Genomic DNA, 144,179 nt, shown 5'->3' with positions numbered 1-144,179 from the left:
TCAATAAGTTATAAAGCATAAAATGATAAATGACCTTGAATGGTGTAAAGATATTTAACGAGTTGAAATGGCATGGTGTCTTCACTTCTCTGAGGGTGCTAACCACTGAAATTACTTCTGATTAACTCAGGGAAAAAAAGGACATTTCAGAGCAATAAAGGCAAATTTGAATCTGTTTTCTGTGCATTATGGAAAAATGCAACAAAGAAATTTATGAAGAGTTCATAAAATGTTAGACTGCTGACAAACATATTTACTAAATTACACATTTGTGATTACAGTGGCTGTAATAGTTTGTGAATGTTCATACCCTGTTACTCTTGAAAATACATAGCAGTAACCATATCTTCACAGAATGTCAGGTTTCATTACTGAAGTTACAACATACAGTCATAAGCTTAGAGGGTGATTGCTGCAGCAAAGTGTATTAGTATTCCAAAAAGCTGAATACTGCGTGGTCACGTCGATCTTAGATGATGAATCAATGAGCCGTACTTATTATCAGGAGGAATCCTCAATGGGGAGTCAAACCTGAACCTGAATTTCCTACTGAAACAGGCCTGAATTAAAATGAAACAAAAACAGAAATTGCTGGAAAAGCTGAGCGGGTCTTCTGGCAGTGGGTTTCTTCAGTCAAAGTTAATGCTTCAGGTCCACTGACCCTCCCTCAGAATTGGACTCGAAACGTTAACTCTGATTTCTCTCCACAGATGTTGCCAGATCTGCTGAGCTTTTCCAGCAACTTCTGTTTTTGTTTCTGGTTTCCAGCATCTGCAGTTCTTTTGGATTTTATGAATTAAAATGATCCAACACAAATCACATTGTGTCATTCTTGGAGTTACCAAATACAGAACACCACAACATGAAAATGTGCAAGTATGGTAAGAAATGGATCTTTGGTGGGGGGGGGGGGGGGGGGGGGGGGTTTACATATCATCTCTTAAAATGGAAAATGAAAAACTGGAAAATATTTCCCAAGTTTTCTTTGCCTGTTTCATCTCATGGAGAAAGTGAGGTCTGCAGATACTGGAGTATCAGAGCTGAAAATGTGTTGCTGGAAAAGCACAGCAGGTCAGGCAGCATCCAAGGAGCAGGAAAAAGGGCTTATGCCTGAAACGTCAAATTTTCTGTTCCTTGGATGCTGCCTGACCTGCTGCGCTTTTCCAGCAACACATTTTCAGGTCTGGTTAATCACATACAAATTTCAAATATAACATTCTTAGAATGTTTGACAGGGTAGAAAAATAAAATGGCCACAGCCCAACTACACCATAGGGATGCTCTCTCATCAGAGAGAGATGACTGGTGGTGGTTTAACCTGAGGGTCTCCACACCTTGGGGAAGGGGAAAGGTTGAGAAGGAGACTTCTTCATGGTGACCTCAGCTGGTACAGGAATTGATGACATTGTGTTGACATCACTCGGCATTGCAAACTTGTGCAGAGGGTTATTCCCCTCATGGGCGAGTCAAGGACCAAAAGACATAATCTTGGAATAAGGAGTTGCTCATTTAACACAGGGATGAGGAGCAATTCCTTCTTTCAGTTGGTAATGAATGTTCAGAATTCCTTACCGAAGAAGATGGTTGAGTCATTCAGTGTATTCAAGGCTCAGCCAGTTTGATTAATCAGTCAGGGAATCCTGGGTCATTGTGGGGAATGGTCAAAGCACAGCAGGCCAGGCAGCATCTCAGGAATAGAGAATTCGACGTTTCGATGATTCCTGATGAAGGGCTTATGCTCGAAACGTCGAATTCTCTATTCCTGAGATGCTGCCTGGCCTGCTGTGCTTTGACCAGCAACACATTTTCAGCTGTGATCTCCAGCATCTGCAGACCTCATTTTTTACTCATTGTGGGGAATGGCAAGAAAGTGGAGTTGAGGATTATCAGATCAACCATCATCTTATTGAATGGTAGAGGAGACTTGAAGGGCTGAATGTACATCAGCTGGTACATCTTATCATTATTAGGAAAATATGGATGCCAAGTTTAGATTTTCTCCCCATCTATTTTCTCTTCCTAATATGTGAGCTTTCAGGAGATCAGATCTGTGCTCCTCCAAGTCACCTAACTATTATAGGTTCTTCTCTGACTCAGAAGGTAATTTGTGGATCTATGCAGTGCTCCTGATGATGCAGAATCCATCATTGCTTGACTACTCAGTTGAATAATTACGAACAGCTTGATTTCACATTTCCAGTGTCATTGTGAGGTGGCAGCTTCCTTTCCTGCAATGGGGACTTAGAGATAATGTACTCAGGTTAGAAATCATGTTGTGAAATATTGTCCTATCAATATTTCACATGCTCGGATCAAGTTCAGACCTCCTTTTTCAAAGCAGACTTTAAGGCAATTTATATCCCATTAATTGGTGAATTTGCAAAGTGTTTTTTTTTTCCATTTTAAATCTCCTATTTACAAGATTAACACATTCATGGCAGTTATACTGAAGGAAAATGGCACGGTGGCAGGTTTGATTCCTGCTTCGGGTGACTGTTTGTGTGGAGTTTGTGCATTCTCCCTGTGGCTATGTGGGCTTCTTCTGGGTGCTCGAGTTTCCTCCAATGTCCAAACAGGTTCAGTGAATTGGCCTTGCTAAATTGCCCTATAGTGTCCAGCAATGTGTAGGCTAAGTGCATTAGTTAAGGGAAATGTAGGGTAGGAGAATAGGTCTGGGTGGGTTACTCTTCAGAGGGTTGGTGTGAACTTATTGGGCCAAATGGCCTCTTTCCACACTGTTGGAATTTTATGAAAATATTTGAAGGCATTTCACAAAAGCATTTTGAGATAATATTTGACCCTATGCCACACATGGAGAGATGATATTGTAGCAATGTTACTGAAATTAGTAATTCAGGGGCCAGGTTAATGCTCTGATGGGATTATGTGGTTCTTTTTAATTCACTTCTGAGATGTTAGCAGCACTGGCTAAGCTAGTATTTATTGTCCATCCCTCGCTGCCCCTGTGAAGGGCCAGTAAGCTGCCTTCTTGAACTTCTGCAGATCATCCCAGCATGGCTGCTGGTGAACTTTGATGTGGTTGGAGTCAATACTCAGTGATAGTGACCGCATTAGGTCATCTGGTTCCCTCATGTTCTTTAGGGAGTAAAATTTACAATCTTTACCTGGCCCAACTGACATGTAAATCCAAGCCCACAGCAATGTGAATAATTCTGAAGCAACTGGGCAAGTTATTCAATTCAAGAAAAAAAATTAAGGACGGGCAATTAATGTTGGCCTTAACAATTACACCTACATCTCATCAATGAATTTTCAAACAAGCATCTGACTAAAGGGTTTGGTCAAAAATGTATCTTTTAAGAAGCATCTTGAAGAAAGGTTGGAGATATTTGGAGTTGTAAGGAGGGAATATCATAAAACTTAACCAACTTAGAGGTCAAGGCAGCCAACAGCAAATGCAACAGGCAATACGCTAGTCTTGGAAAAGCATAGAATGGAGACAATGGCAGAAATAAGGGCGGGTAAGCGAGAATTAGAAATGAGGATGAGAATTATAAACCTAGGCAGAGGCAGTTTAAGTCAGTGAGTCACAAACAGTAACAAGCAAATGGCAGAAATTGTGGCAGGATTTCACAGGGAGAGGGCAGGGTTGGAAAAAGAGATGAAACGTATGAGTTGTATTCCTCACAACCTCAAAAGTGCAGAGTTGTAAGAAAGAAACATCACAAGATTGTCCTTAATCTGCTTGTGATCATTCAGCTGGGCTGTGACCTAACTCCCTCAAGGCTTGATGATGAGTCACTTTAATTTGAAGCGGCCCTGCACTCCCCCCGTACACCCTTCCTTCACCAGGACCAATGGACAGCCGTCATTTTATTTTCATTAGTTTGGCTGAGGCTGGCATGTTCTGGGGTTTCTGCTGACTATGGCAGGGATGTTTTTGACAGATACAGCCCCAAAGCTACCCTGTGGTTCAGTGAGGAAGACAAGATGGTGCAATCATAGATCTGGTCCTGTGGTAAAATTAATGTGGTTAAGGACTCTTTTGGAAAGAGTGAACACAGAATGGTCAGATGTCAGATACAAATGGAGGGTGAAATAGTATCATCTAAAACCAGGGTATTATCCTTAAACAACTGAGACTGTAATGGGATGAGGAAGGAGTTGGCTACATTAGACTGGGAACAGAAGTTATATGTTGGAACAGTTGAGGAATACTGGAGGACTTTCAAAGAGATTCTTCACAGTGCTCAAGGAAAGTATATTCCAGTCAAAAACAAAGATAGCAAGGGTAGGAACAGCCAGCCTTGGATAACCAAGAAAATAAAGGAAGGCATCCAATTAAAAGGTCAGTCTTACAAAGTAACCAAGAGGAGAGGGAAACAGAAAGATTAGGAAAACTTTTAAAAGCAACAAAGAACCACAAAGCAAACAATAAAGAAAGGAAAGATAGACATTAATGCAAACTAGTACAGATTATAAAAACAGTTAGGAAAAGATTTTATAAATATATAAAATGGAAAAGGATGGCTAAAGTGGACATAGGTCCCATGCAGGATGAGAAAGGGGAATTAATATTGGGTAATGCTGAACCAGCCAAGGCCTAGAATAACAATTGTGTGTCAATCTTCACAGTGGAAAATGTGTCTAACATGCCAAGGAATGATGTTAAGGAAACGATGGGAACTGAGGACCTCAATTCAATTGTTAACACTAAAGGGGTAGTGTTGAGCAAACCTGAGGATTTAAGGGTAGATAAATCCCCTGGTCCCCTGATGAAATGCATCCCAGGGTGCTGAAAGAAATGGCGTCAGTTAAAGTAGATGCCTTAATGATAATTTGCCAAAATTCACTGGACATCAGGCAGGTCCTGGTGGACTGGAAGACAGGAAATGTCACACTGCTGTTTAAAAAAGGGTGTAGGCAAAAGGCCGGTAACTAAAGGCCAGTTAGCTTAACATCTATTGTTGGGAGAATGCTGGATGCTTCAATTAAAGAAGAAATAGTGAGACATCTGGAAGGAAAGGGTTCCATCAGGCAGACGCAGCATGGATTCTGGAAGGGAAGTTCGTGTTTGACAAGCTTACTGGAGCTCTTTGAGGATGTAATAAGCGAGGTGGATGGAGCACAACAGGTGAATATTGTATAGTTGGATTTCAGAAGGTGTTCAATAAAATGCCACATAAAAGACTCATCCATAAGATGAGAATGCATGGAGTTGCAGGGAATGTGCTAGAATGAATAGAGGACTGGTTAACCAATAGAAAGCAGAAAGTTGAGATAAATGGATGTTTCTCTGGTTGGAGATCAGTGGTGAGTGGGGTGTTACAGGAGTTAGTGTTGGGTCCACATCTGTTCATAATGCATACATGATTTGGAACAGGAGACCAAGTGTAATGTACCCACGTTTGCTGATGACACTAAATTGAGTGGAAAGGCAAACTGTGAAGAGGATGTGGAGGGTCTGCAGAGAGATTTAGATAGGTTAGTGAGTGGGCAAGGGTCTGATAGATGGAGTATAATGTTGGTAAATGTGAGGTTATCCACTTTGGAGGTAAGAATAGTAGATCAGAGTGTGATTTAAATGTGAAAGATTGCAGCAAGCTGTTGTGCAGAGCGACTTAGGAATGTTCATAGATGAATCACTAAAAGTTGATTTGCAGGTGCAACAGGTAATCAGGAAGGCAAATGGAATATTGGCTTTCATTGATGGGGGATTAAATTTAAGATTGGGGATGTTTTGCTGCAATTGTATAGGGTGCTGATCAGGCCACACCTGGAGTATTGTGTGCATTTCTGGTCTCCTTACTTGAGGTAGAATATACTGGCTTTGGAGGCGGTGCCTTTGAGGGTCACCGGATTTATTCCGGAGATGAGGGGATTACCCTGTGAGGAGAGGTTGAGCTGCCTGGGACTGTTGTTCCTAGAATTTAGAAGACTGAGAGGGAATTTTATAGAAACATGAAATTATGAAAGGGATAGATAAGTGAAGGCAGGAAGGTGTGTCTGCTGGTGGGTGAGACTAGGACTAGGAGCTATGGCTCAAGATTAGGGGGAGTAGATTTAAGACAGAGATGAGGAGGAACTGCTTTATGTAAGAGTAAATGAATCTATGGAATTCTCTGCCCAAGGAAGCAGTAGAGGCAGCTTCACTCAATATATTCAAGACACAATTGGATGGGTTTTTGCAATGGTAGGGAAATTAAGGGCTATGGGGATAATGCAGTTAGAAGGAGCGGAGATGATGGGTAGATCAACCATGATCTTATTGATTGATGGAGCAGAGTCGACAGGCCAAATGGCCTAATCCTGCTTCTATTACTATGAAACTATGATGAGCTGAATAGCCTGCTTCCATACTGTAGGGATTCTAAGAATGGTAAGTGATATTCATGCCACACAAATGCCAGATAATGACCGTCTCCAATAAGAGACAATCTAATCAGTGCTTCTCAACATTCGATGGTGTTATCATCACTGAATCCCTACTAACAGCAACTTTGGGGGTTAATATTGACCACAAACTCAACTAGACACATCCGCCTCCATGTCCAACACTGCAAGGTCTTATGCCTTAACCTTATGTGAGGTACCTTGTTGAATGCCTTTTGGAAGTCCAAATATCACACTTCTACTGGTTCCCCGCTATCCACTCTGGCTGAGATTTCCTCAAAAAAATCCTCTATTTAATAAATCAGACAGAGACGGGTACTGCAGGAGTGTGGGACCAAACTTAGAGAGAAGAAGACTGAGAGGAGATTTGTTCAAATAATGAGCGTGCTGAATAGAGTAGACAAGGAGAAGTTGTTCCTGTTTGTTAAAGGAACAAGAATAAAAAGGCATCAATGTAAAGTTGATATGAGGAAAAGCATTTTCACTCAGCAAAATGTTACAGCACAGAATGTACTGCCTGCAAGGGGAGGCATATTGATTGAAGCATTCAAGAGGGGCATTAGGTAATTACTTGGACACAAATAGCGTGAAGTGAAATGAAAAAACTGCAGGAGTAATGAAGATCCAATGTAGCCATAATGGACTGGACTACAATCCTTCTGGGATCCTGTGGGTTGGTTTCACAGCCAGCATTATAGTCTGCAGACTTTGTTGCCCACTCAGGCATATTCAGAGTTATCTATGAAAGCTGCAAAATAGCTACACACAATGCCTCCAACAATGAGGGACTTTCTAATTATAACACTCTTGTAACATACCTCAGGACTCTTACACAGGTACGTTCTGGAATTTCCTTGCTAAATCTCTCCAACTGTTCACCTCACTGATGTTAAGACCTACGTGATTGTCCTCACTCATTCCAGTTACATCATGTGAGTCAAATGTTGCTTCATATTGCTGCTGCCGAATGCCTTGGGATGTTTCACTACATTACTGTTACTATATAAATGCAAGTTATTTCTGCTGAGTTGTAATGCTGTGTCGTTCGCTTTTGCTCAAAGACATTGAGCTTCCATCGGGAGCTGTTCCGATTTCCTGGAATAATATTGATGGAATATCAGCCGAACTGCCAGTGATGCTGTTCCTCTGACTGTCCTGTCAACAGGACAATGCAAGATCATGACAAGATCCCCATGGAAATAGGGAGCCATTATTTATTGCTGTCTCTACCAGACACATGTATAAATTGTATAGCTATCTGCAGGGAATCCAAAGGATTATTTTCAAAGCCTTATGTTTCTCAACAACAATCCTCACAGGTGTACAGTGGAGGTCCTTTAAAAGGTGTAACAGTATCAAATCTTGAATCTAATACCAGCCAAATATCAAGATGCCAACAGATTTTTCAATTTTTTTGGCTGAGTATTCCAATCATTGGGAATATTGTGCTCGAGAGTCTCACAATGCAATATCTTTTCAATTGCAGAATTCAGTTTTCATTTCATCATCTTGCACATCAATCTTACTTTGGCTCTGATCAGTTTCACGGTGGAAATAAACATTTGCAAGACTCAAAGAGTATTTATTTTCATGGACTGTGAAGTTGTCAGCACTGGCTCTCGAGCACAATATTCCCAATGATTGGAATACTGAACCAAAACAAAATTGAAAAATCTGTTGGCATCTTGATATTTGGCTGATATTAGATTCAAGATTTGATACTGTTACACCTTTTAAAGGACCTCCACTGTACACCTGTGAGGATTTGTTGTTGAGAAATATAAGGCTTTGAAAACAATCCTTTGGATTCCCTGCCCAACAATCGAAACTTTCCCTTCGTGCATCGAAGAAAAGATTTTGGTATATGCAGGTGTGTTGGGTCTGAGGAAAAGGTAAATAAAGCTGCCATTCAAAAATTGTAAGTCAGAGAATTAGGAGGCTTTTACAATTCTGAAAAAGAGGCCTGAAGCAAAGATTAAGAATCCGTGGAAAAGGCTGAAAGGCATGATTACTGTAATTTAGGAACTTGGCTTCTAAAGTAGAGACAAATGAATTTTTGGATTTCAGTTTGATTAAGTGAAAGGTTGGAGATTCATTTATTTTTTTTTAGAATTGGGTTAAAACAGTTCCACAAGATTGTAAAAGTTTCCATAGGTACATAAAAGGGGAAATATTCACAAAGACAAATTAAGATCCAGTACCAACAGATTCAGATAAAAACGAGTAATTTAAAAATGGCAGGAATAAAAATCTAATGCTTTTTGTCTCTTCATGGAAGTCATTGTAAAAACCTCCTGAAAGTAATGACAATCAAAAAATAAGAGTAAACTTGGAGGAACTGCCTGCTATAAATATTTGTGAAGGAAGTAGGTACTTGAGAAATTAAGGGAATATAAGTAGATAAATCCCCTGGATCAGATCAGTAACATCCCAGAGTGCTGAAGGAGGTGGCTGCCGTGATAATACATGTATTGGAGATCATATCTTCAAATTCTATGAGCTCTGAATTGGTCCTTGCAAATTAGAACGCATCACCATGTAAGAAAACAGAGCAAGAAAATGGGAAACTGCAGACCTCTGAGCCTAACATCATCTCTGGAGAAAATGGTACAATCAAGGATATAGCAAGAAGAACCCTATTAAAGACATTGAGTAGCATGGTCTGGATAAAAGATTGGAAAATCAATGGCAGATGCATTATAATTTGAATAAATGTGAGGTTATTCACTTTGGAAGCAAAAACAAGAAAACAGATTCCTACCTGAATGGCTGTAAATTGGGAGAGGGGAGTGTGCAGTGGGACCTGGGTGTCCTTGTGCACCACTCGCTGAAGGTAAGCATGCAGGGGCAGCAGGTGGGAAAGAAGGCCAATGGGATGTTGGCCTTCATTGCGCAGGGATCTGTTATTACAGTTATACAGGGCCTTGGTGAGACCATACCTAGAATATTGAGAGCAGTTTGTTCTCCTTTTCTGAAGAAGGATTTTCTTGCTTTCGAAGGAGTGCAGTGAAGGTTTCCCAGGCTAATTCTGGGGCTGGCAAAACTGATGTATGTGAAGAGATTGATAAGGTTAGGATTGTTCTCACTGGAGATCAGACAAATGAGTGAGGTATCTTAGACAGGCTTATAAAATTCTAACAGGACTAGACGGGGCAGATGCAGGGAGGATACTCCTGATGGTGGGTGTATCCAGAACCAGGGGTCACAGTTGAAGGATTCGGGGTGAACCGTTTAGGAAGGAGATGAGGAGACATTTCTTCACGCAGAGAGTGGTGAGCTTGTGGAATTCATTACCACAAGAAGGAGTCGATGCCGATACATTGAATGTATTCAAGAGGCGTCTACATCTAGCACCTAGGGCGAATGGGATCAAAGGGTATGGGGAGAAAGCAGGATTAGGCTATTGAGTTGGACAATCAGCCATGATTGTGACAAGTGGTGGAGCAGGCTCAAATGGCCGAATGGCCTCCTGCTGCTTCTATCTTCTATGTTTCTGCATCACTTCTGTCTTGCCTTGCCAGTGAACACAGACACAAAGCCAGAAAACCTGTCCTGTTGTCAGTGGTTGTCAGTGAAATCAAGAGGAATAGCCATCACTCAGGGGGCAACCACACTTCTGGGCTCTTACTGCCCCACTGGGGGCTGTTTCCCTCCTGGAGATGGAAGTGGGTGGCTCAGCTGTTAATGTCGGTGCTGGGGGGGGGGAAGGGAGAGGTGTCCTGAGTGAGTGAGTAGGCAGCATAAGAGCATGCAGGGTTTGTGGAGTCAGGGGTTGTGGGGATGGTGAGTGTTGGGGGAGGTGAGGATGTTGTAGGTAACAGTGAGAGTGGGAGAGCATGAGCATTGGTAGGAACTGGGTACAGTATCAGAGACAGAGGGAGGGGAAGGTATCAGAGAGAAGATGGTGACATTTACCTTGCAGGGCAGCTGATAGAGCCTGTCTAGGGGCACAATACACTTTTAATGATGGTGCAGGTACAAGGAATGCTTGTGAATTCTGGAATATCTCAGTAGTGACAAGTGTTCTGGGAAGAGTGGGCAGAAATAGAACAAAAGGGACTCCATCAGGGCAGGAGGTAATTACTCAGGTGAGTTGGGTAAGACATGGTGAGAGAGCCCCCACAGCCCCCCCCCCCCTCAATGTAACTGAGATTTAGCTGAAATAAAGTTAAGATTCAGTCCATGCTTGTCATTAAAGAATTCCAATGAAGACTCACCAAATTAATTATTTGAGCAGAGTCATTGTTTGATGAGGTAAGGCTCATTAGACTGGGCCTATATTCCCTGGGGTTCAGAAAAATGAGAGTTGATCTCATATGAATATCCAAAATTTTGACAGGGACCAACAAGGTGGGTTTGGGAAGGATGTTTCCCCAAATGCGAGGAGATAATGTCATTTTGAACCAGGGAACACATACTCAGAATAAGAGGTCATCCATTTAGGAATGAAATGATCCAAGGTTTTCTCACTGTAGACAGTAGTCAATCCCCTTTCCTGGATGGCTGTAGAAACTAAGTATTCAGATACTTTCAAGACTGATCTTGAAGCATTTCTACAGATTAAAAGAAACATCAAGGGATATGAGGATGTTGTGGGAAAATGGTATTGAAGATGAAAGTCAGCTATGATCTCATCGAATGGTGGACCAGGATGAAAAACTGCATGTTTTACTCCTATTACTCCTTCACTTATGATCTTATAACAATTCCATATAAACTCTACAAAATGTTTTGCAAACTGGGTGCAGTTATAACCTATTCTGGTTCATGGGAAATTTACAGAATCTGAGGTTTTTTGAAGGTGTACATAGGGGACTCCTTTTAGACCCACATACAAGAAGAGTCTCATCCATTCTGTAAGATTCTGAGATTGGTGTGTCTTGACATTGAGATTCTCAGAACCCAACAGGATCTATCTCTTTCAACTTAGTAATTCTGGATAACAGAGGCTATTGGATATTAAAGCCCAAGTTCACAATATCCTGTAGAGTGACGCACCTGAGAATCAAGCTTTACCTAGTGGCATGTCTTGTGCATTGGGCTCTTTCTGATCATCTACCGCTAACTTAAACAGGCATGCATTGCTCCACAACTAGGGGTTATCCTGGCTGCACAGGTTTCTTTATGTCAACTCTTAAATGATTTCATAACGTGCTGTTGAACAGACTTTGTAGACAGGAATAGTGAGACCTGAACTCCTGACTGAAGCAGCTGAGCAAACTCTTTAAACGTTGGTCTCTCATAAGTTGATTGAGATGCTCTTCAAACTAAACCAAAGGTCATTCATGGACGGAATCTAACGCTTGTGCTGAAGTCTTAGCACTGACGTTTCTCGATCCCTATGTTTTTTTTCCCCAAAGGAGCTAATCATTAATCCTCAAAAGAACTGTTCACAATAATCCCTGAAGCTTTATTTTTTAAAAATGCACAGCGTCTTGGAAATTTTGTTTGATGACACTCCTGCAAATTGCCCTGTGAAATTTTGTTAGCTGAAATGTGTTATACCAATGCAAGGCATTGTTGTTACTACTGCATGTGTTTTCTCGCCACTTGAGTGGCTTTTATTTTGATATGCATTCATAATACAAAAATCAGCTGATCTGCTGTCTACTTGTATCCACACAGGGGTTAAGGTTTGCTCTGACACTCTGAACACCAACCATCCATTTGTATGAAATAAGGATATACCTAAATAAAGTATATGCATGTTAAACATGCATTGCTTCTTTTATTTAATGCAATGTACATGTTGTTTACAGACAACTGAATCCACTCTTATGTTATCATCACCACCAAAGACAAAGCCTCTCAATTCCGCAAAGAATTTCAAGCCTCTTTTGAGATATCAATTATACACAACAACCTGCTTTCTATTGCTGTGTTTATAAAGATAACATGAGTACTTGTAAAGATCTCCTCAGTGAGATATTTCAAATCAATTTCCCAATTTATTATTAATCTCAATGTTCTACATTGCAATACCATCCAACTACACAATTAAACTGACAGTGTAACTATGTCTTTGAAACAATGCAACATGAACCATCAGCATTCTCTTTGGAACTGGCAGGTGTAACCTCTCAGTGCTCAGTCTCAGCAAAATAATGTTCCTCATTCTCTCTTTTGCATTGTTTGCCATATTCATAGTGGAGAAATCAGCAGCTGTAAACTCAAAGCTTCAAATGTCCTCGGCAAAACAATGAATGGCCAAACATAATGGAGCAGCTTAAGTCAGTCTAAACTGCCAGCCAGTATTAAGGTTTTCTGGCTTCTCCCCAGTGAATTCCCAAATTGAGCAGATATCCCTTCAGTTGCATTTGGAGTATTGGGAGCTGACCAAGAGCAAGACACAACACAAAGGAGAAAGGCTCACATGCCATGTAAACAAGACCAGCACAATGTCCAATGAGAAAGGCTGGGTATTGCCATAAGGATGTGGGATTCTCCCCAAGCTAAGTTCACACTTTGCATTCAGATCAGGTGATTCCTTATGTCTTTGTGCAATGAAGGCAAAATCTCCAATTTTTTCACGGTGCTGATGTAAGCAGTGGACAGTTAACCCTGAGCCACCCTGACATGACCTCTGCAAACTGAATATGATATTCTGTTTTCAGTTATAGGCCACACTTCCTAACATGACCCCCATCATAGGAAAAGGATATGAGGGATAAGTAAGGCTAAAAGATTGTATGAAGTAAACTTTCAGTCACAAAGTTCACAGTGTCCTCAAATGGAAAAGTGAAATGATGCTAACCCCAAATTAACATCCAATACTGACCATAACTCAAACATTGGCCTCAACACATTTGATGATCCAGAGCTCAGCGCATAATGGAAGATGGTCAACTTGGGAGTCTCTTGTTCCTGGAACTTCTTTGCCATCTCTTTGAAAAGGAAATTTTGTTTGGGTGCTGGAACAGAAGTGGGGATCTTGTGATTCTGAAGATACCACAGCCTCGACCTTTTTGCATCTGTTCAGCCCAGTGTTGGATAATACGGACAGGAGGTTGGCTGTGCCCTCATCATAATACCACTTAATGTCACTGGATCATAAATCAGGGATTCCCTGCAATGCCGGGGGGCGGGGGGGGGGGGGCGGTTGGAAACTCTACCAGAACAGATGATGATACCTAAATTCAATAAATCAAAAATCTGGCCTAATTGTAACCATGAATGTCAATTGTTGTAAAATCCCATCTGAGTCATTAATGTTCTTTCAAGGAGGAAATCCCATCTGAGTCATTAATGTTCTTTCAAGGAGGAAATCTGTCATGGTGAAATCCTATCTGGTCTGGCTTACACGTGACTCCAGACCCACAGCAATGTGGTTGATTCTTAACAGCCCTCTGGGACAATTAGGGATGGGCAATAAATGCTGTCACTGTCCTGTGAACGAATAAAATTATTTCAGGCTAAATCACCTACCAAAGTGCTTGATCCAGGTAATAACTTCAATCATTTTGTTTTGAATGAAGTGTCTGTGGTCAGAGAAATAAACAAGACTACCCCAGGACTCTCTTACCTCCTATATATGAAGGAGGGCGGGCGCTAAAGGTGAACATATACACACCATTCTTCCCATGCAAAGTTAGAGAGAGATTGAATGAACAGGGAGTTTTCTCTAGAAAGGAAAAGGCTGTAGAGTTGAACTCATTGAACTCTTGAAAATATTATTTACAGAAATTGTTTGGAATCCTGGCAGCATCAAAAATTAAAGTTTAGAAATATGAATATCACTTAATTATAATATCACCCAACGTCACTGGATCATATCAAATAAATCCAATAGGGAGCTCTGGAGAAAGTCCTGTACCCAGAGAGTTGTTAGAACATGGATCACACTCCTTTCGGGAATGGTTGGGATGCAGAAGTATGGATGGATTTAAGGAGACTCAGGGAGAAAAAGATAGAAGGATCTCACTGATCGGAATGTCAGGAATAGATCAGGAGGGACAGGAAAGGTTTGTGTGAAATGAACATCAACTTGAACCATATGTCCTTTTGTACTGTAGCTCCAATGTAACTTGATGTAAAGCACTCATCATGACGGCAGATTAGTATTCAAAAGGATCGGGAGTTTATACGATTGTTAGGATCAAATAATACTGATCTTCACTCTCGACAAGAGGTTTTAAAAATTGATTCATTTGTGGGATGGGGGTTTTGCTGGCACAGTCAGCATTTATTTCTCATCCTTAATCATTTAGATCAACCACATTGCTATAGACCTTGAGTTACATGTAGGCCAGACTAGGTAAGGATGGCTGATTTCCTTCTTGCAAGGACAGGGAGTCGGATTGTTTCTCGTCAACAATTTTCATCAGTTGACTCTTAACTCCAGACTTTTTTTAAAATTGAATTCAGATTCAATCTGCCAAGCCAGGGTTCAAACCCTAGCCCCCAGAACTTTACCTGGATTAATAATCCAGTGATAATACCATTAAGCTATCACCTCCACTGAAGGAGTAGATGATCTTTCTACTTTTACAATTTCAGGAAATATCACCTGAAAGAACAAGGAAGAGTGGTAAGGAAATAGCTGGATTTCTGACCTCAAAATATTAATGCATTTGAATAAAATGAACCCCATTTAGCAAAAATAGTGTCACTTATTTTACATTGTTGCTATCTGGACTTATGAAATTTGCAATTGCTGTGAATTATGTCAATGTCATTACAAGAAATTGCAGACAAAAAGAAAGTGGAATTAAATAAAGAACAAGCAAAGGTCACACTTTCCAATCATTGAAGTGCCTTGCAAATGCATTAGTTGTAAATCTATCTTGCTGACAATGTCACTAAGACCCTGGATATGGAGCTTTGATCAATTACAGAATTGGTAATTTCTTTCCAAATAAGTAAGATAATGAATTGGAGATTGCAAAGAAAACTGATTGCTGTAGATTTTATATGAAATATTCATAGCAATGTAAAGTTCCTACATTAGACTAGAGGACTGAGGGTCAAACAAACCAACCATACCAGCATCACACATCACAAATGTTTGATGCAAACCAGATATTCTATTGGATTCAGCATCTTTGCATCTTTCTATCAATGAATGTTGTCTGCTGGAAATTAGCTTCAGCACCATTCTAACTCTTCCATAAACCTCAGCCCATTTTCTAGATGGGGTCATTAAATAAAGGGATCTGTAACCAAAGAGTGTGTTAGGTTAAAAAAGAAAATTGGATTTTTTTAAAAAATGATGCACAGAACTCGGACATGACTGGCTGGGCCATCAATTATTACCCAGCCCTAATTGTCCATGAGAATGTAAGCTGCTATCTTGAACTGACAAATTCACCTGCACCTCCACACTCATCATTTACTGCAGCTGCTGCACCCGATGTGGCCTCCTCTATATTGGGGAGACAGGCCGCCTACTTGCGGAACATTTCAGAGATCACCTCTGGGACACCTGGACCAACCAACCCAACCACCCCGTGGCTCAACACTTCAACTCCCCCTCCCACTTCACCAAGTACATGCTGGTCCTTGGACTCCTCCATCGCCAGACCATAGCAACACGATGACTGGAGGAAGAGCGCCTCATCTTCCACCTAGGAACTCTCCAGCCACAAGGGATGAACTCCGATTTCTCCAGTTTCCTCATTTCCCCTCCCCCCACCTTGTCTCAGTCCCAACCCTCGAACTCAGCACCACCTTCCTAACCTGCAATCTTCTTCCTGACCTCTCCGCCCCACCCCCACTCCACCCCATCACCCTCACCTTAACCTCCTTCCTCCTATCGCACTTCCAACGCCCCTCCCCCAAGTCCCTTCTCCCTACCTTAGCCTGCTTGGCACACTCCCCTCATTTCTGAAGAAGGGCTCATGCCTGGAACATCGATTCTCCTGCTCCTTGGATGCTGCCTGACCTGCTGCGCTTTTCCAGCAACACATTTCCAGCTCTTATCTCCAGCATCTGCAGTCCTCACTTTCTCTGATAAAGTCCAGTTCAGTCCAGTATTGGTGTCGATACACACAATATGTTAGGGAGCAAATTCCAGATTTTTGACTCAGTGATGCTGAAAGAACAGCAAAAATTTCCAAATCAAGATGGTGAGTGGCTTGGATGGATGTTGTAGGTGGCGTTCTATGCATCTGCTGCCCTTGTCCTCCAATTAGTCTGCCATGCTATTGTTCGCACAGACATTAATTGGTTTGCTATATTGTGTGCTTTGTGACTTAATAAGTGTTTTACAGTTTTGAATAAACTAACCTATAGAGTAAATAATCCCTGATGAGCAATTGATTATCAGATGAGTATCATTAATATGATAAATGGAACAAAAAAGATACTGAGCAAAAAACATGTTTGTGGGTCATGGTTGTGATTAAAGCTTAATAAAATAAGTCGTTGTTATTGTCAGTGACTGTTTTGTCCACTCCTTGGCACTCCCTTAAACCTGATGTGTTAAGGTTTTCCGAGCACATCTCTACCCAGTTACTAATCTGGAATTTCCTGGCTGTGGGGAAGTAGCAATAATCTGAAGGAGGCATACAGCTGGAGAAGCTGAATTGTGCAGAATGAGCTTGGAAACAGTGATCAAGGTTGGAAGTCAAACAGATCAAAATTCACCTTCTTCAAAGTCCTGACAACCCTGGAAATATCCTGGTAAAAAAGGAGGAAATTTGGATAAAAATATGATGATTGTTATGCCCCTGTTTTCTACTTGGTTTCTCTTCCATGTCGCCATGGCAGAGATTACTCCAGATCACTCCAGAAACCATTAATTTGACAGATTGTCTTGCAGCTCTCTGCGAATAATGATTGGTTCATTGATCTACTCAAAAGCTACTTCCCTGTCCTGGATTCTTCTGAACAACCCCCACAGTTATTTCGGATACAGGATGCAATCCCTTATGACCTACCACAGATCTTGTCTGGACCACGTTAATGAATCTCAATCTCTCACTCTAATGTGACACAGGAGAAGTAGCAAAATCCTTCGACTGATTGAGTGGAACATGTATCCCCTTGCAGGCTGAAATAACCTTATATTAATATAAATTACCTGAAAATTCCCCAAGCTCAAATCATCAAAATCTCTGAAATGTAAAACAGACTGACAGAAAGAAATTACACAGACTTTTACATAATTATTACTGGAGACATAGAGCTGACTGCTTCTGTGCTGATGGTCTGTTTTCATTTGCTGCACCTGGTTTCATGTCTACAATTCAATGAGGAAATTAGTAGTGTAATGGTAAAGTCATGTGACTCCTAATCGAGATGCTCCAGGCCAATATACTGGGGATGTAGGTTCAAATCCCTCCATGGTAGAGTTCAGAAGACAGTGATTGATATCTTTAAGTCTGCGGCCAATAGACTTTGTGATTATTGGGATGATATGGGTAGGTGAGATTGAGAGAAAAGATCAGCCATTAACAGATTAAATAGTGGAAAAGGCTTGAATGCCTGAATATCATACCCTTGCTCCTCATCATTTTTTGTCCTTGTGTTCTTATGTTTCCATGATGTCAGGTTAAAGCTGTTCACTTGGCGTCAATTAGAGAGATTGATTGATTCAGAACTAAATCTGAGTAAATTTGTAATTTACAATGTTTGTGCAGTTTAGAAAAGAGAAAGCCTGACCTGTAATAAGAATTTAAATACATGTTATCAACTTGTGTTTTAATACATCATTATCTGTTTTGAAATATTATGCACAAGCAGTATGTCTACCCTGTGTCACCCAGAAGTATTTCACTATAAAACTTATAACTGGGTCACAGACTATTCTAGAATCTAATTACTCAGGCATCACAACTATAACCAACCTCCAGAAAAATGTCCAAGTTCCTGTGTCGACAAAATGTAGTGACTCAATTTTTCTGTCCTCAGAAGAAGGGAGAGAGCAGAGGAATCTAAGATGCAGGATCACTTATTAGGGTTTAATAATGCACTGAGATCTAACAATTCACCTTCAAAGTGAGGCAATTGGAGAAACTTATAAAGCTGTGTCAATGACAGTAACAATGACAGATGAGCAGCTGAAAATGATGCTATGGTTCATCTCAGAGATAAATACCAATCAAGTCCACTATGCTTTGGATGCCTATTAACGGCATGGCTGTAACAGAACTTTCATAATGCAGAGACTGACCAATATTACTTGCAAACACTCTGACCCCAGTGGATTTACAATTCCAATCTTAGTCATGAAGTCATAGAGATGTTTGTTTAGCACCTCTCCAATCTCCACAGGGTCCACACTCAACTTCCCACCTCTGTGTTAGATTGGCCCTATTCCTACCCTAAATCATTCTTTCATTCCTCACATACCTATAGAAACTTCAGGGTTCTCCTTTATTCTATTTGCTAAAGACTGCTCGTGTCCTCCCTTTACTCTTCTTAACTCTCTCTTTAAATCCTTCCTAGCTGATATGTAACTCTCCATCTCCTCATCTGAACCATCTTGCCTCATCAACACACAAGCCTCCTTCTTCTTCGTAACAAGAGATACAATATCAGTAGTAAACCACGGTTCCTTTACCTTATCACTTCCTCCCTGCCTGACAGGGACATGCCTAACAAGGACACACAATATCTGTTCCTTAAACCAGCTCCACGTTTCCATTGTCTGCATCCCCTGCATTTTGCTACCCCATTCTATGCATCCTAATTCATGCCTAATCACATCATAATTGTTCTTGCCCCATCAATAACGCTTGACCTGTAGCATTTACCTATCCATTTCCATCGCTAAACTAAACATAACTGAATTATGGTCACTCTCTCCAAAGTGCTCACCTACAACTAAATCAAACACCTGGCCTGGTTCATTACCAATCACCAGGTCCAGTGTGGCCTCCCCTCTTGTCTGCCCTTCAACCTGCTGTGTCAGGAAATCTTCCTGGAAACCCTTGGACAAAAACTGATCCATCTGACACACTAGAGTTATAGCATTTCCAGTCAATGTTGGGGAAGTTAAAGTCCCCGATAATGGCCATCGTGTTCCTTTCACTCCTACCCAGAAAAATTTTACTAATCCTCTCTTTCACCTCCCTGGTACTCTGCGGAGGCCTGTAAAAAAACTCCAAGCAGTGTGACCTCTCCTCTCCTGTTTCTAACCTCAGCCCATACTACATCAGTAGAAGAGTCCTCATCAAAAGTTCTCTCAGCCACCGTTATACTATCATTGACTAACAAGCACCACCACCAACACCCCACCCCCCAAACCCTTTTACCACCTTGCCTGTTCTTAATGAAAGATCTAAACCCTGGAACCTGCAACATCCATTCCTCACCCTGCTCTGTCCATGTCTCCAAAATGGCCACAACATCGAAATCCCAGTACCTATCCATGCTGCAAGCTCACCTACCTTATTTCGGATACTTCTGGCGTTGAAGTAGACATGCTTCAAATCACTTTGCTGTCTGCCAGCACATTCCTGTGACCCTGAAATCCTGTCCCTGTCCTCCCTACTCTCATCCTCCTGTGCACTGCAACTACACCTCTGGTTCCCATCCCCCTGCAGAGCTAGTTTAAACCCACCCGAATAGCACCAGCAAATTTCCCACCCAGGATATTAGTACCCCTCTGGTTCAAGTCAAGACTGTCTTGTTTGTACAAGTCCCACCATCCCCAGAATGAGCCCCAATTATCCAAGTACCTGAAACCCTCCCTCCTGCACTATCCCTACAGCCACATGTTCAGCTGATATCTCTCCCTATTCCTTGCCTTGCTATCACATGGCACAGGCAACAAACCAGCGATTACAACTCTGTTTGTTCTAGCTCTCAGCTTCCACCCTAGCTCCCTGAAATCCTGCCTTACATCTCTATCCCTCTTTCTACCTATGTCATTGGTACCTACATGGACAATGACTTCAGGCTGGTCACCCTCTCCCTTCAGGACTCTAAAGATATGACCCAAGATATCAGTGACCCTGGCACTTGGGAGGCAACGCACCAATCGCGAGTCTCGTTCATTCCCTACAAACCTGAGTCTCTAACTATCGAGTCCCCAATGACTAACACTCTCCCCCTTTCCCTCCTTCCCTTCTGTGCAACAGGGAGATCACCTCTCATTCTTCTATACTCCAGTGAGTAGAGTCCTAACCAGTTCAGTCTTCACTTATAAGACAATTCTTCCATACTGGAAGTCATCCTAGTGAGCCTTCTCTGAACTGCCTCCAATGAAATAATAACAACTGAAAGAACTGTGGATGCTGGAAATCAGAACAAAAACAGAAATTGCTGGAAAAGCTCAGTAGGTTTGGCAACATCTGCAGAGAGAAGTCAGAGTTAATGTTTCGGGTCCAGTGAACCTTTACCAGAACAGAATCCAATGCATTAATGCTGATTTCTCTCCACAGATACCAGCTGAGCTTATCCAATGAAATAATATTGCTCCTCAAATAAGCAGACCAAAACTGCTCACGGTATTCCAGATGCAGTCTCACTAGCACCTTGTATATTTGTAGTAAGGCTTCCCTACTCTGATACTCCAACCTCTTGAATTAAAGGCCAACATTCCTTGAGCTGTCCTGACTACCTGCGGTGTGCTAGCTTTCTGCACTTTGTATGTTGTGTTGAATTGCAGAGATTCCTGTCTGGCAAACACAAACAGGCATGGCATGAAGCAGGCTGAGCTGGAGCAGCTGAAACCGTGTGGGATCTCCTCATCAATCGTGGTATTTTGGGAAGGGTGGCTTCCAAGTTGAGCAAGTGCTCAGCATATTCCAGCATCCCTCCTTCAACCTACCTGGGAGGTGGAATAGTTAATCAGGTGCTGGTTAATTGATGTGTTTTGTTTCAGCAGGAATCAAGGACAGGCTAAGCACTTTGTATAAAGAATTGATGAGATGGAGAGTGGCTTGCAAATCTGGTGCAGAGTGGACAACGACACTGTAGTCATTAGCAAACTGTAAATCACAAAGGTCAATGCTCATTGGATATTGCTGCTATCAGTTCCCCAGATGAATGACAGTGAGACTCCATGTGTTAATGCATGAAGTAAACCCACATTCCACTCAGTTCAAACCCAAAATATGCCAAAGTATGGCAGGGGTCAATAACTTGCATGTTAACAATTTCTATCACCTTCGTCAGGTATGGCTGGTAATATCTCAGCTTCACATCAATAAGAGAGGAGATTGATGATAAATTATCCCCTACCCACTGCTTCTGGGTCAATAATAGCTCATTCCTGTTAGTCATGAGATCTCAACCCTCTCCACCAGCTTCACCAATGTCTCTGATTATACATTCAGCCCCTAAAGGAGTCCACATTGTAAATCACTCCTCAACTCTCCATCAAGATTCTGAGGAAACATAGTTGAAGCTCATTTTAATGCTAATCTGTCTTGCTGCAGACACCTGAATGTGTCAGAAATGATCATTAGTGACAGAGATAAGTAGTTTATTAAATTGTAAGGAAACATGATGGGTTTTAAAGGAAGTAAATAACAGGTTGGTTTTTTGTTTCTTTTTTCTTATTGATGTTGAAGAAGGGGATTTAAATGCTAACTAATGGAATTCTGATTCCAGTTCATAACATTTTGGCAGCTGGAAGCAATTGCACATCAAATCTGGCATAGGTCATAGGCAATGTATTTTTAATAAAGGGTTTTTTTCAGTATTTCATGAGTGATGACGCTGCAGGCTGTACTGCTTTCATTCACTCGGTGCTTCCATCTTTTTGACTATTATTATCCATCACTTTGCCTTTCACTATAACAAAGAAAATAAATGGTTGGTATGAAAAAAAAAAGCTTTGAATAAACTGAGGAGAGAAGGCAGTCTCATTCAATTAATCTTACAACAGAATGAGACTGACTTGAGTCCTGTTTTATAAAAAGCTAATCCCAGTGGAGAACACTGTTTTGCAAGAATCCTGAATATGATACAATTGGCCTGTGAGATAATTGTTTGATCAGAAAAGATGGAGTTAAGATGGGACAAGATTTATATTTTTCATGCATAGATACAGATTTATTGCTGCTTAGCTTTATGTAAAACAACTCATGTAAAAAGATACTTCAATCAAATCCCAGTGTCACAACATCCCGCATTCATGACAGGTTCTGCCTCCTCACTTTGTTCTCAAGGTGAAAGAAATGAGTGTTCAAAGTACAAATATGGAAAATAAACTACAGATCAATCTGAATCTTTACCAGTAAAAGGTAACATCGCAGTCTCACTGTTACACTTCATCTGAAGGGATGAAAAGAATGATAGCGGGGCTCCATGGGGATTGATCCATCAGCAAAACTGTGGTTTCAGTACTAAATTCGCAGTTACATATTGCACCCAGATGAAAATGGAACATTAATGGATCTTCAGCCCCAACTAATATCTATCCACAAGTAGTTTTATTTTTCATTGTTTTACTTAAAATTTATAGCTGGCCGATAGAGAGTTTCAATGTTATTATTGTCCCATTTACTTTACCTTGGAGCCTGACAGGCAGACCATAATATAGAGTTGGCTGGGGAACATTGTTAAACAGCCACTTCATTTCAGCACATAATTGATTGACCCATATCTAGTTAGGTTTTGCTCTGAGTAGATTTATTTGTTGTTGAAATCGAAGTTGTTGACATATTTTTCTTTGCCTTTATTCATTCATGTGATGAGGGCATCTCTGGCCTAGCAACATTTACTGGCCATCCCTAATTGCCCAGAGGGCATTTAAGAGTCAATCACATTGCTATGGATCTAGAGTCATGTGTAGGCCAGACCAGGTAAGAATGGCAGTTTCATACCCTAAAGGACACAACTGAACCAGATGGGTTTTTCCCAACAATCAATTCATAGTCATCATTATACTCTTAATTCCAGTTGTTTTTGTGTTTGAATTGAATTCAATTTCCACCATCTGCCATGGCAGGATTCAAACCCGAGTCCCCAGAGCATTGGGTGATCTTCTGCATCAATAGTCCAGCGATAACACCACTGGACTATTGCCTCCCCTGAATGTCAAGTCTTAGTTCTGACATGATCGGATTAATTTCCGAAATCAGCCAGTTTTAACTGTAGAAAGAAATAACCTCTCTTTGCATCAGAATTCATTCAAAATCCTGGGATTTTAATTCCAGGTTCAATATGGGAGAAACATTCCTACACAAATGAATAAGGAACAGGAGTGGGCCACGCAGCCTTTTGAGCCTCCTTTGCCATTCATTAAGATCATGATTTTACCTCCAACCCCACATTCCTACATATACCCAATTACCTTTCATTCCGTCAGTCATCAAAAATCTATCTTCCTCCACTTTTAAAATATTGAAAGATTCTGGATCCACAGCCTTTTGAGGAAGAAATTCCAAAGATTCAAAACGCCATGAGAGAACAAAAAAGTTTTCTTATTTATGTCTTAAGCGGGTGATCCCTAATTTTTAAACGATAGCCCCGGTTTGAGATTCTCCCACAAGAGGAAACATCCTTTTCAATATTCACCTGGTTAAGTCCCCTCAGGATCTTATCTGCTTCTCTTAAGTCATATCTGACTCTAACCTCCAGAGGATACAAGCCCATCTGATCTGGTCTTTCCTCATAAAACAACCCTATCATTCCAGGTATTAGTCTAATAAACCTTCTCTGAATAGCTTCTAAAGCATTAACATCTTTCTGTAAATACAGTGACCAACGCTGTACACAGTACTCCCGATGTGGTCTCACCAATGCCCTGTATAACTGATGCACAAACTCCCTACTCTTACATTCGATTCCCCTCACAACAAGAGGAGGTTTAACATGTTTCAGGAATAATGATCATTAAATTCATTTCTTTGTGCCATATTCTGGGAACAAATGTCAAGAAAAAATGGAATAATGCCTAAAAATGATCACTGTTTTTGTTTTATTTTTTCTGGGCAGCTGTTCAAACTGTGGGCTAATTGGGTCTCCGTGAGGTTAAATTATCCTGTGTTTGTTTTCCATAAAGATTCATGACTCAACCTTATTTAAAAAGAGCCTTTAAAAAGTATTTACTGTTTTGGAACAGGTTATCTTAAATATTGTATGTATTTTTTAATGTGCTAATTCCTCCTTGATTCTGCATATTGTTCCTCATTATGATAAACCTTAATTAAATATTGCAACTCAACTCTCACTCTTTCAGTCTCTCCAGTGCCTCTGTGCTGCTGTACTGTCAGCCAGGGTTCACCGAAGAGCACACCTACCTCAAATTCAGAGGGTGTGGACGGATGCTTTATTCTCGAGAGTTGCACACAAAACTCTAAGCTGATGTATTACTGAGGAAATGGTACATGTTCCCCTTGATTGAGTTGATAAAGCAGGGACCCATCTATTGTCTCATGTGGAAGTAAAATTTCTCCAAAAAAGGTTGGGATTCCTGCTAATCTGAACATTGTTTAATTCTTATCTTGCCGCAGAATGTGGGACAATTGGTTAGGCCAATAATTATTGTTCATACTTTGCAAGATTTTGATAGCACTGTTAATATACTACTATACTGGATAGAAGCAAAATATTTTGAAGTAGAACAGTTTGTGTGAATGTCTGCCTGTGAGACAATTACTTTGGGCAACTTTGTGTACGACTGGATTTAAATCATTTAAAGAGGTAGCATTGTTGGAATATGCAATTATGTCTGTTTTAATTCTCTTCAATGGGATCTAATCAGCTTTAAAGAAATAAGTCAAAAACTTGAACTTAGCAGCTTGTGCTAAATATGGGGATGCCTATTGTAAAACAAGAATCTTGCATTTTATGAATGTTTTAGATTGATCAAATCAGGTAGCAATCAACTGATATTGTAAGACAAAACATCTTACTTCATCTGAAGACTCGTTGAAGATGTTACCTAAAATGGTGACAAAACGTCTGAAAACGAATCCCCCCACTCAATGTGCAAATCTACATCCAGAAGCTCAACCTGAGCTACAAGACTTCTCAAAACTCACTAACGAAACCCTTATAATTCCAAAAGGATAGCCAGATATCTTGCTAGATATTGGATTGAGTATAAATGCTCGTTAATCTTTGGAATGTCAGGTGAATGGTTTTACAATAGTTGGCTCTGGTTGCCCAGAAGGGCATCATGGTAACCTCGATGAGGTGACTCCAGGACGAGAGAGGTGACTCAGACATTCATTGGTTTGGCAGAGGTGGAGAAAGGTGGTGACAGAGGTGTATCAACTCAGCACTAAAGGATTGGCATCATCAATATTGGTTGTGTCCAGTGTAGACAGCAATGAAGTGGCAGCTCAGGCAACATTGACGGTGATGAGCTAGCATCAACTAGCTGATGGACTCTCTTTAACCTATATCTTTCCTTTTATTACTCCTTATTCTTAAATAATTCAAAATGGTGCTATTTCATAGTGACAAATGAAAGCTTCTCACTATTTTATTAAATTCTTACTATAAAATCCATGTGACAATAAAATCAAAATCGTTATTGAAAAGAGGATACAACATTGGTTACCTAACTTCTCAGAATCTAAAAGGATGTGCACACAACAAAATGGTAAACCCTAGGATTGAGGAATAAAGATGGGCATTTGTATCATCATCAGGACTCTAGTTACAGAGGTGGGACCTGACTGATGACTTTTACTTTAAGACAACCTTAAAAGTTAATTCAAACCACTTTTCTAAGATGAAATTAGTCACATCTCAAATTAAGAATAAGACTTGGAACTTTAGAAACTTAACTTTTATTGCTCAGTGTGACCATGTGATGTCATTCCTCTGAGTCACAGTTCAATGTAACAATATTTGAAAGACAGAAGAAAAACAGATATCACCTATGTTGTTAATCAATCCTAGGCTCTGAACAATAAGAACATATCATGCTACTTCTGGTGCTTATTTATTCAGAATATATAAAATTGTTCTTCATAAACTCCATTTGTCTCATTAATATTGGTTTTTCATACCTTGTTTGGTCAATTAGAATGGAGGACCCCATTGTTAACAATCAATAATTTGGAACTCAGGCTTTTAAATAAAAGGATGTAATTTAATTTGAGTTATTGCTGTCACATGTACCTGGGTACAGTGAAAAGTTTTGTTTTGCGTGCAGTACAGGCAGATCATACCATGCAAACATCATAGAGTGATAAAACAGAGTGAGGAATACAAAGTTAGGGCCACAAAAAAACTGCATAAAAAGCAAGAGCAACATTAGATTTATGTCTGAATGATATTTCTTAGTTGTCTTTAGGGAGGTGGTAATGAGTTGCTTCTTGAATTGCTGTAGCTCATGGGGTGTAGGTAGACCCACAGAGCTGGAAGAGACAGAGTTCCGGGCTTTTCACTCACCAACAATGAAGGAAAAGAGATACAGTTCCAATTCAGGGTGCTGTGTGCGTCTTGGAGGAGAACTTTCAGGTGGGGATGTTCCCATATATTTACCGAGCTGGACTTTCTAGATGGTAAGCAACACAGGGTTGGAATATACTGTTAAAGGATTTAAATTAACTTCCCTAGCACAGGTTATCTGGTCATTAATATCTTTCCCTTTGGGGAAGTTTGCCATGAGCAAACTGACTGCTGCATTACTTACATTGTATGAGCAATTAGATACCACAAATAGATCACTGGCTGTGAAGCCATTTGAAACGTGCTGAAGTCCCTGAACGACATGATACAATTGTAAGTCTTTACTATGCAGGCTGTATTCTGACATCCAACTTTTACTTTCCATATCTTCACCTTATTAATGATGTTGATGCTGTTTGTGGGCCCCATCACAATTTCACCATTCATTATCATTTCCAACAAGACCACTGTGAGGGGCTCAGCCATACTGTTTGTCACACCTCATTTGACCTTAAGCCGAACTCTGAATCTCAAAAGTGTCCCATCATTTACCTCTCTCACTCTGCTTTCCTACATCTGCTGCTGGTACATTGGGTCATGGTGTCTTCCTCCATAGACTCCAACCTCCTGTCAACTGGCCTCCAACTTCTCATCACTCTCAAGTTATTAAAAAGTAAATTTCAACTAACAGCTCGGGTTCAGTGGTTGAGACCTGTTGATAGTCAACACCTTAATGTATGCAGGATCGACTGACTTACATCCATATCCTTCACCCACATCTGAATGAGATCAGCTTTTATAGAGCTACATATCAAAGCAAAAAGCAATTACTATTATACATAATATATTTGAAATGATGACCTCATGGTATTATCAGTAAGCTGGTAATTCAGAGACCCATGTCATGTTCTGAGGATCTGGGTTCAAATTCCACCATGGCAGATTTTACATTCAGTACATAAAATTTTTGGAGTTAAGAGTCTAATGATGACCATGCATTGACTGTCAGAGAAAAAAAAAGCTATTTCGTTCATAAATGTCAGTTAGGGAAGGAATTTGCCATCTCCAGCTGATTTGGCCTACATGTAACTCAAGACCCACAGTGATGTGGTTGGCTCTGGGTAAGTAAGGATAAGTGAGAAATACAGGACCAGCCAATGACACTTACATTCTATGAATTGATTGAAAATGAAAACAAAGTGTTCTAATTTTAGTGTTACTACTGAAGGATGGTCAATAAAAGATGGCTTTACATTTCCTGTGAACACATAGAAAGAAAATTGGTGTCATGATTTTGTGAGCTCCAATAGTGCAAATGTGTCTGACCCTCAGAGATAGAAGTTTCCCTGCGATGATAGTCAGACTAATAGTTAAGAGGATAAGAAAGAGTTAAATTGACAACAGGATAAAGGAAGAAAAGGCCATTCATCAGACACATTAATTTCTCAGATCATTTACAGTTTAGCTTTTCCATCGCCTCCTTAGCTAAAGGAAATGACTAACAGCTAACAACTGAGTGAATATAAAACTCCCCGACCCTTTAGTTCATCGACAGAAGCTCCAGGATCTGATATTACAACTTGCATTATTAAACTTTGACAATTCACGTTCAGAGGTGACATTACTGTGTTGCTATAAAACAAGAACCATCATGTTTCACAAGATATTTTATCATCGCTGTCTCAACATATCTTTCTAGCCATCAATCCTATCTTAACTCAATATTGACCCAGCTCTATTTAAAGGAAACAATCAATATGGCATTAATTGTTTTTGCTGGCAGTCTGTTCCATAGACTTCTGGGGAAAAACAGTTCTAATCTCTATTCAAACGGAAGACTTGTTCCTTGTGAACCTGTGTTTGGTAATTTTAGTCCAAATCGAAGGATAGAGATAGTTGAGAAGATTTTCCATGAGTTTATCATTCTTGACTTATTGAAAGATCATCTGTTCATCTTCATACCTAATGCTAATTCCTACGTTTATAATACTCTTCAAACATTCATTTCATCAATAATACCCACCTGAATGAAGCACCTGATTCCAAAGTAGGTGTGTGTTTGAGCTGGACCTCATTGTTCCTGGATCTTACTTCCAGAGTTATGAGCATGTGCATTAGGAGCAGGAGGAGGCCATTTGGCCTGAAGAACCTGTTTCACCATTCAATGGATGATTTGTTTGTGGTTTGAATCGTACTTTCTCATCTACCCCTAATAACCCCTTGAATCCATTTGCTAACAAGGATTATACCAGACAAAAACAGACAGAGCAGATAAAGAAAAATATTTTCTCACAGGGGATTGCATGATTTTGAAACTCCCTGCTTCAGAATGCACTGTAGGTGGAATCATTGAATATTTTTAAGTTGGAGGTGAATAATGTAGTGATTGTAATGAGGTCAGCCAGGTGGACCTCATTGAATATAAGTTCCCTGACTGGGGCCGTCAATCTGGTCCAATCAGGGAGTCCAGGCTGATAGAAATATACAGGAGTGTGAGAGATTCTGTTCAGTCTGAGAGTTAGCTCTGAGGGAGCTGGATCAGTGTCTAGGACTCTCCATGTGTAAATAAAGGGGGACTTGGTGATGGGATACCAGCCTCTGGGACATTATTTCAGATAGATCATGGTAAGCAAAGGATGGTGAGGTGTCATTGGACTTGAAATATTGTCTCTGCTCTCTCTCCACAGCTGCTGCCAGACCTGCTGAGTTTCTCCAGCATTTTCTGTTGTTGTATCAGTTTTCCAGCATCTACAGTTCTTTGTTTTATTATAATACCATCATCTTCCTTGGATATGTCCTGTCCCACCATCAGGACAGATCAAGCAGAGGTTGCACTGTGGAATATAGTTAGGTGGGAGTTCACTGGGAGTTCTCAATGTTGACTCTGGACACCATGAAGTCTCATGACATCAGTTATACATGGGCAAGAAAGACTCCTGATGATTACCATGTACCACCCCACTGCCCACAGTCACTCCATCCCTGCCACACGCACACAGTCATACACAGTCTCACTCTCGCTCTTTCACACGTACACACACAATTGGAGAATCTGAACAGTGCTTATAGAAACATTGATTTCTCATGCTCAATGTTCATTACCAAGAGTTGCTTGGTAGCACCAGTACTGTCCAAACTAAGATCATAATCATCGGAACAGAAGTAGGCCATTCAGCTATTTGCATCTCCTCTACACGTCAATGAGATCATGGTCGATTTGGTAAACCTCAACTCTGATTCCACTTTCCTGCGTTTTCCACATGAATACAGGCTCATCTTACTCAACCTCTCCTTATAAAACAATCCCACTAGACCCGGCATCCAGCCTACTGGACCTTATCTAAATTGTCTCCAATGGCAGTATATCTGGGCTCAGTTAAGGGGCCCAACACTGCTCACAGTACTCCAGCTGTTGTCTTGTATAGTTTCAGCAAAACCTTTCTGTATTTATACTGCAGAAATTTACCAAGTCTCCTTAGACAGCACCTTCTAAACCTGTGACCACTTCCATCTAGAAGGTTAATGGTAGCACTTACACGAGAGCATCACCACTTACATCTTCCCATCCAAGCCACACACCATCCTGACTTGGAAATATATCACCATTCCTTCACTGTCGCTGGGTCAAAATCCTGGAACTCCTTCCCTAATGGCATTGTGGATACAATTATGTCAAATAGAAAGGTAAAGTGAGACAAGAAGGCAGCTCACTACCACCTTCTCAAGGGATGGACAATAAATGATGTCCAGCCACTGACACCCACATCCCATGAACAAGAAAATAAATGTCATGCTGCACCTGCAGAACTTGTTGTGACTTATGCAGCAAAAGATGAACCATTTTTCTGTACCTCAGAATTCAGCAGTCATTCTCCATTTACCCTGGCTGTTTTTTTCTTCCTGAGTTCTAAAATATTGTTAAATGCTATCTGGGCATTGAGTTACTGCTCAATTCAACATCATATTTCAGAAATTAATTGATATTCAAATTAAATTAATTATAGTTACCAACTTAATTTACTAAATGGAAATGAGCAATACCTTGTATATAACGGAGGAAAGATTTTGAGTTAAAATTGAAAACTGATGATTGAGACGAAATAGTCATAGAGATAGACAGCACAGAGAAAGGCCCTTTGGCCCATTGCATCCATGGCCAATCAAAAACAGCCACCTAACTAGTCCATCCCATGCTCCATAATCTTATATGCTTTGGCATTGCAACTATACACCTGGATGCTTCTTCAATATTATGAAGCTTCTGCCTCTATCACCTTTCTCAGCAGTGAGTTTCAGATTCCCACCACCCTCTGGGTAAAAGATTTTCCTCACATCTCCTCCAAACCTTAAATCTATAGCCACCCCCCCCCCCCCCCCACCCCAACTGCACCGCCCACACTGCAACCCTCTCTCACCCCACAGGTGACCGAACATTCTATTGAGAGGGAGGGTTTCTTTCTGTCTCCCTGACTGACTGTATTACACACTCCAGCAAAACTATAGATGAAAGAAACAGTGGAGTTTTCTTTGTGATAAAATAAAATACTTCTAAAAATGTCTGAACTGCTACAATTAACAAGTGAAAAATAAGCTGTCTTTCTGAGTTAATTAAGAAAATACAATGATATAGTATATATATATATATACACCAAACAAATAATTGACATCGCAGATATGCTCAAAAATATATCCATTATATCTTTAAACAAAAAGACTTTGATAGTGTTCAACTTTAAACCTGGTTTAATTTGGACTGCTGTTGGATCAGAAAATTTGAAAATGTGATCAGCAACAATTTCAGGATTTTATATCACCCCTTCAGAATGAAAAAAATGCCCATGTCTTTCACAGATGCAGATAATGGCAAGTAACACACAAATGCCAGGCAATGACTATCACCAATAAGAGAGAATGTAACCAACACCTTTGACATTCAATGGTGTTACCATCACTGAATTCCTATCGACATCCTGGGGGTTACCATTAACTAGAAACTCAACCGGACTTGCCATATAAACACAGTGGCTACAAGATCAGGGCAGAGGCCAGGAATACTGCAGCAGCTAACTCATTCCCTGACACCCTCCCAAACCTGTCCACCATCTACAAAACACAAATCAGGAGTGTGGTGGAATACTCCTCACTTGTCTGGATGGGTGCAGCCCCAGCAATACAAGATACTCAGGACAAGGCAGGACAAGGCAGCCTACTTGATTGGGACCACATCCACAAATATCTCCTTCCTCCACCATCGATACTCACTAGCAGCAGTATATATCATCTACAAGATACACTGCAATAATTCACCAAAGATCCTTTGACTGCACCTTCCAAACGCATGGCCATTTCCATCTAGAAGAACAAGGGCAGCAGATACATGGGAACACAACCACCTTCAAGTTCCCCACCAAGCTACTCACCATCCTGACTTGGAAATATATCACCCATTTCTTCAGTGTCGCTCAGTTAATATCCTAAAATGTCCTCCTTTAAGCCATTGTGGATTTACCTACAGCACACAGACAGCAGTGGTTCAAGAGGATAAATCACCACCATCTTCTCAAGAGTAACTAGGGATGGGCTATAAATTCTGGCCCAGCTGGTGACACTCACATTCCACTAGTGAATAAAAGCAATTATACTAAATGGCAGCTTTGGCTGTTTCTACAGGTTGTTTATGAGACACTGTTTCATCACTTGGGGTGTTAGAACCTGACTGAAAATATTCAAGTTGTTTGTTCACCAGTCATCAGTTCAAAAGGCAACATGCTGAGTACCAGTGGGCGGCAAGGAAACGTAACAGAATGCCGCTCTCTTTCAGGAAGATGACACACTGATGTACCTTCTCTTCTTGGTCCCATCTGGTGCCAGCACACAAGAGAGATTCATGCCAGGGCTTGGCATAGTTGACTGTGTAAAGAAAGTGCAGCTGGGGGCTGGGTCCTACAGGGACAGTAGCTTCAGGGAGAGAAATGTCAGCTCAGGCATCAGGGGCTCCCCTGGAATTCATCCCAGTTTCCTCAATCCCTCTGATCCATCTGTCACATAGGAAGCATCACTTAGAAGTAAGAAATTAGGAGGAAAATCTTATATGAGGGGAGAGTCCCAGTAATGAGAAGTCAAAATAGTTTTATCTGATTTGGTGTAATGAATAACACGGAAATTTGTCAGCGGGATCATGTGGCTTATTCTGACGGAGTGCACTGATGTTACTGTGAGAGTGTTTCTGTTGTTTCATACAACAAAGGAATCACAAATAATGAAATATAAAGTCAAGACATTCCTGCCAGGTCCCATGGTATGTTTTGAGTCCACACATGTAATTATAGGAAAGTTATTGGCTGTTATTTCTTGGGAGTCTGACAATAGTTTTCCTGGATCCTCCGCACCTCCTTCCCAAAGAAATTCTGCAGGTGCATTGTTTTCTTCGGTCTGGTGGGAAGCTTGGAGATGGAAAGGGATTTAATTCGGTGGGCTGATGGTTTGGTTAAACTCAACATGGCTGGAAGAAACTATGAGGAGAAAGTGAGGACTGCAGATGCTGGAGATCGAAGCTGAAAATGTCTTGCTGGAAAAGCGCAGCAGGTCAGGCAGCATCCAAAGAGCAGGAGAATCGGTGTTCTTCAGGAGATTCCTGAAGAAGGGCTCATGCCCAAAACGTCGATTCTCCTGCTTTTTGGAAGCTGCCTGACCTGCTGCGCTTTTCCAGCAACACATTTTCATCTCTGGAAGAAACTATGGGCACTCGTGCTTCTCCTGTTTCTGGACCCCTTAGGGGGTTGGTTAGCCCAGTTAGCTGGACAGTGGGTTAAATATCATAGTCCTGGCCAAGTTGTCAATGAAGGATGCTCAAATCTAATGGTTTCTCTTGTGTAGTAATTGACCACTCCCAGTAGGGAGAATACTCATCTCTGAGTTTAGAGATTGGTGAGTTGGTATAAAGATCACAGGTTCCATCTTACTTGGGAAGTCCTGAAGCATGGCAGGCTATTGAAAGCATGCTGCTCTGTGTAATCTCTTGGCTTAAATATATCCAAGACACTAAAATGCCTATCCCAAATGGAATGCCTGTATATAATAGCCAACTGTTTAATACACTTCATAATTGCATTATCCATATCTAATGTGTCATTTTTCAAGGGATAAAATAAATATTGCCACATTGGGTTGAGGCACCCTGCTGGAAGTAAAGCCCATATCGGATAGTCCAGTGTGACATTGATAGCGCGCTGTGGAGGTGTAGGTTCTCAGTTATGACATTTAACAAGTACCAGTCTGTCCTGTCAGATCCTATGGTATGTTTCAGATGAAGAAGAGAGGAATGATTCAGCTCCTGGCCAATACTTATCCCAGAAACTGTGGATTCTTTATCCTCCAAGAAAAGCAAGAACACCTCCACCATGTCCAGGTCAATCTGCCTTTCAAAACCCCCCACCCTAGTGCACTGCTATTGGCCAGCCGTCACTACCAGGAGCTACTGCTTGGGCATTCCACCTTGGGAAATGGACCATCCTACTCAGCTTAGTGAACATGGAGTTAGCTACTCAGGAAGCTATTCCTTTGGAGCTTGTTTAGAGGGTCCAGGATAAAACATGTCAGCTCAGATACCCCATACAGTCCCAACACAGGGTTCCAACACCCAGTATGAACTTCAGCACAATCATTCTGTTTCTCTTTCCACATATTATGCCTGAGCTGGTGAGTATTTGAAGCATTTTCTTGTGATTTCATCCTCAAATACCAGCAGTTTCCTCATTGAGAGATAGAAATTCTTGACTTTACCTGTAGTACAGGACTGGACAGGACAGACAGTACAGCCCAGCTCTGATTTCTCTTTACTCCCTTTCCATTGAGTTTAGTAAGGAAAAGCAGCCTAAGATCTCTCTCTAACATTGACATACACAGAGGTGACAAACAGAATATAATATCTGTCTCTTAAACTGCAAAATTTGATTTTCCTTAGATTTTTAACTGAACAAATTGGAAAAAGCTAAGATGGAGATTGAAAGACTTGTGCATAGAGGCGAAGCCATTTGTGTCAATATTAAAAGCTGAATTAACTTATTAATTGAAAGACAATAACACCCAGGGGGATTTCAGCAGCTGCATTTCGAGATTGAGAGAAGCTTTTATCAGAGGATGTATAGTTCTGTGTCGCTATGTTTACTTTCAGAAGAAAAACATTAACACAAAGAAAGATTCCTGCTCACCTGCTGTAAAAGGAGATACGGAGGAGAATCTTAATCATTCTGCTCATTTTATTAAGATCAGACTAATGACACAGTTGTCTTGTGCTTGATAACATTCCAATTAAGTCTTTGCCTTTTTTCACATATCAGTGAAATTTCCAATGATTCACTTACTGTTACTCTCGAGATATCTCATGGAACACTGCATTACATTCAGGCGAGTAAATTTAAATAACCTATTGTATTTGAAATGTTAACCCTGTTTCTCTCTCTCTCTCTACAGATGCTGTCAGACCTGCTGAATTTTTCAAGCATTATCTGTGTTTGTTTCAGATTTATGGCATCGACTGTACTTTGCTTTTCTTTCAAGAATGTGCCTCAGGCTGTGTCCTTTTATAGAGTCATAGAGATGTACAGCATGGAAACACACCCTTCAGTCCAACCTGTCCAGGCTGACCTGATATCCCAACCCAATCTAGTCCCACCTGCCAGCACCCGACCCACATCCCTCCAAGCCCTTCCTATCCATATACCCATCCAGATGTCTTTTAAATGTTGTAATTGTACTAGCCTCCACCACATCCTTTGGCAGCTCATTCCATACACGTACCACCTTCTTCATGAAAAAGTTGCCCCTTAGGTCTCTTTTATAATTTTGCCCTCTGATCCTCAACCTATGCCTCTAGTTCTGGACTCCCCCACCCAAGGGAAAAGACTTTGTCTATTTATCCTATCCATGCCCCTTAAGATTTTATAAATCTCCGTAAGGTCACCCCTCAGCCTCCGACGCTCCAGGGAAAACAGATCCAACCTGTTCAGCCTCTCCCTGTAGCTCAGATCCTCCAACCCTGGCAACATCCTTGTAAATCTTTACTGAACCCTTTCAAGTTTCACAACATCCTTCTGATAGGAAGGAGACCAGAATTGCACGCAATATTCCAACAGTAGCCTAACCAATGTCCTGTACAGCTGCAACATGACCTCCCAACTCCTGTACTCAATACTCTGACCAATAAAGGAAAGCATACCAAACGCCTTCGTCACTATCCTATCTATCTGGAACTCCATTATCAAGGAGCTATGAATCTGAACTCCAAAGTCTCTTTGTTCAGCAACACTCCCAAGGACCTTACCATTAAGTGCATAAGTCCTGCTAAGATTTGCTTTCCCAAAATGCAGCAACTGACATTTATCTAAATTAAATTCCATCTGCCACTTCTCAGCCCATTGGCCCAGCTGATCAAGAGCCTGTTGTAATCTGAAGTACCCTCCAATTTTGGTGTCATCTGCAAACTTACTAACTATACCTCTTATCCTCACATCCAAATCACCAGGTTCAATTCCAGCCTCAGGCGACTGTCTGTGTGGAGATTGCACATTCTCCCTGTGTCTGCGTGGGTTTCCTCCGGGTGCTCCGGTTTCTTCCCACAGTCCAAAGATGTGCGGGTCAGGTGAATTGGCCATGCTGAATTGTCCAGAGTTGTTAGGGGCATTAGTCAGTGGGGGTGGGGTGGGGGGTTTATTCTTTGGAAGGTTGGTGTGGACTTGTTGGGCCGAAGGGCCTGTTTCCATGCTGTACGGAATCTAATCTAATGTATATAAATGATGAAAGCTGGTGGACCCAGCACAGGTCCCCAGTCTGAAAAACAACCCTCCACCACCACCATCTGTCTTCTACCTTTGAACCAGTTCTGTATCCAAGTGGTTAGTTGTCCCTGTATTCCATGAGATCTAACCTTGCTAACCAGTCTTCCATGGGGAACCTTGTCAAATACCTGACTGAAGTCCATATAGATCACATCTACTGCTCTACCCTCATCAATCTTCTTTGTTACTTCTTCAAAAGATTCAATCAACTTTATGAGACATGATTTCCCATGCACAGAGCCATGTTGACTATCCCAAATCAGTCCTTGCCTTTCCAAATGTAGGTACATCCTATCTCTCAGGATTCCCTCCAACAACTTGCCCTCCACCCATGTCAGGCTCACTGGTCTATAGTTCCCTGGCCAATCCTTACCATATTTCATAAACAGTGGCACCACATTAGCCATCGTCCAGTCTTCCGGCACCTCACCTGTGACTATTGCTGATACAAATATCTCAGTAAGAGGCCCAGCAATCACTTCCCCAGCTTCTCATAGGATTCTAGGGTACACCTGATCAGGTCCTGGGGATTTATCCACTTTTATGTATTTCAAGACATCCAGCACTTCCTCCTCTGTAATATGGACATTTTCAAGATGTCACCATCTAATTCATTACATTCTATACCTTACATATTCTTTTCCACACAAAGGTCACCTTGCTGGCCTTTGAGGGGTCCTATTCTCTGGGTAAAAAATGAGGTCTGCAGATGCTGGAGATCACAGCTGAAAATGTGTTGCTGGTTAAAGCACAGCAGGTTAGGCAGCATCCAAGGAACAGGAAATTTGATGTTTCGAGCATAAGCCCTTCATCAGGAATCCTATTCCTAGGGTCCTAGGGTCCTATTCTCTCCCTACTTACCCTTTTACAATTGGATGGACCATAAATGGACCTTCTATTCCTGTAGGTTCAGGGCTTTGTACAAACTGGAGAAACATTTGTAAAAGGCAGCAGCAAGGAGGTGAACAGGTCAATAGCAGGCAATGCCTGTACCAGGCACACTGTGAATGTCTCTTTTCGCATCTGGAGCAATGTGGTGGCTCTGAATAGGTACATTATCCCATCACATTGGGTGCTTTGACACTCACCGAATGGCTGCAATTCAGGTGCAATATCATGGAATTTTTAGGGTGATGAATCTGTTTTACACCAAAATCCCTGGAGTTAACGGGGGGAGGGGGGGGGGGGGGGGTGCGGGGTGAATGTTGGTCAAGGTGGGTGGATGAGGAGTTGAGGGCGACTTAAATCACAAAAACCCACAAGGCCCAGAGTCCAAAATCTTACCTAAGTATTTATGTATTCACCCCTGCCTGAGTACAATGGGAGTCATACATTGATGGGATTTTGAGTTGGGAGGCGATGTAAGAACTATCACTCATAACCAGGTCATGAGATAGTATTATTGTTTCGGATTGAGTGACCCTTTCTCAGAAGTCTGATTTCTTTCCACAGATGCGGCCAGACCTGCTGAGCTTTTCCAGCAATTTCTGTTTTTTCTTTCTGATTGACAGCATCTGCAGTTCTTTCGGTTTTCACATGAGGCAGTGGTGCAGTGACAATGTCACTGGGCTCCCCATTCAGAGCCACAGGCTAATGGTCTATGAATATGGGTATAAATCTCACTACAGCAGCTGAATTAAGTTTAATTAATAATTCTGGAGATGAAAGCTAGTACAGGTCATTCTGCTATAACATGCATATAAAATTCATTGTAAGACAATTAATGAATCAGGAAAACTGCTTCTAAAGCACGAACATTTAAAACGTATGTTTGCTGTAGTGCGCTTACATTGCCAACACTTTAAGCACTGTTTCTGAAGCGTGAGGTTTCTATAATGCGGAGTTGTATATGGGTGCAATCACCACATTATAGAAGAACTAACTGTATGGGTAAGGTGCCATAACAACATTTGAACAGGTGTGAGGCTGTTTTGTCTGATAGTAGTGCCCCTATCTCTGAACGAGGAGAACTGGATTCAAGTCCCACCTGCTCCAGAACAGTGTCGTAACATCTCTGAATAAGTTGATGAAAGTGATTGTTCCAGCAACAGCAGGCCATTCAGCCCAGCCAGCCTGTCCCGCTATTCTATGTGATTGTGGATAACTGAACACTTTATTGTCATTTACCCACACATCCCCATAACCCTGTACACTATTGCTAATCAGAAATCTATCAATCTCGACCTTAACACACTCAAAGGGAGATACCATAGCTCTCAGCGATAGCAAAATTCATCTTTCCACATCATACTCCATTTACCATGTTCTTTCCCATTCACTAAACATGTCCAAATGTTCCTGAAGGTGCTTCACATCTTCCTCACATTTCCATTGAACTTTGTATCACATCAGAACTCTGATCTATGTTCGTTAAAAAATGATGTCTTTTAGAGAAGGAAATCTGCTGTCTTTACCTAGTCTGGCCTAGAGGTGACTTCAGGCCCACATCTATGAGGGTGAGTCTTAACTGGCCTCTGAAATGGCAAAGCCAGTACAAAGGCAATTAGGGATAGGCAATAAATCCAAGTCTTGCCGATAACACCCACATCCCATGAAAGAATAAAGCAAGGTGCAGAGAAATTTAAGGGTTAGAGTCATTGGCAAAGAGAAGGCTAGAGTTATGTGCAGCGTAGAGGTTGGAGTCAATTATTAGTCTGGTGTCCTTCCCAATGATTGAAGTACCAAGCTCCAATGGCTACTTGACTTGTCTTTGGGAGGCAACCACTATTAGGTTCCTGACCTGTTGAGTAGCTGTCTAGACCTTCATTAGCTATCTACAGTCGTGAGTGGATAAACAAATCTGCCACTGATGTGTCTCCTGCAGAATCCTATTGAGGTGAGAGTGTGTTGTTTATCCAACTGATGAGATTTTCCTGCATTTTGTCTGATTCCCCTATCTCCAGTCCTACTACCCCCACAGGACATTGGAAATTTTGCCCATTGCATTTGGTTTCCACTCCACAGATGCTGTTGAAAAGTGTGGTGCTGGAAAAGCACAGCAGGTCACGCAGCTTCAGAGGAGCAGGAGAATCAACGCTTCCAGTGTAAGTCCATGATCAGGAATGTTGGGGGGAAGAGAGCTGAGACATAAATGGGGTGGGGGGGGGAGGTGTCTGGAGGGAAGGTAGTTTAGAAGACGATAAGTAGATGTAGGTAAGGGATGATGGTGATAGTTCAGAGTGGAGGGTGGAGTGGAATAGGTCGGAGGAAGATGGACAGGTAGAACAGTACAAGAGGGTGGTGTCGAGTTGGGGGGTTGGAACTGGGAAGAGGTAGGGGGAGGGGAGATGAGGAAACTGGTGAAGTCAATTTTGGTGCTGTGTGGTTGGAGGGCCCCAAGGCAGAAGATGAGGCGTCTTCCTCCAAGTGTCGGGTGGCTAGGAATTGGCAGTGTTGCCTGGCCTGTTGAGTGTTTCCAACCTTTCCAGCTTTAATTTCAATTTGATCTCCGCTGCCCTAACATTTCCCAATCCTGAAAACAAAACGTGAGTGGAGAACAGAAAAAGCTGTTCCAGTCACAATGTCAACATTACCACCTCGGCTTAAAATGTCAAATCTATCCCAGTGTTCTTTCCAAAATGGTGTACACAAAATCTACAGGTAGTGCCTAATTCTGTGTTGGTCAACACTGAGCATAAATGTATCACAACTACTTCACTTACATATACACTTCTAGCACAGGTGAGACTTGAACATGGGGTCTGTTGGGTTCAAGTTAGGGATGCAATCACTCTACCATGTCCCACAAGCATCCCTTTATTTTTATATTCTAGGTGCCCAAAATGTTGTGTTCCTATGACACTAATATGCCTAATAACAGTTGTACTTTCACAACCTATCTTTTTGAAACTCTACAGTTTCTCTGTTTTGATATATTGCCATTAAAGTCCATATTCCCATTCTCAACATTTCTTACTTTGCATCTCTTCCCATTAATCTATATCTACAAACACCTGCCACTCTGTAATCTTGTCGTGCCTTCCGAAGGTCTGTATGTTTTCCCTCACTGTTTGAAAATTCTGACCATGGGTTCCTCAGCAAGTTTTGAGAGTGTGCTTCATTTACTAATTTTTGAATCATATGTGGTTACCCTGAGCAATTATGGGACACATCCATTTACAATTCTCCCCATTCTGAACTATAATTTCTTTTGCTATTTGTCAACCAACATTATACCTTTGCTCCATGTTTTGTTCAAATTTTATAACAAGTCTCTCGTGTGATACCTTATTAAATTTCTGCTGAAAATCAATAAAAACAGCATTTACTGCTTTTCTTTCCTCTCTCCAATCAGTCACTTTTTCAAGAAATTCTATTGGATTTGTCAAATATGACAAATATTTAAAAGAAATCCATGCATGCTGTCCTTGATGAATCAATATATTTCTAACAGTACAAAAATGATTTTCTTGTATTTTAGGGGTTAAAGTACAATTGATATTTAGTAAATTGATTAGCTGTTCCCCCATTGATCCTTACCTCCTTCATGAATAAGGGTTCTGCATTAGCTATTGTGAAGGTCAACAGCATGCATGGCATTTTTGAGGGTTATGACATTATGGGCAAAATCTCATCTTTGACATCTCCTCACTGACCTCAATTACTTCAGGAAAATGCCATTCAGATCTGGATGGCTTAACCAATGGAAAAGACTGCTTCCCACAATTCTCATTAATAATTGGTCTATCTGGGCTCCAACAATTCTATGCTTTCATTCCTGTCATCGTTTATTAATAAATAATGGAAGAATACATTGGATATCTCTCTCTTATTTAATTCATGGGATCCAGGTATCACTGGCTGGGCCAACTTGGAGATAGAGACATTACTGCATATACTACAAGGGTCCTTTCATTTGTATATTCTAAGTGCCTAAAATTTGCAATTTTTCTATAATATTGATCTACCTAGTAACACCTGTATGCTCATAATTTATCATTTTAAACCCGTTAAGTATATCTATTCAAATACATCATTTATTGCCTTTTCATTAAGTCTATTTTCCAATCCCTATATTTTCCTGTCTTGCCCCCTGAGAAGGTGGGGATGAGCTGCCTTCTTCAAACACTGCAGTCCATGTGCTGTAGGTAGACCCACAATGTCGTTATGATTGGAATTGCAGGTCTTTGACACAGTGACCCTATCACAGGCAATATAATTCTAGATCAGGATGGTTATACATTTCTCATCCATAATTTCACAAGCCGTGACATTACAAATTGGATTTAACCATTATTTTCACTTTTCATGTGTCTGCAAAGTGATTTTATGCTATCATTTTGTCTGCTACTTTCTAGAGGAGCCTTATCCTTCCATTTCCATGGCTTTTTTTACCCAAAAAAGTTGCTACCTTGGTGGGTTTCATTCCACGCCATGATTGGCTGACCAGCAGAGTCTCCCACTCAGAGGCATCACTAAAAGGGTTTGAATGTTAACCCGTGAACACAGCCTCAGTGGCCAAGTCCCGGAGTGGGACAAAAATCTGGATCTTCTATCTCAGAGGCAGAGAAGCTGCCCTGATCCCACAATGCTTCCTAACAAAATATATTTTTCACCAAATCAGGTTCCACTTTGAAATGTGACATAGGAGCATACAGAACATGAGTGGACGGCTCAGCCCCCTCACCCCAAAGCCTACTGCATCACTTAACAAGATCTTGATCGATCTGATTCTTCTACATTCCCATTTACACCCGAGAATCCACTTCCTGGTTAAGAATCTACCGCTGTCGTAAAAATAATCAGATATCCCACTTCCACAGTCTTTCAGGAATAGAATTCCAATGCCACCCTGTCTTCTGAAAGAACATTTTCTCTATAACTCTATATTAGTGGGTGGTCCTTTACTTCTGAATGGGTTCCACTTACGCAAAATTCTCTTATATAGTCGAGACCCTTCAGGGTTTTCTATGATTCAGTCCCCAGTACTATCCTACTCTTCTTAACTCCGTGCAAAAAGTCTAACTTTTATGTTGCAGAGGTAGTGTCCTTTTGCCTGGGCCAGGAGGTCTGAGTTCAAGTCCTACCTGCTGCACAGGTGTGTAAGCAACAAGCTCTGAAAAGTTTGATTAGAAACATTTAGCCTACTAACCTTCCATCAAAAGACAATCCTCCCATTTCAATCAGCCTTTGTTGAATGGCTTCATTGACTTAAATCAGGTGAATAATACTGTTAGCAATACTCCAGAGGTCACCTCACTCATTGTGTAATGGAAGCATACCTTCCCAATTTTGTCTTCAATTCTTTTTACGATAAACAATAATAATTCTATTAGCTTTCCGAAGTTATTGCTGCACGTGCATACTGATGTTGTGTGACTCATGCACTTGGACACCCAGACCTTTCTACAATCTCTCCCCATTTATAGGATGTGCTGATTTTTTAAATCCTTTTTGCTGTGGAACTGAACAATTTCAATATTGTCATTCTTCTGCCAACATGTTGCTCAAAGCAAGTTCCCACCAGTATCAAATGAACAAAAACTTTGTCATTTGCTTTTGAGATAGCTAATCTTTCTTTATGCTAGAAGGTTGAAATATTATAGACATAAGACAACAAGATACAGGAGCAGAATTAGGTCATTCAGCCCATTCAATCTGCTCCACCATTTGATCATGGCTGTTATATTTCTCAATCCACCTTCTCCCCATAGACCTTGATCCCCTTACTAATCCAGAACCTATCTATCTCGGTCTTAAATAGACTCAATCCTTTGGCATCAAGCCTTTTGCAGCAATGAGCCCCATCTCAGTTCTAAAAGGTTATCTCTTCACTCTGCATTTGTGCCTTTGGGTCCTAGTCTTTCCCACTAGTGGAAACATCTTCTCCATGTTCCACTCTATCCAGGCCTCTTAGTATTCTGTAAGTTTCAATCAGGTTCCTCCCTCATCTTCCTAATATCCATTGATTTCACACCGAGGCATTATGTGACATATAGGATTGGTGTAAAGCTGAAAAACATCAAAGTACTTGAGGTGACTAACAACACACAAGCCTCGACCCACTCTTCAGAATCAGACTGACAATACAACAATGAGACAGGAATCTGTGCTGAGCTGATGTACTTGTCAGGGTAAATTGAAGTGGTTCTACAACTTGAGCTGGCAAATCTGTGCAGCATTTTCTCTTGGGCAGGGATTAACAAAGCCACAGTATGGTATTGGACTAAATCTGATAAAGATCAATTGACCAGCTACCTAGACAGAATTCTCTTACTTACACTCCCTGATGAAATGATGTTGCTTCAAATATTTTGTAGAAATGGAAACTTAAAAGTATCTTGCCTTCATAAATAAATAAAGTATCAGGAGAATTTTTCTTTAATATTAGGAAGGACAAAAAACATAGAAAAACTGAATGTCAGTTCCATTGCAATGATATTGAATGTGAGAGACTCTCTGGTGAGTTTCAATACATTTTATATCTCAATGTTTTCCATTTGCATGAAATCACAAAGAAGAAACATGACTGGGGGCAGAGGGAAGATGACTGTGATTTTGTGAGTGAAGTGGGGGTGTTCTGGGCAGTGATGATCGCAGTCTGTATTCTCCTTCGTCATGTGAACTCAGAGTTGAATTATACAAAAACTGACTTTGACAAGCAGAAAAAGCTGACCAACGATTTTTAAATTGTTCACAAAAATTCTCAAAGAGCTGGCTTTCACTTCAAAAAGAAATAGATCTTCAAATAAAAAAGCTCATGAGTTTTGAAAACTTAACAAACAATGTTACTGGAGGCGTACTCTGGGGAGGAAATCATGGAAACCTATAAGGGAATATTTAATTGTTAAAAGTGCAAACATGATGGTGGAAGATGGCTTTGTGACAGAATTCACTATTTATCACATTGAGTAATGAGTCAAATGAATTTCAATGCCGGTGTGCTGCTCGAATATGTAGCCCATACATCCCAAAGACTGTCAGATAATCTCAAACAACATGCCTCCTCACAATACACGAGGCATTAACTTTACCCAGCCAGCTCATAACTCCCATTGCAGTGTACATCAGTTGCTTTCCTGCTGCAAGTGGTCAATGGTTTGCTGAATATTCCTGGAAAGTGTGAAGAATGATGCTAAAGCCCAATTTCGGAATATCGGTGAGGTTCACAATGCTGTACACCTGACTGTCCTGGAAACTCCATTTGTTAATGCACAAGACACAGCTCTTTGAAGGCAGACAGAACATCGACACATTTTAAGTTTAAGAAGTGACTTGTTTTAGCAATACTTAAGGTAAAATTGGGAATTCTGAAAGTACCGCAGCTTGGAGATGCGGCCGTGTGGTCTGGTTGTCATGCAAGAGAAACTCAGACAGAAACTTGCTGAGATTAATTGACGGTTTTGACAATGCAACACAATAACTCAAACAAAGGGAACAATTGTTTCTTGAGACAGAGAGAGGGACAAAGATAATTCTGTTGTGTGGAGGAAAGGAGAAAATACAGCAGTGGAGAAGCAGGATGCACGTGAATGTTGGTTTTCTGTTCAGGAGGAAAGAGAAGAATGAATCAAAAAGTTGGAGGTCTCAGGATAAAGAATTCTCTCAACCAAACAGTTTGACAGTCCCATTGTATACAGAAACATTGACCACTATCAATAATTCTAGGAGAGCTTGCAAAAGAGAGAAAGAAGACTTTCAGCTTTTAGAATCATCAAGAGGTAAGACTCAAGATGAGGAACTGTGTGTCCACTCATTTAATCGCTACAGCAGGCCATTCAATTCAGGGAGTCCACACCAACTCTCTGCAGAACATACCACCCTATAACCCGACATTTCCCATGGATAGCCCGCCTAGCCTGCACATTGTTAGGCACTAGGGGCAAATTCCCATGGCCAATCCACCCTAACCTGCAAATCATTCGACTATGTGATGAAACCAGAGCACCCGGAGGTCATCCATACTGACACAGGGAGAATGTGCAAGCTCCACACAGATAGTCACCCAAGGGGGTAATCAAATCTGGGTCCCTGGTGTTATGAGGCAGCAGTGTTAACTACTGAGCCACCGTTCCACCCCTTAACCTTTAATTTGCCAGTCCAACAAAGTACTGATTGTCAGCATGAACCACTGACTTCTGGCAAGTATGCAAAGGAAGTGCATCATTATTGATGACAAACAGAGAAGGAAGATATCTTGCAAGCTTCAGGGGGAGTGTAAACATTCACTTTTACACCCCAGGTTTATACGAAAAGCAACAGAATTAACAAGCTATATTCAATTCAAGCCTGAGTGCCTTTTCTTCAGATTACAGAGCTCTGTTTTATAAGCTTCAGGGATAACAACTGGAAACAATATTCACCCAAGTATAATGGAGTGCCAATGGCAAAACACTGATTTCCTTTTCTCAGGTGAATCTCACACTAATCCAAGGTCACTGCTGAGAAGACGAGGTTTGAGAAATGGCAGAGATCAATAACAGGAACACATAAAAGAAGGAAAAGAAACAATGATCTGCAAGAAAAGGGATTAAGAAAGATAATACAAAGAGAAGCCTGTCAGAAACTCACTTCAGGTTTGTCACTGTGTGCCATACTAATTACTTAACTAGGAATTTGATTTTACCCTTCCCTTTTGTTCATGACAAAATTTTATTAAATTCATCGATGTAAGTAGGATGTTCCCTTTCTTGTCCAATTACAGATACAGATAGACAATTGCTGAAAAATGTGTTGCTGGAAAAGCGCAGCAGGTCAGGCAGCATCCAAGGAGCAGGAGAATCGATGTTTCGGGCATAAGCCTGATGAAGGGCTTATGCCCAAAACCTCGATTCTCCTGCTCCTTGGATGCTGCCTGACCTGCTGCACTTTTCCAGCAACACATTTTTCAGCTCTGATCTCCAGCATCTGCAGTCCTCACTTTCTCCTAACAGATAGACAATTGCTATTTTATTATGTACTAACATCAGAGAACTTAGATATGGAAAAAGGCCAGGTCCACATGCAGTTAGAACTTAACAACATTTCAGCTTGTGTTGATAAATCATAAGTAACATTCGTGACACAGGAATGCCAAGCATAAGCTATTAACAAGAAGATCCAATGGAAGTGCTTCCTCTTTAATGGCTTAATGTTGTTGAGTCACGGGGTATCAATACCCAGGGAGTTAATATTGTCCAGAATCTTATCGGGACCATCCATATTAATTCTATGCTTCCAAGAGCAAGTCAGAAACTAATCAGTCTGTGCTGAACTTTTCACCTCCTAATTGCTCAAAACCTACCAGCTACCCATAAGGCACCAGCAAGTACAAATCATCTTGCTTGATCATCAGACCCTTGCCCCATCTTAAGCATTCACTTCCTCCAATGACAGTGGCATGCCTGAAATACAGTAACTCACTGACTTCTTTCATAGCACTTTCCAACTTTATGTCTACTGTCTGAAAGGGAAGGGCAGCAGCCACATAGGAACAGCATACTGCACATTCCCTTCCAAGTCACACACTAGCCTGACTCAGAACTATGTTCCCAGTCCTTTACAATCGCTGAGTCGAAACCTTGAAAACATCTTCATATCAGCACTGAAGGTGTACCTGGACCACATAGTGGTACAAGAAAGCAGCTTCTTAAGGGCAAATAGGAAAGGCAAGAAATACTGGCATTGTTCAAGATCCTTACATCTCAGAGAAATATAAAAATGAATGACATTTGATATTTTTTGTGACTTTCTGTTTTATTTATAAATTTCTGTGAATCAGGTTTGGATCTTCCTGGAAAAATAATGTAAACAATTATGAATATGGAAATTGATCAGCAAATTCGGGAGATAGGGGTATGCCGGAAGTAATAGAGTCCCAGAAATTTCTGGCTGACTTACAGTATCCAATGTTTGGTTCATGACATCTAGCACCAACCTTCAACATCTTTTAAATAGCTTTCTGAAGGTAGATACTAATTACTCATTAACCTCATTGCAGAATGACAAGGTTAGAAATGAAAAGTGTAAGCGTTTTTTAGCAAAATGGTAACAGTTTATATAATGTCAATCAGTGAGTTTTGAGAAGATTTGTAGCTCAGATTGAGGTTCTGGCTGTAAGTTAGCTCGCTGAGCTGGAAGGTTAATTTTCAGACGTTTCATCATCATACTAGGTAACATCATCAATGAGCGTCCAGTGAAGGACTGGTGGTGTGGCCTGCTTTTTATTTGATTAGATTAGATTACTTACAGTATGGAAATAGGCTCTTTGGCCCAACAAGTCCACACTGACCCGCTGAAGCGCAACCCACCCATACCCCTACATTTATCCCTTACCTAACATGACGGGCAATTCAGCATGGCCAACTCACCTGACCCACACATCTTTGGATTTGGGAGGAAACCGGAGGAAACCCACACAGACATGGGGAGAATGTGCAAACTCCACACAGTCAGTCGCCTGAGGCGGGAATTGAACCCAAGTCTCTGGCGCTGTGAGGCAGCAGTGCTAACCACTGTGCTACCGTGCCGCCCAATTTGTGTGTTTAAGTTTCCGTGGGTTGGTGATGCCAGTTTCTGTGGTGATGTAATTTCCTATTATTTTTCTCAGGAGATCCAAGTCAATGTATTTGTTGATAGAGTTCCGGTTGGAGTGTCATGCTTCCAGGAATTCTCACGCGTGTCTCTGTGAGAGGTGCTTCTGATTTATGTCCTCAAAAATCTTGAGAAATAAATAAGACCGACTTCCAAAAAATGAAACCAGGTGGATCCAATACACTACGCTTCTACAGGTTCCCAAAATTCACAAACCAGGAACCCCCCTCAGACCCATAGTCTCGCTACCTGGAACACCAACTTACAGATCAGTCAAGGAGCTACACCAAAGACTGAAACACTTTGTAGAAGACTCATACCACTCCACCCAAGAATTCCTGAAGACCAGCAAAGACACTAAAATGGAAGAGGATGAAAAAATGATCTCCTTTGATGTCTCCTATTCACATCCATCAACATCAATCTGGCCAAAAAACATTGACTATGCTATTAGAAGAACCAAAGGCACATACACCAAACACCACCAACTTCATCAGAAAGGACAATATTGTCAAGTTAGTGGACCTATGCCTTATCACCCACTTCACCTTCAACAACAATACCTACAGACAAAATCAACAGAACACCGATGGGATCTCCAATATCAGGGTTCTTAGCAGAGGCAGTAATGTAGAGACTCGAACAAACAGATCTTCCAATTATCCAACCCAAACTTTGGGTCTGCCATGTGGATGACATCTTTGTCATCACTAAACAAAACAAATTAGAGGCAACCTTCAAGACCCTGACTAATACCCTTACTGGCATAAAATTTACTAAAGAGGAGGAAAGCAACAACAAACTGCCATTCCTCGATGTCACAGTTGAGCAAACAGTCAATGGGAAACTTCAAACCAGCATCTACAGGAAAACAACACATACGGACCAATTAAAGAAGCAATCATCCCAACCACCCATAAATGAAGACACATCAGAACATTATTTCAATAAGCCACTACTCACTGCAGCACAGACGAACTATGCAGAGCAGAGGAAAATCACCTAGACAGTGTATTCAAAAATAACAGCTACCCAATGAACACAATCCACCGATGTCTCAGCAACAAACCCAAACAAGCAGTCAAGAAATGTCCAGAAACCCTAGCCACTCTCCCCTACATCAAAGACATCTCAGAAATGACTGCCAGACTCCTCAGACCTCTTGCCATCATGGTAGCCCACAAACCCAGCAACACACTAAAACAGCAGCTAATGAACTTAAAAGACCCTAGCAATGAGCAAAACTAATGTCATTTACAAAATATGTTGCAAGAACTGTAACAAACACTACATTGGACAAATAGGCAGAACACTAACCACCAGGATACATGAACATCAACTGGCCACAAAAAGACATGACCCACTCTCATCAGTACCTTTACATACAGATGAGGAAGGACACCACTTCAACTGGGACAACACACCCATCCTAGGACAAGCCAAACAGAGGCATGCACGAGAATTCCTAGAAGCATGGCACTCCAACCGGAACTCTATCAACGAATACATTGACCTGGATCCCATTTACCACCTCCAGAGAAAAAGAACAGGAAATGACATTACCACCGGAACTAACATCACCAATCCAAGGAAACCTAAACACATAAATGAAAAGTGGGCCATACCATCAATTCTTCACCAGAGATTCTCTGATGATACCTAGTATGGTGATGAAACATCCGAAAACAAACCTTCTAGCTCAGCGAGCAAATTTACATCCATAATGCCAATCAATTTGTCTCTGAAAGAGAACAGTTTACACTGTTCAACCTAATTTCAGCACAAAATGAATTGTTGGTCATTTGAAAAATAGTAAATGCTTTCATTAATCCTATTTTTGCTTTCTTTATTAGTCTTTATCCAAATTTTCAGATCCTTTCTTTATTGGCTATGTGTGGGCCGTCAAAAAGATACACAACAGCAACTCACCAACAAGGTTCCTTAGACAGCACCTTCCAAACCCACAACCACTTTCATCTGGATGGACAAGGGTAGCAGAGACATGGGAGCACCACTCCTTGTAAGTTCCCCTGCAAACCACTGACTGTCCAGACTTGGACATGCATTGCCATTCCTTCACTGTACTAGATCAAAAACTTGGATCACTTTTTCATAACGTTTCAGATATCTGTACATTCCAAGGCATTTAACAATTCAAGAAGACAGTTTACAGTTACATCCGCAAAGGCAAATCAAGATGGGCTGTAAATACTCATCTTGCCAGCAATGCTTCCATCCCATGAATAACCACAAAAAAAAATTTTCCTTCTCTCCCTGATTCCTTTAATTTCTTTCTGTTTGACAATCTCAAGATCTTATGGATGGAGTATCCATGTTGGGTTGTTGTTACTATTTCTCACTGAGTGCTCCACTGCTCTATTAGTGATTATCAGCTCCTATTTCTCGCATGCGATTTGTAAAAATGTAATTGATTGGAGAGTGCAAAAGAAACATTTACTACCCAAACTACAAGGAGCCCTACTTCAACAAGATCCTGCCCATTATATTCTCACATTTTCTATGCACAAACTGCTGTTTTTTTTACTGTTTCTTTCATATTATGCACAGTAATTGATATAATTAAACTCTGAATTAAATGCGTAATAGTCAATTAAATTGCAAAACAATAATGAAGTCTCCTTAATAGGTGGAACTGTTCATGATGATTTATTTTCATCTTACATAAGAATTCAAAAAAGGCACTAGGTAATTAGAAATTAGAAACTCTGTCTGTGATTGTGTTTGGATAATTGTGTGAACGCTTCGGATGTGCGAATGTACATGCAAGTACCTGTGTGTATGTTGGTGTAAAAGCTGGCCAATGAGTTTACATTTGTGCTGCACATTTGAATAATGTATGTGCCTAAATGTGTACATCTATTTGTGTATATCCAAGTGAGTGTGAGTGGGTTTAGCACGTTCCAAGTATTTAATTGTGTGCATTTGTGTATTAGTGTAAGTGCGTGGATGGATGTGTTCATCTGTGGAATTTTGTGTGTGTTTATGGGCTTTCTATAAGTGTGTGTATCTGCATAAATGTTTATTTTTACTTGTGCATCTAAGTGCATGTGTACATTTCCTCATGTGTAAGTGTGAATGAGTGTCTGTGTGCATGATTATCCATAAGTGTGTATGTCTGGTGTGAGAGTGTGAAGGAACTGCATGCCCTGTTACTCTAGTCAGTAATAAGCCATATTTTTGGCAATTTTCAGGAAATCTGGTATTCTGAAATGAGACAGAAGAGTCAGAAGTTGTGTTTTAACTGTGTTTGAAATCTGAAACATGACTGACAACATTAAGCAATTACCTTAAACATTAGATTACTTACAGTGTGGAAACAGGCCCTTCGGCCCAACAAGCCCACACCGACCCATCGAAGCACAATCCACCCATACATTTACCCCTTCACCTAACACTACGGGCAATTTAGCATGGCCAATTGACCTGGCCTGCACATCATTGGATTGTGGGAGGAAACCCACGCAGACACAGGGACAATGTGCAAACTCTACACAGTCAGTCGCCCTGAGTCAAGAATTGAACCCAGGTCTCTGGCACTGTGAGGCAGCAGTGCTAACCACTGTGCCACCATGCCACCACCTGGGCACTGCAATGGGGTCTCACTTCCATCCTGCATGGGTTAGGAGGAATACACCTAGTCCTGAACTCTCCCTCCATGACTTACCCCTTTAAACTAAACCCTTAGATTGCCCTTCAGACAGGTCATTCCTCTCTGGACCTTTGTACTATTGATCTTACTAATTTAAAACCTAAATGATAAACCTTCAAATGATGAGCAGTATATATTTCACCCATGTAGCTGCTTCCTGTAGCCTTGAGTTACCTTTTGACACTGAGTATTTCATCAATCAGGCCAGGAAGCCATGTCCTCAGGGTGTCCTCTAATTAAAAATGAAGGGCCAGTTTCCAGTGTGGAAACTGGCCCTTCAACCCAACAAGTCCACACCGAACCGCCAAAGCGCAACCCACCCAGACCCATTCTCCTACACCTAACACTACGGGCAATTTAGCATGGCCAATTCACCTATCCCACACATTTTTGGACTGTGGGAGGAAACCGGAGCAAACCCACACAGACACGGGGAGAACGTGCAAGCTCCACACAGTCCGTCACCTGAGGTGGGAATTGAACCCGGGTCTCTGGCCCTGTGAGGCAGCAGTGCTAACTGCTGTGCCACAGTGCTGCCTGCATGGTGCTAACAGGGTTTTAGAGTCTAACCATTTGGCTTTGAGAGGGTGGGGAGCAATGAATTTGACTTAACACTTTTTTCTGATTCATTCAATAATTATCTTCATGCCATTCATGTAATTCTATCTTGTGTATTTAACAAACCTGAAGTTTTTCCTGGAAGATTAGTTGCAAAATATAATTCTGCGTTAGACACTGCACTAACACACTCCTCCCTCTCTATGCATGAGCAACATTGCTGAGTGTGGAATGAATTCTCTGCAGAATTGACTGATGGAAATGTTTCTCATCATAAAGTAACTTGCACCATTTGAAATGCCCAGGACAGGTTTGGCACAATTGGCACCTAAACTGTGTCAGATGCTGACAAAATAGACACACAATAGAGCAAACAGCCAATGGCGAATTTCAAACCGACGTCGACAGAAAAACAACACATACAGACCAAATATTGAACTACAGAAGCAACCATCCCAACATTCATAAACAAAACTGCATCAGAACATTATTTCAACGAGCCAACACACACTGCAGCACAGAGGAACTACACAGAGCAGAGGAAAATCACCTATACCATGTATTCAAAAAGAATGGGTACCCAATGAACACAGTCCGCTAATTTCTCAGCAACAAACCCAAACAAGCCAACAGAACACGGCCAGAAACCCAAGCCACTCTCCCCTACATCAAAGACATCTCGAAAATAACTGCCAGACTACTCCAGACCTCTTGCCATCATGGTAGCCCACAGACCCATCAACACACTAAAACAGCAGCTAATGAACTTGAAAGACCCTATACAGGCAATGAGCAAAACTAACATCATCTACAAAATACCATGCAAGGACTGTAAAAGATACTATATTGGACAAGCAGACAGAAAACTAGCCATCACGATACATGAACACCAACTAGCCACAAAAAGACATGACGCTCTCTCACGTGTGCCCTCACATACGGATGAGGAAGGACACCACTTTGACTGGGACAATACATCCATCCTAGGACAAGCCAAACAAAGACATGCATGAGAATTCCTAGAAGCATGGCATTCCAACTGGAACTCTATCAACAAACACATCGAGTTAGACCTCCTCTACCACCCCCTGAAAAAAGGACCAGGAAGTGACTTCACCACCATAAATAACATCACCACAGAAAATGACATCACCAACCCAAAGAAACCCAAAATATATAAGTAGAAAGCAGGAATTTTCAGCATTGCTTCGCACAAGGTCCACTGAAGATGTTACCTAGTAAGATAACAATATGTCTGAAATGAACCTTGCAGGTCAGTGAGCAAACCTACATCCAAAACACTGTTAAACTCTCACAATTTGTTGAGCCAGCATTCAGCATGAAAGGTATGGCACTTTTATTATTTGAAGGTACATTGGAAAGGCCAAAGTGAAGCTTGCAACATGTTCAACTTCAGATCGAATCAATGCACGACATTGAGAACTTTGCATTTTATAGTGTTTGAAAATGTTGGAGCACCACATTTCTAATAATTTCCTTGCTATCATTTTAAGAAGTTGGGTATTTATTACCATTCTGATGGGTTGTGAAAATAACCCATCTTCTGCAACCATTGAGTGGTTGCTTCAGAGGATAATTAACTATTAGCTACCCTGATATGAGACTGGACTGACTTGTTGACCCAGACTACGTAAGGAACACAAATTTTCTGACCATTTGTGAACCATTTTTACAATAATCCAACAGTTGTGTGGGATGTTGTGAAACTTGAAAGGGTTCAGAAAAGCTTTACAAGGATGGTGCCAGGGTTTGAGGATTTGAGCTATAGGGAGCGGCTGAACAGGTTGGGGCTGTTTTCCCTGGAGTGTCAGAGGATGATGGGTGACCATGTAGAGGTTTATAAAATCATGAGGGGCATGTAGTATAAATAGACAAAGTCTTTTCCCTGGGGTGGGGAAGTCCACAACTAGAGGACATAGGTTTAGGCTGAGAGGAGAAAGATATAAAAGAGACCTAAGGGGCAACATTTTCATGCAGAGGGTGGTACGGGTATGGAATGAGCTGCCAGAGGAAGTGGTGGAGGCTGGTACAATTGTAGCATTTTTAAAATTTGGATAGGTATATGAATAGGAAGAGTTTGGAGGGTTATGGGCCAGGTGCTGGCTAGTGGGATTAGATTAGGTTGGGATATATGGTCGCCATGGACAAGTTGGACCGAAGGGTCTGTTTCCATGCTGTACATCTCTATGACCCTGTGACTATGACTGGAATTGTAAATCCATTGGGGTCAGAGTAATTTGCAAGCAATATTGATCACTCTCTCCATTATGAAAATTCTGTTACAGCCATGACATTAATAGGCATTCAAAGCATGATGGACTTGATTGGTATTTATTTCCAAGATGTAATCGGTGTAGACAAGTTGGACCGAAGGATCTGTTTCCATCTCTATGACTCTATGACCCTATGACACTATGACTTGTCTCAGATTCTTATCAAAACAAGGGCCGCATGAAGCATCACATGCTGTTCAATTGTAATCGAATGCTTAGTTGCAATATACTGCTGTTGGATTTATTCATTGTCACAATATCCTCGGGCAGTTTTTAATATAATGAGCAGCAACACAAGCCATGCCCTAATAGGTGATGACGTCACTGGAGAAAATAACATCACATAGGTTCCCAGATTTTGGTTCTTGGACAAAAGATTTATATTCCCTGAAGATAGATTGGAATGTGCGTGAGGGACTGAGATGACGAGGTTGTTAATACTCACCTTTCGTGACCTCTACCGATCCGCCCTGACCGCTTTACAATTTTCGACTCGGTGAGTGAAGGATGGAGAAAGGTTGAAATCCTCTAGCTCTCACTCCTGAGGCTATGATCAGGACAGGATGTTCTTCTTCCCAGAATTACCAAGTGTAGAAAGAAGCCATTCAGCCGATTGACTCTAACTAATAGAACTAGTACAGCCCCAATGTTCAAAGTTCCTCTTGTATTCCTCAACTGAAGCTGCTTCCACCATGTTACTATGCACCACTTTCCAGACTCGAACCGCTCACTGGGGAAAGGAGTGTTGACTCATCACCATTGCTTCATTTGCACATCATTTTAAATCTGTGCCTTCTTTGTCTTATTTCTTTTACAAGTGGAAACTGCCTCACCCTAACTACTCTTTCCAGCCCACTCATGATTTTGAAAGCTTTAATCAAATCACCTCTCGGCTTTTCCTTTCTCGTGAGAACAGTCCCAACTTCTTCAATCTATCCTCATGTGGGCCCACACAGTGGCCTCCTGTCATGGCGGTCTCTCAGCCTCTCATGGCCTCAGAGTGGTCAGTCATTTTTGAGGCAATACTAGAGTGATCTCCTCACCTCAGGATCCTTAAGGTGCAGCCTGGTGTGGTCAGAGGCCAGACGCTTGTGTGATCTGGGTTGGAAGAGGTAAAAACAATGACTGCAGATGCTGGAAACCAGATTCTGGATCAATGTTGCTGGAAGAGCACAGCAGTTCAGGCAGTATCCAGCGAGCAGCGAAATTGATGTTTCGGGCAAAAGCCCTTCATCAGGAATAAAGGCAGTGAGCCTGAAGCGTGGAGAGATAAGCTAGGGGAGGATGGGGGTGGGGAGAGAGTTGCATAGAGTACAATGGGTGAGTGGGGGAGGGGATGAAGGTGATAGGTCAGGGAGGAGAGGGTGGAGTGGATAGGTGGAAAAGGAGCTAGGCAGGTAGGAGAAGTCCGGACAAGTCATGGGGACAGTGCTGAGCTGGAAGTTTGAAACTAGGATGAGGTGGGGGAAGGGGAAATGAGGAAGCTGTTGAAGTCCACATTGATGCCCTGGGGTTGAAGTGTTCCGAGGCGGAAGATGAGGCGTTCTTCCTCCAGGCATCTGGTGGTGAGCGAGCGGCGGTGAAGGAGGCCCAGGACCTCCATGTCCTCGGCAGAGTGGGAGGGAGAGTTGAAATGTTGGGACACGGGGCGGTGTGGTTGATTGGTGCGGGTGTCCCGAAGATGTTCCCTAAAGCGCTCTGCTAGGAGGTGTCCAGTCTCCCCAATGTAGAGGAGACCGCATCGGGAGCAACGGATACTATAAATGATATTAGTGGATGTACAGATAAAACTTTGATGGATGTGGAAGGCTCCTTTAGGGCCTTGGATAGAGTTAAGGGAGGAGGTGTGGGCACAGGTTTTATAGTTCCTGAGGTGGCAGGGGAAAGTGCCAGGATGGGAGGGTGGGTTGTAGGGGGGGCATGGACCTGACCAGGTAGTCATGGAGGGAACGGTCTTTGCGGAAGGTGGTAAGGGATGGGGAGGGAAATATATCCCTGGTGGTGGGGTCTTTTTGGAGGTGGTGGAAATGTCGGTGGATGATTTGGTTTATGCGAAGGTTTGTAAGGTGGAAGGTGAGCACCAGGGGCGTTCTGTCCTTGTTATGGTTGGAGGGGTGTGGTCTGAGGGCAGAGGTGCGGGATGTGGACGAGATGCGTTGGAGGGAATCCTTAACCACATGGGAAGGGAAATTGCAGTCTCTAAAGAAGGAGGCCATCTGGTGTGTTCTATGGTGGAATTGGTCCTCCTGGGAGCAGATACGGCGGAGGCGGAGGAATTGGGAATTCGGGATGGCATTTTTGCAAGAGATAGGGTGGGAAGAGGTGTAATCCAGGTAGCTGTGGGAGTTGGTGGGTTTGTAAAAAATGTCAGTGTCAAGTCGGTCGTCATTAATAGAGATGGAGAGGTCCAGGAAGGGGAGGGAGGTGTCAGAGATGGTCTAGGTAAATTTAAGGTCAGGGTGGAATGTGTTGGCTAAGTTGATGAATTGCTCATCCTCCTCGCGGGAGCATGAGGTAGGACCAATGCAGTCATCAATGTAGCAGAGGAAGAGGTGGGGAGTGGTGCCAGTGTAATTATGGAAGATCAACTGTTCTACGTGGCCAACAAAAAGACAGGCATAGCTGGGGCCCATACGTGTGCGCATCGCTATGCCTCTGGTCTGGAGAAAGTGATCCGTGTTGGAAGACCACTAATCTAGACTTTTATTTCTCTATATTCCAAGATCTTGTACCTAAAGAAGCTGTATCTTCATACCTTTATACCTAAGATGGTACTGTAGATGGTGATGTATAAACTTATGACTATACTCATCTCATTATATCTGACAATAAAACTGAATTCAATTCAATTGACTTTATTCCTGAAACCATTCTCATAAAGCACTCTGCACTCTCTCTCCCCAACACATTTGCACCTTTTCGATAATATAGAACCTATAACTGTGCACAATACTGCAGCTGGGGTCTAACAAGTGTCTTGTGCAAGTTCAACAATCCCTCCTTCCTCATGTACTCTTCCCAGAGAGCTCTCCCCTCCCCAGCTGCCATCTGAAATCTGCTTCTTAAACCTTACATTTGTCCTCACTGCCCCTTATCCTGTGTACTCTGATGGAAAACCCCTTCATCCCACTCCCTTGCCAATGCCTGCCATCCTGACCCTGGAAAAACTCACCCTCCATCTAACTTATCTTTCCATCTTAACCAACGATGACCTTCACTGGGGACTGGACTCTCTCCCAACATTGATCACTGGGCCTGAGACAGGACTATGGTGGGGTGGGTTGATGGCAAGTGGGAGGTGGGACAGAGCAGGTTAGGCCTGATGCTCCAGTTAAGGAGAAACCTCATTGTATCCCCTCCCCAGAAGTGACACTGCCTTTAGCTGGAATGAGAAAACACCCAGCCATTTAAATGGGCAGCAGCTCCTGGTGTTGGGATTTTTTTCTCCAGGGTGGATGTGTAGGGGATGGTGTGGGATCCAGCAAATTGACCCCACCTCCTAGCCCAGCTGTGAGACAGCTTGTTAAACCAGAGGCAGTTGTTTCTGTCAAATGTTGTTGTTTGCAGAGAGGGACAGGGACTCCTGTGAAACTTAAATCTGTGCCAGATTTAAAAAAAAAACAACTTGAGTTTGCATCTTTATGCTGTTAAAGGTGGTTGGCTGGTTGACTGGACCAGTGTTGTAATCGCTACATGACCATATCTGTACTTTAGTGCACTGCTGTGAGCATTGTGTACAGGCTGATAGATGGAGCTGGCAATAGAAAGGACAGAGATATTTATCTCGCAAATAAATGACTCTGAGATGAAAATAATACCAGAATATAAAATGGTTGTACCATTGTCGACTATGGAGGTGATGTCAATTAACATGGTGGCCCAGGATGGAATAACAGTGAATAAACTTTCCCTCCAAATGCCTTCACTTTAAGTATGAGAGCAGCTTTACATTAGCCTGTCAGGCAAGGAACAAATAGGATGTCAATAGACGTGAGGCCGGAAAGGGAAACGGCAGGTCAGACCACATCGAGGTGCGGAAAAGACATCGTTTCCAGCCAAAACTCTTCATCGGGACTGGGAGTGAGAGGGGAGCCCAAAAGGATATCGAGGGAGGGAGGTGGGGTGGTGATTAATGGATGCAGGTAGGGAGTTATTGGGATGGGTTAGTGGGAAGAGTGAAGCCAGTAGATGAGATGGACGATGCAGCTTTATCTCACTTTTAAAGAGCAACAGAGGGTAACTAAAAAGATAATATGCAGAGAAAAAATGAGGTACAAAGGCAAACTGGCCAAAAATATAAAGGAGGATAGTAAAAGCTTTTTTAGGTATGTGAAAAGAACAAAAAAAATGTTAAGACTAAAATTGAGCCCATGAAGACAGAAACGGGTGAATTTATTATGGGAAACAAGGAAATGGCTGAAGAGTTGAATAGGTACTGAGGAAGACACAAGGAAGGACCTAGGTTAATGGATGAACTGAAGGGAATTTATATTAGTCAGGAAATGCTGTTGGATAGACTGTAAGGTCTGAAGACTGATAAGTCCGTTGGACCAGATGGACTACATCCCAGGGTACTTAAGGAAGTGGCTCTAGAAATAGTGGATGCATTGGTAATCATTTTCCAATGCTCTATCAATTCAGGTTTAGTTTCTGCAGATTGGAGGGTGGCTAATGTTGTCCAACCTTTCAAAAAGGGAGGGAAAGATAAAACAGGGAATTATAGACCGGTTAGCCTGACATTAGTGGTGGGAAAGATGCTGGAGTCAATTATATAGATGAGCTATGACTCATTTGGATAGCAGTAACAGGGTAGGATAGAGTCAGCATGAATTTACAAAGGGGAAATTTTGCTTGACTAATCTTCTGGAATTTTTTTGTGGATGTAACTATGAAAATGGACAAGGGAGAGCCAGTGGATGTAGTGTACCTGGACGTTCAGAAAGCCTTTGATAAAATCCCACATAGGAGATTAGTGAGCAAAATTAGGGCACATGGTATTGGGAGCAAAATACTGACTTGGATTGAAAATTAGCTGACTGACAGGAAGCAAAGAGTAGTGACAAATATGTCCCTTTCGGAATGGCAGGCGGTGACCAGTGGGGTACCACAAGGTTTGGTGCTGGGACCGTAGCAGTTCATAATATACATTAATGATATAGATGAAGGCATTAAACATCAAACAGTAAATTTGCTGTTGACTCAAAGTCGGGTGGCAGGGTAAAATGTGAGGAGGATGTTATGAGAATACAGGGAGACTTGGACAAGCTAGGTGAGTGGATGGATGCATGGCGGATGCAGTTTAATGTGGATAAATGTGTGGTTATCCAGTTTGGTGGCAAAAACAGGAAAGCAGAGTATGACCTAGATGGAGTCAAGTTAGGTAAAGGGGCAGTACACCGAGATCCAGGTGTTCTTGTACACCAGTCAAAGAAAGCAAGCATGCAGGTACAGCAGGCAGTGAAGAAAGCTAATAGCATGCTGGCCTTCATAACAAGAGGAATTGAGTATAGGAGCAAGAAGGTCCTTCTGCAGCTGTACAGGGCCCTAGTGAGACTGCATCTGGAGTATTGTGTGCAAGTTTTGGTCTCAATTTGATGAAGGACATTCTGGCTATTGAGGGAATGCAGCATAGGTTCACAAGGTCAATTCCCGGAATGGCAGGACTATCATCTGTTGAAAGGTTGGAGCGAATGGGCTTGTAAACACTTGAGTTTAGAAGGATGAGAGGTCTAAGATTGGTATGCTTGAGATGCATAAGATTATTAAAGGATTAAACACTCTGGAGGCAGGAAACATATTTCCGCTGATGGGTGAGTCCCGAACCAGAGGACACAGTTTAAAAATAAGGGGTAGGCTGTTTCGAACAGAGTTGATGAGAACTTTCTTTACCCAGAGAGTGGTGGGTGTGTAGAATACTCTGCCCCAGAAGGCAGTGGAGGCCAAGTCTCTAGATACGTTTAAGAAAGAGATAGACAGAGGTCATATAGATAGTGGAATCAAGGGTTATGGGGATAAGGCAGGAACAGGATACTGGTTGTGGATGATCAGCCATGATCATAATGAATGGTGGTGCTGGCTCGAAGGGCTGAATGGCCTAATTCTGCACCTATTGTCTATTTTCTTTCGTCTATTGTCTATGTCCAGCCCCACCCCTCCCCCTCATTTCCCTAACCTGGCCTAACCTGTCCATCTTCCTAATCAACAATCCACTCCACCCTTCCCATTGACTAATCCCAATAACCCCCTACTTGCATCCATCAATCACCATCCCAACTACCCTTCCCCCTGCTCCAAGCCCCTCCCTCTTTATCCTTCTGGGCTCCCCTCTCCATCCCCAATTCTGATGAAGTGTTTTGGCTGGAAACATTGCCTTTCCTGCTCCTCGGATGCTGTCTGATCTGCTGTGCTTTTCCAGCCTCATATCTATTGACTCTAGCTTCTAGCATCTGCAATCCACATTGTCTACTCAAAAATTGGATGTGATGTGATGCAGATTTTATATCTAACTCAATTTTATCCTCATTGAAATAAATATCAGGTGTAGACTTTAGTTGGTGTACCCCAGGAGGTAATCTCTCTGACTGTTCACCATCACCACCCATACTCTGCCAGCTGCAAGTTCATGTGAATAAAGTGGATGGACAGCTCACCATCTTTCTGCTTACCCAATAATACAGGAGGAGACCCATTCGAACACTAGCAGCCCACCCAAGATCTGTGAATGAATAGGTCATTTGACTCCAAAATGACCTTGTCCATCTCAAAGTACTTCGTTGACTGCAGAAAATGTTGTGATACTCTGAGGGCACCTACTGAAATACAGATCATTCTTTTCTTTCTGAGTAAATGCCCAGCACAAGCTGAGAAAATCAAATAATTCTTTCACCTCTGACTCCTTTCATCTTGTAACCATTGCTGATGTTTTTCATCTGTCCAGATGGAGCAATGTTAGTGTAAAAGATCCAATTGTGCTCTCAGTGGAGAACACTGTTCAGAGGGAACACAATAGATACGTGAGAAACAAGAGCTAAAATTCTGAAAAAGTTCCCCGTCTTTTTGTGTCAATCTCCACCACTGAGAGTTAACAAATTAAAAATCACAAACTCTCAATCTGCAATGATTAACCCTGATGAAGGCTGATCCTGACAGTGAGTATAGTGTTACCCTGGTTATCCATTTCAGTGACCACCAACTCCTGACGTTGGTATTGAAGATTGTCTTAACTAGGGCAGTTAACCAAGAGGCTACTCCTGCAACAGAAAATAAACAACAGTTCTTCTCTCTATAGCACATTTAATAAGATGAACTATCCCCAAAATGCTTCTCATGAGGGTTATCATTCAGTCAATTCCTGAGATAAGACAGACACAAGAAGAGAAATTGGATTGGTTAGAATTATTTTTTCCAGCGTTTCAGAGAATGAGGAGGATCTACTAGAAACCTGTAAAACTGAAATAGGAGTGGACAGGGGAAAGGCAGGAAGGATGTTCTAATGAGTCCAAAACCAGTGAGTCATAGTCTAAGGGTATAGTGGAGGGCATTTAGGAGTGAGATGAGGAGAAATGTCTTCACCCAGAGAGTGAAATTCTCTGACACAGAATAAGTAGAAGGCCAAAACATTTAATGTATTTCAGTAGGAGTTAGGTATAGTCCTTATGGCTAAAGACAGTAAAGGGAGAAAGCAGCACCATGGGAACTGAGCTAACAGATCAGCTGTGATATCTTGACTGATGGGGCAGGCTTGAAGGGCTGAATGGCTTATTCCTATTTTTATTTACTAGGTTTCTATGTTTATCAACAGTATCCTGAGCCCCACACAGAGGTGTAAGCTCTGTTAATCACAAAGCTTAATGATCAAAGAGGTAGGATTTAAGGAGTTTTAGTGAAAGTATGTGAGATGAACAGAGACAGTAATACTTTGGAAGGGGATCCCTGTGTTTAGATCATTGAAATTTGACATTGTCAAAGGTGGGAGGGGATGCTGAAGAGACCAGGATGATAGGGGCTGGGATATCTCAGGAGCTCTCAGAGAGGGAGCAGATTCCAGAGATGGGGTGGTGGGGGCAAGACCTTAACTTTGCTTAGCCAGGAGCCATTGTAGATCAGTGCAGACAAAGGTAATGGGGAAAAGGGACTTGGGTGAGAGCTAAGACAAAGAATACAGAGTTTTAGACAACCTCATGTTTATGGAGTTGAGTGTGGGAGGTCAGCTAGGAACATACTACAACAATCAGGTTTCAGTAGTCAGAGACTCTGTGGTGCAATCGGTTAGTTTTACTGTAAGGTTGGTCGTTCAAGCCCCCCCGGGAAACTCATGCATATTAATTTTGGGTGGCCCAGTGCTTCACACTGCTGCCTCACAGCGCCAGAGACTTGGGTTCAATTCCCGCCTCAGGCAACTGCCTGTGTGGAGTTTGCACATTCTCCTCTTGTCTGCCTGGCTTTCCTTCGGGTGCTCTCACTGTCCAAAAATGTGCAGGTTAGGTGAATTGGGCATGCTAAATTGCCCGTAGTGTTAGGTGAAGGGGGTAAGTGTTGGGGAATGGGTCTGGGAGGGTTGCTGTTTGGAGGGTCCATGTGGACTTGTTGGGCTGAAGGGCCTGTTTCCAAACTGTCTGTAATCTAATCATAACAGATGAAGGAGTGGTGTGTTTTAGCCACAGCAATGGATTTATGTGCAGCTATATGTAGGAATAGTAATCTTAGCGCGAGGGCAAGAACCTCATCAGAAACTTGCTGTAGGCTTCGGAAGACATGAGGCTATGAACAGTAAAATACAGCCTCAGGCCAGCTGCCCAGTAGGATGGATTCAGTTTGGGACTGACCTTCCATTCGGCCTGGATTCTCCTCTGAAAGAAATATTAGTTCGATAAGGTAATAGTGCATTTACATTTATTCTCTCCTGGGATGTGGATATCATTGATACGTTCAGCTTTGGATGCCCATCTGTAATTGCCCTTGAACTGAAAGGTTTGTTAGGGCCATTTCAGGGGGCAGTTCAGAGTCAACCATATTGCTATGAGTCATGTGTAACCCAGATTAGTAAAGACAGTAGCAGTCGTGAACCAGATGATGCTTGTTTTTTAAATCAATAAAGACAAAATATTCATGAAGCTGGGAATTTGAAACAAACAGAATGTTGGAGAAGCCTGGGCAGAAAAATAGAGTTAATATTTTGAAGACAAGCAATTCAGATGAAGAGAAAATACGATACTCGAAACATTTACACAGTTTCTGTTTCCACAGATATTGCCAGACTTGCTGTGTTTTTCCAGCAATTTATGTATTTAATCAATAATAGTTTAATAGCTTTCCGATTTTGTTGTTAATTGAATAGAACTCATGTCCCTGGAGCATTAGCTCCAACCTTTGGATTACTAATTCAGTCACATCTTCCCCCCCTTGTACTGCTGTGCTGGAATTTTAATTTATCACATATAGTTAAAATGAATATATCCCTTCAAATCTATATGTACACCGTACTATAGAATGCAAGATAATTATTTGACAAATGCAACATGGTAATAAAGGCGATAATGGCCTTCTTTTCTGTTTTCAGTAGAATTACCAGTTTTGCAAATCTGTGTTGTAAAATGAAAATGAACATCACTGCCTCCCCAAGTGATTTTACAGATCATTGTGTATTTTTTACATGAGAGAAGGCTGCAATCAAAATGACTGAGAGGGCCTAGAAAGTCACTCCCTATTTCTCCACACTGTAGGAAGCTGCAGTTGCTAGAGGTTATGCAACAGAAGCCATGTCTTTAATTATGAATCTGTTTTGCAATCAGAACAAATGTCTGATTAATTTTGTCTCAATCTATATATTTTTTCATCAGCAGAAACCAAAGCTCAGAGCTTTACAAAATTTATACTACATACATGCCTGAGAGCTGTGAGGATCTGTCTTGTCTGTACATCACTGATTAGAGATGAGTTTGGGGACTTTCGCTACAGATGGTTGATTAAAATTTCAGCTCCTTCAAGCTGAACCAATTGAGAAAAATGTGAGGTTTATATTAGCATTTGACTTTGGACCACTTAAATTGCTTTCAAAAGCAAACTTCAGATATTCATCCACAATTATTCAGTTGCTGGCAAAGTGACTGCTTTCTTGTTAGTGCCTCAGTTCCTAATGGCTGCAACTTCTACCTCTTTTCCAGCTCACACACACTATCACAGACAGGCTGCTCCCAAGGCTCTCTCTAACGTGACGGCAAGTCATGAAGCCAGCATTAATTTTAAGGTCTGTGATCCCCACCACCAATTAACAAGCTTTAAATGCACATTCAAATCTACTGTGGAATGCATTTTAAAATAGCACTTCACTTTGCAATGTAGCACAGGGAGCTGGAGCTGAGGCAATACCTACACAATAAAAAAGCCAATTGAGGAAAGGTGTTTGAAATTTTTTTTCTCTCTCTGTGAAACAAGAATCAATTGTTTTCCCAGTTGGAATGTAATAGTAAGGATTGATTTGAGAGCTATTCTAATTTAAGAGAAAGAGAAGAAACCGTGCAATATGTTAGAGAATGATAAGCAACTCACAAGAAGAACAAATCTATATACAGTCTAACATCCCGTGAGAACCAAATATTACAAAAGTATGAAACTTATGGCCTGCTGCTACATTCAGTCTCTCAAGGTCTTGATGTCTTGCGCATCATTACCTTCGTCACATCGCCCACAGCCCTGTCATTTCGAAGACGAAGAGACAATAAAATGACTTTTTTTTTGCTGACCCCCATAAGCTAGTCCAGCGTTTCATATTAATCCTGATTTACATAGCGTTATTTAGACATTATCAAACTGCTTTTTGTGGAAGCTTGCTATTTATTGTTGTTTCCTGCCTCGTACTAAGATCAGATCTTCATGGTAGCCATGACGTGGGGGTGCCAGTGTTAGACTGGGGTGGACTAAATCAGAAATCACACAACATCAGGTTACAGTCCAACAGGTTTATTTGAAATCACAAGCTTTCAGAGCACAGCTCCTTCCTTGATCTCTCTGCCTACCAATTCTATATCTGTATGTTCCTTTCTCTCATTTCACCTGATGAAGGAGCGGCGCTCTAAAAGCTTGTGACCTCAAATAAACCTGTTGGACACTAACCTGGTGTTGTGTGACTTCTGACTCAGATCTTAGTAGACATGAAGAGGGTTTATCGAATTTAACTATACAAAGACTGGGAAGAGAATGTTTGTTCCTGGAACCCAACAGATTGTATTCGGTTCCATTCACTTAGTACCACAATGACATCACTCATAGGACCATGTAGAAAAGAAGAGATCCTTTAGCCCATTAAGTCTGTACCACCAAGTATACGAGTCCCCACTTTCCTACACTGTGTCCATAGCCTTCAATGTTGTGACATTTCAAGTACTCATCTCAGTACCTTTTAAAGGTTGTGAGGTTTCTTGCCTTTACCCTCCCAGACACTCACTACCATCTGGGTGGTCCCACCTAAAATTCCATCCTTTCACTTTAACATTTTGCCTCTTTGTGGCTGTTGTGGACATGCTTAGTATCTATTCTTACAATAAAGAAACAGTTAACCCTTTACTGTACTCTGAAATACATTTCAAAGGACTTCATTAGCTGCAGATGACTCTTGGATATCCTGGCTTTAGGAACTTCCCCAGGTTGATATATCAGCTTTTCTTTCTTTGCATGCTAAAATATATTTAATATTTTAAAATTCCTGGATGTATTGGTACGCTCAATAAACCAGCTCTGTTGTTTGGAGCAATGCAGGCAAAGGGAATTTAGCACAAGTTTGATGAATGGGCTAGATTGTGCTTCTGGAGATGACTTACTTCAACTGAATAGATGTGGAAGCAGCATAAGTCATGTATGCACGATCTGGGCTGGGTTTGGTGTTGCGTGACGCATCTTTGCATTCACCAACAAGGTGAGTTGCCCTCATCCAGAGTTAGGGCCAGTTCTCAGCTGAAGCAGCCCAGCCCAGCAATGACTACCTGAGCCAGCAGCCTGTGTCCTGGGTGGTGTGATCAGGCAGCCATTACCTCCTGGACTGTCCCTCTCCTGTGGCTTTATGCTGGAGACGCAGACTGGTCTCATGTACTTCAAAATGGAGTGCCAGATACGGATCAATCAGGCCATTATGTTTCATTATCCATGTTTTAAATGTTTTTAACAAAAACAAAATGTGCTGGAGAAGCTAAGCTAATCTGGCAGCATCTATGGAAAGAGAGAGACAAAGTTAATGTTTTAAGTCCAGTGACTCTTTGTGTGTTCTAAGAAAGAGTCAAACGAGACTCTGAACATTAATTCTGTTACTTTGTCTAAGGATGTGAGACCTGCTGAGCTTCTCTCACACTTTGTGTTCACCGCACTCTCTGTTTTGGTTTCACATTTCCAGCATTTGAAGTTCTCTGTTTTTATTTATCTCTGTGTAAGATTCAGGATAACCCACAAATTAAATCCAAAATGTTCAGTAACGGCAAGGGTCAAAGTCTCGTTAAAGCATTGAAAATGCCAAGACATCTCCTTAGGTCAATCCTCCCCACTACCTCCTGGCTTCCCCTTTTAAATAACAAGTGGCTGGATTGAGTTATAGTCGAGAGGACATCTGTAATTAAATAGAATTCCATTTACACTTCTATGTGAGAGTTTTGTTTCAGTTAAACGCACTCCATAAAACTTATAAACCACTGATTACAGCTCCTCATATTTATACATTCAATTTACAGCTAATTAATTCTTAATTAATATTTCCATAATCTGATCCCTCATTCCATTAGAATTCAGGCATTCTTTCGGTTTATATGTGATGGTAATAGGGTTAAGGAACCTCAATTATCCAGCATTCGATTATCCGAATTTCAGATTAGCCAAACAAGATCGCAAGGTCCCAGTGCTTGGCTGAACTATGTTATCCAGCATCCAATCATCCAAATATTCGATTATTCAAACAAAATACTCCCTGTCTGTGTCATCGGATAATCGAGGTTCCTCTGTACTTCGTTTTGGATTCAGATTTACAGACAGTTTAACCTCCGACTCAACCCAAACCCACCCTTTATTTTGAGGTTATCATTCCTGCATTGATCTTAGTGTCTGATAATCCCTGGTTTCCTCTTTGACTGACTGAAATACAGCGAGCTTGTTTCTGAATTCAGAGCCGAGAATGTGATGTGCTGGAAAAGCACAGCAGGTCAGGCATCATCCAAGGAGCAGAAGAATCAATATTTCGGGCATAAGTCCTTCATCAGGAAGGGTGGATGAAGGGCTTATGCCTGAAGCGTCAATTCTCCTGTTTCTCGGATGTTGCCTGACCAGCTGTGCTTTTCCAGCACACCACACTCCCGACTCCGAAATCCTGCATCTGCAGTCCTCACTTTCTCCCCATTGTATTTCAGCAAACTGTACAGTTGTACTTCCCAAAATAGCTATTTCCTGTGTCTTTATTAAAGATGTTGTTAAAAAGGCTTACAGTATCCTTGCGTCTTTACTTAGAGGGATAGAGTATGAAAGCAAAGGGATATTGCAACACCTCCACAAATTATTGGTTTAACCACACTTTGAATGTTATGTTCGGTTATGGGCAGCTTATTAAAGGAAGGATGCTAAAGCCCTGCAGAGAAGTCAAAGGAAATTCACCAGAATGTTACCAGGAATGAGGGATTTTAGATACAAGGAAAGATTATAAAGATTGGCCTTAGTCTTCTCTGCTCCAAGGAGAATAAGAGGTGACCTTATTGAGGTGTTCATAATTATGAACAATTTTGACAGGGGAAAGAAGAATCTTTTGTTTCTACCAGTCGGTATGTCAGTAACTAGGGTCACAATTTCAAAATTGTCAGCAAGAGAGCTAGGAGTGAGATGAAGAGAAACTTCTTCATTCAGAGTTGTTAGGATTTGGAATGCACTGCCTGGAAGAGTGGTCGGGATAGATTCCATAGGAGGTTTCAAAAGAGAGCTGGGTATAGATTTGAAAGTGATGGAGTAAGAGGGCTATGGAGACAGGGCTGGAAAATGGGACTAGCTGGGTAACTTTTGCAGGAGGCAATTCAGACACAATGGGTCAAATGACCTCCTTCTATCCGGTAAAATTCCACAATTCGATATGAATTTAAAGGTAAGGAATGCTGTCTATGTTGATGTTACAGTTTATATGTCAGGTATTGAAACATTTGGAGAGAATTTAATACAGAGCAGATACCACTTTGCTTTTCCTTTTCCCTCATAACCTCCTCCTGTTAGTGAATCAACAACTTAAACTGTGAAATATTGCACAGGGAATTCAGCTACTGTAAAATCCCTTGAACCTATCATCTAAAACCTGTCCCCTCTGTTCAACTCAAAGCATCAGAGCAAGCAATGCTTTTTTTTAAGAATCACTGTGAGGTTGTATTGTGTGCCATTAATAAACACCAGATGTCAGATTTGTTGCAATGATTAACTATGTTTGTAAGGCAATACTAAAAATACCTAATGGTGCCAATATTATTCTTGATATTACTATTTTAATCAAAGTAGGTAAACATAATTAAGTGTAACATTTTCAATAAACAAGTCTCATGATGTGGTCAAAGTTATGTTGGTGTAATGGCTGGTGCTGAAATAACAATTGAGTATTTGTGATCACACCCTTTCTAAGACTGTATGAATGTACAAGTCATTCAGCCCTCAATATTGTTCTGCCATTCAATATGATCCCAGTTTACTTGATTGTGGCCTAGACTTCACTTTGTCACATAAATGGCACCAACAGCAGGTCTACACTCTTGGTGCTGGGCACACCAAGTGTTATTTTTGTTTTTTTCCCATTGTGGGATGTGGTGTTACTGCCTGCTGGCATTGAGTTCCTGTGTCACTGGAAGAAGCAGGTCCACTTTCTGAACTGAACTCCACACTCTTTGGAACAGAACTTTTGAAACTTCTGCAATGTAATCAAAACTAAAGTAATGACCTTAATTGTTTTCCTTTTCCAGTCATGAACTGAACAATATAAACATATCAAATAGCACTAAAAGAGTTATTACAGGCACTAATCTTCGGGTAGAAAGTGAGGTCTGCAGATGCTGGAGATCACAGTTGAAAATGTGTTGCTGGTTAAAGCACAGCAGGTTAGGCAGCATCCAAGGAATAGGAAATTCGACATTTCGGGCATAAGCCCTTCATCAGGAATGATGAAGGGCTTATGCCTGAAACGTCGAATTTCCTATTCCTTGGATGCTGCCTAACCTGCTGTGCTTTAACCAGCAACACATTTTCAACTATTACAGGCACTAATCTGAAATCACACATTTTCTTGGAACTGACAAACTTGGGTCATTGTGCTAACAACTTTCTGACTAGTTCAACACAAAACTTACCTTCAAAGAACAAACCAAAATCTATTTATCCTATTTTGAATTCAAATACCACCTTTCATATTTATATATCAGGTCCATTTCATTACACTATTGTGATCAGTCAGTAAACATATTCAAAAGAATCTACCAATGGAACTTTTGAAACAAGAATTGATCAAACTTTAGTATCTACAAAGAAAGGAAAAATATCAATAAACAAATCAACTTAGAAGACAATTTGGAAAGCTCTTATTATAAATAGCAAAATGAAAGATTCAGTTCTGTTTCCCAACAATGTCCTTTAGTGATACTCAACCCCTTTGAAGAATCATTGATCTCATTACTGTTTAATTTCTTACTCAATTGATGAGGTCATGAGCAATTTTTTTCTTGAAAGTCTTCACATTCAACAGAGATGATTCCCTGTGTAACAGTCTCCCTCAGTGCACACAGCAGTAGCTATCTCACTGACTTTTCTCACCGACTCTAAGAAAATGATACCAGTTTTTTTCCAGCTACACTGACTACTTCTAGGCCGCTAATCGGCATATCTGCTGGAATAGGTATAGTTAGTATGTTTGCTGATGACACCAAAATTGGAGGTGTGGTGGACAGCGAAGAAGGTTACCTCCGATTACAACGGGATCTTGATATGGACTCCTGTTTCCATATTTCCATGGTTTCCCTTTCTCTGCTCAACTCAGCCAACACGTCAACAGCTGTCTCACCAATTCACTTCTAGAACACAGAACATAGACCAATACAGCACAGAACAGGATCTTCGACTCTCAACATTGCACCGGAATATGAACTAATCTAAGCTCATGTCCCGACACTGTCCCGTCATCATCCATGTGCTTATCCAAGGAGTGTTTAAATCTCCCTAATAGACAATAGGTGCAGGAGTAGGCCATTCTGCCCTTCAAGCCTGCACCAGCATTCAATATGATCATGGCTGATCATCCTTAATTAGAATCCTGTTCCTGCCTTATCTCCATAACCCTTGATTCCACTATCCTAGAGAGCTCTATCCAACTGTTTCTTCAATGAATCCAGAGACTGGGCCTCCACTGCCCTCTGGGGCAGAGCATTCCACACAGCCACCACTCTCTGGGGGAAGAAGTTCCTCCTCATCTCTGTCCTAAATGGTCTATCCTGTATTTTTAAGCTGTGTCCTCTGGTTCGGCACTCACCCATCAGCAGAAACATGTTTCCTGCATCCAGAGTATCCAACCCTTTAATAATCTTATGTCTCAATCAGATCCCCTCTCAGTCTTCTAAACTCAAGGGTATATAAGCCCAGTCACTCCAGTCTTTCAGCGTAAGATAGTCCCGCCATTCCAGGAATTGACCTCGTGAACCTACGCTGCACTCCCTCAATAGCCAGAATGTCTTTCCTCAAATTTGGAAAAGAAGGAAATACTGCACACAGTACTCGAGGTGTGATCTCACCAGGGGCTTGTACAGCTGCATAAGAACCTCTTTGCTTCTATATTCAATCCCTCTTGTTATGAAGGCCAGCATGCTATTAGCCTTCTTCACTACCTGCTGTACCTGCATGCTTGCCTTCGTTGATTGGTGTACAAGAATACCAAGATCTCTTTGGACTGCCCCTTTGCCTAAATTGATTCCATTTAGGTAGTAATCTGCCTTCCTATTCTCGCCACCAAAGTGGATAACCATACATTTATCCACATTAAACTGCATTTGCCATGCATCGGACCACTCACCTAACCTGTCAAGGTCACCCTGTAATCGCCTAACATCCTCCTCACATTTCACCCTGCCACCCAGCTTAGTATCATTAGCAAATTTGCTAATGTTATTACTAATACCATCTTCTATATCATTAACATATATTGTAAAAAGCTGCGGTCACAGCACTGGTCCCTGCGGTACCCCACAGAAATGGCCTGCTATTCTGAAATGGAGCTGTTTATCACTACTCTTTGTTTACTGTCAGCTAACCAACCTTCAATCCAAGTTAGTACTTTGCCCCCAATATCATGCACCCTAATTTTTCTCACTAACCTCCTATGTGGGACTTTATCAAAAGCTTTCTGAAAGTCCAGGTACACTACATCTCCTGGATCTCTCTTGTCCATCTTCAGAGTTATATCCTCAAAAAGTTCCAGAAGATTAGTCAAGCATGATTTCCCCTTCATAAATCCATGCTGACTCTGACCTATCCTGTTACTACTATCCAGATGTGTCGTAATTTCATCCTTTATAATAGACTTCAGCATCTTTCTCACCATTGAGGTCAGACTAACTTGTCTATAATTTCCTGCTTTCTCTCTCCCACCTTTCTTAAAATGTGGTACAACATTAGCCACCCTCCAATCTGCAGGAACTGATCCCGAATCTATTGAACTCTGGAAAATAATCACCAACGCATCCACGATTTCTCGAGCCACCTTCTTCAGTACCCTGGGATGTAGACCATCAGGCCCTGGGGACTTATCAACCTTCAGACCTAACAGTCTCTCCAACACCAATTCCTGGCAAATATAAATTCCCTTCAGTTCAGGTCCTTCAGCCACTGTTACCTCAGGGAGATTGCTTGTGTCTTCCCCAGTGAACACAGATATGAAGTACCAATTCAATTCTTCTGCCATTTCTTTGCTCCCTGTAATATATTCCCTGTTTCTGTCTTCAATGCCCAATTTTATCTTAACCATTTTTTTGCCTTTCACATACCTAAAAAAGCTTTTACTATCCTTCTTTATATTTTTGGCCAGCTTACCTTTGTACCTCATTTTTTCTTCACGTATTTCCTTCTTAGTAATCCTCTATTGTTCTTTAAAAGCTTCCCAGTCCTCCGTTTTCCCACTTATCTTTGCTATGTTATACTTTTTCTCTTTTAACTTTATATGTTTCCTAGCTTCCATCAGCCACGGCCACCCATGCCTCCTCCTAGGATCTTTCTTCCTTTTTGGAATGAACTGATCCTGCATCTTCTGCATTATACACAAAAATATCTGCCATTGTTCCTCCACTGTCATCCCTGCTAAGGTATTGCACCATTGAACTTTGGCCAGCTCCTCCCTCATAGCTCCATAGTTCCCTTTATTCAACAGAAATATTGTCACTTCTGATTGTACCCTCTCCCTCTCAAATTGCAGATTGAAGCTTATTTGTATTATGGTCACTCCTTCCCAATGGCTCCTTCACTTCGAGGTCCCTGGTCAATTCTGGTTCGTTGAACAATACCAGATCCAGAATTGCCTTCTCCCTGGTCGGCTCCAGCACCAGTTGTTCTAAGAATCCATCTTGGAGGCACTCCACAAAGTCTCTTTCTTGAGGTCCAATACCATCCTGATTCTCCCAGTCTACTTGCATGTTGAAATCCCCCATAACAACTGTAGTAACATCTTTGCGACAGGACAATTTCAGTTCCTGATTCAACTTTCATCCGACATCCAGACTACTGTTTGGGGGCCTGTAGATAACTCCCAAGAGGGTCTTTCTACCCTTAGAATTTCTCAGCTCTATCCACACTGACTCTACATCCCCCTGATTCTAGGTCCCCCCGCGCAAGGGACTGAATATCATCCCTTACCAACATGGCCACCCCACCCCCTCTGCCCATCAGTCTGAGTTAATTACATTAGCAGGCAGGGCATTCCACACCCTTATCACTCTGTGAGTAAAGAACCTGCCTCTGACATTTGTCTTAAATCTATCATCCCTCAATTTGTAGTTCTGCCCCCTCAAACAAGCTGACATCATCATCCTAGGAAAAAGATTTTCACTGTGTCTACCCTATCTCATTCTCTGATCATCTTGTATGTCTGTATCAAATCCCTTCTTTCCAATGAGAACAGACTCAAGTCTCTCAGCTTTTACTCATAAGACCTTCCCTCTAGACCAGGCAACATCCTGGTAAGTCTCCACTGCACCTTTTCCAATGCTTCCACATCCTTTCAGTAACGGGGTGACCAGAGCTGTACACAATATTCCAAGTGTGGCCGCACTAGCATTTTGTATAGTTGCAGCATGACATTACGGATCTGGAACTTTTTAATTCCTCAACCAATAAAACCTAACACACTGTATGCCTTCTTAACAGCAGTATCAACCTGGGTGGCAACTTTCAGGGATCTATGTACATGGACTCCAAGATCCCTCTGCACATTCACACTACCAAGAATCAAGGCAGAGTGGTAGATGTAATTTATGTGGACTTCAGTAAGGCATTCGACAAGGTTCCCCATGAGAGACTGCTGACCAAAGTTAGATCTCATGGAATACAGATAGAACTAGCCATTTGGATACAGAATTGGCTCAAAGGTAGAAGACAGAGGCTAGTGGTGGAAGGTTGTTTTTCAGACTGGAGGCCTGTGACCAGTGGAGTGCCACAAGGATCGGTGCTGGGTCCTCTACTTTTTGTCATTTACAAAAATGATTTGGATGTGAGCATAAGAGGTACAGTTAGTAAGTTTGCAGATGACACCAAAATTGGAGTTGATAATAGTCATGATTTGGAGATGCCGTGATTTGGATTGGGGTGTACAAAGTTAAAAATCACAAAACACCAGGTTATAGTCCAACAGGTTTAATTGGAAGCCCTAGCTTTCAGAGCACTGCTCCTTCATCAGATGGTAGTGGAGGACACAATTGTAAGGCACAATTTATAGCAAAAGTTTACAGTGTGATATAATTGAAATTATACATTGAAAAATACCTTGATTGTTTGTTGAGTCTTTCATCTGTTCGAATGACCATGATAGTTTCACTTCTTTCATGTGTAAATCACAAAACGTTTTTTTTTAGAAGTTGCATTCTCAGGTTAACTGTAACAATTGGTGTTAGCTAGACAATATATCTTGCTTCAAGTCCTTTTTAAATCTTTCTCCTCCACCTTAAAAATATGCCCTCTAGTTTTGAACTCCCTCACCCTCAGGAAAGAACATAACCTTTCACCTTATCTATGCCCATCATGATTTTATAAATCTTGTTAATGTCACCCTCAACCTCCTACCCTCCAATGAAAAAAAATTCCCTCTTTTCAATCTATTTTTATACCTCAATCCTTCCATTCCCAGTAACATCTGGCAAATCTTTTCTGAACTCTCTCCAGTTTAATAATATCCTTCAAATCATCTTCACAGAATTCAAAATCAAAACTCCAATCGTCTCTACTTTAGAATCTATATTTCCAAATAAGACTTACATATATTATGAATGTCTATCATAGTTTCTGAAGTCTGTAGAGTGGTAAGGGACTTTATTCTGATTTCAATGATCCTGTGCAATTCACTAACAAACAGCTATGAATACACCAGCACTCTCCCTTTTTATAGTGCAATATATCAGAGAGAACGACAGAGTTGGCACTGAACATGGACAGCATTAGGAAGAGGTGAAATGTGTAGAGAGATGCAAAACAACATAATCCCTTCCTGGCCAAGCTTTCCCTGATAAATAAATCCATGTTCTGCACCAGTGAAAGAACTTCTAATTGCCCATTTGCCAAATATACTGACCGTCAGAGAGGCCTTTTTGCCAAGGAGAGAGTGAGGACTGCAGACGCTGGCAATCAGACCTGAAAATGTGTTGCTGGAAAAGCGCAGCAGTTTCCGATACGGCTAGGAAGAACTGTTTGTTGAGTGTATGGATTCTTCTGTGGATGAAGAACAGTAGAGGTCCTGAAGAAGGGCACACGCCTGAAACGTCGATTCTCCTGCTCCTTGGATGCTCTTTGCCAGAATAAAATTCATCACAAAACTACCAGGATCCCAAGAATAGAATCTGTTTATTGTGAATTTTATGTTGATGGATTTTTGACATAGTAAAATTGATGATATATGTTTGCTACAGAAGTGGTTGTAATGGATTTAACACCATAACCAGACTGATGCCAATCTAAAGGATTGGTGTATCACACTTGTGCCATTGGCATAGCTGTGTCAGCTATCAACAACAAGCTTAAACCCTACAACAGCAGAATTGATTGATCCTCTGTCACCTATGACTTTTATTGATTAAGATGAGCAGAAAATATGGCATGCACTCTCTCACTTTTACAGCTGGTAGCTGCAGCATGATAGCAAGATTTTTTTTGTGTGATAGTGATTCTTTCCCTCTGTTTTGTCAATTTTCTGATTCTAGAAATCCATTTCATGTAGCTAACAAATAAGGTAATAAGCATCTTCAATGTTTTCCCAGAATTACTGAGGTGCTGCGGTGCAGAGGGAGTCCATTCGATCCACCATATTTCCATAACCTCCACTCCTTCCCTCATAAATCTGCACCTTGTTTCTTTCCAAATAACCATTTAAATCCCTCCTGAGTATAGCAATTGAGCCTATTTCCAGGCAGTATATTCCAGACCATAACTACATGTTGGGTGATTTGTTTTTCTTGTATTTGCTTCTTTGGAAAAACACTTTCAAGTTGTGTTTGCTGGTTCATGAAAATTTTATGGGTAGGAACAGCTTCTCTTTATCTACCCTGAACAGATGCCCCATGATTTTAAAATTTTCGATCAATCTCCTCCGAACCTTCTTCTCTCAAAAGGAAACAGTCCCAACTTGTAAAACCTTTCTTCATAACTAATATGTCTCATCCTGAAATCATTCCTGTAAAGTTCTTCTGCACGGTATCATTTGGAAACTTCTTCCTCTGTTGCAATGCCCTGATAAGTATCTACTCCCTTGAGAAAGACAAATGCAAGTTTTTTATTTATGCCTCAGTCATGCCTCTTGCAAGCATCTACTTTTTGGTCCCTCATCAGCCCTACTCTTTCTTTTCCCACCCTTTTACTATTGATGTGTTTCCATTAGACTTCAGGATTTCCGCATAAATTCGCTGCCAGAGATTTTTTTTCACTTGACGTCTGTAACACAGCTGTTCTGTGAAATCATTGGCCTTAGCATCATGGAGGCAACAAACCATCCTAGAGAACCATTGATGGATACACAAAACCTTGCCTGATCCCCAATCAGCACTGCCCTTCCATTCTTTTTGCTCTCACTCTGTGCAGCCAGGCACCTGTGGTACCATGGACTTGTCTCTTTCTGCACTTCTTCAGGAACCTTTGTCACCCTCACTGATACCCAGAAAGAAAATTGGTTGACGAGAGGAATGTCTGGTGATCCAATCACTACCTGCCTGTTTCTCTTGGACTTCCTGGTGGCCATCTATTCCCTATTGGCTTGCCTGGTTCTAACCTACAGAGTGTATATCTCGCTGGATGTTCTATTCATCTAACTCTCTATATAATAAATGATTATCAATGATTGTAGCTGGTGCTTGAGTTCCAAAATTTGGTGCTTCAACATGTGAAACCAGACACACTTCCTGTTCATGGCTTGTCTAGGTTATGAAAAGAGTCTGTGACTGTCTCTATCTCAGAGTCATAAAGATGTACAGCACAGAAACAATCCCTTCGATCTAACTCATCCTTGCCGACCAGATATCCTAACCTAATCTAGTCCCGTTTGCCAGCACTTGGCCCCTACCCTTCTAAGCCCTTCATATTCTTATACCTATCCAGATGCCTTTTAAATGTTGTATTTGTACCAACCTCTACCACTTCCTCTGGCAGCTCATTCCATACACGCAAAAAGTCCCTTTAATATCTTTCTCCTCTCATCTTAAACCTATGCCCACTAGTTTTCGACTCCCCTATCCAGGGAAAAGACCTTGGCTATTAACCCTATCCAAGCCCCTCATGATTTTATAAACCTCTGTAAGGTCACCCCTCAGCCTCGAACACATCCCCAGCCTATTCAGCATCTCCCTATAGCTCAAACCATCCAACCTTAGCAAAATCCTTGTAAGTACTTTTCCACCCCTTTCAAGTTTAATGACATATTTCCTAAAGCAGTTCCTTCTCTTTCTTGCTGTTTATCACACTGCTTTGTTACATTATAAATGTCAAGTAATTAAGACTCAAAAGGATAAGTGAAATTATATGAAATAGTGTTGGATAATCCAGTTGCATTATGACATTAATTCATGTTTTCTCACAGTACTCTGGGGTTTTGTTGTAATCTCATTTGGAAATCTCAGTTGGCTTAAAATAAAAAAGAAAATATCTCACTTCGCAAATAATTGATGGTTTCAATTTATGTGAAAATTAAGCAATTGGACTTGTCCTCCAAATAATCAAGAATTGTGACTTTTCAAAACACGTGTAATAATGTATTGTTAGATATGAAGTGACAAAGGTCAGTCAATCAAGCTCCATCATGTTGTGTTAACTCAATGTTATTTCAATTACACTGCCCTTCCTGTTTCCTGCTTGTTGATGTCTTGTAACTATGAAGCTGAAAAATAAAATCTTAAGGACTTTCACAACATCGAGGAGGCTTCAGGCCAATCTGCATTTAAAACCCTGCTCTGAAAACTCTGCACACATTTCAACAACTATGCTAAATTCAACACCAACAATGGAGACAATCCATAATATTCTGTAATAATCAATTTGAAATAAAATTACCCGTAAGAGCAGAAATGTTTTAAAAAAGGACATGAGGGACAACTTTTTTTTTGCAGAGAATGGTTAGTATATGGAACGAACTGCTAGAGGAAGTGATGAACATGGGCATAGTTACAATGTTTAAAAGATATTTACTTAAGTACATGAATAGGAAAGGTTGAGGGATATAGCCAAATGTAGGCATGTCGGACTAGTTTAATTTGGGAACATGGTCAGCATGGACTAGTTAGGCCAAGAATCTGTTTCCATGATATATGACTTTATGACTCTATGACTGCAACTATATAGCATTAAAAAAAATCAACGTACTCTCTTTTTCCAATATTAGTGGATTTGTCAAAAAATTCCAAAGTTCAGTTCCTAAACATATCTTTACCATAAGCCAATTAGCTCTTTCTTTGATGAAGATAAGGTATTTGTAAGGAGATGGTTAGCTCAGTTGGCTGAACAGTGATCATTGATACCAACAGTGAGAGTTCAATTCCTACACTGGCAGAGATTACACTAAAGGACACTCTACCTCTCTGCTCATCTGAGGTCATGTGCTACCCCAAGGTGTCTAAAGGGAGAGCAGCTCTATGGTTCATTAGGACAATGAAGCTGAGGACCATGTTACATGAAAACCTGTCAGCTAGATGTCGAGATAGATTGTTTATGGGAAAATAGAATAACAGATGAAGGAAATATCAATCTTCATATCTTTAGTGATGGATATAATAATCACTATAACCAAGGCAATTTCCTTCAATTTTAATTTCGAGTATTATTTATTCATTTGCTTTTGACAGAGCTCAAGTGAAATAATTCAGAATTTCTGACCCAAATTTTCTTTTTCAACGTTTTTCATCTGTGAGAGATTATAAGAGAAGAAGATTAGTTCTTTGTTATTTTCCACTTGCTGTTTGATTTGGCACTTGCACTTATTTATAACCTGGGAAATGATAATAAATGAAGTATTGACCTTGGTCCTGTTGCCCACCTACCTGGGGTTAGCACGAGTCACGCAACTCCTGAAATGCAAAAAAAAGTTTTGTTAACAATAATAAATTTTGTTTTATGGATATTTTTTATTGTTTCTTGAAACAAGAAATTCTACTATGAATTGGTGCTTTGAAATGATATACAGAATAAAAGACTCCATCCTTTTGAGATCCAAATTGATTTTTTCAGTGGTGAATGGTATTTTTGCAGGAGTAGCGTGGACAGCCATTGTTTCATTGTTGACTCCATGTGAATCAGCATCAAACTGAGATACTATGCCACTGAGAACTCTGTAGCTCATCCTTATGATGAGGTTCTCATGTCTGAAGCAATGAAAATACGCCATGTTATTATTGTGGCTTTAACAATGTGTTGTGGAATCATTGTCAAATGAAAGTTTACACAAAGACACATCAAGAGATCCAAGGGAAATTGACGCAAACCTTTATCAAGAGCTGGACTTCAAAGAACACATTAAAGAATCAACAATAAATCTAGGGAGAGATGCAATTACATCCTTCAAGTCAGGGGCCTGTAACTGTGCACAATACTCTAAATGTAGTCTCATCAAGCTTCTGTACAACTGAAGCAAGAGGTCTCTATTCCTGTACTCCGATCCTTTTGTGATTAAGGCTTAACATATTGTTTGCCTTTTGAATTGCCTATTGCAACTGAATGATAGGCTTCAGTGCTTATGAACGAGGACACCCAGTTCCCTATGAACATTAACATTTGCCTATCTCCATCAGCATTTAAGAAATACTCCGCATATTGGTTCCTCCTCTCAAAGTGGATAACTTCACACATATCCACAATTAAATAAGGGAGACAGAAGCAAAAAGGGACAGTAAGTGAAAGTAAATTAACATTTACAGAAGAACATAAGAATTAGGAGCAGGAGTAGGCCATCTGACCCTTTGACCCTGCTCCGTCACTCAATAAAATTACAGCTGATCTATTCGTGGCTTCAGCTCCACTTACTCGTCCTTTCACCATAATCCTTAAGTGGTTTTCTGTTCAAAAATCTGTCTATCTTTTCCTTGAAAACATTCAAGGAGGTAGCCTCAATTGCTTCACTGGGCAGGGAATTCCACAGATTCAAAACTCTTTGGGTGTAAAGGTTCTTCCCCCCACCCCAACAAAAGATTTCAAAATGGTATTTTAAAATCTTCAACAACAGTCAATGGTATGCTGGAATAGATTTGTGCTTTCACATGAATCTCCATTAAGTTAGGGGGCTTTTGCATTGCAATAATTACCAAACTTACTGGCCAATCCAATGTGTTCTTAACCCAGTGAGTTAGGTTCAGTGAAAAGCAAAACTAAGTGCATCCCTTAATTCCTTCTGAATTTCCAGTCAGTCTGAACAAGAATAAAGGTATGTGTCATTTCTGCTGTTTGTAACTGCTGTTATGAAGATGTGGGTGTACTGTACCTTTAAGAGAGTTAAAAGCTGGCAGGACCACCTGACAGCACCAAGTGTTCTGAATAAGGTAATAATGTAACATTTGGTCAAAAGCTAGACTAGCTGGGTTGCCTGGAAATGACAAAACAGATTTGAATTAGTCCAATCCATTTAAATTATATTCAGAAAAATACCGAACTCCAATCAAGTTTGAATTTAATATATTGCCAATCTTAAAAGCCATTGACACAGTCCGATGTTTTGTGGGTATAAGACCAGAGAAAGTAAACAATTCGAAGGAGAAGTGCCACGCCATCAGCATGTGGAGACTGCCCTAAAAGTAGCTCTTTTAAAGGTACCTTTATCGATCCATGCCATGTGAAGTATAATCCATAAGAAGAAGAAAATAAGACACAGGAAGATCCAAATAGAAGATTCAACAGCTGGCTGGTTTTGAAAACTTGAATTTTTGGTAAGTCTTAATTGGGGTTTTTATCAGATTAGTATTATAGAAGGGAAGTTAAAAAGATAGGTTAGAGGAAGGAGTTGTAAATAGTTTAGTTAATTATTCTCTGTTATACTTTAAGAAATAAAGTTGTTAATCTTCATTTTAAATAGTTCTTGGTCTCTTGAATTTTCACAGATTACTGCATAGGATAAATCTTTTCTGTGTTTCTGGTTTTAAATTAAGCAGGAGTGTTTACCCCGTGTTGTAACACTACTCCTACTGGGAGCATTGTTGTCATGGTAATGAAGGAGTCAGGGATAGAAATCATGAGACCTTGTGCTGCTCCTTGCTTGAGCTATCTGCTCCACCCCAGATTCATACACATCGGATTTCTCGAATCCTGGCTCCTGGTTGTTGGGCCTCAGTTTAAATCCTTTCCTGGACTCCTGTCGTGCACATTTAATACAGACTTATTTTTGCAACGCGATCTGACACACAGCTACACATGGCCCTCACAAAAACAATTGCACAATAAAAAAGTGCTGAATGTAATTTTTGTTAAATTAGCAGCATTGATAACAGGGACAGACACTCAATATCTCAGGAGTTAATTTCATTCTCTGGGAGTTAAATAGTATATTGTCACTTTTCCCTGAAGATTAATGAAGGTAATTACAAATTATTACATAGTCTCAACTCCTTCAACAGAGATATAAATTTCTCCCCTTCATTTTCTTTCAGTTTATATAAACAACACATTGCTTACTCGGGGGCATCTATTTCTGCCGACATTTTCAAGATCTACACTTCAATCTTAAAGTAGTTGTTTGTGCAGTTCTTTTCCAGCTAGCATGGGGTTTATCAGTGACTAATGTATCATGTTGACCAGCTTGTACTTAAAACAGGTCTGATGCTCCTGAGCTAACACACAGGGACAGAGAGACAAAAGAAAACTAGAGTATAAGCCTCTATTCATTATGAGAAAGAAAATAACACCATGATTTTGTATCACACAGTACATGTCCACAGAATGGCATTTTGTGTTGACAGCAGTCCTTTTGACACATAATGGCCATTGTAGTGTAGAAAACATGATCTCCAATTTACACAAAGCAAGCTCCCACAAACAGAAATTTAATGATTAGTATATAATTGATTTTTACTTTTGTCAGTTGCATGATAAATATTGGCCAGGTCACCAAGGATAATTTAATAGTTCCACCTGAATAGGAGAACAGCATTGAAATTAATCATGCTAAGTAAAAACAATGATATACTCTATGATGCACAGTGATGCAAGCAGTGTGGGTTCAATTCCTGCACCAGATGAGGTTACCATGAAGGACTCTCCTTCTCAACCATTAACCCTCACCTGAGGTGTGGTGACCCTTAGGTTAAACTCACTACCAGTCACCTCTCCATCAAATGAGAGAGCAGCCTTATTCTACATGCGAACTGATGCATATTTCATTTTAAATTAATCCCAGTTCATGATTTATAATTTTGGACTTTATTCATGTGTGCATTTGTGAGATGACAGAAATAAAAAGTCTCCATTGCTTGAACATTAATCTTTGTGGAAAAAGATTTGAACCACCACAGAATTAATTGATATGTGAATTACCCGGGAAGGTAGAGTTGTGATACAATATATCAGCCATGAATAGCAGAGAAGAATAAAGGGGCTGAATAATCTCCTTTTGCTGCCTGCTACTTTTATTCTAAAAGTCTCAAGGTCTGCAGTGTGGGAGCTTACAGAAAAGGCCAACAAATCTTTATTGCCGATTTACTTGTTTTGTTGCACTAACTCTTTCCTCACACACCCTCAATCCTTCACGTTCCTAGCCATGTAATTTTCTTCCACTTCAGTATCAATTTTTCAATAATGAACCCTTGCTGTAAGAGCGAACTTCACAATCAGAAACCCTGCAGCTCTCTCTTTATGGGCCAAGTTCATCACATGATCATTTATGCAATTTTCTCAATCTCAAATAGAATGCCTCAGACATCAAGCCTGCAATTGACTTCCCTTACAATCTCTTACACATCAGCCTCCACTTTAAGGCTTTACAAACAAGCCCTATAATTCTATTATTCCTGTTTACAAGAAAGATATCTTTGAATTGAACAGTGATGAAGATGACATTATTCTGCAGCTGTCATATACTATAGCATTTGCTGAAATAACAATCATTTGTATTGTTATATGGAATATATTTACTGACACAAGGTTGTAATATATGGACTATTAATCTTTAATTCCATCATTTGATTTAATAGCTGAGACTTCAACTTGAAGGAAAACAGCTTTAAAGGAGTCACTGTATTTTCAAATGGCAGTGCAAGTTTACTGACTTATAAGAATACTGTCTCTTCTTCCTCAGGGTTTATCCAGAATAACCTACAACTTTTACAGATGTACCATAAACAGCATTCTATCTGGATGCATCACAGCTTAGTACGGCAACTGGTCTGTCCAGCACCGTAAGAAACTACAGAGAGTTGTGAACACAGCCCTGACCATCATGCAACCCAGCCTTCCATCCATTGACTGCATCTACACCTCGCGATGCTGTGGAAAGACAGCCAACAAAGATCCCTCCCACTCTGGTTACCATCTCTACTGACATCTTCCATCTGGCAAAAGATACAAAAGCTTAAGTGCATGCACCAACAGGTTGAAGAACTATTTCTTTCTCGCTATTATTACACTTGTGAAGGTCCTTTCAAATTTCAAATCTACTGTTGATCTTGTGGAGATACAGCTTCACTCACTAAGTTAGAAGGTTCATTTCCAGATATTTCATCCACCTACTAGGTAACATCTTCAGTGGGCCTCCAGGAATTATCAGCAGTGCTTTGCCTGTTGTCTATTTATACGTTTGGGTTTCTTTGGGTTGGTGATGTCATTTCTTGTGGTGACGTAATTTCCTGTGATGATTTCATTTCCCATTCTTTTTCTTTAGGGGTGGTAGATGGGGTTGAACTCAATGTGTTTGTTGATAGAGTTCCTGTTGGAATGCCATGCTTCTGGGAATTCTCGTTCATGTCTCTGTTTGGCTTGTTCCAGGATGGATGTATTTTTTTCAGTCGAAGTGGTGTCCTTCCTTATCTGTATGTAAGGATACTAGTGAGAGAGAGTTGTGTCATTTTGTGGCTAATTGATCTTAGGACAAGCCAAACAGAGACACACATGAGAATTCCTAGAAACATGGCATTCCAACAGGAACTCTATCAACAAACACATCGAGTGAGGCGCCATCTACCACCCCCTGAGAAAAAGAACCAGAAATGACATCACCACCAGAAATGATATCACTGCAGGAAATGACATCACTAACCCAAAGAAACACAAACATATAAATAGAAAGCAGGAATCATACACTGTACTTTGCCTGTGACTCACTGAAGATGTAACCTAGTCGGGTGATGAAACATCTGGAAATGAACCTTCCAACTCAGCAAGCAAACCTACATCCATTACTTGTCCTTATTGTATCCTGATCACCAGCTATCACATGAACAGAACCCCATGTTATGAAAAGCTATGATTATAAACTTGCCTGTTTTCAGAGAGCAAGTAATATCAAGAAGATGTGACATGTGGAATAAAAACAATTGCGCTCTCTCTCAATAGTTCTTTATTATTAAGTCAAGCTTGGATTCAAGGTACATTGGAATACCTCAGAGGTAGAGGCATTAAAGCAGAAGAAAGTTTGGTGCCTGAGACAACTTTGCAATTGGATGGATTATAGTTTATAAGAGATTGTCTTCAGAAGAACCAGCTTACAGTTACAATAAACTTATTTGAGCCATGCAGCATAGAAAGAGGCCCTTCAGCCCACTATGTCTATGCCAAGCAACAAACATCAAACTACTGTAATCGTATTTACCTGCACTTGGCCCATAGCCTACTCTGCCCTGGCATTTAATGTACTCATCCAGATGTTTCTTAAATGTGGTGCATGTAACTACCTCTATCACTATCTTAGGCAGTATGTTCCATATTTCTACCGTCCTCTGGGTGAAAAACATTTTTACTCACATCCCTTCGAAGCCACTTACTCCTCACCCTAAACTTATGTCACGTGGGTTTAGTCATGTCTGCTATGGAGAAGAGATTCTCATAATCTACTCTAACTTAATAATTCTAACTTCAACAAATACATTCAAGTTATTAATGTGTATAATAAACAACAAGCTTTCTAGCTCTGAGACCTATGGTACATCACTGATCACAGGCTTCCAATTACAAAACTAACCCTCCACCATCACTCTCTGCTTCCTCTTTGCAAGTCCATTTTGGATCTAATTTGACAATTTGCCTTGGATTCTATGGGTTCTTACCTTCCGTGTCAGACCTCAACAAAGGTCTAACTTTGAAGTTCATGTAAAACTGTATTAATATATTTAGTCACCTTTTAAAAAAATCAATTAAATTCATCAGACAGGATCTCTCTCCAACAAATCTGGAATGACTATCCCTAATTCATCCCCGGCTTTCTAAGTATTGATCCTAGTCCTATCCGTCAGAACTTTTTCCAATAATTTCCCTCCTTAACATCAGACTAACTGCTCTGTAATTACTTGACCTACCTGTGCTGCCCTTCTTGAACAAAGGGACAACATGAGGTATCCTCCAGTCAGCTGGCTCTTCACTTGTGTCCAGTGAGGTATGAAATACTTTCACCTGGGCCCCAAAAATCTCTTCCCTTGCCTCCCAAAACATTCTGGGATACACCTTATCAGGATGTGGTGATTTGTGCATCTATATGCCCATTAAGACATTTAATACCTTACCTTATCAACGTTAATGTGCTCTAGAACCTCACCATCCCAACTGAAATCCCAGCTACAATGTCTTTCTCCACTGTGAATATGGGTGAAAAATATCCAACTAAGACCTCACCCACATCACTGGCTCCACCCATGGGTTGCTCCTACAGACTCTAATAGGTCCCACACTTTACCTGATAATCCTCTTACGCTTAATATTAGATTAGATTACTTACAGTGTGGAAACAGGCCCTTCGGCCCAACAAGTCCACACCGACCTGCCAAAGCGCAACCCACTCATACCCCTACATTTACCCCTTACCTAACACTACGGGCAATTTAGCTTGGCCAATTCACCTGACCCGCACATTTTGGACTGTGGGAGGAAACCGGAGCACCCGGAGGAAACCCACGCAGATACAGGGAGAATGTGCAAACTCCACACAGTCACCTGAGGCCTTGGGATTTGTGGTTTTTCTCAATCCCGTCTGCCAAAGATATTTCACAGCCCATCTTTGCCCTGCTAATTCCCTTTTTAAGCAACTTCCTACATCCTCTATACTTTTGAAGGGCCTCTCCTGTTTTTTAATGTACTGTACCGGACATTTATTTCCTTCATTTTGTTTACAAAACTCTCAATACCTTGGTATTCAGGGTTCCCTGGACTTACTGCCCTTGCCCTTTACTCTTACAGGAACACGTTCACCCTGAATTCTCATGACAATATTTTTATATTGTAGACTTACCTGCAAGTAACTGTTCCCACTCCATATTTGCCAGATCCTGTCTCATGATATTGAAATTATCCTTCAGCCAGTTTAGACACTTAATGTTTGTACTACCCTTATCCATTTCAATAATTATTTTGAAACTTACAGAGTTGTGGTCACTATTTACAAAATGCTTACCCTCTGAGCCACTGAATGACCAGCTTCATTCCCTTGGGTTAGATTCAGTCCTGCCCCATCTCGAGTCGGACTATCTATGTCCTGGCACAAAAATCTCTCTTTAAAAATTCTACCTTGTCTGATCCTATCACACAAGGCGATCCCAGTTAATGTTTGGAAAGTTGAAGTCCCCTGCAACTATTACCCTATTCCTCTCACACCTCTGTGTAATTTGCTCACATGTTTACTTCTCCATCTCCCTCTGACTAGCAGGAGGGCTGGAGTATAATCCCAGCAAAGCAGTCATTCCTTTTGGATTTCTAAGATTGACCCAGATGGCTCATTTGAAGAGTGAGGTCAGAAGTCACACAACCCCAGGTTGTGGTCCAACAGGTTTATGTGAAATCACAACCTGTTGGAGGTGAGCCTGACAAAGGAGCAGCGCTCTGAAAGCTTAAGATTTCAAATAAACCTGTCGGACTATAACGTGGTGTTGTGTGACTTCTGACTTTGTCCACCCCAGTTCAACACCAGCACATCCACATCATTTAAAGAACCTTCTGGAATATCCTCCCTCATCAATGCCGTAATGGTTTCCTTTATCAATAACGCAATGTCCCAACTCTCTTACATTCCCCACTTATTGTCCTGTAACTGCCCGGAACGTGGAGCTGCAATCCTGTCCTTCCTTCAGTCATGTCTCAGTCATTGTAACAGTATCATATTCCCACGTGTTGCTGTAAATTCATCTGCTGCACCATTCAGGCAACCGGAGTTAAAATCGATACAAGTTAGTTTTCTGGATCTCCCATGTGCCTTATTGTGCCCATGTATCCCCCACTTATTGGATTGTCTTGCCATTCTTTTTAGACCTGACTGGACCTTGCTCTTGATTTTACATCAACTCCCTTCCAAACCAGTTTACAGCCAGTAAAGAGGGAAGCTTGCAGTAAGGATATTGGACCCATCCCCATACAGGTGCAGTCCGTCTCGCTTGAACAGATCCCACCACCCCAGAAACCATTCCAATGATCCAAAAACCTAAAGTTCTCTCTCCTACCCTACCCCTTTAGCCACGTGTATATCTGACCTGTCTATTGCTATTTTTAGTACACTGTGGCACTGGATGTAATCCAGAAATTACAACCTTGGCATTCTTTCTTTTCAAAGTAGCCCTCTGGACATCTGCTGTAGGGCCTCATATATTTTCTATGATTTAGAGATGCCTGATGAAGGAGCGGTGCTCTGAAAGCTAGTGTGCTTCCAATCAAACCTGTTGGACTGTAACCTGGTGTTGTGTGATGTTTAACTTTATTTTCTAAGGAGTGTTGTTGGTCCTGACATAAGTGGCTGCCCGCTGTTCCATTTCTTCACCCCCCCACCCCCGTCGCCCGAGAGATCATTGACCCAGGCACTCAGTGAATCTTCCAGATGACCAGAAGAATCTTAGAATGTAGAATTCAGTGCTCATGGGGATGAGATTGCAGCCAACTCCTCATTCCCTACTTGCTCTACTCTGCATTGCTCTCGTGTATGTCTTGCGTTACACCATTAAAAATAAAATTATACTTTATTTGAGTGAGTTTATAACCAAAGTAACTGCTTATTTTTGGTAATTTAGGTGATCTATTTTGGTTATTTCTTCATATAACTTTGCACTTTGTCAAATACATACTGAATTGAAAAAGGCTGTCCATTTAAAAATTCAAACTGCTGCAACCAACCTCCAGAATGTAAAGGGAATCAATTATTTACCCCATTCGGCTTATAACGTTTCTGAAAAACTGAAGGCCGTGCATGTTACAAATCCCTGACCTGGATTTCAGCCTGGAGGTGAGGTTTGTACAGGGTGGGTGCTCATGATCAAACTTCCTGAATGTCATGTTGAATTTCACAAAAGGAAATGTTTAAGACAGTTTAGGAGCACAGGTTACCTCATTGACGGGAGGTGTCTGAAGCAGAATGCCTGCTTCATAGGTATCACAATGGCATCGGCAAGATACGTTTCATAAAGAAATTGTCTCTGTCTTTAAACAATCACACAAAGTGGCTCTTGGAAGTGACATGACTAGCTTTATGGATTCAGCTGCTCTTGACACCAAGCTGTTGGAATCTCAAGGGGACACTTTTAGCAAACATTTGAAATTGGGTTTAAAATTTCTAAGCTAGACAGAAAGTCATTGACAAAAGCTTCTCTGGACATTGAATAGCTACTCTATCTTACAGAAAGAAACCAACACTGACAGAATGAGAGTCTTCCAAAGTTTAAATAAAACAAAGAACTACAGAAGCTGAAGATTGGAAACAAAACCACAGAAAGTGCTGGAGAAACTCAACACGTCTGGCAGCATCTACGGAGAGAGAAACAGAGTTAACTTTTCGAGTTCCCGTGACCCTACTTCAGAATTTCTTCAGCTGTTCTGAAGAACAGTCACCAGACTTGAAGACATATGTCAGTTTCTCTCTCTACACATGCTGCCAAACCTGCTGAGTTTCTCCAGCAATTGCTGTTTATAACAGGCTAATAGCTGAAACTGTTGAAAATAAATTAATTACCTGAACTGAAGGAGAATGGATGGGTCTGTACTTCAGACCTGGGTTCTACCAATATCCAATATAGAAGCACGATTCAACAATTTAGTGTAGCAGTTAATTTTAAGATTAAAATTGAAGAGATTCAGGAGAGTTGTCTGAATGCCATGACAGAGATATCATGGACTCTGTTACTACTTCTCAATAAAGGGACATGTCTGTATTGGTTGCATCAAACAATGCTGTCAACAACCACGACATGTACTAACTGAGAAATGAAACATAGAAGCCTCCACTCACTCTGGGACCTGTCCTGCTCAGTGGGACCACTCTCTAGCTATTTGACTGCAGGAGGTGTCACAGATGCTGAACCTGACATCAGCTTACAACCTTCTGAAAGAGAATTTTCAAGCATGCTGAGCCAGCGACACGAGTAAAGATTGATCTCATTATCAGTTTTATATATAAATGCGATCCATACTAACTTCAAGCTTTCGTATCTTCAGTTTAGCCAATATCCTTATCACTTTGGACTTAATTAATTTGTATCAACATTTGTGCAGTAATTTAACCTTTTATCCAGTTTAAACTGAGGGGAAACTAAGTGTGGGCTACCTGTGAGGTTATATGGACCATTCTGAGGACATCCCTGGTGGTGGTTGTGGTGAAGACCACAAATGCTGCCTTAAGGATTGGAGGCACATCAGAGATCATGAGTGAGATTTGTATCACAAGACAGTCATTGTTGGATTGTGATAATGATTGGGTGGTTGGAGGGGGTTGGTTGGGGTATGTTGGGAGGTGGTTTGTTGGAGATGGTGGAGGAAATTAAACTGGTTCCAAACAGACTGCACAAGGTAACCTCCTAGTGTTTCTCATCCACTTGCAATGCTGGGAGAGCATCCAACCACATGGGATGAATGTAGATTTCTCCAGCTTCCTCATTTCCCCTCCCCCCACCTTATCTCATTCCCAACGCCCGGATTCAGCACCACCTTCTTGACCTGCAATCTTCTCCCCGACCTCTCCACCCCCACCCCCTCTCCGGCCTATCACCCTCACCCTCACCTCCTTTCAACTATCATATTCCCAGCACCCCTCCCCCAAATTCCCTCCCCTCTACCCTTTATCTCAGCCCGCTTGGCACACCAGCCTCATTCCTGAAGAAGGGCTTATGCCTGAAATGTCGATTCTCCTGCACCTTGGATGCTGCCTGGCCGGCTGTGTTTTTCTAGCACCACATTTTTCAACTCTGAGAGAGCACTTGCTTCATGATACCTCAGCTCACTTACCTCAGTCTGCAAGATGGACCCAAACCCCACAGTTGTTGGCCATTTTAAGCACCTTCCTTCCCTCACTCAGACATTTCTGTCCTGAGCCTGCTGCAATGTTCTGGTGAAGTTTAATGCAAGCAAAAAAAAAGTATCGTATTTTTGCTTAAACACTTGATAGCCTTCCAGACTCAACATTGGGTTCAACAAGTGCAGACCATGAACTGTCTCCTCCACTTTGAGATTTCTTTCTGTTCCAGTGCCTGTGGCTTTCTGGTGTCTATGTTTTGTGCCAAAGCTGACCTTTGTTGAGCTATGGATACTAGGAACATTGACTCTGGATCTTTGCTCTGTCCAATCTCTACAACGATCACCAATCCCTTTGCTCTCCTGTGCTTACCTGTGATCTCTAATCTCTCTCCCCTCTAACCCTCTCTGTTTTTTCTACTTTCTCCTTTCTTTTAGTATAAAACTCATCAACTCTTTTTCTCTTCAGTGTTCTGAAGATGGGTGATATCAGACTCAAAATGGGTCTGGGTGGGTTACTGTTCAAAGGGTGGGTGTGGACTTGTTGGGCCGAAGGGCCTGTTTCCACACTGTAGGGAATTTAATCAAAACATTAACTTTGTTTCTCTCTCCACAAATGCTGCCAGACCTGTTGAGTTTCTCTAACACTTTTGGCTTTTCTTTCATTCTCTAAAAAGTGTCTTTCCTTTCATTGTTCCCAGTGTCAGTGAAACACTATCAACATTAAATGTTTAAAGAGCAAGTTGAAATTGCAGTGTGTGCTGATCATTGACCTGCCTGGGAAAGGTTGAGAATTGTCTGTAACCTTCATTAGCATTTCATTCTGAGAATTAATGAGGCCAGCACTCAATAGTAAACTGGCTCCAATCGTCATTGTCACTTTGTTGGCTGGGAATCAAGAATATGACGCTGTAGACTATCCATCAAAACTCAGAGCCAGATACTGTGGAGAGTCAACACCCAACTATCAATAAACCAGGGGAAATTAAAGATTGTGGAACATCCACTAAAGGCTTGGAAATAATCCAGGATGAAACAGGCTGCAGCAATTTCAATAGCGATGCTGTGATGAGTGATGATTTCTCTTGACATGGAGTCATTGAGGTCTACAGAACAGTAAAAGGCCCTTTGGCCCATCTAATCTATGTCTGTCAAAAACTACTACCTAATTATTCTAAGCACATATCCCAGCCCTGTATCCCTTATCCTTTACATACTGTCTGGGTTGGGGTCAGGACAATGTATTGCTGTACCCTTCCCTCATAATACCAATTAAACTCAGTGATTACCTGGTGTCATGTGTTCCTAGCTACAATATTTACTTCATCCAGCTACATCATGAAAATCATCTGAAAAGAGAAACAAAAATCATTAAAAAGTCCCTCTGGAGAGTTTCATTTTCATGAGCACTTTTCTCAGGTGAAGAATGGACAAATCCAGTGCATTCAGTGGGAGGATCTTTATTTTTAAGAACACAGGGATATAGGAACAGGAGCAGACTATTAGGCTTTTTAAGCCCATTTTAATATTTGGTAAGATTGTGGATGATCTGACTGTCATCTCAACTCCATGTTTTTTTCACTCATTCCTGGGACATAGGTGTTGCTGGCTTGGCCAACTTTCATTGGGCAAAAGTGAACTGCAAATGCTGGAGTATCAGAGTCAAGATTAGAGTGGTGCTGAAAAAGCACAGCAGGAGGCAGCATCCGAGAAGCAGGAAAATCAACGTTTTGGGCAAAAGCCCTTCATCAGGAATGAGGCTGGGAGCTTCTGAGGTGGGGAGAGATCTTTTATTGCCTTAGTTGTCCTTGAGAAGGGAGGTGTGAGCTGCCTTCTTGAACTACTTCAGTCCATATGCTGTAGGTAGATCCAGAATGCTGTTTGGGTGGGAATTCCAGGATTTTAACCTAGCAACACTGGTGATTGTTTTTCCAAGTCAAGATGGTGAGTGGCTTGAAGGGGATCTTGCAGTGGGTGGTGTTCCCAAGTATCTACTGTCCTTGTCCCTCAAAATGAAAGGAGTTGTGCTTTTGAAAGGTTCTAAGGATTTTTGGTGAATTTCTGCAGTGCATCTTGTGGAGACTATACACTGTTGCTACTGAGAAACGCTGGTGGTGGTGTGAGAGGATGATTGTTGATATAATGCCAATCCAGCACCAATTTCTTGTACGCTGCCCTTGTCCTCCTGGATGGAAGCATTCGTGGGTTTGGAAGGTGTTATCCAAGGAGCCTTGGTGAATTTCTGCAAACCAGCTTATTGTTATGTTTATGTTGGAGGGTGTGGACATTTGTGATATGGGACCAATTAAGCACCAATTTCTTGTCTGTATTCCACTGCCCTTCACTCCTGTGACCATCAAAACTTCACCCGACTCAGCCTTGAACAAACTCCAAGATCCGGTCTTGAGAAGTGAATTGTTCATGGACAAGTGCCATCAGGTTTCAATTGAAGACCTTGCTGCTTTATAAATACACACCACATCATGGCTGAAGCAGAAATACTGTGCTGCATTGATCTATCTTGCAATCGATCTTCTTCTGTCCTCAAGTAAAAAGTGAGGGCTGCAGATGCTGGAGATCAGAGCTGAAAATGTGTTGCTGGTTAAAGCGCAGCAGGTCAGGCAGCATCCAAGGAGCAGGAAATTCGACGTTTCGGGCCATTCCTGATGAAGGGCTTATGCCTGAAACGTCGAATTTCCTGTTCCTTGGATGCTGCCTGACCTGCTGTGCTTTAACCAGCAACACATTTTCAGCTCTTTTGTCCTCAGTTTGAGATGGCTGAGAAAATTGACAAAAATCTTCATCTTTATTTCATACATCAAGCTACGTGTGAATTTTACCATACTATACCATAATAGCATTTTATTTATTATATTTTTGTTATCATCATCATTTTATTAAACATTGATTTAATAATATTTTGTGTTTCAGAGAAGAATATTTTTCATCAGTTTGCTTTATTACAACTTTAATGCATTGAACACATCACTTGTGTTAACTGAGTAGTCTGAGTTATTATATTTTGAAGACAAACTGATAAAAGTATAAATGTTAATTTTGTGGTGGGCATTGCACCCATTTCAGCAACACTATTAATGCAAAAAAATCAATAATCTCTTTGCAATGTAGATGTATTTCTATCTGGGGTATTCATCAGATGTTTGGGTGAACAATGCTCTGGAATTCACCCCATTATTCCTGAGATTTTCTATCCTGCTCAGTTGTGCAGTACTGTTCTTCATCTTTTCATGTCTAAATTCCTTCAATAGTGGAGTCAAATTTTAACTTTCAATACAAGCATATCACTGCAGCCTGTTCCATAAAATTCCTTTGTTGCACTTCACTGCCTCAATTACCCTGCCTTTCAAGTACGTAAATTCAGTCAGACCTTCCACTGAGCATAATAAATTATTTCCCCCCACTCCCCTACATCACACACACACACAGACACACAGACACACACAAGTCTCACGGAAACATAACACATACACAAACATGCTCACATATACACTCAGACACAGGAATATACAAACACAGAAACGCAAACATGCTCACACACACACACACACAGACACACACATTTTAGGCAATGATTATATAATTGTTACAACTATAATGATCATGAATGCAAATGGAATTTTCATAATTACATTCTTTTTTAATATCAGCCTCCATTTGCTCACTGCATTTGTACCTTCCTCATTTTATTTTCCCTCCTGTTTCTAAATGTGCCATGAATGGAAATTCATTTGTTTTACTGGATCAACGATTCTGTAAATAAAAAGAAGATTGGTTATGTAAATAGTATCAGCATTTGCTGCAAAGATCACACGAATGTCAAATGAATGAGAACAGAACCCTCTGTGTGCAGAGAAAGCAGAGATCACTTGCAGCTAAAAAAGTAAGGGAAAAAAGCTTACGTGCAAATGTCCGAAGAAAATGTCGATAATATGGCATAATTAAAAACATTGGGTATGTCCAATTGCCTGTAAGCTAGAAATGGGAGTTAGAATCCCAGTTGAAAGGGAATGCAGCTAATCAGTTGTAACTAGGGACATGAAAGAGAATTCTGGAGTAGAGTGATGCTGGAAAAGCACAGCAGTTCAGGCAGCATCTGAGGAGCAGGAAAATCCAACGTTTCGGGTAAAAGCCCTTCATCAGGAATACAGGCAGAAAGGCTGCAGGGTGGAGGGATAAATGAGGGGAGGGTGGGGGTGGGGAGAAAGTAGCATAGAGTACAATAGGTGAGTTAGGGTGGGGATGAAGGTGATAGGTCAGAGAGGAGGGTGGGGGAAGGTAGCAAAAAGTACATTGGGTGAATGGGGGTGGGGGAAAGGTGATAGGTCAAAGAGGAGGGTGAAGTGGATAGGTGGAAAAGACGATAGGCAGGTAGGACAGGTCATTGGGACAGTGCTGAGCTGGAAGTTTGGAACTGGGATGAGGTGGGGGAAGGAGAAATGAGGAAACTGTTGAAATCCACATTGATGTCCTGGAGTTGAAGTGTTCCAAGGCGGAAGATGAGGTGTTCTTCCTCCAGGCTTCGGGTGGTGAGGGAACGGCAGTGAAGGAGGCCCAGGGCCTGCATGTCCTCGGCAGAGTGGGAGGGGGAGTTGAAATGTTGGGCCACAGGGCGGTGTGGTTGATTGGTGCAGGTGTCCCGGAGATGTTCCCTAAAGCGCTCTGCTAGGAGGTGTCCAGTCTCCCCAATGTAGAGGAGACTGCATTGGGAGCAACAGATACAATAAATGATATTGATGGATATGCAGGTAAAACTTTGATGGATGTGGAAGGCTCCTTTAGGGCCTTAGATGGAGGTGAAGGAGTAGGTGTGGATGCAGGTTTTGCAATTCCTGCAGTGGTAGGGGAAGGTGCCAGGATGGGAGAGTGGGTTATTGGGTGGGGTGGACCTGACCAGGTAGTCACGGAGGGAATGGTCTTTGTGGAAGACGGAAAGGGGTGGGGAAGGAAATATATCCCTGGTGGTGGTGTCCATTTGGAGGTGGCGGAAATGTTGGCGGATGATTTGGTTTATGCGAAGGTTGCTAGGGTAGAAGGTGAGCACCAAGGGGTTCTGTGCTTATTATGGTTGGAGGGGTGGGGTCTGAGGGCGGAAGTCCAGGATGTGGACAAGATGTGTTGGAGGGAAAACAGAAGTCTTGGAGGAGGTGGAGGGCATGGGTGGCGTCTCGAAAGTATGTGGGGAGTTCCTGGACTAGGGTGGATAGGACAGTATTGAGGTAGGTAGAGATGAGTTCAGTTGGGCAGGAGCATGCTGAGACAATGGGTCGGCTAGGGTGGTCAGGCTTGTAGATCTTGGGAAGGAGGTAGAACCGGACAGTGCAGGGTTCCCAGACTATGAGGTTGGAAGTTGTGGGTGGGAGATCTCCTGAGGTGATGAGGTTCTGTATGGTCTGGGAGATGATGGTTTGGTGATGGGGGGTGGGGTCATGGTCGAGGGGGCAGTAAGAGTAGGTGTCCTCGAGTTGGTGTTTGGCTTCAGCAGTGTAGAGGTCAGTGTGCCAGACTACCCTTTATCTGCTGGTTTGATGGTGAGGTTGGGATTGGAGCAGAGGGAGTGGAGGGCTGCACGTTGTGAGGGTGGAAGGTTGGAGTGTGGGAGGAGGGTAGACAGGTTGAGGCAGTTAATGTCCCGGTGGCAGTTGGAAATTAAGAGGTTGAGGGCGTGTAATGGGCCAGCGTCGGACGACCAGGTGGATGGAGTATGTTGGAGGCAGGCGAAGGGGTCCTAGGAAGGTGGGCGGGAATCCTGATTGTAAAAGTAAGCTCGGAGGCGGAGGCAGCAGAAGGAGTGTTCGACATCACGGCATGTATTAAATTCTTGATGTGTGGGCGGAGGGGGATAAAGGTGAGTCCTTTGCTGAGAACTAATCATTCGTCCTCAGTAAGGGGAGGGCGGGGGAATGGTAAACACTCGACAGGGCTGGGGGCTAGGGCCGAGTGTGGGTGTAGAGCTGGGAGTGGGGGAGGAGCCTGTAACTGGAGTGGGTGTGGTGGTGGGGGGTATGGGAGTGGAATCATGAGCAAGGGTAGTGTTCCCCTCAGCGTTCTGGGGCAGGGATAGTGACAGTGGGATCTGTGGGGGGGCGTGTCAGCAGAATGCAGGTGAGTGGCATTGGTGGGGGCAGAAGTGGTGGCAAATATGGCAGTGGGGTGGGGGTCTATGGAAGCCACTGAGTGTGTGACATCAGTGCTGTTGTGAGGGGCGGAAGTGATGTCATGTGTGATGCATGAGGAATTGTGAGGGGCGGAAGTGGCTGTGGGAGTGGCCATGATGAAGGCGAAAGTGACGTCATCAATCAGCATGGGGATGGTGGCTGCACCAGCCGCATGGCTATTGGCATCAGAGCACTTCAGAGGCCAGGAGAATCTTCTGGAATGTTTGAGGAGTGTTGGTTGTGGAGGTGAGTAGATAAAAGTTTGTTGTACTTACAGTTTTTGATGTTTGAGATGGTGTTGAAATACTGTTTGTTGAGAGTATGACTTCTCCTGAGAATATAGTACAGAGTGGGTCCTTTGCAATTCTGAGAGAGGGTGGCCCTCAGTTGAGACATTGCTGACTGTAGAGAGGTTAGGCACCAGCACATTGCTGCAAGCGTGGAGTGGAGGATCTTGAAAGAGAATCTGGTGTTTTTGAATCTGTAGTCTGTACTGTTTGTACTGATTGGATCCGAACTCTGCTGGTTTAAAGGTGTTCCGGAGTCCATGTGGGATGAGTTGGTTACGGAGGCAGGCACTGAGGAAGCAAATGTGGCTGTGGTAGCGAGTCTGTTTCACGACATGGTTGAAAGCTTCAGGGCAGAGGAAATGACCTGGGAGTTGCAGTGGGAGAGGGACTCCCTGAGATTCTTGTAGAGAGAGGAGGAAAACTTCTTCAAGGCAGGCATCCTTGCAAGAGGATTCGCAGTAAGGTTAAAATCAAAGAGGTAAAAACAATGACTGCAGATGCTGGAAACCAGATTCTGGATTTGTGGTGCTGGAAAAGCACAGCAGTTCAGGCAGCATCAGAGAAGCAGGAAAATCTGGCATTTTGGACAAAAGGCCTTCATCAGGAATACAGGCAGAGAGCCTGAAGGGTGGAGAGATAAATGAGAGGAGGGTGGGGGTGGGGAGAAAGTAGCATAGAGTACAATAGGTGAGTGGGGGAGGGGATGAAAGTGATAAGTCGGGGGAAGGGTGGGGGAAGGTAGCAAAGAGTACAATGGGTGGATGGGGGTGGGAAAAAGGTGATAGGTCAGAGAGGAGGGTGAAGTGGATAGGTGGAAAAGAAGATAGGCCCGTAGCCAGATCATGGGGATGGTGTGGTTGGATACTCACCTTGTAAAGCTTGTTTTCTGGTCATGAAAGAGGACAAATTCCAGAGAAAAGGGAATTAAGCCGTTGCATTATAAAATACCAAAGATGCTGGAAATGTGAAATAAAACGTAGTGCAGCACTGGGAAGGCTCAGCAGGTCTGACAGCATCCCTCGTGAGACAAACAGAGTTAATTTTTCATGTTTGATACATCTCTTCTTCGAAATGTTAATTTTGTTTCTCTGCTATAGATCTTCCAGAGAAGTTTGTCTCTGAATCTTCAAACTTTACACAGCCAGAAATGCTAAAGGCACTCCTCAACATTCACCCTTTCAGAACCTGACAACTTTATTATAACATCTGTAATTATTTTTAGTGCTAGTTCAGTATTAATTTCAGCTTGTCAAAACTTAACCTTCGATCAGCATCACACTATCTGATCATGTAATATTACAGTCTGGGGGAACATGCTGTGTGTAAATTGGCTGTTATGTTTCCTACTTACAAACATAATCACATTTCAAAAATTACCTCATTCACAAACCCCTTCAGATTGTAAAATTACATTATGCTGTCTGTCTGAGAAGGCTACTCATGAACTCTGTGCATTCCTCTAGCTCCAACAATCAATAGGCTGTTATTGGAAATCTCACTGAAGGCTCTAATGATATCAATTTGAATGTCACATGACCCAGAAAAGAACTTTGTTAATCCACTTATCAATTTGCTACTCCAGTCCTGCATCTCATTGACCAGTCAGGAAAACAGAATTGCAGAAATGTGTTTCTTTTGTGTACAATGTGTCATATCTTATTGGAAGGCATTTAATAGGGCAGAGAGCTCAAGCCTTTGAGATTGGGGACTTTACAGAGAAGACTAGAGTTCTTGAAAAATGTCCAGTCAAATCATATTAACTGCAACATGCCAAAAATAAACTCCCTCTGAAGATTTTCTAAGAACCAAAATCGCCTGTCACATCTTCAGGATACAAGTTTCACAATGGTTAGGAGGAGAGCTGTAATGTTCAGAAATCTAGGAGTTTACTGATATTTCATGATCAAATAGAACAAATAGACATTCAGAGTTTGTAAATGTGTCTGTGTATCCTTTTGCTGCCATTTTGACAAGAAGTTAGTGGATTCAGACATTTGGATCCTCACGAAAAAATATTTAAATTTAAATATCACCTTATTTCCAAAGTTGTTTTACTGGTACGATAAAATCCCTGTTTAAAATTAAATGAAGTAAGCCTTCTGCGTTTCAATCCTTCCAGTCAATTTTCAAGCTGATAAGTAACGCATCAGCCATTGCTCACTGCAGTAGTCCTTTTCTGAACTCTGAATGACATTTAAATATGACTAAAATCCAATCGGATCCTTTCAGCAAGAATATTTCAATTCCAGCTCAGTCTGACCATCTGTTTAAACATGATAGTGTGGGGAAGAATGAAAGCTAATATTCTGGATCATAATGAATGTTATTGGTGAGAGGAAAATCTACATTCATTTTCACACTCGAGGAGGATTCCAGCAGCTATAGTCCAGTCACATCTGCTGTACAGTTTCTCTATCTCACTGCTATGACAGATAACTTGTCTGTTTTTTACATATGTGCTGTAAGTTAGAATGCACTGTACCTGAGGCAATGTTGGTACCCTCTGTGCAGTCTCAACCAATGGGTGGGAATCAGATAGCTTCCCGATCAGATCTGGAATTAGGCAGGGCTACCCTCTCTCTCCTGCCTCGTTTGTGTGCTGCATAGAGCCATTTTTTTAGTCTATCAGGAAGAATGCGAGCCTGAGAGGGGTGACTATCCCTGGCAGCGGGGGCCTGTACATGGATGACGTTGTTGTTTTCTGCTTGGATCTGCTGTCCATGCACAGACTCATGCATCTGTAACCAATTCAAACAGGCCTCAGGAGCCAAGGTAAACCGAGGCAAGAGTGAGGCCATGCTCTTCGGTAACTGGGCCAACCAATCCTCTAACCCCTTCACCGTCAGGACTGACCACCTGAAGGTGCTGGGTATTTGGTTCTGAAAGGCTGGGCTGTGTGCCAAGTCTTGGGAGGAGCGTATCAATAAAGTGAGGCAGAAACTGGGCAGATGGGAGCAGCAGTCGCTCTCCATCGCAGGTAAAAGCCTGGTCATTAGGTGTGAGGTACTGTCAGTGTTGGTATACGTGGCACAGGTCTGGCCTATTCCCAGAACCTGTGCTGCTGCAGTCACCTGGGCCTTCTTCCACTTCATGTGGAGATCAAAGATGGACCGGGTCTGAAGGGACACAATGTACAGAGATCTGGGCAACGGGGGAAAACCCACACCAAATGCTACCCTCACCCTTATGGCCACCTTTGTATGTGGCTGCATCAAGCTGTGCATGGATCCCTGGTATGCGAACACCAAGTGTCACTCCGTACTGAGATTCTACCTGTTCCCTGGCATTGCGAAGGATGGGCCTGGCCTCGCTGCCGCGGAACGCTCCATATCACCTGTGCTTCATGGAAAAATTTATGAAACACCTTTGACCACAAGTCTATCAGGAAGTGGTCAGCACATAGTGTCCTTGAGACCCTTCGGGAAAAGAAGAGGGCAGATCCTATCGAGCGGTTCCCTGAGCAGACTGTCAAAGTCATTTGGCAGAATGCCTCATCACCAGAACTTTCCAACAAGCACCAAGACATGACTTGGCTGGTGGTGAGAAGGGCAATTTGCTCCTACATCCTCTGATTAGTGAGCATTGTACTACTGTAGACAAACACTCTGTGCGTGCTCTAACAAAACTCAAATGAATTTAAAGATGAGTTGGATCTTAAGGCAGCTCACTGATCAGCGCTGACTGCGTTACTTACTCTGGTCAATCGAGTGTGAAGGTGGAACAGAAGATTAGATTCCCTACAGTATAGAACCAGGCCCTTCAGCCCAACACATCCACACCAACCCTCTGAAGTGTAATTCACCCAGACCCAACACCTAGCATGTATTTACCCCTGACTAATGCACCTAACACTATGGGCAATTTAGCATGGTCAATTCAACTGATGTGCACATCTTTGGACTGTGGGAGGAAACTGGAGCACCTGGAGGAAGCCCACGCAGACACAGGGAGAATGTGCAAACTCCACCCAGACAGTTGTCCGAGGATAGGAATCAAACCCAGTACCCTGGCGCTGTGAGATAGCAGTGCTAACCACTGAGCTACTGTGCCATCCATTAAGGTTTAGAGTTGCTGTGATTTCAGGTGGCACTGTGAACTCCCTGTCTTTGGGATGTGATTTTGGAGGAAAGATGGAACAGCTGTGATTTGGTGAAGCTCAGAACCCATGGTCTAGCAAAGAGTGGAGCAACACTAACTTGTGGACTGCTATTTGTCTGGAAAACCTGCTGTGATACTGCCCAATAAGGTCGTTGAGCATCATAAGTATCTCCGAGGGTCCTAAGGTGCATTTTTATAGAGCCTGTTGGATCACTGTCAGAGAATTGAGCCATGGATCAGAGAAACAAACGAGGATCGTAGTGAAATTGACAAGCTGTTTATTACGCAAAGTGATATCACGGAAGAGACATTGACCAGGCTGACCCAGAAGTGATTCTCTGCACAGATGGCCAGATGTTGTTCTCTGATCAGAAAGTATAGGCATAGTTTTATAGGGATACAACACAAAGGTGATAATCGTAAAGCAGTTACAGTACAATGGTGAAAATTGTAAAGAGATTAAAATAAAAATAAACAGAATGGAAATTAATCACGTGTCCGGCAGTAGCAATTCACTTATAATTGACACAGGAGATTCCAGCCATCTCTGTGAGTGGGTGAGAATGGCTTCTGGAAGATTCTTCATTGTATTTCCCATCCATGCGAATTTGTGCAAATGTCCCTTCTCTTGGCAGCCAGGTCTGTCCCGTTGTGTTCCCTCTGCGAGCGAAATCTTCCAGTGCCACTCAGTCTGCCTGTTTGCTTATGGAGTATTGGATTCAATGGGAAATGAGCCTGTCTTTAGGGTTTTGAACTGCAGTGCTACTCGGGGCTGGGAGCTGTGTGTGAAGAGCGATTGTGTTTTTTATGTGGCCATGCTGTGGGTGAGCAAGGTGGCAGATCTCTTTGCCACAGTCACCCAGCTGGGTGATGTTTGTGTTCAGTCTGGGAGAGGATTAGGGAGGTCAGGGTGATAGGTAGGAACAGAAAAATAAGTGACTCTCTCTTATTTTAAAGGGGAGTACACATTTCCCTCAGACAGGAAGCCTCAGAATCTTTCCCAATGAGTGTACCTAATAGTGTCGGGGGTATTGCTGGGCTTAATCAATCCAGATAATGGAGGATCACCAGGGATCCACTCTACCTTTCCAAACAATTGCTTTCAGGGTTATTTGCTGATCAAGTCCATTCCCTCTGCCTTTAAATAGCCTTCCCAACAACATCTCACTCCATTCAATGGCCCACTACCCCTCTCAGAAATTCATGTCAAACCTAGCGTGAAAGATCCCATAAATAAATCTTATGGGTTGGATAATCATCAACAATGTGCTGAAATACTGGGGCCTCCTCACCTGCCTCCTGAGTTGATTCTGTTCCAAAATGGGACATGTTGGCTCAGAGACAATTCAAAGAGTCCCCGATATACTGGATCATGAGCATTGTAACATTTTGGGAGGAGGGTGGAACAGAGCTGTGTGTTGATGAAGCTCAGAACCCAACCTCTCCATGGTCTAGCATTTTCAAGGTCCTCATCTGAGGGGAATTGCCACAGTCCACATCAATTCTAGGCTTGAATATGTCTTTCAGGATATGAGGAATTAGTTAGCTATGCTATCTTAGCAACCTCAAAGGAAACACTGGAAATGCCTCCTTCAATCCAAATAAAGTACAAATCATCCATTCACATTTCATATCCATTATTCACCAATGGATTTGTAGTATTAATGATTGATTTTCATCACAACTCAAAAGAATAATATGACGTGCGCCTCTTTCTCTTGAGGTACCATGTTCTAACAAGATATTAGAAACCATGGACTTCAATAAATCTGTCCATCCTTTTTTGGGTAGAGTTCTGTCATCATTTCCCATTGTCTTCTGCAGTCTAACTGACCAAGAAAATCACCCGTTCTTGTGACCCGCCATTAGACAAAGTCAAAGAGCTTAGAGGCTGATGAACAACCTGTCTGCTCACAATATGCGCAACACTTTCTGTTGCCAACATATCCTGGCATTGTTTTGGAACCTCGAAACTCTGGCTCACATTTTACTACAAGGCTTCCATTTGAAACATTTTTTTTGGAATATTAAAATTACTTTGTTGAATTAAGTATCTCTTGTCTCAATTTTGGTTCTGGCAGAGTTATGTCGGGGCATATGTGCAGTTATTTACCCAAGTATTAAAAATAAATGGGTGATGGCACTGGGGTATTCTCTTTTAACCTTTCAATCTGTTTTCTATCAACTATTATTGCATGGATGCTGCAGACTAAAGATCATAAATGTAAGCTAATCAAAAACTCAAATAAAAAAGGACTTACATTCAATTAGCACTTGTCAACACCAGGAGATGTTTCATAACACTATAAGATGTTTCTTTATAGTCTCCTCACAATTGTGAGGCAGGAAATGAAACAGCTAATGCACACACTGTAAACTCCAACAAACTGCAATGTCCAAATAATGTAACCTAATAATGTTGATTGAGAGATTAGTGTTAGTCCAGGCATTAGAAATAACTGCTGGAAAAGCTCAGCAGGTCTGGCAGCATCTGTGAAGAAGAATCAGAGCTAATTTTGTCGTTCCAGTGACCCTTCCTCTGAACTGATGGGTTGGGGTTAGGGTTAAAGTTAGTTCAGTTCTAGGGAAGGGTCACTCATTAACTCTGATTTCTCTCCACAGATGCTGCCAGACCTGCTGAGCTTTTCCAGAACTTTCTGTGTTTGTTTCTGAATTACTGTTCTTTCGGTTTTTAGTTAGAAATAACTGGCCCGCTCTTCTTGTGAATAGGTTGGTGGGATCCATTATGTCAACCTGAGAAGACAGATGAAACCTCAGTTTAGCCTTTCATCTGAATGATGACACTGTTGACAGTGCAGCTGCCCATTGTTACCACACTGGAGAGGCAGTCTTGATATTTGTGCTCAAGTTCAGGAATGGGATTTGAAACGGGAATGTTCTGCCTCAGAGATGAGAACGCCACCAACTGCGACACGGCTCATGGTCATGAATAAATGCTGTAAGAAATTCAACTCTTAAGATTGGTTAAAACATGGAAGTTGACACCACAAGCAGTGTATAAAGTGCGCAGCAACGATGAACTTAAGCAGCAACCATACAAGTAAATGAGAGAGAATGGAGCAGGGGAGTGACGGGAGAGAGTGAGTTGAGGAAAGATGGGAGGTGAGATACTGACATGGACTAGCTGAGCTGAATTCTTTTCTTTTTGCTATAGATTTTTAGTTCCTTTTTGTTGTAGATTCAGTATAAAACAAACAGAAAAAAAGCATTTGAATTACTTACGCTCAGGTTAATTACATGGTCAGACCTTTCCTTCAGTTTTTCATATGGTCCTGAATGTTAACGAGCTTAAGGATCTTATTAGACACACTCAAATTATGTTCTCTACTCGAACAGAAATATGACAATACGGACGAGAGAGAATGTCTGTGAATTATTGCTTTCAAATCAGATGTTCTTGTGAATTAAAACACACACAGTATAGTGTTGGTTGTACTGAGAGCCCAGCTTTGCAGTGCTCTGCAAACACAGGTGTCTGGTCACAAAGAGAACTGGAAAATCTCATTTGTGTGCTTAGAGTCATAGAAATATAGAACATGGAAACAGACCTTTTGGTCCAACCTGTCCATGCTGACCAGATATCAGAAACTTTTTCCCAGTCTGTAAAAGCCATTGCTCCTTTTGAGGGAGGTAAGAGATTTATTTCAAGTCCTTCACCCTTGAGCTTTCACTCACCCTGAAAAATCTTATAATTTTGCAAGTCAGTTGGATACAATGAATCCAAACTTTCTCTTTGCAATCAGCTAAAACAAGCCAGAACTATTATTTTCACATTGCTTAAAATTTCGAGATTCACAAACTAACAGGGTATAAGAGAAATGTGTCTCTCTTAGATACCAAATTATGCGAGAATAGCATACAAGCCATGCAGGGAATAATTTCCTCTCTTTTTCACATTTTGGACAAGGAATCAGATTGAGAGCTGTTTCCAAGACAATCTTAAAATAATATTGTTCCATCTGTCATCACACTGTGTCCAACACTGCTGTTCTGAGCTTTAAAAGTCCCATTCAACTCAAAGGCTACAGGTTTACAGGGTGATAGTTATGGAACAAGTAAAAAAATCACACAACACCAGGTTATAGTCCAACAGGTTTATTTAGAAACATTAGCCTTCAGAGAACTGCTCCTTCACCAGGTGGTTGTGAGGTTAAAGATCATAAGACACAGAATTTATAGCAAAAGATTACAATGTCAAGCAACTGAAATGATATACTGAATAAACCTGGATTGTTAAATCTTTCACCTTTTAGAATTGGTTCATTAATACGTAAATCCCAGAACATCTTTAAAGTCACCTACTTAGAATAACATTAAAAATTACACAACACCAGGTTATCGTCCAACAGGTTTAATTATAAAACCTTACGTTATTCTAAGTATGATTTGGAGATGCCGGTGTTGGACTGGGGTGTACAAAGTTAAAAATCACACAACACCAGGTTATAGTCCAACAGGTTTAATTGGAAGCACACTAGCTTTGGAAGCGACTCTCCTTCATCAGGTGATAGAGGAGGCCTCGTTCGTAACACAGAATTTACAGCAAAAATTTGCAGTGTGATGTAACTGAAATTATACTTTGAACAATTGATTGTCTGTTAAGCCTTTCATTTGTAAATGCCTCACATCACACTGTAAATTTTTGCTATAATTTCTGTGTTACGATCAAGCCCTCCGCTATCACCTGATGAAGGAGCGTCGGTCTGAAAGCTAGTGTGCTTCCAATTAAACCTGTTGGACTATAACCTGGTGTTGTATGATTTTTAACCTTGTACACCCCAGTCCAACACCGGCATCTCCAAATCATGCTTAGAAGAAAGTAAGGTTTTATAACAAAAGGTGACATCTCAGTTCAAACAATACATTCAAGTTTTGGAGCAGAGCATAGCTCTTTTGACACAAAGTTTGCATATTCAACCTCCATGCTTTTGTATATTGCAAATTGCAGGTTGTATGCTAGTAACTGTCACAACTATTATAACAGCTAGGTATAAAGCATGAAAATCTAAATTCAAATTTATTCATATTGGGATGAAAGCCAAATAAACAGACTGACCTGATCTCCTTCAATCTTACTTGGTGCACTCACAGAAATAGTTCTGTACACTAACACGAAGGCTCTTAACTTCATAATCGATCTTCTTGGTGTCATCAATTTTCTACTAATCACAGCGACTATTATTGATGATGGGCTCAATGAAAAATGGTAATAAGCAGATAAAGTGTATAGTAATTGAAAAAACTCCACAGAAGCAGGTATCCTGTCACCACATCATCCTTCATTTGTAGGTGGAAGGCCCTGACTCTGGAAAAACCTCTTCACAGCCAACTCTCAGAGTGTAAGGATGCCTGACACTCCTCTTCTCACCTGTCAGCCAAGGGTCCCTGATTGGATCAGAATAACTGCCCCAATCAGGGAACTCATTTCCTATGAGGTCCAGTTGACTGACCTTGTTCCAATCACTGCAGTAATCACTCAACAGCAATCAGTAAAAGGACCAGAATCAACAGGAGAAAACATTTATTTTACACGATGAAGTGTTGTGATCTGAAATTCATTGACCGAAAGGGTGGTGGAAAATGATTCAACAGTAAATCACAAACGAGAACTTGATAAATACTTTAAGAAGCTGAAGTGGGAAAATGGGGGAAAAGCATTGGAAGGAGTTCTTCAAAGGCTTGTCAAGGTAGAATAGTTTCCTTCATCACAATGACGTATTATAATGTGCAATAGTTGTTCACAATGCACCTGTTTTGTTGATATTATTTTGAGTTTTCATCATCTAGCAATCAAGTAAGAACAGGAATATGTATCAAGTCTCTATGCCTAAGATACAGGAGCAGTGCATGTGATCCTGACAGTCTGGATAGAAAGTGGTAAGTGTATGTCTGCATTCTGTCAAACTCCCAGGAAACTCAAATCCCTTGTTGTTGAGTAACTTGAAATATCTGGATTCCTGATTACCTTGTGATACTGAATGCAATATCGGGTGGTCCAGCTAAATCTCTGCACTGCTTCATATCCTAATTGCAAAGGACAGCAAACTCAGGAAATATCTATTTTGGACATTACAATTTCAGTGCTCAGATGCATTTACATTTTCATTCTAACCTAAAGCTCCACATACATCCGCAGTGGAAGCGTGGAGAGCAGTGACATGTTGGCAAAGCTTTTGAATTGCTGCCAATTACATGATGAACAAGCACAGCCATGAGTTTTAATTAGTTATTACAACTGTGGGGGGTAGACCTTTGACTTTGTGTTGTAGTCTAAAATGAATGATTGCAAGACACCAGCCCATTTTACATCGCTCTCTATTTGTACTTCAAAGTTGACTTCAAAGTCGCAATCTACTCCCTGGAGTGAAACTTAGCGCATTAAACTTACAGGTTGGCATCTATATTAACTGTGGTATGACGTTGTTGTATTTTCATATTGATATATATATATCTATAAAGAAATGCAAGAAATTACTGTGCACATCTCATCCTTTGAAAGCCTTTATTTTACATGAAAATGGTATACATTGAGCACTTATTTATTGTGCTTTGCAGAGTCTTCATACATCACTGTCTACCAATCTGGAGTCACTTGATAGCAAGGTCTCTAAGATATATTTGCATGCAGTAAGCACAATGGCCAAGCAACATTTTCAAAGAAGCATTTCATGACAGCAATTTAGAGATGCCACTGTTCTTTATTTGAAAAAGCCAAGAAGAAAGCAAAACATCAAAAGCTCAATCACAACGATGTTTGGAAGGATAATGAACAGAAACGAGAAGTGCATATCAGAAATAACATAAGTTCAGTTTACTGCGGTAGGAATTCTGAAACAAATAAATTGGATAATTTTTATTTTTCTTTCAACAAAAGTAAACCTCAGGAAGGATATACTAGTCTTGAATGGGGCATAGTGTAGATCACGTGAGTGATACTGGCGTCTGATTATTAGGACAGGAGCAGAAGTAGGCCATTCAGCCTGCTCAATCATTCTACCCCATCACCGATGCGGTTTCATCTCCATTTTCTTGCCTGTACTCCAGAGCCTTTAAGTCCCATGTTAGTCAAGGTTGTAGAAAACTGTCCCATATTCCCTTACGTTTCAAAGATTGAGGATTGAACTAACTGAGGCCCTTTAGATAATTGAAGGAGTTGATGAGGCAATTGAGAGAGAAAAAACACTATTTCTTCTGGGAGAAGAAATGTAGAACAAGATGGAATGACCTTAAAATTAGATCTCGTCCATTCAGGGTGATGTCAGGAAATACTTCTTCTGGTGGCAGGTGATGAAGTTAAAAAACATCAAAAGCTGATCGATGTCTCTTGGGTAGGGGTCTCCACTGAAATGAAACAAAGGTGAAATGGTGGAGTTAAAACTCAAATCATTCACAATCTCATTGTTCAGTGGAACTTATTCAATGGGCTGAATGATCTCCCACTATTTTTGCATTATGTTGTGCATTGCAAACAAAAAACAGATTTTGTTGAAACCTTTTAGCTTGCACTCATTACAACATATATCAATGTAAAATTTGGAGGGGGAGGGGGGCAACATTTTATACCTTATGGAAAGAGCAAGCTGATTGATTGATTAGTGAACTCTGATTGATGGGGGCATCACCATTGAAATGCACCTGTTAGGTGGTGACAGACAGTTAACTGTCAGGCTTTGTTAAAATGTTAACAAGGTGGCTTACTCAGATTTACCAAGACTTTACCCGAAGATTGAACTAGAGAATGGCCGTCATGTCTGTTGTTGAGTTGAAACAGGGCAGTATCCGTCCACACTCTTTCAGTCTGTGGAGACCAGAACCCCATTTATTAATATATGCAGTTTTCAGAAAACAAACATACCACACATTGTGGCCCTGACTGGCAAACACTGGCTGTATGAGTACACTCAGTACAGTGCCTGTTGCAGGCAAAGAAATGATGCTTGTCATGATTTGTCAGTCTTTGGAAAACTCATTCGCCACATGACTCACTTGTGTAGTAGCAATGTGAGTGATGTGTGGCAAAATTAGGCGGTACCATTGAGCTAAGGTTATGTTCTGCCTATCATACAGGTGAGCAACATTGTATCTGAAAGTCAGTGCAGGTATGTACGCTGACTGGTGAATCATGTCGAACAACCTCTCGCTCCATTTGATCCCAGCAAGCGAGGAACTCGCCTATCCCAGCCAATGCATTCATGCAAACCTCAAAATAGTGCTAGACAAGATTCGGCATTTGCAGGGGAGTGGGACCATGACCGTAGAGTGTGGCACTGAGAAAGCACAGCCGGTCAGGCAGAATCCGAGAAGCAGGAGAGTCAATGTTTCGGGCATAAACTCTCCATCGGGAATGGAGGTGGGGTGGGGAGACTGACCTCAGGGGGCTGAGAGATAAATGGAAGGGGGTAGGGGTTGTTCCCTTCTGTATTGTAAATATCGCATGTTTTGATAAACGTAGACAAGACCTTGTGTATTAATAAATGTTGCTTCCAGTTCGTGCATGTATACCTCACTGCGGTCTAGACTGACAATCTTTAATTGGTTGTCAGTATAATTCTTAGCAAATTCTAGATTATTTAACAGTTGCTATCCTTTCATAAATAAGGCGAAAAATGTACACAACATTCCAAGTGCAGCTGAACCAATATCCTGCACATTTCTAACAAAACTCCCCTTTTTTTAAACTCCAAACCCCTTGCCAAAGGACAAAATTTTATTTTACCATTCCAATTGTTTGCTGTACCTTTATATTAACTTTGTGTGTTTTATCTACTTGGAAACATCCAGATCTCTCTGTTCTGCTTTTTTTTTGGAGTCTCTCTCTCCATTAAAAAGTTTGCATTTTGATTCTTTATGCCAAAGTATATAACTTCAAACGTTCTTAAATTAAACTCCTCCTGCCAAGTTTTTGCCCCTCACTCACTCAATCTCTCTGTATCCTCTTGTAGATTCCTTCTATCCTATCACATACAATATCCCAACTATTGTTGTCTGATCAGCAAATTTGAATACATTACACTCTACTCTTTCTAAAAGTCTTACTTTCAACAATAAGCAATTGTGGACCTAGAACTGATCCTTGTGACATTCCATAAGTTACATCTTTCCAACCTGAAAAATAAATATATTAATCCCAACTGTCTGTCTTCTGTGTATTAACCAAGCCCCAAGACCGTAGGTTCCTATATTGTGAAATATCCTTTTATATGGCACCTTATTCAATGCCTTCTGGGTATCCAAATGCACTCCATCTCCTCTATCGTCTCAGCTTATTATATCACCAAAGATTTCAAATTTTGCAAACATGATTTTCCCTTCATAAAGACTTGATGATGCTGTTAGACTGTGTTAAAGTTTTTCTAAATATTCTTTTATTTCTTTCTGAATATTGGATTCCAGCATTTTCTGAATGACACACAAGCTAACTAGCCTATAGTTTCCTTGCTACCTCTTTACTATCTTGAAAAGAGTCATCATGTTAGCAGTTTTCCAATCTGCTGGAAATCTGGAATCCAGTCAGTTCTGGAAAATTTCCACCAACGACTTATCCATTCCCCCTGCAACCACTTCCTTTAAAACTCTGAGGTAAAGGCCATTAGGTCTGGATGGAGTACACTTGTCTCCCTTTAGTCCTGTTAGCTTTTCAAATACTTCACCCCTTCTGATAGATATTATTTAAAGATCTTTCTTTCTATTAACATCTTGCTTACTTGGTGTCAGTGTGATGTTTACAATGTCCTCCATTGTGAAGACAGATGTTGAATATTGCTTTAAATTAATTGACATTTCCCTGTTCCCTGTTATTAATTCCCCAGTCACATCTTCCAATTGTTTTGAGTGTTAGTCTAAATTTGTAGCTTTTTTTGTTACACTGTCTCACACTAAGCAAGTGTTTTCTACTCTTCACAGAATCTTTATGATTTTGAATATCCCATTGAAGCTCAGCTTCACTTCCTCTTCTCTAATGAAAAACAAACTTTAATTTCTCCATTCAATGAACAAAAGCAAAAATTTTCATGCCCTGGAATTAAATATTCTCTGCACTCTCTCAGTGGATTTCATCTCCTTCCTTAAGTGTGGTGAATAGGATTGGACACAGTACACCAAACATCACTATATTTCGTGTTTCTCAACTCTCCCAACCTCAAACATACAGCGATCTCACTAGCAATTGTCAAATGATGTAGTTGAAATGCCAAGATTGGATGTTTTCACCATCTTCGCTAACTTTGATGCCTCATTCAATGAATCCCCAAGAAAAGGAATAAATGCACAAATAAATAAACATTCACTGATGTTTCTGAGATCTTTCTTCCATGTAATAAAAGCAGAAAACTGCAGATGTTGGAAATCTGAAACAAAAACAGAAGTGGAGAAAATCAACAAGTCTGGCAGCATCTGTGGAGAGAGAAACAGGGTGAATGTTTCATATCTGGTATGAATTCTTCAATGTAATGGGTGATCATCACAGCACTGCAGAACCTCACCCTTGTTAAAAGCTCTGGGGAGAGCCACAGAACTTTTATTAATTTTTAATGCATTTTTCCCACAAGGACATACCGGTGAAAGTTTATAATTGGTCTTCAGGTGTTTATCTTCGACTATATGATCGCTTGCCTTTTCCATTCCTCCAGTTATCATGTTGAGTACAGCTACAGATGCAGGACACTTTTTCAGGACAAATCACCTACGGTATAACCTTCTGTTTCATCGGCAAAAGACTATCTACTTGTTGCACTTCCGTCTGCATTGGTGTATCTACCTTTGGACAAAAGTGTTAGGCAGTGACCACCAGTTCCTTACTGATATGTGAGCAAGGTCATTGCTTGCAAATTCTATGTGCTCTGAAATTTCAGCTGAGTTTGGGAAAGAGAAATACAAAGCAAACTGGGGTGTGGAAATGAATGTTGGCCAAATGCGAGCTTTATAGCAATCATCAGCAATGATGAGAAATAGTGCATGACAAATTGAATGTCCTCAGAATACAATACTGTGTTGTTGCCTCTGGGACACTGAGTTAAGCTTTATCTAATGAAGGGAAGTGCCTTGTGCATTTTGCCTGAAAAGGACTGAAGTAAAAAGTATTTGGAGAAATTCCAGCACAATTTCTTAGATGTGTATGTTAAAAACATAAACATTACTATAATTTGGCTCAAATTAGCACATTGTGAAGGAAGAATCAGAGGAAAGCAGGAATTTTCAGACAGTGCTGCTCTTGGCCTGAATTATTTGTTACTGGGAACACTGAGTGCTAATGTAGAAAATTGTCCTATTTATCAACATCATTGCTATCTTTCTCTTCTGACCTAAAACATTACTTCCAAATTATCAAGGCCCTATCTGCCATGTCCATTGGGCCTAGATAGAGTCATAGAGATGTACAGCATGGAAACAGACTCTTCGGTCCAACCCGTCCATGCCAACTGGATATCCCAACCCAATCTAGTCCCACCTGCCAGCACCCAACCCATACCCCTCCAAACCCTTCCTATTCATATACTCTTCCAAATGCCTCTTAAATGTTGCAATTGTATCAGCCTCCACCACATCCCCTGGCAGCTTATTTCATACATGTACCACCCTCTGTGTGAAAAAGTTGCCCCTTAGGTTTCTTTTATATCTTTCCCCTCTCACCTTAAACCTATGCCCTCTAATTCTGGACTCCCCGATCCCAGGGAAAAGACTTTGTCTATTTATCCTATCCATGCCCCTCATAATTTTGTAAACCACTATAAGTTCACCCCTCAGCCTCCGACACTCCAGGGAAAACATCCCCAGCCTGTTCAGCCTCTCCCTTTAGCTCAAATCCTCCAAACCTGGCAACATTCTTGTAAATCTTTTCTGAACCCTTTCAAGTTTCACAACACCTTTCCGATAGGAAGGAGACCAGAATTGTATGCAATATTCTAACAGTGGCCTAACCAATGTCCTGTACAGCCGCAACATGACCTCCCAACTCCTGTATTCAATACTCTGACCAATAGAGGAAAGCATACCAAATGCCTTCTTCACTATCCTAACTACCTGCGACTCCACTTTCAAGGAGCTATGAACCTCCACTCCAAGGTCTCTTTGTTCAGCAACACTCCCTAGGACCTTACCATTAAGTGTGTACGTCCTGCTAAGATTTGCTTTCCCAAAATGCAGCACCTCGCATTTATCTGAATTAAACTCCATCTGCCACTTCTCAGCCCATTGGCCCATCTGGTCAAGATCCTGTTGTAATTTGAGGTAACCCTCTTCGCTGTCCACCACACCTCCAATTTTGGTGTCATCTGCAAACTTACTAACTGTACCTCTAATGCTTGCATCCAAATCATTTATGTAAATGACAAAAAGTAGAGGGCCCAGCACCAATCCTTGTGGCACTCCACTGGTCACAGACCTCCAGTCTGAAAAACAACCCTCCACCACCACCCTTTGTCTTCTACCTTTGAGTCAGTACTATATCCAAATGGCTAGTTCTCCCTGTATTCCATGAGATCTAACCTTGCTAATCAGTCTCCCGTAGGGAATCTTGTTGAACGCCTTACTGAAGCCCATACAGATCACATCTACTGCTCTGCCTTCATCAATTTTCTTTGTTACTTCTTCAAAAAAACTCAATCAAGTTTGTGACACATGACTTCCTGCACACAAAGCCAAGTTGACTATCCCTAATCAGTCCTTGCTTTTCCAAATACATGTACATCCTGTCCCTCAGGATTCCCTCCAACAACATGCCTACCACTGAGGTCAAGCTCCCCGGTCTATAGTTCCCTGATTTGTCCTTACCGCCCTTCTTAAACTGTGGCACCACGTTTGCCAACCTCCAGTCTTCCAGCATCTCACCTGTGACTATCAATGATACAAATATCTCAGCAAAAGGCCCAGCAATCACTTCTCTAGCTTCCCATGGATTTCTTGGATACCTCATTGGAGTAATGTCAAGTTCTTAGGGTTTAAGGTCAGTGAAAACCATGATAATTACATAGAATACAGTTACTCTGGTTGCTGACCGTTTCCTGGTAAGATTCCAAATTCCCTGCATGGTGAGATTCCAAATTCCCTCTAGTCCTATAGAATCTATGATCAATACTAAGGAGTGTTCCCATTCCTAAGATTCAGCTAGATAGTTGAAATAATCAGTGAGCAAAAGCATTGCTCTCAGCCTATCACTGTGGGAGATGCATTACTGTGGATAGGTTTCTGCAGGTAACCCCAAAGCCCATCTCTACATATGATCTGGCTCATGGTTTGAGCTCTTTTCTTGTTTGCTTCAGCAGAAATGTTGAGAGATTGCAGAGCTCTGAGGTACAGAGGGATCTGGGTGTCCAAGTGCATGAGTCATGGAAGGTTCACATGAAAGTACAGCAAGTGATCAGGAAAGCTGACAGAATATTATGATTTATTTGAGTGCAAGAGTAGGGAGGTTATACTTCAGTTATGTAGGCATTGTTGAGACCACAGTGTACAGCACTAGTCACTGTACTTACTGAAGGATGTTAATGTGTTGGAAGCAGTTCCGAGAAGGTTTACGAGACTAATAGCTAGGGTGAGCAAATTGTCTTATGAGGAAAGACAAGACAGGTTGGGCCTGTGTTATCGGGAGTCCAGAAGAATTAGAGGTAACTTAATTGAAACATCTAAGATGCTGAGGGCACCTGACCAGGAAGATGTTGAAAAGATATTTCCTCTTGTGGGAGAATCTAGAACCAAGAGCATAATTTAAAAATAATGGTCACCCATTTAAAACAGAGAAGAGAAAAATATTTTTGTCTCAGATGGCTGTAGGGCTTTGGAATTCCCTTCCTCAAAAGATATTGGATGCAGAATTTTTCAATTTTTTTTAAGCAGCGGTGAAGAAATTTTTGCTAAGGGGATGGAAGATTATTGGGGATATACAGGAGTGTAGAGTTGAGATTAAACTCAGATCAGGATCTTCCTAAATAGGGGAGCAGGCTCAAAGAGACGAGTGGCCTCTTGTTTCTCACATCAAGGCCACTTGTTGAGGAGGGCCTCACTTGAAGGGTCAATATAGATCCTTGTAGTGGTTGGTACACCTCACCTTATACGATGCACCGCTCATTATTCGTGAATTCGGCTTCATCCAAAAGTTTGGAAATGGGAACTGTCGATAAGGTTGTCTCTGCTACTGAGCTATCATGTGCTTTAAAGAGATCAAGGAAAACAAAGACATTTCATGAAAAGACACAGATGTGACATAAATCAATCTCATCACTTTTCTCCTGTCAATGATCAGGAGGAGCCTTGAGGAATTTTAGGATAAGAAATGACTTTCTTTGTGAGATCAACGGCTTTAAATGAGGGTGGGATTACTTCCAGCAACAAGCCTACATTCTTTGATCAGTTCACTGACTGAAGGGTTTGTGTCATATTCAGAGTGAGATTCAAACTTCTCTTGTGGTGTACAATGTTTTGATGAGACGACATAGAGCTGGGTGAGGGAGGAACCTTCATAATTTAAATAATGAAGTGTTGAAGATGATGTATTGTGCTTTTGCACTAAACCTGTTGTTTGCCTCCTTTTGGGGAAGTTTATTAAACTATAATACATACAGAAAATTGTTGGTTATACATTCAGATTTTGTGCTTTAAACTGCAAACAGAGTGGTGCAGCAGTGAATTGAAGCTCTGAGGTATTGGCTGAGCTTATCCTCACCTCAAATAGTAGTTAAAGGATTGAAGTGACTGGAACCAGTGTTAGGTAGATCTCATTGACTATGTGATCCCTGATGGGGGCTGTTAACCTGCTCCAATCAAGGAGCCCAGATATAAACATGATTCTCCTCACTCTAGGCACTGGCTTTGAGCTGGCTAGTCAGAGCCTATGTAGAGAAAGGGGATTTAATATAATAAAAAGCACAGCAGGTCAGCTCAGCTCACATTGGACGAACAGGATAATCATTGCTTGGAGTTGGGATCCTTCATCAGGGTAACTTGGTGACGAGATACCAGTCTCTGTGCAGTTATTTCAAAGACTGCAGATGTTAAAATGATAATTACCCACCTGACTTATTCCAGCTTTTAGTTTGGAATTATTGAAAAGTGAGATGATCCCTGTGTCTACCTAGAACTGGGAATTTTTCTGATGTCACCGAAATATCAACCTGTTGAGTGTAATTTAGTGATGCAACATTTTAATGATTTCAGATTGATGTCATGTGTCACACAAGAATATGCAAAATCGGGACAAGTGTTGACCATTCAGTTCTCGTTTCAATGATTCACAGCTGATTTTCTACATCAAACCTGACCATCCTGTATAATCCTTGTATTTCCTCATTCTCCAAGAACATCCAAAAAGGCTATCAATGTTAAATCTTGAAAATATTTAGTAAATGAATACGCCACTGCTGTCTGGGGAGAGAATTTAAAATGTGTATACACAACAATGGCCTAAAGAGAAGGGTTTTTGAGCTGGGATTAAAAGCAGATCAACCATGATCTTATTGAATGGCAGAACAGTCTCAAAGGGCTGAATGGCCTCCTCCTGTTAGGATCTAATTTGTATCTAGATTAAAGCGGTGCTGGAAAAGCACAGCAGGTCAGGCAGCATCCGAGGAGCAGGAAAATCAATGTTTCGGGCAAAAGCCCTTCAGCTATGAAAGGTAATCACTTACAAGAGGAAGCATGCAGGGAAAGACCCCATTACTACAATGGTAACTTTCTAAATGACCTTTGGGAAGAGCATCTACACAGAATCCTGGGATAAGATGGTAGCATTGGCAGTTAATTAATGAAAATTGACATTTGCTTGATGAGCTGAAAATGTGTTGCTGGAAAAGCGCAGCAGGTCAGGCAGCATCCAAGGAACAGGGTAATCGACGTTTCAGGCATGAGCCCTTCTTCAGGAATTTGCTTGATGAGTAGAGGGTGATGGTGAGGAGTTTAAGAATGAAAAATTACTTGGAAGGAAATGAAACCAATCATATTTAGGTTTTAAATTGTCCTTTTGAGATCAGACAGCCTGAGGACATTTGGTAGAAAGATCATTCAGGAAGCTAGGCCTGAATCAGGGCCAGGGATTAGAATGTAAGTGAGGCCAGGTTCAGGGCCGGGACTTAGAATGGGAGCTAGGCCAAGATTATGGCCATGTGTTGGAATGGGAACTAGGGCTGAATCAGGGCTGGGAGTTAACGTGGGAGCTATGCCAGGGTCAGGGCCAGGGGCTAGAATGGGAGCTAGGCCGGGATCAGGCTGGGTGTTAGGATGGGAACTAGGCCGGGATCAGGAGCAGTACCAGGACCTCTGCTGGGAATTTAGCTGGGTGTCTATTCGGAGCTGAGTAGCCTCAGCAATGCCTGTGATATAGGTGATTGCTAGGTGAAAGTGAGGACTGCAGATGCTGGAGATCAGAGTCAAGAGTGTGGGTGTTGGAAAAGCACAGCAGGTCAGGCAGCATCCGAGGAGCAGGAGAATCAACATTTTGGGCAAAAGGCCTTCATCAGGAAGGCTGATATAGGTGGTTGCTGTATAGAAGACAGGAAGTTAAAGATGAGGGCACTTTCCTAATAAAATACCTTCGATGGATAGGTAAGTCTGTTGTGTCACCGTGCTCAGGTCAGGCAGAGCCAGGCTCGAGGAACCCTCATGACACATCTCTGATCCACTTATAGCACACCTGTGATGATATTCTGGTATTTATTGGATTTCCACCTGGAGATACGAATAACTCTTTAAACATTCTGATGTCAACTAGGGTTAGAAAATGACTGTCCAATGATATTGTGACTAGCAGTAAATTGGCAGATTTCTCACAGCTGTTCTCACTTTGGAAATAAAATAAATCTTTGTGTGGCATTTTCACTTACGGCTCAGGGAAGTTTTGAGGCAACTTTAACCAAACTCAAGCAGAATTATATCTTATGGAGAAAACCAACCATATCATTTTAGAATAAAAGCAGAAAATGCAGGAAATACTCATCAGGTCAGGCAGCATCTGTAGACAGAAATGATTAGACTGTATTCGATTAGATTTTATTGCCATGTGTACCCAAGTACATGAGTACAGGAAATGTGTACAGAGTCACTACTCTCTCACACCATCTTACAATCCAATAGTTATCATTAAAAAACAAGAGCAGCGCAAAAATAAAAGAATGGTCAGACATGATTTGACTAGAAAATTTTGAGGTGGAGATGAATTACTGGTATTATTATTATTATTATTATTATTAGAAGAGAAAGCTGTAAAAGCAGAATTTGCAGTCCACACAAATTGGTTAGGATGTTCGTTAGTAAAGTGGTTTGTCTGATAAATACTCCTGATCATTGGCAGAAGATTCAGTTATGTCACATAAACATCCAGAAGCGATACCATTGCAGGGAGGAGGATATGGGGAGCGGATGTGTCAGTGGTAAGAGTAATGCAGGATAACAGACACAAAGAGTGAGGTAGATGAAAAATAGGCTGCTCACAAATGAACCTGCTGCAACTTTATTACGCAATAGGAACACTAAAATAATTAAACTGTGTTTTTATATTTACAGGAATGGGAAGATTTGGTTTGGTTACTTAGGAGGTCTAAGGAACTCTGTAGTGATAAACATCGATGTACAATAATACTACACTTGATGCAAACACAGCCTTGATGTAGACAAACAAGTTCAGGTAGAAACTGAGATTCAACAGTTACTGGGCAATCCCTTGACTGAAGCTTGTGAAAGCAGTTGGAGTTGAGAGGTGCTGTGAGTTTCTAAGCTGGATAGAATAACTAGATTTTACATAGACTATTGAAAGGTAAGAACAGACACAAAAACATATACCTGTCCACATCCTCAGTTTGAAGATTAAGTTGACAGTGCTTTCCTCCTAAAATGGATCAATTGAAGGGGACTGGGGGTTGGGGGTTGGGGGTTGGGGGCTGGGGGCTGGGGGCTGGGGTTTGGGAGTTGGGGATGGGGTCTGGGGGTTGGGATCTGGGGCTGGGGGTTGGGGGCTGGGGCCTGGGGGTTGGGAGTTGGGGATGGGGTCTGGGGGTTGGGATCTGGGGCTGGGGGTTGGGGGCTGGGGCCTGGGGGTTGGGAGTTGGGGATGGGGGCTGGGGGATAGGTGTTGGAGTCTGGGAACTGGGGGATGGAGCCTTGGGGTTGGAGTCTGGGGGCTGGGGTTGGGGGCTGGGGGCTGGGGGGTTGGGAGTTGGGGGCTGGGGTTGGGGGCTGGGGGGTTGGGAGTTGGGGGCTGGGGTTAGGGGACTGGGGCTGGGGCTGGGGATTGGTGGGGATTCTCCTGGAAAACACATAAATGGCTGAGGAGATATTTACCTTTGTCACACCAAGTGGATTATGACAGATGGGGTCAGGCCGTTTGGTTAGAAATGTCACCATTACATTTCAAAGATAGAATTCCACATGCCTAATACTTATATGATGAGATTCAAACAAATGTGTCTGTTTGATTAGAAATTTATGCCTAATTTCAGCCGTAACTTTTATGAAGTTGTTATAGAAACAGCCAGAAGCGGTCTGACCAGTAGAATGCCTTTTAGAAGCTGAAGGGAATGCTTCACCAGGTTTGGCCATTCCAGATGTTGCCAAATGTTTGAAAATAGCTATTGATTCTAAAGACTTCAGGTTAGGGGCAGTCTTGTTGCAAGACAATGAGTCAGGAGTTCAGAAGCCAATGTGATACTTTACCAAGTAATCATCAGTTAGTTCTATATCCACTGGAGTTCAGACAAATGATGGATGTGGTGGATGGATTTCACAGAAAACACTAACATTCTCACAGGACAGGACAGGGAAACGCCGGGTGTTCCCAATGCCTGGGGAAGCCAGAACTAGGGGTCATACTTGGAAGGGTGTAACATTTTGGACTGAAATGAAGATAAATTTCTTCACCCAGTGAGTAATAAGATGGAATTATTTGCCAGAGAAAGCAGCTAAGGTCAGGCTAAAGGGATCAAAGGATATGGGGAGAAAAAGCAGGAGCAGTGTTGCGTTGGATGATCAGCGATTATCATTTTGACTGGTGGAGCAGGCTTCTCTTTCTATTTTTCCATATTTTCTAAACCAGTATTAGAGGAGATACTCAAGTCTACTGACTCAACCATCCAACGTAAAGATTGTTCATATTACTAGTAAAGATAATATTATTGCAGTTGCCTTTACCTGTATGTTAAATTATGAAATACATTAAAGTTTTAAGAGATGTTAAAAGATTACGTAAGACTTGTATAAAGAATGTCACCAAGTCTCATTTCTTGGTATCTGTGTGCCACATATCATGTGATGGAAAGTAGTTTTGAAATGGCATTTCATTTTTTCTGAGGGTGCAGGTGGGTAAAATCCCCAGCTTCCTTATTTCTTTTTTTTTGCGCACTGTAGGCTAATACCATAGACTGGGACCATAGATACCCTACAGTGCAGACAGTGGTCACCCAGCCCATTGAGGTTGCACCAGCCCTCCAAAGAAAATCCACTGAGAACCAAGCCCCCACTCAATCCCTACAGCTCTGCACCTATCATGGCCAATCCACTCAAAGTGCACATCCCCAACACCACCATCCAATTCAGCATGGTTACCAGCCCCCACCCCCTCCCCAAACACAGTGCAAGGTCAGTGGGCTGAAGGGACTGTTTCTGTGCTATATTGTGTTGTATATTGTATTGCATAAGTCATGAAATGTGGTAGGACAGATTGAAAGAACAGTTAATAAAGCAGATAGTATTCTTGGCTTATGATACTGATAAGGAGAACAAGAGGACAGAGGTTATATCAAATTTGTAAAGATACTAGCTCAGCGTCAGCTGGACTCTTGCTTCCTGTTTCTGGGTGTTGAGAGTGTGGTGCTGGAAAAGCATGGAGGGTCAGGCAGCATCCAATGAGCAGGAGAATCGATGTTTCATGCACAAACCTTTCATCAGGAAGTGCTTATGCCTGAAATGTCAATTCTCCTGCTCCTAGGATGATGTCTGACCCACTGTGCTTTTCCAACACCACACTCTTGACTAGGATCTCCAGCATTTGCAGTCGTCACTACCTCCTACTTCTGGGTGCTGCAAGTTAGAAATGGAAAAAAGACATTAGAGTGCAGAAATGATTCATGATAACAGTGAGCATTGAGCAACTTCATGCTCCCATTGGTGGAAGGTTCAAGAACCAGAGCGTACAAATTTAAGATAATTTACCCAAAGAGAGCAAAATTGATTTGAAGAAAAACATCGAAATTAAAATGGAATATACTGCCTGAGAATTTAGATCAAGGCTTTCAAGAGGGAACTGAATTGTTATCTGAAAAGGAAGAAAGTGCAGAGTTCCAAGGAGAAGATGGGGGAATGGGACTTAGCAAACCATTCATTTAGGGAGAAGGTGCTGCCTGACAGACTGATTAGTTGCTGATGAAGGGCTTTTGCCTGAAACATTGATTTTCCTGCTCCTCGGATGCTGCCTGACCTGCAGTGCTTTTCCAGCACCACTCTAATCTTTACTCTAATCTCTAGCATCTGCAGTACCCACTTCTATCTAGACTGAATAGTGTCCTGTTCTCTCACCATTTTGCGATTCTCTTTGTTCTGTATAGAGTAGAGCTTTATCAGGGTAGTGTGAGACTGAAACAATGTCATAATTGTCAGTACTTTTGATACCCAAGTAATGTTCAGAGTCTTAGTTGTTTGAGAGAGAGGAAATATGACTATCTTACTTGTGTTTATTCGAGTATTTTTTCAATCCTAGCCAGCTACACTAGATTATTTATTTGTTGTGTTGATAAAAACAACTCAAATCTAGAAAGAAAGGCCAGCACCATTCGATCTATTCCAAGATAAACACATCTGAAATCTTATCCTAACTTCACAGTGCTCCAAACATATAGCTTACAGGAGAAAATGTGACTTCAAATCTCACGTCACTGATCTTTCAACAGATCTACCATGACCTGGAAATACCATTGTTGTTTGAGATATGTTTTTGGCTCTTTAAACTCAGATATGAATGAGAAGTATATTTTAGAAAGCTGCCTCTGTGGCATTTAGCACAGAAATTAATACTTAAGGAAAATGAACATGGTGATGAAGAGTACAGAATGAATGTGTTGGCACTGAGTAATACTTTATAATTTGATATGCGATTTAAGTAATGAGGAGAATGTGATGGGTTTTATAGACACTTTATCTGTCATACATCAGCAGACTTGCTGGGGATGGCTGACAGCCAGGGTATTATGGAATATTCCCATTGAAATATGAAGTTGTCTTGAGTGTGTGAAGTCCCAAGGACAAGAGGGTGGAGTTACAGAAATCCATATGCTTCTCTTCCCACTACGAAGGATAAAATTCCCTTTAATTATTACTGCATAATTCCATCATTCACCATAACGATGCTGATAGCATTCAGTACTGTGTGCATTTGCTATTTTTAAACAGAAGGCAATTCAGGAAACGTTTCCAGTGACATTCTGCTTGGTCAAACTGCATCCATTTACCATACCTTCTATCTACCAATACTTTTACTACTTGCAGACTGCTTTCAATCATCTATTTTTGCATAAAATAATCCATTAACCAGCTTCACTGACCCTCTACCACTAACACAGTATAGTTGATAAAAGCTGGCCAATGGCAAGCAGCAGAAGATCTTGGTTACATTGTCATTTTCTGACATCACTAAGAGTAAGATCATGAGAGAGTTCCATCAGTTATGTATTGTGTATCACACAAGGCACTTATTTCATATGCAGATCTGCATGCAGTCGGATTTCTGATTGTCCAGCCCTTGGCTGTTATGATTATGGATCTTGTTTTTATTCATTCATGAGATGGCTGGACCAACAGTTATTGTCCATCCCTAGTTGCCCTTAAGAAGGTGGGGGTGAGCTGCCTTCTTGAGCCGCTGCAGTCCTTGTGCTGTAGGTAGACCCACAATATTATTAAGCAGGGATTTCCAGCATTTTGACTCAGTCGCAATGAAGGAGCAGTGATACATTTCCAGGTCAGGCTGGTGTGTCGCTTGGAGGAGTAGGTGGTGGTGTTCCCATGATTTTATTGCTTTTGTCCTTCAAGATGCTAGTGGTAATGTTAGGATGAAGCATGAACAAAACATGCTGAAAAAATTCTCAGCAGATCAGACAGCACCAGTAAAAAGAATCAGGGGTTAAAAACAGCTCATGAAAAAGGACACTTGGGTTCATTTGGACATCAACAATTCCAAACCCCTTCCCATTTAACAATGACTGTTCAATTCCACGTTCTAACCAAAGTGGATAACTGCACATTCATTCACATTAGATCTGCAAAGTTTTTACCCACTCTGGAAGCCTGTCGAAATGGTTTTGTAGCCTCATTGAATCCTCCTCATAACTCATATTCCCATCAATTAAAGTGGTCAATTTTGGAAGGCACTGTATCAAGAGCTTTGATGAATTTCTGCAGTGAGTTCTGTAGATGGTACCCATGATGTGGAGATGCCGGTGGTGGACTGGGGTGGACAAAGTTAAAAATCACACAACACCAGGGTATAGTCCAACAGGTTTATTTGGAAGTCTCTGCAAATATAATTCTGCAAAGACAAATTCATCCCATTGACTTATATGTGTGTGTGCATGCCTGAGAGAGACAAAGAGAGAGAGAGAGAACAACAGTGTGTGTGTCAGTGCAAGTGAACATGAGAGAGTGTGTGTGTGAGTGTGATGGAGTATAACACACACACATATAAGTCTATGGGGTGAATTTGTATTTGCAGAATTATACTTGCAGATACATTCAATTTTGCTCAAAAAATAGACAATCTGCAGGCAGTCAATCCATGTATTATTTTCTAAATTCTACTTTAGAAATAGAACCAGTCTGTCTCAAGACAGACTTTAACCCTACACCTTTAATGCATTGTCTGAGCTGAAAGATCACCTTTTGTTATAAAACCTTAAGTTATTTTGAGAATGTGGCTTAAAAGAAGTTCTGGGATTTACATATTAATGGACCGAAACCTGAAACCCAAATCTAAAAGAGGAAAGATCGTTGTTTTAGTTGCATGGCACTGTAATCTTTTGCTTTAAATTCTGTGTCTTATGATCTTATGCTCCACAACCACCTGATGAAAGAGTAGCTCTCCGAAAGCTAGTGCTTCCAAATAAACCTGTTGGACTATAACCTAGAGTTGTGTGATTTTTAACTCTGTATATGGTACAGAATACTGCGAATGAACATTGCTGGTAGAGAGAGATGTTTTTGGATGTGTTGTCAATGAGGCAGGCTGTGGATGGTTACAGACAAAAAAAACTGTGAATGCTGGAGGCAGGAGGCTGGACGTGGTCCTGATGAAGGGTTACACCTGAAATGTTGACTTCTCCACCTCCTGATGCTGCCTGGCTTGCTGTGTTCTTCCAGACTCCTGCCTGGCTATCTCCTTGATGGTGCCAAGTTTCTTGAGTGTTAGAGACACACATAGCCAGGCAACCACCAGCAAAATGGCATTCCACTACATCTCCAGCCCTCCAGAATTCCAGCTGACCTTCCTGGCTTTTCCAGAATTTCTCATGCTGCTCCAGCTTTTCTGTTGTTTCTCCTGGAATTCTGACAGTTTGTTTGGTGTTCCTGTTGCTTAGCCAATGTTATGCCCTTACTTTTGACTTTCAGGCTATTCCTCCAGAATTCCTGTTTCTGTCATTTTCTCTTGTTTTTTGGTTGAATTTACTGCTTACGATATGGAGAAATCATACGGAAATTCAAACCTGATTGCTTCCTTTATTTTGTTTAAGCTCAAAGAGCTTCCGCGCCACTAAATGCAATGTTATTCTGTGGGAGCCACTGCAGAGATTTCACACAAGCTCTTTCTTACTCACTTTGTTTATTTTACAATGCCCATATATCCAAACAAAACCCTCATACTATGAGAGGTGTACTGTAAAATAATTATTTAACCACACAATGAACTGCCACGGCACTGAGCTTTGATGGAAGCAGGAAATGTGTCACATTGTCTTCTGTCTGCTGCTGAATGACCACTTCTAATTCGATCTTCTATTTACACACTTGTAATGTGGACCTTCATCCATTGGGAGGACAAATCAAAAGAGCGTTTCTTGTGGTTTTGTAGCTGCATGCCATCTGATCTGTCATCATTAATGGACAGAGGGCAATTTCCTAAAACAATTTACTAAAACAAAACAAGAATATGAACTTTGGCCCACCAAACTTGCACTGATTTCTAATCCTGATTTAGACCCGTTAATTATTGCCCATGCATGGTTTCTATATCTCTGTTTGCCGCACATTCATGTGTCTATCAAGATGTGTTTTTGCTAAACGTGCCTGCTTCCACCACCTCCAATGGCAATAAGTTCCATGCACTGAACAGCCTAGTCCGAGCCTTAACCCTAACCCTAACTTTAACCCTAACCCTAACCAACCTAGCCCTAGCCCTCAAACTAAACCTAACCTAAAACCTAACCCTAGCTCTAACCCTAACCTTAACCATAACTCTAAACCTAACCCTAGCTCTAATCCTCAGCCTAGCCCTAACCCTAAACCTAGACCTAACCCATACCAATCTAGCCCTAACCCTAACCATAACCTAAACCCTAACCTTAACCCAAAATGGATAGCAGGTTTCTATCTCTCTACTTGCCTCACATTCATGTGTCTATCAAGCTAAACGTGCCTGCTTCCGCCACCTCCAATGGCAATGAGTTCCAGGCACCCACCATCAAGACCCTAACCCGAAGCCTGATCCTTAACCTAATCTTAAGCCTAAACCTAAACTTAACCCAAATCTGAAGGTTTATCCTGGTCCTAACAATATCCTTGGCCCTAACCCTAATCCTGGCCCTAAACCTAGCACTAGCTCTAACACTAGATCTAGACCTAGTCCTAACCCTAATCCAAACCCTAACCCTAACCCCAGCAATAACCCTAATCGTAACCCTAATCCTTACCCAAGTCCTAACACTAGCCCTACCCCTAACCCTAGCAATTACCCTAAACTTAATCGTAGCCCTATTGCACCCACCACGTCTGGGGTAAAAATTCTTTCCTGCACTTATCCCCTAAACTTTCCCCTCTCAGCTTGAAGCTGTGCCCTTTTGTAAGGTGACCTTTACACATTGGGAAAAAAACCTCTGACTATCCACCTTATCCATGCCTCTCCTCTCAGGTTGCCGGTCGGCCTCTGTCTTTGCAATGAAAATAATCTGAGTTTGGACCCACAGCAAGCAGAGGGCTATTCAGTGAGCTCACAAGCAGGTCATTTATCTTCTTATTTACAGGACTATAAGAATTACTTGATGACAAAAGGGTCCATTCTGTTTGCCTTTTACCATCCTGGTCATCACAATGGTAATGGAACTTTGACTAATTACAGCAATCAATCTCTATCAATTAGTCTGTAATACTCACAGGCAGGAGATGAGAAAACCTCTATTGGTACAGAGCTCGAACAAACAGAGATGTGAACCATTTGTTACTCCAAAGCAGTTAATAATTACCTCATGAACAGTATTTTCCATTTCTATTTAAAACTTACACAAATTGCAATTTTCATTATATCTCATCTCATTGGTTGTTTAAGTGGTTTTTTAAATTCATTGTATTTTTTTCTATGAGCACCGATTTGTGATTTGTTAGCATATTATGAATATCCTCTCGTTTGAAATATTCCTCCTTTTTCATTGCCTTTATAAATAATAAGAGTTTATTTCTTCCTCTTCTGAGTGTCAAAAGTTAACTCAACTGGTGAATGTATCTAATTGTTTTTCTCATAAAAGCTGTGGCCACACATTCAGTGAACTTAGTCTGGAGAAGACTTCCTTCTCCTGGCCTGAGAAGATTTTGCTGGAATGCTGCGGTTTGGAAACAGCTTCTCGGCCTTTTGGCTCGGAATATGTGTAGTTCCTGAGGACCAGAGGAAGAGATTGTGCTCGAGTGCTACAGGTTCGACGCTGCGGACGTGTGCTGGTGGGCGAGAAACCACGGGGATCGTGTTGTGAGTCGTCTGAGCTGCTGGAGACCATCGCTGGATCGTGATTGGACGTTGGAGGATCATTTGGTTGTGCTGACCTTCTCTTGGTAGATCTTCATGCTGGCTTCGGCCTAAAGCCAATTCAGGTACCAGCCAACCTCAGAGCTATGGCCTCAGCAGCCGCTCGCAGCCCAGGCCAGGGCATTCACAACACAGTCAGGGTGACTGTGGGCAGCACAGTGGCACAGTAGTTAGCACTACTGCCTCATAGCGCCAGAGACCCGAGTTCAATTCCTGCCTCAGGCGACTGTCTGTGTGGAGTTTGCACATTCTCCCCGTGTCTGCGTGGGTTTCCTCCAGTGCTCCAGTTTCCTCCCACAGTCCAAAGATGTGCAGGTTAGGTGAATTGGGCATGCTAAATTGCCCGTAGTGTTAGGTAGGGGGCAAATGTAAGGGTATGGGTGGGTTGCGCTTCGGCGGGTCGGTGTGGACTTGTTGGGCCGAAGGGCCTGTTTCCACACTGTAAGTAATCTAATCTAAAAAAAAGAAGGTGGAGGAGCACACACCAGTTGATCGGATGGTGTTCATGAAGAAGATTTTGTTGGAGTGCTGTGGGTTTGAAGTGTAACATCTGCCTCCCTAAAGAAGAACAGAGGGCCAATGCAGTCAGCTGGGCTCTGCTGACGCCTCAGCTAATTATATGGGCATATGATTGAAAAATGTACAGACCTGTATAAAAAATGACAAATTCTGATCTGTGTATGTAAACGTTTACATATGTGTACTGAAAATGTGTCGCTGGTTAAAGCGCAGCAGGTCAGGCAGCATCCAAGGAACAGGAAATTCGACGTTTCGGGCATAAGCCCTTCATCAGGACATTCCTGAAGAAGGGCTTATGCCCGAAACGTCGAATTTCCTGTTCCTTGGATGTTGCCTGACCTGCTGTGCTTTAACCAGTGACACATTTTCAGCTCTGATCTCCAGCATCTGCAGACCTCACTTTTTACATATGTATGGCATGACCAACTCTACAGACCATCAAATTATTTTATGAATAAAGTATATTTTTGAAATAAAAAAAAGCGGACGTGTACTGCCTGCAGGATTTCCCTGCGGCAGGCTATTTCGACGTGACCTTCAGGAGCGTGAAGAATTGCGAGCAGTTCCTGAAGGTCTTCAAGGAGAAGGAAGGGGAACCTCTGTTCTCCATCTTGTCGGCGGTCCCGTTGTGTGTGCTTCCTGCACAGAGGAGTCGGGTTGTAACAATCCAGATGTACAACCCTCACGTCCCAGCAGCAGATGTCCTGACCTTCCTGAGAAGACACGTCCAGGTCAAGGGAGAGAGTACCGATGTGGTCGATCCTTTCGGGATCTGGACCAGCAAACAACAGGTCAGGATAATCCTGAGGGTCAATGCCAGTGGGAACATCCTCCATCCACCCTCCAGCTTTGCCATCGGAGGAAGCAGAGGTTACCTGACATACGCAGGGCAACCGAAAGTGTGCCGAACCTACGGGAGGTCAGGCCACATGGCGTCAGATTGTAAGGTGACTGTCTGCCTAAACTGCAAGCAGGAAGGCCACCCGACCAAGGAATGTAAGGAGGCCAAGAACTGTAATCTGTGCGGAGAGGCAGGCCATGTGTACAAGGCCTGCCCAAGATGAGGGGCCGCCATCTATTCACAGATGGCCGGAGGTGGCAACACGAGCCATGGACTGCCTAAGACTAGCAAGGTACCACAAAACAGCACAGAAACGGTGTCTGGAGGCACCCAGAAGGAAGGGCAGGCTGTCGGGGAGCAGATGGCAGACAGCGGGGAGATGCAGCAGCCAATCCAAGCTCCTTCAAGACAGACGGAAGAAATGGAAGAGGAGGGAACAAAGGAGGCAGAGGATTGGATTACTGTCAAAAGTAGGAAGAGGAAACCTCACCAGGCCCCCAAAGCCACCCAGCGAAGGGGGAAGTGACACCTATTCGACGAGGATATCAGGCAGCTTTTCCGATGGTGAGGACGGGTGCAAGGAGGGTCATCACCAGAGGACGAGACAGAGCGCCGCGGGGAGAAAGGAGGGCAGTACCACCCAAGCAGGAAAAGACAATCCCTCTGAGGGGATGGATAAAGGCCTCCCCCAACCCGGTGAGAACCAAGAGGTCACCACCGTCCCACAGCTCCAGGTAACTGGGAGCAACGGTCCTATGACAGCCATCAAAGTTTTACCTGCACATTCGCTAATATCATTTATTGTATCCGTTGCTCCCGATGCGGTCTCCTCTACATTGGGGAGACTGGACGCCTCCTAGCAGAGCACTTTAGGGACCATCTCCAGGACACCTGCACCAATCAACCACACTGCCCCGTGGTCCAACATTTCAACTTCCCCTCCCACTCTGCCGAGGACATGGAGTTCCTGGGCCTCCTTCACTGCTGCTCCCTCACCACCAGACGCCTGGAGGAAGAACACCTCATCTTCCACCTCGGAACACTTCAACCCCAGGGCATCAATGTGGACTTCACCAGTTTCCTCATTTCCCCTTCCCCACCTCACCCTAGTTCCAAACTTTCAGCTCAGCACTGTCCCCATGACTTGTCCTACCTGCCTATCTTCTTTTCCACCTATCCACTCCACCCTCCTCCCTGACCTATCACCTTCATCCCCTCTCCCACTCACCTATTGTTGTACTCTATGCTACTTTCTCCCCACCCCCACCCTCCTCTAGCTTATCCCTCTACCCTTCAGACTCTCTGCTTTTATTCCTGATGAAGGGCTTTTGCCTGAAACGTCGATTTTCCTGCTCCTCGGAAGCTGCCTGAACCGCTGTGCTCTTCCAACACCACTAAAGAGGGAATCACTTAGCTTCCCAGTCAGATCTGGAGTCAGGCAGGGCTGCCCTCTCTCTCCTGCCTTGTTTGTGTGCTGCATAGAGCCATTTGCCAAGTCCATCAGGAAGGATGCGAGCCTGAGAGGGGTGACTATTCCTGGCAGCGGGGGCCTACAGGTCAAGGCCTCCCTGCACATGGATGATGCAGCCGTTTTCTGCTCGGATCCGCTGTCCGTGCGCAGACTCATGTGCATTTGTGACCAGTTCAGGGGGGCCCCGGCGGCCAAGGTAAACCGAGGCAAGAGCGAGGCCATGCTCTTCAGGAACTGGGCTGACCAATCCTCGATCCCCTTCACCGTCAGGACCGACCACCTGAGGTGCTGGGTATTTGGTTCGGGGGGGCTGGGGTGTGTGCCAAATCTTGGAGGAGCGTATCAGCAAAGTGAGGCAGAAACTGGGCAGATGGAAGCTACGGTCACTCTCCATCGTGGGAAAAAACCTGATCATCAGGTGTGAGGCATTGTCATTGCTATTATACGTGGCACAGGTCTGGCCTATTCCCAGAACCTGTACCGTTGCAGTCACCCAGGCCATCTTCCAGTTTATATGGAGATCAAAGATGGACCGGGTCGGAAGGGACTCGCTGTACAAAGATCTGGTCAACAGGGGAAAAAATACACTCAATGCCACCCTCACCCTGATGGCCACCTTTGTGTGTGGCTGCATCAAGCTGTGCGTGGATTCCCGGTACATAAACACCAAGTGTCACTACGTACTGAGGTTCTACCTGTCCCCAGTGTTGCGAAGGATGGGCCTGGCTTCGCTGCCGCAGAACGCTCCGAGTAGTTGGACCGTTCCGTATCACCAGTCCTTCGTGGAGAAGTTTATGAAGAAAAACACCTTTGACCACAAGTCCATCAGGAAGTGGTCAGCGCGTGGTGTCCTTGAGACCTTTCGGGAAAAGGAGAGGGTGGATCCTATTGAGCGGTTCCCTGAGCAGACTGTCAAAGCCATTTGGCAGAATGCCTCATTGCCAGAACTTTCCAACAAGCACCAAGACATGGCTTGGCTGGTGGTGAGAAGGGCTCTGCCTGTGAGATCCTTTATACACGCTTGGACTCTCAGCCACACCGCACGCTGCCCTCGAAGCGGCTGCGGGGGGGAAGAGACTGTCACACACCTCCTTCTGGAATGTGCCTATACAAAGGAAGTCTGGAGAGGAATGCAGTGGTATTTGTCGAGGTTCGTCCTGAGCAGCGCCATGACGTGGGACTCCATGTTCTACGGCCTGTTCCCAGGTACGCACACCGAGACGAACATCAACTATGCCTGGAGGACCATCAACTCGGTGAAGGACGCTCTCTGGGTGGTCCAAAACCTGTTGATCTTCCAGCTGAAGGAGTTGAACCCGACTGAGTGTTGCAGACTGGCACATTCCAAGGTCCAGGACTACGTGTTGAGGGACGCACTGAAGCTTGGGGCAGCTACCGCCAAGGCGCGGTGGGGAAAGACCACCGTTTAACATCTGCCTGTCTGAGAAGAACAGGGGGCCCATGCAGTCATTTGGGCTTAGCTGACGCCTCAGCTAAATGACCAAAAGCAGCGTGTGTTCATTTGAAGTACACGTCCACACATGAAAGATTGATTCTGCAGTGATGTTGTTGCCTAGACAAGATCAGACGTAGAGCAGTCTGATCCAATTGCAGATTCCTTTCCCCAAAGCCCATTTTGGAGAGAACATCTCTCATATACTTGTGTGATATCCTGTCAAAGGCTTTCTCTTGGTCCCGGCTGATCAGGCAGGTCTCCAACCCAATTCTGCAGTTTATCCAAATGCCTTTGCAACCTGCAACATTCTTCCACACTGTCCACTACTCCAGGGAATTTACTGTCATCTGCAAACTTACTAATCCATCCACTTATGCCTGCGTCCAAGTCATTTATAAAAATGACAAACAACAATGGTCCCAAAACAGATCCTTATGGCAACTGGACTCCAAGCTGAAGGCATATGGTGTGTTAGGTCTTATTGGTAGAGGGATTGAGTTTCGGAGCCATAATGTTATGCTGCAGCTATGCAAAATGCTTGTGTGGCCACACTTGGAATATTGTGTACAGTTCTGTTGACCCATTACAGGAAGAATGTGGATACACTGGAAAAGATGGAGAGGAAATTTACCAGGATGTTGCCTGGTCTGGAATGAAGGTCTCATGAGGAAAGGCTGAGAGACTTGGGTCTGTTCTCATTGGAGAGAAGAATGCTGAGAGGGGATTTGATAGAGACATACAAGATGAGCGGAGGTTTAGATAGGGTAGACAGTGAAAGTCTTTTTCCTAAGATGATAATGTCTGCTTGTACGAGGGGCATAGCTACAAATTGAGGGGTGATACGTTTAAGACAGATGTCAGAGGCAGGTTCTTTACTCAGAGAGTGGTAAGGGCATGGAATGCCCTACCTGCTAATGTAGTTAACTCAACCACATTAGGGAGGTTTAAATAATCCTTGGATAAGCACATGGATGTTGATGATGATGATGGGATAGTGTAGGGGGATGGGCTTAGATTAATTCAGTTTGGTGCAACATCGAGGGCCGAAGGGCCTGTTCTGCGCTGTAATGTTCTATGTTCTACGACTCTCATTTGTATGTGGAATTGCTGCTTGAGTGAAGTAAACCTGGTTGAAAAACATGAACAACCATTTTATGTGTGATCGTCTGACAAAGCAATGGCTGTAAAGTGTACCATAGTGAAAGGTAGGTATCAATTAGACCTATTTTTGTTTTTCACTCCTGTTTTTTTTTCAAATTGACTTTTTTTTATTTTATTAAACAAATTACAAAAGTTTACAAAAAAACATTTACAGCTTACACAAGAGTCAGCAATTTTACAAGGGAGAGGAGCAGCAAAGCTAGGCCCCAAACTCTACTGTTCAACCATTTTACAGGGGGATAAGGACAAACCTCAAATCCCAGTTCCACATATGACAAGACAGTGACAACGACATTTGTACATTAAACAATACTGTTACATACAGAAGTGCAGACAACACAGATCCAGCAAGCCCCCCACCCCTCCCAACTTCCGACCACTCTAAGGCAGCCCACCCCTACCCACTTCCACCCCATGCCCCTTCCAGTTCTTGGTCCGCCCTGACACACCTTTTGACCACCTCTAGGTACCCGCCCGAGGTGACAGCGGTCAGGACGGCCTACCCACCTTCCGGCTTCACTAACCACCCTCATCACCTTTCGATATTGTGAAGCTTGAAAGGGTTCAGAAAAGATTTACGAAGTTGCTGCCAGGGTTGGAGGGCTTGAGCTACAGGGAGAGGCTGAATAGGCTGGAACTGTTTTCTCTGCAGCATCGGAGATTTAGAGGTGACCTTACAGAGATTTATAAAATCATGAGGAGCACGGATAGGATAAATAGACAAGGCCTTTTCCCAGAGGTAGGGGAGTCCAGAACCAGAGGGCATTGACTCAGGGTGAGAGGGGAAAGATATAAAAGGGACATAAGGGGCAACAGTTTCACACAGCAGGTAGTGCATACATGGACTGAACTGCCAGAGGAAGTAGTGGAGGCTGGTGCAATTACAACATTGAAAAGGCATCTGGATGGTATATGAATAGGAAGGGTTTAGAGGATATGGGCCAAGTGCTGGCAAATGGGACTAGATTAGGTTAGGATATCTGGTCAGCATGGACGGGTTAGACCACAGGGTCTGTTTCCATGCTGTACATCTTCATGACTCTGACTCTATCTAATTGAGATTTATAAGATGTTAAAATGACTGACAAAGTCAACATACAAACAATGTTTCCCTTTGTGTGGCAATCTTAAACAGGAGGTTATAGTTTTAAGATCATGGTTGGTAGGTTTAAATAGATGAGGAGAAATCATTTCTCTTAAAGGATCATGAACCTGTGGAATTCACGTCCCAGATTGTGGTGGGTTCTGGGACATTGAGAAAATTTAAGAAGGAGACAGAGAGATTTTTAACTAGCAAGGGGTTGATGGGTTGTGGGGAGAGAGCAGGAAAGTGGAGTAGAGGCTGAGAGAGATCAGCCACGATTGTATTCAATAACAGAGCAGACTTGAGGAGCTGAATGGTTTCCTAGCTGTTGTGTATTTTTTAAATAGAAACAAAGACCAGAAAAGCTAAGATGTTTTGCTGAACATACACAAAACAATTCAACCTCAGTGTGACTATATTTGCCAATTCTGAGCAGCCAAACTCTCTGAAGGGTAAAGGTGAGGAAATAAGGGGCCTAGAACCTATGATTTCTCTCTCCTTCTTTTGTATCGTATGTTCCTATGTTTTCTCAATGAAATATATCAGATATCAAATATCGTTTTCAAAACTACATGAGGTGGTCTGCTGATGATGGGTAGGATCAGCCTGACCTAGATATAAACCGGCAAGCAAGAAAGTCTTCACTCAGAAAATAAACAATTCATCAAACATTCTAGGAAAAAGCATCAGAACCTTCGAGACTGTGATGTGGTTACAGAATTGGAGGTGGGAGTGAGGAATATAAACCTTGTTGCATTATCTGTATGCCCATATTTAAATCTGACCGTTTAAGTAATTGCAAACAGTTCACGAGAACCCATGTACTGAGTTAGACAGAAGGAGCAATTTTATAAAATTGTTTTCTCAAATGGGAGCTTTGGTCATCACAAATGTAATTCCATAAAATTGCCCTGCACTTGTATAAAGATGTGACAATAAAGATGCTTTTTTTAAAGCACAACAATTTAATTATGCAAATTAAGTGAATACAAGACTCCAAAAGAAAAGTTAAGTACATTTGTTTTATTGTTCCTCACAACTAATGTCCATTTAATTACTTTCTACATGAAAAGAAAGTATACAACAATGGAAACGAGGCATAGCCAGCTTTGAACAAAGGATACTTGGTGGTGCAATGATGCAGTTTTATTTCAAGTCAAATGGGTCAAACATTCTTTCACAAAAGAGGAAATTTCAGCTCTTTAGAAGCAGAAAGAAGGTGTGTTTTGAGTGATACAGAATACAGAAAAAAGAAGTTGTTCTGGGATTCCCCAAAGGAAAGTTCTAAAATTCACTATTGACTTGGTTTCTAGCTAGTTATTGGCTATTTTATGTCTTTTTCAACATCTTATCCATACTAATTAGTGCAGTTCCAGTGAGAGACTTCAGCTATATCTCACGCTGTTATGGTTCTCTTTAAGGTGCTCAGATATATCTTCACCGTGAGTTGTTGAAGCAGCTGGCACGCTGCATGAAGATCCTGAAAGCCTGGCCCTGCTCTGTGCATCATTATCTCTGCCCTATTTGCAGGCCTTGTTATCGGAGTGATTATCCCCCGGCATCACAACACTTGAACCAGCAGCAAGGTATTTCATTATAGGACAGTTCAATCTTTTTATAATATAGATTAATGATATAGAAGATGGTATTAGTAATGACATTAGCAAATTTGCTGATGATACTAAGCTGGGTGGCAGGGTGAAATGTGAGAAGGATGTTAGGAGATTACAGGGTGACCTGGACAGGTTAGTTGAGTGGTCCGATGCATGGCAGATGCAGTTTAATGTGGATAAATGTATGGTTATCCACTTTGGTGGCAAGAACAGGAAGGCAGATTACTACTTAAATGGAATCAAGTTAGGTAAAAGGGCAGTACAGAGAGATCTTGGTGTTCTTGTACACCAGTCAATGAAGGTAAGCATGCAGGTACAGCAGGTAATGAAGAAGGCTAATAGCATGCTGGCCTTCATAACAAGAGGGATTGAGTATAGAAGCAAAGAGGTTCTTCTGCAGCTGTACAGGACCCTGGTGAGACCGCACCTGGAGTACTGTGTGCAGTTCTGGCCTCCAAATTTGAGGAAAGGCATTCTGGCTATTGAGGGAGTGCAGCGTAGGTTCACGAGGTCAATTCCTAGAATGGCGGGACTACCTTACGCTGAAAGACTGGAGCAACTGGTATTATAAGAAACTGGTAACCTTTGAGTTTAGAAGACCGAGAGGGGATCTGATTGAGACATATAAGATTATTAAAGGATTGGACACTCTGGAAGTAGGAAATATGTTTTCGCTGATGGGTGAGTGCCGAACCAGAGGACACAGCTTGAAAATACGGGGAAGACCATTTAGACCACAGAGATGAGGAGAAACGTCTTCACCCAGAGAGTGGTGGCTGTGTGGAATGCTCTACCCCAGAGGGCAGTGGAGGCCCAGTCTCTGGATTCAGAGTTGGATAGAGCTCTCAAGGATCATGGAATCAAGGGTTATGGAGATAAGGCAGGAACAGGATACTGATTAAGGATGATCAGCCATAATCATATTGAGTGGTGGTGCAGGCTCGAAGAGCAGAATGGCCTACCCCTGCACCTATTGTCTATTGTCCATTGTCTATTGCTCTGCCCTCCTCAGTTGTGAAAGGATTGTGGATATGTTGAGAGATCAGACTCAATGCAGCATTATTATATAGATAGTTCTCTCTCTCTCTCTCTCACTCACATATATATTATATATATATATATATATATATATATCTGTTGCAATTGCAAAATTGACAGAGCTATTATGCTTTCCCAGGATCCCATCAGTAGAAAAGAACTGGCCACACAACTACACTGAACTTGTTGTGACAGCTCCTGATGTGATCAGATCAGGCACCGTTATTGCTTTGAAATGTCAGGAGGCTTCATGTAGCCCCACATCTTGTTATGTGAAGGAAATGATTTTAAAAAATAGGCAGTGGAATCCCCAAAGTTGTCCTGTCACTGCTGGCTGGGATTCATATACATTGAAATGATCAAACAACTTTAATTTTTTTGTTCGTGAGAACGAGCTATTATCAGCTATCTCTGGGCTGTAGTTGAACTTCCATTTGCAAAGGTCAGAAGCAATGATTTAGACCTCTCAGTCTCAAACGTAATGTCTTTACAGATGGCAAATCATTACCACCTAGAGCAGGGCAACACATTTCCTTCCCTGCTGGCAAAAACATGCCAAGGTCTGAATGATATATAAAACTATTATTTCCCTTAAACAAGGTCAGACCCTCACCTCAAACTGTTGCCTCTTCTTGGTCAACTCTATCTAAAAACATCAAATGAGAAAAATCCGTTGAACAATTACAAATGTGCAGTGAAGTGCAAGCTATTTGGTTTTAGCAGGAAAGCTGAAATCTATAACAAGAAAGTAATTTTCTTAAATTAGTTGACCATCAGTTTGATGCACAAAAACCTTTTGGATGGTACTGGAGAATTGATGCCAAAGATATTAATGAGGTTTTTATGATGGTTTTATGTGCTCTCGAATTTATGCAAAGCTTTAATAGTTTGCTGGGGTTGTGGTGTATGAGGAGGCTTGGTTCCCTGTAGCACAGTAAGTAAGTCTAATGGGATGATTGTTTCCAGGTTATGGGTCTGAAAACAAAATTAAACTGAAATAAATTGCACTAAGGTTGAGGCAGATGTTGAATTAAGCAATGTTCAGGATGGCTTTATATTGTGAATGTTAACATTCCTTCCCCACAGTTTGAAGTAATTGGGTAAGATATGATATTGTACACACTGGAAAGAAGCCAATTGCCTCCACCCAAGTAGATAGGAAGATAAGAAGCTCAGAAATAGGAGCAGGAGGGGGCCATTCAGCCTATCATGTCTGCTGCCATTCATGGATGTTGATCTACCTCAATGTCACTTTTTCCATGTACAGTGAACAGTATTGCTCTTCTGAGTTAAGGAAAGATATTGTTTCATTGAAGCAGTTCACAAGCATGATACGAAATCAGAAATTGCTGGTAAAACTTAACAGGTCTGGCAACATCTATGGAAAGAAAGCAGAGTTAACATTTCGGGTCCAGCAGCCTTTCTTCAAAACCATCTTCGAACCCATGTTTATACAAATGATCTATTGGAAAGGAAGGATTGTCCTATGAGCAAAGGCCAAATAGGTTGGGACTCTACTCTCTGGAGTTTAGAAGAATGAGAGGTGAACTCATTGAAAAATATAATATTCTTAACGAGCTTTACAGGGCAAATGCTGAGAGAATGCTTCCCCTCATGGGAGAGTCTACGATCAGAGGGAATTGTCCCTGAATTATGGGGCATCTATTTAAGACTGAGGTAAGGACAAATTTCTTCTCTCAAAGAGTTGTGAGTCTTTAGAGCTCCTTGCTACAAAGAGCTGGCAGGGCAGAGTCATTGTGTATATTTAAGATTGAGATAGATAGATAAATTCTTGATCAGTCAGGGAACCAGGGGCTTATGGGGAAAGGACAGGAAAGTGGGCATGAGGAATGTTGGTCAGCCATGATCCCATTGAAAAGCAGAGCAGGCTCAAGGAGCCAAATGGGCCATTGCTGTTCCTACTTTTGTGGTCTTAGTCTCCAGAAATCTATCAGTATCATTTTTGAAGGTATTTCGTGTCTGCGTTTCCATAGCCCTCTCTGATGGAGAATTCCAAAGCTTCAAACCCCACTGAGTGATAGAAATCCTATCATTGCTAATCTTCAGTGGTTTGTCCCTTTCTCATGAGACTGTATCTACTGATACTGGACTCATCAGGGATAAGATTCCATCACATCTCCTTTGTCATGCCCTGCTTGAACTTTGGAAATTTCAGTGAGAATGCTTCTCCTTCTTTGAAAGATTACAAGCCCAGTTTCCTCAATCCATCTTCATAAAAGAATTCTGTTGTCCCGGGGATTAATCCCGTGAAGCTCCATTGTATACCCTCTATAGGAAGTGTTTAGATAAAAGAAACTAAATTACACACTACAATCCAGGGATGGTCTCACAAAGGCTTTGTTTATTTGCAACAAGACAACATTACTCCTGCATTAAAATCCCTCTCTCATAAATGCCAATGTACCTTTCGAAATGCTCATTGTAAATGACTCTGGTCCAAGGATTTTCGGATGGGTCAGGCACTGGCAGTGGTGAGGCTCCAACAGCAAGAATCAGCCTGGTGCCAAAAGATGGCATCTGAAGAATGGCGACTTTAATATTGGTTGGGTCCAGTATAGATGGCATTGAGGTGGTGCAGGAAGGATGGCAGCAAAAGCATCATTGATGATGAGTTGGTTCAGGACTGATGGACTCTCTTTGAGCTTCACCTTATTATTCTTTTAACTTATTATTAATAATATTCAAAATGGCACTGTATCAATACACAGATTGACAAGATGGTGGCAGAGTAAAAAGTTCCAGCCACAGATCACCTGCTCCGCCCATTCTTTTTCTTTCTTTTGCATTTTTTTCTCCTCTTTTTTTCCCCTCCTTTCTGCATTTGTTTTTCAACTGATGACTTGGACTTGTCTGGAGGAGAATGGAGGAGGCTGAGAGCCCCAGAGGTGAATCCCGGAACGGAGGAACAAATCCCTGCGAAAGTTTACCTCAGAGTGCCTGACAGCCAGTATGGAGCAGACCGGAGAATCAGAGCAGTGCAGGGACGGTTGTTGGACTGGGGTCTGGCATGGGCGGTCAGACCATGTGTGGAAACCCTTGCGCTGAGCTACTACAATGTAATGTTTATCTGTAATTTGTTTATCTTGCTGTGATGTCTATCCTCTTAACTGACTTGTCCTATGAATCTACTTTTCTGATTTATTCCTGTTTTGTATCTAACATTTATACCGAGGTGCTTTGTACCTCAGATGTTACTATAAGAGGCAACATTGGAAAGCTTTTCACTATACTCCTGTACTTGAGTTCATGTGATAACAAAGGATATTCTAAATTCTATTCATCCTGGTGACAGTGAAAAAAGCCTTTCACTGTATTTTATTGATTGACTCACTATAAAATATATATGCCCAAATCATTCAATCATTCATTCACACATAGGTCTCCATGGACACCAGCATTTCTGAACCTCTCACCATTCTCTGCCCTTCTTTCTATTTGCTATCAAAAGTTTTTTTTAAAAATTCATTTATGGGGTGAGGGCATCACTGCTCAGTATTTATTCCCATCCCTAATTACCCAGAGGGTATTTGAGAGTCAACCACATTGCTATGGGACCGGGGTTTTCTGTATGTCAGGCCAGGTAAGGATGGCATTTTCCTTCCCTAAAAGGCATTAGTAACTTCACACTAAAAGTTAGTGACTTCCCTCCAATGTACATTCTATTTCACCTTCCATGGTCCCCACCTATTTACTTAACTTGTCCAAATCTCCATGAAATATCTTTACATCCCAAAACAACAAGAGAGAGACAGAAGGAGAAGGACTCTGTGCTTTTAAACTTTACACAAAAGGTGGTAGGTGCCTGGAACGCATTGCCAGCAGAGGTAGTAAAGGGAGGCACAGAAGATTCTTTTAAGGTGAGTCTGGACAGATGCATGAGTAGGTGGGGAGCAGAGGGATACAGATACTTAGGAACTGTTTGAAAGGTTAGACAGTGAATTTGGATCAGCTCAGGCTTGGAGGGCCGAAGGGCCTGTTTCTGGACTGTAAATTTTCTTTGTTGTTTGTTCTTTGTTAAAGCAATTTAAGAGGGAGGGGACACAGTAACTTCATAAGGAGTGAGTTATAGATCTGGATCAGCAGCTTCTCCAACAACATGAGATTTCGGGACAGCAACATTGTAAAGGGCAAAGCCTGCCTGTGTGAGAAGGGTTGTAACAGTGGGAGATAAAAATCAAGTACAGAGCCACCCTTCAGCCTGTTTCTACTGTCAGAGCCGAAAGGTAACATCAAAGGAAAACAGATTGGTGATGGCTGGGTTTATGTTCCATGTCCCTTTTGATCAGTAAAGTGGCTTAAATCAGGTGATGGTATTACAGCTGAAGAATGCAGTTAATAAATTCACTTTAATAGAGTCATAGAGTCATAGAGATGTACAGTATGGAAACAGACCCTTCAGTCCAACCCGTCCATTCCGCCCAGATATCCCAACCCAATCTAGTCCCACCTGCCAGCACTTGGCCCATATCCCTCCAAACCCTTCCTATACATATAACCATCCAAATGCCTCTTAAATGTTGCAATTGTACCAGCCTCCACCGCTTCCTCTGGCAGCTCATTCCATACATGTAATTCAAACAGCAAAGGCAGTGTCCGTTTGTTTCTCTCTCTCCCTCCCTCTCTCCTACACCTCACCATGTTCTTCCTTTGCCTGCTCTTCTCCCTTTTAAAACTGTTGTTGTTTTGACTTTTTTTTTCCAAAATTCCAAAACAATGTAACACCATATAAAGCAGGAATTGCTGCTCCTGGAATTAGAGGAAATCACCTCCAGCACCTAAAATATCTCAAAAAAGGAGCAGCTGTTTCAGACAGAAATTTTACCGTCCTCCATCTTGGATTACCCAGAATCACATTTAAATTAATAGATTTAGTTGGTAGAGATGGCTGTGCAGGTGATGTGTTGCAGATGTAGAATGTGAGAGCTAGTAGATTATTGTATGCTCCACAATGACCTGTTGAGCACCAATGTTTAGTTGTTTGAGGATCTTCAGCTCAGAGTTGATGAGCTGGATTCTGGGTAGTGTACACTCCAACATATCAGTCACATACTTTAGATTAATTTCATTAAACTTGGCTCACATTCATTGACAGGAGGAGGTGACTATGAATGAGACACAAATGGGGTACAAAATCTAGGTTTGGAAGAGCCTCAGCAAGTGCCCTAATCCACAGGTAGGAAGTTCTTGCTCCTAGTGGACAAGGTCACTGAATGCAGAGAGGACAAGTGAACTGACCACAGCGCCATGATACAGTGCACCATTTCAGAAAAGGTAGGAAAGAGAAATGTATCAATAACAACGGTGATATAGTTAGGGAAATAACACTGAACAAAGTGTTGAATGTTCTGGAATCTGTGTTGCCTATTTGATACCAAGGGTCAGGATGGTACTTCTGGGCTTGAGAAAAACTTGGCAGGGGAGGGGAAGGATTCAGTTATCATGGTCCATGAAGCTACTAAAGTCATAGGTAAGATTAGGAAAGAGGTTTTGCTGAGAGATTGTCAGCAGCTCAGGACCACGTTCAAAGATCTGAGGCACAAATGTAATAATCTCCAGGTTACAACCTGAATCATGTGTATATTGGCATAAATTAATTCAACAAGGCAATTGTGTGCTGAAAGATTGATGTGAGAGAAATGAGTTCCAATTCATAGGGAACTGACACCAGTATCAGGAAAGATAGAGCTGTTCCGTTGAAATAGATTGCACTTGAACGGCTTTAAGTAAGAATAAGCAATTCAGCTTCTTGAGCCGATGTGCCATTTAATATGATGGTGGCTGATTTCATCTCAGCTTCAACTCTTTGCTTTCCTTATAACCCGTCAACCCATTGCTCACAAAATCTGACTATCTCCTCCTTAGATGTACTCAATGGTCTGGTAGCCACCATATTCTGGGGCAGTGAACTCCACAGATTCACAACACTTTGGAAGGAATAATTTCTCTTCATCTCTGTTTTGAATCTGTTACCCCCCCTCCATCCAAGAATTATGATCTCTCATTTTAGAATGCCCGACATGAGGAAACATCTTCTTTATGCATGCTTTGTCAATCCCTTTTATTATTTTATGTACTTCAATTAGATCTCCTCTCATTCTTCCGAACTCCAGAGACTATATGCTTAAAATCATTACTCTTTCTCCAGAAAACAAATCCCTCATCTCTGAAATTAAACTACCTCCAATACAACCACATCCCTCCTCAAGGAAGGAGACCAAAATTGTGTGCAATACACCAAGTGTGGTCTCACTCATGCCTTGTAGAAATCATTACTTATGAATTGTATTCCCTTAACAATAAATTACAAAATTCCATTTACCTTCATTATTATCTGCTGAACCTGCATAGGAGTTTTCTGCAATTCATGCACAAGAATACCCTGATCCCTCTGCAACAAAGCAGTCAGACGTTTCTGAAATGAAGTGAAGGTTAAAACATTAGAACAAAATGAGACAGCATGGAAAGTGCAGGTGGGGAATCAATGTGGAGCAGCAAACTGGCAGATCAGTTAAACCAATTGTTTGCATTGGTCTTCATGGTAAGCATCCTAATGAGTACAAATAAGCAAGGCACCAGCAGGAGGAAAGATCTTGCACCATGAGGCACAAAATATCTTACAAGATTAGTGTGGCAAAAGTCAGACATGTCACCTGACTGCAGCAATAGTGGAGATCTTTGTCACAATATTCCAGAACTCAGTGGATTCCAAAGGTTTCCTGCCAATTGGAAAACTGCTAATATGGTGTCCCTGCTCAAGAAGGGAGGGAGACAGAAAGCCGGAAACATGAAACTGAGTTAGCCTTAACATCTGTCATTGCAAAAAAGCTGGAGTTTATCATTAAGGAAGAAATAGCAGGACAATTAGGAAATAAACTTAATGCAATCAATCTGAGTCAACAAAGTTACGTGAAAGGAATGTTATATTTGACAAATTTTATAAAATTCTTTGAAGATTTGATAAAGGTGAACCAGTAGACATAGTGCCTTTGGATTTGCAGAAGGCATTTGATAGTGTGCCATATGAAAAGATATTGCACAACATAGGAACTCACTGAAATGGGGCAATAAATGAGCATGGATTGAAGATTGGTTAACACATGAAGAGACAGAGTTTCAGGATTAATGGGTTGTTTTCAGATCATAAAACTGTAAAGTGGATCGCCACAAGGATCAATACTCAGCCCGCAATTACTGTCCAAATCATAGAGGAGGAGACAGAGTTTTCTAGCAATAGCAAAATAGATGGGAGGACCTAAGAAATATACAAGGGATTATAGATAGGTTCAGTAAGTGTGCAAAACTTAGTGGATGGAGTTTAATGAGGGAAAAGTCATCATTTACATAGAGAGGGACTCGTAAATAGTACAGCACCTTTTAGGGATTTGCCCCCCAAACATTAACATGTAGATGCAAAAAGTAATTGGAAAGTCAAATGGAATTTTGGCCTTTATTGCAGAAATTTGGAGTTTATCAAAAAGGAAGCCTTGACACAAGTTCACATGATAATTGTTAGGCCATATCTGGAGTAAGGTGTACAGTTTATGGAAATTATGTTCTGGTATTGGAAGCTGTTCAAAAGGGATTCACTCTATGGTAAAGAAGTTGATTTTACGGGAATAGCTAAACAGAAGTTACAAGGATGAGGGGTGATCTTTATTGAAACATACAAGAGTCTGAGGGTGTTTGAAAGATCAACATTGACAAAAGGTTTCCATTTATGGGAGAATATTGAATAAGGGGACTTTTACTTAATACTGAGATGCAAAGGAATTACTTTCTTCCTGAGCAAACCTCTGTAATTCTCCAACCCAGACAGTTGTGGGGTTATGTCAGAGAAATTCAGCCCAATAAATCAGAG

This window comes from Hemiscyllium ocellatum, chromosome 34 (genome assembly GCF_020745735.1).
Source record: "Hemiscyllium ocellatum isolate sHemOce1 chromosome 34, sHemOce1.pat.X.cur, whole genome shotgun sequence".
Classification (NCBI taxonomy): domain Eukaryota; kingdom Metazoa; phylum Chordata; class Chondrichthyes; order Orectolobiformes; family Hemiscylliidae; genus Hemiscyllium; species Hemiscyllium ocellatum.
This window is presented reverse-complemented; position numbering follows the sequence as displayed.